The sequence below is a fragment of the Rhamphochromis sp. 'chilingali' genome (genome assembly GCF_963969265.1).
Source record: "Rhamphochromis sp. 'chilingali' genome assembly, chromosome: 20".
NCBI lineage: Eukaryota > Metazoa > Chordata > Actinopteri > Cichliformes > Cichlidae > Rhamphochromis > Rhamphochromis sp. 'chilingali'.
In genome coordinates this window covers 33,895,559-34,018,845 of record NC_137947.1, presented here as the reverse complement: position 1 = coordinate 34,018,845, position 123,287 = coordinate 33,895,559, and the positions used below count along the sequence as shown (strand labels likewise).

General features: G+C 41.4%; 2 protein-coding genes across 21 annotated transcripts; both read right to left on the bottom strand.

Moving 5' to 3' along the window:
• Positions 1-7,581: 7,581 nt before the first annotated feature.
• Positions 7,582-12,520, bottom strand: calhm3 (calcium homeostasis modulator 3; the record flags this gene model as incomplete). The annotated part of the gene is made up of 4 exons (XM_080869301.1): positions 7,582-8,025; positions 11,533-11,660; positions 11,749-11,876; positions 12,234-12,520. The coding sequence occupies 4 exons, from the start codon at positions 12,518-12,520 to the stop codon at positions 7,582-7,584; spliced, it is 987 nt and encodes a 328-aa protein (XP_080725427.1).
• A 4,868-nt stretch (positions 12,521-17,388) lies between these two features.
• Positions 17,389-94,572, bottom strand: col13a1 (collagen, type XIII, alpha 1). Of its 20 annotated transcripts, none has more exons than XM_080869909.1 (37): positions 94,568-94,572; positions 90,047-90,073; positions 87,758-87,793; positions 76,696-76,746; positions 74,900-74,935; positions 74,461-74,487; positions 74,270-74,296; positions 72,109-72,135; positions 71,974-72,000; positions 71,444-71,470; positions 70,045-70,113; positions 68,565-68,627; positions 67,707-67,799; positions 67,419-67,460; positions 67,308-67,325; positions 66,983-67,009; positions 66,556-66,591; positions 65,660-65,686; positions 61,856-61,942; positions 61,570-61,605; positions 61,439-61,492; positions 61,324-61,347; positions 61,200-61,253; positions 59,592-59,636; positions 59,274-59,408; positions 55,702-55,743; positions 55,568-55,609; positions 50,963-50,989; positions 50,735-50,821; positions 39,397-39,432; positions 36,126-36,179; positions 35,984-36,037; positions 35,311-35,346; positions 32,890-32,976; positions 31,724-31,801; positions 25,695-25,733; positions 22,810-24,912 (listed from the first exon to the last, which is right to left on the bottom strand). In XM_080869909.1, exons 3-37 carry the CDS (start codon positions 87,776-87,778, stop codon positions 24,769-24,771), a joined length of 1,779 nt encoding a protein of 592 aa, XP_080726035.1. In that variant the 5' UTR covers positions 87,779-87,793; positions 90,047-90,073; positions 94,568-94,572; the 3' UTR covers positions 22,810-24,768. The 20 variants fall into 20 exon arrangements, with proteins under 20 accessions (XP_080726036.1, XP_080726035.1, XP_080726024.1 ...); XM_080869898.1 differs by lacking the exon at positions 94,568-94,572 and adding an exon at positions 84,233-84,259; XM_080869910.1 differs by lacking the exons at positions 22,810-24,912; positions 31,724-31,801; positions 94,568-94,572 and adding exons at positions 17,389-20,359; positions 84,233-84,259.
• Between the last annotated feature and the right edge of the window lie 28,715 nt (positions 94,573-123,287).

Sequence of the window (123,287 nt, the reverse complement as noted above, 5' to 3'; positions counted from 1 at the left end):
TTTATACATTGGGAACTAAAGAACCATTGGGACTTAACATAAAATGGAATTAGACTTTTATTGGGGAAGGTGTTGGTTAATTAGTCCAACCCTTAATCCCACCCTAACCTCAACCTCTTTAACCCTATTTGTCTCAGTGTGTTAATTTAAACCCGATTTAGTTTTGACCCCAATACCCCCCCCCCCCCCTTTTTTTGTTCTCCAATGTTTTACACTACCCTAGCCCCAACCCAAGCCCCATCCCTAAACCTAACCTCAATGTAAGCCCTATGTTAGTCTAACCCCAGTCCTTTGTCTTATCCTAACCCTAACCCCAGCCCTGTATGATAGCCCTAACCCTAACCACTTTATCCCCACCTCCTGACCCTCGGTATGTACTATTTAATAAAGGGGGAATTAAATTAGTGAGAAATTGGAAAATTGGCTTAAAAATTCTGAAAACCAGGGTTTATAAATTTATCAGTACAATTCATGGGGTTGGCAAGACTATTTACAGTTAAAAATGACTTGAAAAAAAAAAAAAAAAAAAAAAAAAAAAAAAAAAAAAAAAAAAAAAAAAAAAAAAAAAAAAAAAAAAAAAAAAAAAAATTGGGAATAAAAACAGTGATTAAATTAATTTGGCTTTAAAATTCATTAACAGTAATTTCATGGAGTGCAAATATGTTATTTTTGGCTAAAAAACAGTTAAAATGTAATGTAGATTAAAAAACAAAGACCAAATTCATTTTTACCGAACCAAAGTTAAAAAAGACGAATGGGATTTTACACAGCCGAGGGGAGAATATAAAAGGCGGAGCTCACACAGGAGCTCATTTTCCACTCGGCACTCGATGGGAGCACATCTCTGCCAGTCCAACTGTTGCCAGCTAATCCAGCTTACAGTTTTCTGTGTGCCACACCTGAAGAAGACCGTGTACGGTCGAAACGTTGTGTTTTTTGTGTTTATTTTTGAATACACAGTTTTTTTTGGCACACCTTCTTTTGTTGTTTATTTTTTTACGTGACTTTTTCCTTTCCACATTTTGGAAAGCGTTTTTTGTTCGCATTACAATTAAATAAATATTTTTTGAAGCACATTTAATTTTTTTTGGAAAAAAGAAAAAAGAAAAGAAGACAAAAAAATATTCTGGACGCCATGGACGGTGGCTGGACGGTGGTACGCTATGGCCGCCGCCGCCAACGTGACCGCCAAGTCTTCTGGGACGGGTACGGAGGGCCGCAGGGAGGGATGGACCGTGCACGCTCCTTTTCCTTTCGGAGAAGGGATTATCTTCCCCATCCTAACCCTAACCCCCTAACCCTAACCCTAACCCTAACCCCCCCCTAACCCCTAACCCTAACCCTACCCTAACCCCCCTAACCCTAACCCCTAACCCTAACCCTAACCCTAACCCTAACCCCCCCCCTAACCCTAACCCTAACCCCTAACCCCTAACCCCCTAACCCTAACCCTAACCCCCCGCCAGGTCCTACCATGGACCCGCTGGGTTTCCCAGATTGACTGGGACCCGTTGCCGAAGCCATTTCCATTCCTTATCTGGTTACCCCTCACCTCTATTTTGCATCTCGCTCAGGATGCCTAATTGAATTCCTCTGACCCCTGATTTGGACCCCAAATTTGATTCCCAATCCCAATGCCAATTCGACCTGATTTATCCCCATCCCACATTCTTACCCTAACCTTAACCCTAGCCACATGACTAATGCCCTATCTCTAGTCCCATCCCCAGCCTAAGCCCTGACCTTAACCCCAACCCCAATGCTGACCCCTTTGTGCAGATACCCCAATTCCATCCCCAGTTGCGGATGATGATACCCCAAGAGAGGGAAAATAGAAACCCAAGAGATTCCATCCCCAGTTGTGGATGATGATACCCCAAGAGAGGGAAAATAGAAACCCAAGAGAGGGAAAATTATAGATGGGCCACAAAGACAAAGAAATAAAGCCTAAGCAAAGACAAATAGAGGCCAGAAAACAGGGACTGTCAAAGGAAAGTCAATGGAGGGGAGAAGAGTAAGGAGGGACTTTAAGGCAAAAGGAAGAGATGCAGGGATTAGGAGACAAAAGGAAGAAGGCAAAGAAAAGGTAGGAAAGGAGAGAAGGAAAGAAGGGAAACAAAGGATTAAGTAAAAGTAAGCAGCAAGAAAAAAGAAAAAGGAAAAACCAGAAAAAGAAAAAGAGAAAAACACAAAAAAAGAAAAAAAGCAAAGTGACGTACATCCGGTACTTTCAGCGGCTGCTGGAGGGAGGAGCCACAGCACATATAAAAGGAGGGGCAGAGAAGAGTCTCTTCATTTTGATTTGGCCAGCGACGCATGTGCACAGCCTGAAGAAGGCACAATCCAGCCGAAACGTAGCTACAGCCATGCGTCAGCACTAAAACGTGTTTTTGTTTGTTATTTTAGTTTGTTATTTTAGTTTGTTATTTTCGGGGGGGATTTCTTTTGATGTTTTTTCATTTATGTATTGATTTACTGGCCTAAAAAATTAAAAACCTAATATATGGACTATCATAAATCTATAACCTAAAAATTGGATAATTTATGGATAAAAACAGTTTAAAAGCCTAAGAATTGGAAATAAAAACGACACAGAGACTAAATTCATTGAGCAAAGACAAATTTTATTAAAAAACAGTTAAGAACCTAAAGAACAGGACAAATAAAACACAAATTCGGCAAAATTAGACACAATTTGGTACTTACCTGAACCTAAAAAAGAAAAGGACGGTACTTACCTCGATTCGGATCTGGGGATTGCCGGATACGGTAGATGGGGTGGCGATAACGTAACGGGTCTCGGGAAGGGTCATGGTGCGGAGCGTGCACATACTCCTGCCCTCTTAAACGAGGGAGGAGTTTCAATTTCCCCTAACCTAACCCTAACCCCCTAACCCTAAACGTCGCGAATGGCCCACCACAGTGCACTACACCCGCTTAGGGTAATTTTTTGATCAGGGGGCACCAATACCAGTCCCAGTGATGGACCGTGCACTTAGGTTCCGGCATAGCCGGGCCTAGTCTTCCCCACATCCCCTAATAACCCCAATTGGCTTTATGTCCAACCCTAATATGACAGTAAATTCATTGTTGTGATGTCAAAGTATAAATATAAAAATTATACACTCAAATATTAAAAAGTACTCACGCTAATAAATAAATAAATAAATACATTTAAATAGTGTATAATTTCAGTCCATGTTGTATAATTCATTGTAGTATAATGTCAAGCCCTAATTTTAAAAGGATACAGGGAAACTGGAAAAACATTTCAAAAGAACGGTTTAAAACGCACAACAGACCAGAGGGTATAAAAGGAGCGCAGGCAGGAGAGAGAGCTCATTCTGCTTTCGACAGCCAAACAGTGCACATCTCCAGCAGCCAGCCATTGTTTTGAGCGCTTGGATTTTTGTTGGTTTTATTTTCTTTCGTGCCTCACAGGCCTGAGGAAGACCTTTTAGGGTCGAAACGTTGCCTGAGGCACGTTTGATTTTTTTCAACCGGAAAACACGGTTTTTTGTTTTTAGGGATTTTCAAGCCCCTGTGCTCTCTTTTAGTTGTTTGCAGAATTTTTTATTTTTGTTTATATTAAACAACCGAATACCTGGGTTTCTTTTAAGGGATTTTTAAGCCTTCGGGCTCTCTTTTCGTTGTTTGGGACCGAATTTACGGTATTTTAGTTTCAGGGATTTTTAAGCCTTTGGGCTCTCTTTTAGTTGTTTGGAACCGAATTTACGGTGTTTTATTTTAAGGGATTTTGAAGCCTTGGGCTCTCTTTTAGTTGTTTAAAAACAAGTTTGTTTTATTTCATTTATATTTACAATATTAAAAACCACTCGTCATGGCGGACGAGTGGCAAGTCGTCCGCTACGGAAGACGACGCCAACGTCCCTTCCTTGAGAACCCAGACAGGGATCGGGGGTTCTCCCGTGGGATGGCCCGTGCACCTTCCTTCTACCCTCGTAGGAGGAATCAATTCCCCTACCCTAACCCTCGGGGACCGTGCTCCCAACTTTGATTTCCCCTAACCCCCTAACCCTAACCTACTCCTGCCCTCCTCGTGCAGGGAGGAGTTTCAATTTCCCCTAACCTAACCCCCCATCTTACCTTCCCCTAACCCTGAGTTCAATCCTAAACCTAACCCCCTAACCCTATATTGGGATGACCCTCAACTCCAAACTCCACCCTCCCTCCCTCCCTCTCCCTCTCTCTCTCTCTCTCTCTCTCTCCCTCTCTCACTCTCTTACCCCTCGCTCTCCCTCGCTCTTTTCCCCCTTCCCCCCCCTCCCCCATCTGGGGCTGATCACAGTGTAAGCCTCATGTCCAGGATGCTAACATAATCCCTTTTTCAGGGCACCAAGTTGGGGACATGGTTCCTTGAGCCGGGAGCAGGAATGGCCTGTGCATTGGTGCCCGATTGCCTTCGGCAATCGAGCCCCCATCTTACCTTCTCCTAACCAGGTGGGAACCAAATTCAACTTGAAAAAAAACCTAAAAAAGGAAAAAGAAAATATACTTACCTGCAGAACTCAAATTAGAATCGCTTTGGGCCAGTCTGAAGAAGGCTTACTCCAGCCGAAACGTCGCGACGGCCCACAGACTTGCATTTCACCCTAGACAAAGGCAATTTTTTGAACACCGGGGTAGGGACTCCACCTCCCGGCAAGAACCCTCGGCCCCCATTGATGGACAGTGCCCGTCAGGCCTCCGATTGCTGTTGGCCTGTTTTCACCCAACCCCTAACCCTTTTATGAGCTCAACATTTATTAGTCTTGTAAATATAATTTTTGGGGGTTAAATAAATGGAAACTATATTTTTCTAATAATTCCTGGGCTCCTCCTGTTTTTCAACTCGGTCCATCACAGACCGGTAAATTAATAATAATAATAATGGATTGGATTTATATAGCGCTTTTCAAGGCACCCAAAGCGCTTTACAATACCACTATTCATTCACTCTCACATTCATACACTGGTGGAGGCAGGCTACAGTTGTAGCCACAGCTGCCCTGAGGCAGACTGACAGAAGCGAGGCTGCCATATCGCGCCATCGGTCCCTCTGGCCAACACCAGTAGGCAAGTAGGGTAAAGTGTCTTGCCCAGGGACACAACGACCAGGACAGAGAGCCCAGGGATCGAACCGGCGACCTTCCGATTACAGATGCGATTCCCAACCCCCTGAGCCACGGTTGCCCCAAATTGAGAGCTTCAACCAGTAATGCCATTAATGGGAGCTTGTGCAACGTTAGTGGTAACTGCCTTTCATTTTGCAATACAAAACTCATATACATACCCATACACATTAACCCTTTAAAACCGGTCAGAGCGGGCACGCTCCGTTTTGCGCAACTACTTTTGAATCCCGGTAGCACTGCAACCACGTGAGCTAGTGCATACATTTTTTTTTGCAAATGAAACCAGAGGAGTTGTACTTACATCTTATGCCATCAGCCTGTCCTAGGTCCCGGTTTCCTTCCACGTATAGCTTTGCAAAAACTGCATAAAAAGCGCTTGCAGCAACAAAAACATAATATTCCAGAAACACGCTTTGCCGATCCGATCAGCTGTTCATAACACTTCCTACATTGGAATAGACATCAGCGCGAACTATCACATGTCCGCCATGACCTGCCCGAAACCGGAAGTGATGTCATTTTCGCGGAAATGTTGTTTTTTACCATCAGGGCCTCAAGGCCTATAATGGTCTTTTTAAAAGTTATGTTTGACTTCATGGCTTTCTGTGTCGTTTCTGGGATGCTTAGGACTCTTATTGCACTGCTGGAAATTGTTTATTTTGATGCATATGCTGCTTTTTTGCAAATTTGCAGTATAATATTTATTTAAATTTTTCCTACAGTGTATAAAAATTGGTGTATTTCAAAAATAAAACTATGAAGACACTTAAAATAAATTTCCTGTGGTGGGAAACTATTTTGTGCAACGTTTTTTGCATTTACAGTTCTGAGGGATAAGCCTCTTACATTTCTCTAACTAGAAATATATGTTAAAAAAGCAAAAACGATTTTCAATTTTTTTGTAGTTTATTGCACTTTTTTGCAATTTATGTAATTACTATGCACTTAATGCATACATATTATTACAATTTAGGCTGTAATGGTTGTATTGATGTATAGCAACTTGAAATGCTCCCAAAAATGGCTCTACAACATGTAAAAATATAATATAAGCTCTGGCGGACTTGGTTCTATGGTAGGTCTTAAAGGGTTAAAAGAATGTATTAATGCAACTAGATGGGGAAACTTGAAAAAGAGGTCTTTTTTAGTGCTTGTTTGCTGCCAAGTGTCTATTTGCATCTTTTAATCAATCTGTGGGTGAGCTCCATGTTTCCTATGCAAAGCTTGTCAGCCAACACCCAACAAATTCAAATGACTCTTGCAACATGTTTCATATGAAGACAAACCATTTTATCACTCTTTACCAAATCAAAAACATCAAGTTATTATAACAGATTTGTCCATTTGATCCTGGACTTGACTTGGAAACAAACATTTTTGTGGTTTTGTTACTAACAAACACTAAATAGTCAGTGGTCAAAGGTAAAAATAATACACCACACCATAATTCTTCCACTTTGTTGACTCTTGAAAGAGACATATTTTAATTTAGCTGTTTTTAGCTTTAGTACTGAACTCCATTATAGTGGTGCATTCTTCATGTGTTCTTTCTCTTTTGCATACTGCCTGTTTTTACTCTTCCTCTGAAACAGCCATTTTATACAGGTTGGTGTGTAAATGAATCAGTTGTGGGGATTGAATGGAACTGAATGCTGCTTTGTTAGCCAACATGTTAGACGAATCTTACCAAATAGTCAGTAGACCAGATAATAACAGGAAAATTAGACCAAGAACCTTGGAAACAATGTCATTGCTTATAACGAAGCTGATGGGGAAACAAACAAACTTTTGAATGCTCCCTAGTATGAACAGAATTCATATTAGACAATTTCCAGCCCTAACTATAAACTTTGCCAATATAAGTCAAGTCCCTAACTGACTAACTGCTGCTAGACCATTTCCAATGCTCAGAGTGTCATTGGTAACCTGCCAGTGAAATGACCTTCATGCAGAAACAACTCAAGAGAGCATTTACAGCTGATATAATTTAACACTATCTGCTCTTTCAGGCCTTATCCAATTCCCTCACACATGTTTACACACTTCTTTGTCATTATTTGAAACGTTTAATATGAGCATCTGTTGAAAATTGTCAAGTGTCTGATTGCCAGAACTTTAGTTGATAAGTCTCCAGGTCCTGTCACAGCATCTAGGATTAAGGTCACTGAGCAGAAGTCAGTGGATGAAATGACAAAGACAGATTCTGAAAGAAGTGGCCATCTTTTAGCAGAAGTAGTCGGTAAATCTCTGCATATATATATATATATATATATATATATATATATATATATATATATATATATATATATACACACACACACCCATCACTGACTGAAATGTCATGGTCCAGTCTTCCGGTTTTGAAACCTTTGTCAGAATCCTCTGCTGAATTGAAGATGGTGTTCGTGATGTTGCAGAAGGCTCTCAAATTAAGTGGACATGTGGACTACACATCAGAGTATAATGTCTTCCCTTCATGGTTCTCCCAGGTAACACATGGTCTGGGCCTGTATGCAATCCTAGACACATCCAGTTCAGGTTTACCGTAATACCACTTGTTTAGCAGCTGGTCCACTTGCTCCTGTTTTGTTATCCCATGAAGCTGTTCTTCTTCATCATCGCACTCCTCTCTGAATTTGCTGATGAAGACCGGGTGTGGAAGACGTAGAGAGTCCTCCCTGACGTCCTCAAAGAACTGCACCACACACTTTCGGGCGAAGTCTCGGGCATGTAGGACGCAGGTCTCGTCGAAGAGCTTCTGCTCCACGTCAAGATAGTTGCTCCAGTAGCGTGTCTGCAGGAAGGTGGCATGGTCGTCAAAACAGGGCTTGATGAGGCGTCCCAGTGCTCCCAGTACAATCAGGAACAAGAGGATGGACCAACCAATCGCCTAGACAGGATAAGAAAGCAAATCATGCAAAGCGAAGAAAACTGTCAGTAAGCAGAGCAGTGACTGTGACAAGGCCACAGAGAGCCAGTGCAGGTGCTTTAATGTTTAACCCTTTAGAGCCGGTCGGAGCGGGCACGCTCTGTTTTACGTAACTATTTTTAAATCCCGATAGCTCTGCAACCACGTAAGCTAGCGCAATAATTTTTTTTTGCATATGAAACCGGAGGAGTTGTACTTACATCTAATGCCACCAGCTTGTCCTAGGTCACAGTTTCCTTCCACGTATAGCTTTGAAAAAAACTGCATAAAAAGCGCTTGCAGGAACAAAAACATAATATTCCAGAAACACGCTTTGCCGATCCGATCAGCTGTTCATAACACTTCCTACGTTGGAATAGACGTCAGCGCGAACTTTTGCATGTCCGCCATTACCTACCCGAAACTGGAAGTGACGTCATTTTCGCGGAAATGTAGTCTTTTTTACCATCAGGGCCTCAGGGCCTATACTGGTCTTTTTAAAAGTTATGTTTGACTTTATGATTTTCTGTGTCGTTTCTGGGATGCTTAGGACTCTTATTGCACTGCTGGAAATTGTTTATTTTGATGCATATGCTGCTTTTTTGCAAATTTGCAGTATAATATTTATTTAAATTTTTCCTACAGTGTATAAAAATTGGTGTATTTCAAAAATAAAACTATGAAGACACTCAAAATAAATTTCCTGTGGTAGGAAACTATTTTGTGCAACTTTTTTGTATTTACAGTTTTGAGGGATAAGCCTCTTAAATTTCTCTAACTAGAAATATATGTTAAAAAAGCAAAAACGATTTTCAATTTTTTTGTAGTTTATTGCACTTTTTTGCAATTTATGTAATTACTATGCACTTAATGAATACATATTATTAAAATCTGGGCTATAATTGTTGTATTGATGTATAGCAACTTGAAATGCTCCCAAAAATGGCACCACACCATGTAAAAATATCACTTGGTTCTATGGTAGGTCTTAAAGGGTTCATTTAGATCACATTAGATAAAACTTTATTAATCCCTCGGTTGGGTTCCCCTAATTTGTCGCTTATTGGTTGATGAGTCTTTGCTTTGAGCAAAAATGTTGTGAACGTGTTTTTTAGTATCAAAATTCAGAGGACAAAATGTGTCTTTTAAAGACTGTTACTAAGCTATGGTTGGTAAGTCAAAGAATAAGTTTCCTGAAAGGACTGTTATTTGTTTGCACAGAATAAGCTCTGCAGCTTTTCCAGCTCTCATTCTTAATGCTGCTGTTGAAAAAGTATTAAAAACAAAGTTCTATTGTTTTCATTAGAATTTTTGAATTTTTGTTTTTCATTAATTTAGCAGATTGTTTCGGGATTGCCGGTTATTGTAGCTTTAGTTTAGTCATTCATTTCATTATAAGTGTAAGTTTTTATTATCTGTTTTTGTTGTTAGATTTAAGTTCAGAGTACCGTAATTGTCGGGCTATAAGCCGCTACTTTTTGCACCAGCTTTGAACCCTGCGGCTTTTAGTCAGGTGCGGCTTTTCTATGGATTGTCCCTGATTTTTGTGATATCGTAAGACGATTTGTTTTGTTTGTTCCGCTGTTGTACGGCACTACGTTGCCTGGCGGAAGGGCATGTGATCAGACACACAAGGGGTTCAAGAGTGGTATGTTGGTCACGTGTCCATCCGCCAGGCAACATAGTGCTGTACAAGTAGCGCGAAAAACAAAATTCAAAGTAGCGCTACGCGTTCAGCGGGAGGCGTGGATGACGAGCGGCAATAAACTTGCGAAAAGCAAGTTATGCCCAACTCCACCGGTGGAATCTGACAGCGTGGAAAAGTGTGAAAACATCCACGATCACCAACGGATTTGAAGGGCTGGACTGCTGCATGATGGAGAGGAGGACACCGCCACGGCCCTTCTGAGGGTGTTCGACTCTGACAACGAGGATTTCTTTGGTTTTGAAAGTGACAACGAAGGAAAGAAGCGGAGAGTGGATGACGAAGCCACCCTGAGCCTGTTTGTATCCGACACTGGAGAAGAGGACTTTGGTTTTAGTGCGCAGGAAGAAGAAAAAGATGGTGGTGAATGACTGACTTTTCTTCTTGTTAAAGCCGTGTCACTGCACCTGAGCCTAAAAGGTAGTCTGAATCTATTTTTCTGGTGTGCTGTAGGTTATTGTTATGTACTACATTTGTTACTCGTTTATGAAGCACAGTACATGTTTCCTACTTGTAATTACCGCTACTTGTACATATACCTAAAAAGTTATGCAAATATGTACCCGTAACTTGTTTTCCAAAATATTAATAAAAGGGGTGTGTCTCCAAACAGCCATCTCTTTCCTGACAATTTCCTTTGTGCATATTCTCTTACATATGATAAGTCAAAATTGAAACACCTGCAGTTTTTGGTCAGGTGCGGCTAATGTATGCACAAAACAGGATTTTCCCCTGATTTTAGCTTGTGCGGCTAATATTCAGGTGCGCTTTGTAGTCCGGGAAATACGGTAGATATTACAAAACAAACATTAAAACTTTAGGTGCACATGGGATGTCTAAATAATGAGTTCATTGCATTCACTATGTTTTCACAAGCTTTTAACATTGTCTAAGCTATTTCCTGTCTCCCTTCTCTCACCCCAACCGGTCGCAGCAGATGGCCCTGCCCCTCCCTGAGCCTGGTTCTGCTGGAGGTTTCTTCCTGTTAAAAGGAAGTTTTTCCTTCCCACTGTCACCAAATATGACAAACTGCTCATAGGGGGTCATATGATTGTTGAGTTTTTCTCTGTATGTATTGTTGTAGGGTCTACCTTACAATATAAAGCACCTTGAGGCACCTGTAGTTGTGATTTGGCGCTGTATAAATAAATTGAATTGACAATTTCCTGTATACATTTTTGTTAACTGTTCCTGCACACCCTGACAGGTTACCGTTCCCTCACACAGCCAGCAGAATGAAATAAGCAGTCTTTCACACCTATGGCCAATTTAGAATTGCCAGTTAACTCAACAAACATGTCTTTGGTGACCCGGGAGGAACCCACACAGGTGCTCAACATAGAAGGGCTCTGGCTGAGTTATTCAGGTTCATATCTAAGCCCTTCTTGCTGTTGGGTAACACCTCACTGCTGACAGGGCTCGTGTCAGAGCTAATGTGATGTGAGTGTTGCAGATGTCTGTTATTTGTTACAGATCTAATATTCTTGCCATTGATCCAATAAATCAAGCTTTTACAGTATTTTATTGTTAAAGGCCTCCTTTTTCAGTGATAATAGACACCCTGGGTTTGTAATTTTTTGAAGTAAATAATACATTTCCTATGTGAAAAGTCGAGATTCTAATTGCTTTATTGGTTGACACTCGGTCAGATCAATCCATCTTTCTGTAAAATCCTTCACAGACTAATAGGAGGTCGGTTTTAAATAATAGCAAATGTTCATTGAAAAATAATAATTCCCGTGTGCCCCAGGGAGAAGGGACTGTTTATGTGGCTGAGAACTTACCTGTGAATGGCAGCGAACATAACGAGAAACCGCTTTACGGAAAGAACTATTCCTGAAGATAACGTCCTCCTTACAGGGTACTTTGGCCATGATCTTCAGAACATCCAGACCTGTGTTATTAGGCATACCTGTCGAAAAAAAACTTTATATCATCCAAAACTGTTGTGAGACTAAAAAGATGGTATTTAACAGAAGGATAGTTTAGCATGTGTTTACCTGAGAAGAGTGCAGGGTCTACACTCACACTGAAAGCACAGATAAAGATCTTTCCATCTAGCAAAGTGACCAGGATCCACACCATTGGTGCCAGCAGGGCCCTCTGGATCATGGCTGAGAACAAGTACCTGCAAAACAAAATAGGAAAAGATGTGAACAGTGTCCATTTCTTTGGTGTGTAATACAAAAGGATCTGGATTTGGGACTTGCATCTACAAGGTCACATTAATGCTGAAATAAATAAATAATAAATTATGGAACTATGGAATAAATCCCATAGTAAAAAAAAAAGTCTAGTTGATAAACTGCTCTGCCTGCACTCTAGACCTATCAAAAGAAGAGGTGATGCAGCACACTACAGATTTCACTGAGCTTAATTAGTACTAATCAGTACTTTCATTTCATTTCATTTACTGTGCAGTTACATATAATAGCAACAGCAGCCTGTCTGTGTGCTTCTGTTAGATAGCAAATTCTTGACTTACTTGACAACAGCAGGATTTTTGGATCTGTTCCCAATGGGTCTCATCCACTCGTCCATCATGACACCTGTATGCCGGTTGACAAGGATTCCCAGGAAGAACAGTATAATAGGCGGGACTATCATCACTCCCAGAGAGTAAAGTTTGTTGTACTGAGGGAGGCACGGGCAGTTAAAGTCGAAGCTGGTGTAAAGCTTGACACTAACCAGGGCGAGGATGATACAAATTCCATTGGAGATGGACTCGGAGTTGGACTGGAAGTACTGCAAGACTAACTTCAGGCGCTCCATAACTTAAATAAATTGTAGGTTTGTTCAAGGTTGATGTAAAAACAGCAATATCAGCCAACTGCTGCTTTTTTAAAAGGCTACAGGCAGGAATAGAAACTGAACACCTCAGGCAGGAATGAACTAAACCGTGCTTAGTCTGCCAGGAAACAAGAAGAAATTTCCAGTGATAATTTAAAGCCCTACAAAATATTTTATATTCTGTAAAAAACAAAACACTTAGCAGTTCACTTACCTCACAATATGTCAGTGCTTTTAAAGAAAAGGCATAAATCTATAGTTTGAGCAGTCTGAGTATTAACCACTCAAGCTTTAGTGAAGCTGTAGTGAAAGGGAGCCTGGCAGTGAACCAGGGAGAGGCTGAGACCACGTGATACTGGGCTGCCTGAGCGGGTAACAAAGCTGTGTGGACACACCCTGCTATACTCTTAAAGCAGCACTCACAATTGTCAACGGTGAACAGAGAAATAAAAGAAGCCACAGCTTCTTTTATTCCAGGTCTAAAACTGGATTTCAAAGCATGGCAGTGCACATTACATGATCCATAATATTGTGGTCTAATGTACACTGTAAAAACAGTCTGTCATTCTACAGAATTTTCCTGTTACTTTTGTAAATAGATGAAATATCGTTACAATTACAAAAGAGGCTGTAAAATTAACATGTCTAATGGAAAATAACTGTACCTGTGAATATACATGACTTTTGACCTTTTTCGGCCGTCAGCAGTTTAAATTAACAGTTGGATGTATATGTTAATAAGTATAAGAGACATGGTCCTAAATAGAACTTAAGGAATTAAAAAAAGGTGATACCTGTCCTACAGCAGTAGCTAGAATGTGGATTTGATTCCAAATGTGCTTTTATATGTTGTAATATACAAGTCAAGAAGGAGGCAAATTGTGGCTAGTTTTTTTGTTTGTTTGTTTGTTTGTATGTTTGTTTGTTTATTTATTTTTTGATTTTTCAGTATTCAAGCAGGCAGCTTGAATTGTACTTGGTGGAGGAGAGGCTAAATCTGAATTAGTCAGTATAAAGCACCTTGAGGCAACTGTTGTGAATGTTGGTGCTATATAAATAAAACAGAATTGAGTTAAATCGGAAAGTTCAGAATAGCCCAAGGATGAGACAAATGTCTAAGTGGTCAGACAGACTGTAAATAGTGTTGGTGACACTGATAAATGCAGCCAGAAACTGAATTATTTTGCCTGTCAGTCTGAGGGTTGTGGAAGAATATATACATAGCTGAAATTTCCTCCAGCTTAAATAGTCAACTGGTAAGTCTGAGGATGACCAACATGTGAGTTCATCAGAATGTCTGGTTGAGAGAGAGAGAGAGAGAGAGAGAGAGAGAGGGAGATAGATAGATAGATAGATAGATAGATAGATAGATAGATAGATAGATAGATAGATAGATAGATAGATAGATAGATAGATAGATAGATAGATAGATAGGGTGAATCAACACAGAGTGCCAGTGGTGGACCTGTCAATTCTGGTACTCTATGGCAAAGACCTGTTGGTCTCCATAGTGGTGGGCAGTGAGAATAGGGCCCACTGAAGGATGTTAGACCATTAGACCCCCTCCTTTAAGTCTGTTTCTGATTCTTTGGTCATTGTTTGGATACCAGGTTTTGTCCTTTATTGCTCCTTTTAAGACATTTGAACTCGCAAATAGGCCTAATTCCTCAAGGTGTCCCTTCACTTCTCAAGTGCTCTCACTAGCATCATCTAAATGCAGTTATTCGAGACAGCAATCCAGGCAGACTTGTGGTTCTGACAGCATCCAACATAGCATTATCATCTTCTTCGATGTTCGGTGGAATTCTGCTTGCCTCTCTGCCGGTTTTGGGGGTTATTTTTATGGCAAGCAGTTGTCTTCTAATCAGTATTTCAGTTCTGCTTACTGTCACCGCTGTACATTTCAGAAACTGGCACAGTAGTTATCGCTACCTTACCCAAAGTAAATTAACCAGCCAGGCATTCCCTCTCCATCCTCTACTCCAAGACAAGCTCATATAAGCTTTTACGAGTCGTCAAGCCATCACCACAAGTCTTAAAATCCATGCATGCGTCACTGTCAGAGCTTCAGTTCAGAGTCGAGCCAACCGGTCAATGGGTTCAACTCATTCATCTAAAAAGGTCTTTCATTGTCAGAAATTTCCTTTGATCTCTTCTCCCACCATCCCTTCCACTCTATGGATTCCTAGACCACGTTATTATGTTTGCTAGCCTGCCTATCAGTTATATTCCTTTCCTTTGGGTGGCACTGTCACTTGACATTCGCTCTCTCTGCACAAGTCTTCTATCCTGTCTTCTTTCTCTCCCCAACCGGTCGCAGCAGATGGCCCCGCCCCTCCCTGAGCCTGGTTCTGCCGGAGGTTTCTTCCTGTTAAAAGGGAGTTTTTCCTTCCCACTGTCACCAAAGTGTTGCTCATAGGGGGTCATATGATTGTTGAGTTTTCCTCTGTATGTATTATTGTAGGGTCTACCTTACAATATAAAGCACCTTGAGGCGACTGTTTGGCGCTGTCTAAATAAATTGAATTGAAAATTGAATTATTACTGCAGAGAAGTTGACTCCATACATAGACACACATAATTCTATTTAAAGTAAAATTCTTTATTCTGAGTCAGTGACAAATTGCTTCGACGCTGAATTGAACAGTGAATCTGTGTCAATCAGTGACAACAGCTGCCATTTTTAGGATTATAAAAATGAAAAACATTCCTCTGGAAAACAAAAGCAAAATCAACATTCTCTTCTGACTCCACCCTAAATTAACAAATTGCTGTGTGTCACGGAAATTTCTACCATGACACAATTCAGGTTAGTGTCATGGTAGCACAGACACATATCTTTTAACTTTGCTGGGGAAAAATATTAAATGGACAGTACATCTAATGATCTATTACCAAAATAAGAAAAAAATAAACAGGCTAAACAGTAGCATGCAAATTCTACATTTAATGCCCACCTCCTCTCTGTCTCAAACTTTCAAATCAAAGAAATTATATATCAAGAATTATACTTTGAAGTAAAGTAAATTAACTGTTTATGCACCAATTCATTTAAAATAGCTATTAATATATATTAATTTAAATAGACAGCAAGAAAAAACCCACCGCAGAATGTGTGAGGGCTTGATGTAAAGAGCTCTGTGGGGAATTGTCATTATCAAAGAACTTTAAACTTTTAGTATGAATACCTCTACCTCAATGTCTTGGATCACCTTTGTGAAATACTTGGATTCTGTGAATTTCTCTAAGCTTCCTGGAGTTCTTGTAATGGCTTTTATATCGACTCCAGCAACCACATACAGTGGGGCAAAAAAGTATTTAGTCAGCCACCGATTGTGCAAGTTCCCGCACTTAAAATGATGACAGAGGTCAGTAATTTGCACCAGAAGTACACTTCAACTGTGAGAGACAGAATGTGAAAAAAAAATCCATGAATTCACATGGTAGGATTTGTAAAGAATTTATTCGTAAATCAGGGTGGAAAATAAGTATTTGGTCACCTCAAACAAGGAAAATCTCTGGCTCTCACAGACCTGTAACGTCTTCTGTAAGAAGCTTTTCTGTCCCCCACTCGTTACCTGTATGAATGGCACCTATTTGAACTCGTCATCTGTATAAAAGACACCTGTCCACAGCCTCAAACAGTCAGACTCCAAACTCCGCCATGGCCAAGACCAAAGAGCTGTGGAAGGACACCAGGAAAAGTATTGTAGACCTGCACCAGACTGGGAAGAGTGAATCTACAATAGGCAAGCAGCTTGGTGTGAAAAAATCAACTGTGGGAGCAATCATCAGAAAATGGAAGACATACAAGACCACTGATAATCTCCCTCCATCTGGGGCTCCACGCAAGATCTCATCCCGTGGGGTCAAAATGATCATGAGAACGGTGAGCAAAGATCCCAGAACCACACGGGGGGACCTGGTGAATGACCTGCAGAGAGCTGGGACCAAAGTAACAAAGGTCACCATCAGTAACACACTACAACGGCAGGGAATCAAATCCCGCAGTGCCAGACGTGTTCCGCTGCTGAAGCCAGTGCATGTCCAGGCCCGTCTGAAGTTTGCCAGAGAGCACATGGATGATACAGCAGAGGATTGGGAGAATGTCATGTGGTCAGATGAAACCAAAGTAGAACTTTTTGGTATAAACTCAACTCGTCGTGTTTGGAGGAAGAAGAATACTGAGTTGCATCCCAAGAACACCATACCTACTGTGAAGCATGGGGGTGGAAACATCATGCTATGGGGCTGTTTTTCTGCCAAGGGGACAGGACGACTGATCCGTGTTAAGGACAGAATGAATGGGGCCATGTATCGTGAGATTTTGAGCCAAAACCTCCTTCCATCAGTGAGAACTTTGAAGATGAAACGAGGCTGGGTCTTCCAACATGACAATGATCCAAAACACACCGCCCGGGCAACAAAGGAGTGGCTCCGTAAGAAGCATTTGAAAGTCCTGGAGTGGCCTAGCCAGTCTCCAGACCTCAACCCCATAGAAAATCTGTGGCGGGAGTTGAAAGTCCGTGTTGCTCGCCGACAGCCCCAAAACATCACTGCTCTCGAGAAGATCTGCATGAAGGAATGGGCCAAAATACCAGCTACTGTGTGTGCAAACCTGGTAAAGACCTATAGTAAACGTTTGACCTCTGTTATTGCCAACAAAGGTTATGTTACAAAGTATTGAGTTGTATTTTTGTTATTGACCAAATACTTATTTTCCACCCTGATTTACGAATAAATTCTTTACAAATCCTACCATGTGGATTCATGGATTTTTTTTTCACATTCTGTCTCTCACAGTTGAAGTGTACCTCTGGTGCAAATTACTGACCTCTGTCATCATTTTAAGTGGGGGAACTTGCACAATCGGTGGCTGACTAAATACTTTTTTGCCCCACTGTAGATGTTACATACACATGTTGCTGGGTTAGAGCTTTGCCAACAATTGCATTGTGCACTTATCATGTAAAGTACTACTTTTCAGCTTTTCTAGAAGAACTTACAGATGGTTAATCAAAACCTGTATTGTATATGTTCACATTGTTCTTATGTTGCATAAAACAAATTCCTGCAACAAGATTAGTCATTAGCCTTTTGTTGCAACAACGTATCAGTAATAAATTGGTACTTTGAATAAACCATGCAAACAAAAAATCAGATAAAGTCAAAAAACAGAAATGTAGAGGCTTAAAACAGAAAGCGCTAAATATTTTTTAGATACAAAATCTGTTACAGCACAAAAAAGGGGAAACATATTGAATGCAAGTTGAAAGAAAACATAGCTGAAAACTGTAACATAAATTAGAACAAGTACTTTTAAACAAATCATCAAACAATTATATCTTCTGCCTTATGGCTGAGAACTCAGGACACTGCAGCTTAAGTGATCAGGTTATTGACGTGTATCATCTTAAGTAATGCACATATTGCCAAAGAGTTCCTGCTGGATACTGGATTTGATAAAGTCACAAATTACCAGAGGAAAATGTTTGTTTCCTGACTGGTTGGCAGTGGTTTCTGAAAACTGTTGTCTTACTGGGTGGAGGTACAACTTTCCTGTTTGTGTTGCCCTCTTCATAGTTTCACTACAGCTAGGAAAGTAGCTAACCAGAGCTTGTAGATAAGTCCACTGGTTTTGCAAACTAGTTGGGCATTACACATTTTCCCTAGCAACAGGTGGTTGTCGGGGGGTCAGTGACTGGTACAAAGGCCTGTATAACTGGGGCATCATGTGGATGGGGGCTGCATGTCTACAAAACCTTAATAAGTACAGCTAAGGGACAAATGTAATTAGATTTATAAGCAGATAAACCAATGATGCAACTAAACATATAAAACTGATTATATAATACACAATATACATTGCACAACCAGAAGGTTATTTGGAGATTGCAAAAATGGACTTGGTGGAGGATGCAGTTTTAGACAAAAGATCCAGATCTAATAGACAAACAGTTAAATAAATAAAACACCAATTCAAAAAAAAAAAAAAATCAAATAAACAAAACAGCATATGATTAGCTAATAAACAACATTATTTGACAACCAAAGAAAACAAACACAATATTTAACCCATTTAAATGAAACAACAACATTATTTCATAGACAGCACTGTCAGAAAAGAAATAAATGTGATAGAAGTCTTTTCTTTACTAGTATTGGTTTTTTTTTTTTGAAGCTGCATTACATAGAAGCATAGAGCTGCCAGCCAGGCAAAAGAAAAATAGAGCCATATCACATTATAACGTGAAAAGTTTATTGTTCTAACAATATACTTTTCACATTTGAACAACATATTATCACATTATTACAATATAAAATTTATATAGTTATCATTTTTGTTATAACGTGATAATTATGTATGTTTTAATATGTGATATTATGTTGTTCAAATGTGAGTATATACAATAAAGTTTTCATGTTATAATGTCATATAGCTCGAATTTTCTTTTGCCTGGATGGCAGCTCTACGCTTCCGTAGTGTTGACACTTATGATTTATGTTTAAAATAATATTGATTGAAGCTACGTGATTCATAATTTCGTTTTAAATTTTAATAAATATAACTATAATTTTCCAGGTGCACTTGTACCCAATGAAAAAAATCAAACATCATTCTTTTACTAATGAACTCCAAAACTGAAAAATCCCCATAAAATAAAATACGACTTTGACCCGAGTCTGTTTACATGGCAGCTGTCAGGATGACATGGAATGCTTCTGTACATCTGAACTACAATAACAGGAAGGTGAAATGCTGACAAGTCATTTTATGCTATCTCAATGTACAGTAACAAATGAGCAAAAAGATTTAAGCTGTGTTGTTTTTAGATGGAAAAAGAGTAATTACATTTCAATATAATGGGTAACAAATGTGACTTTTCTGAGCCAGAATAAGTGACGGGGCTGGACATATGGAAGATGCAAATGTTAAAATTATGTAATTTCTGGTAAACAATAGGTCAAAGTATTTTACAAATTATACATTTCTCAAGAAATCATTAGTCAAGATATGAATACCACCCTTTCAGAACTGTGATGCGTATTCACTACTTAAAAGATGTTTAATTCATGCACTCCATTTACACGCTACGTACATTTATACATTAAATTCTCATCTTGTACAATACATACATATACAGCAGTGAACATGGCGTTCATACAAAAAAGTAAAAAATATCATATATGAGAACAAACATGATGTGCGATGCTGGTATCACACATCATACATACAGCACAATCATTCAAAAATGGTCATAGCTGCAGTTAAAGGGATTTTCTTTTTAAAAAGGCAGTGTGTCAACTAGTATCAGTAAGGAATCATCAAGTGGGTCTCCCTTTGCATTTTGGTTTTTCATGGAAACACATGGCATATATCTGCTCTGTGAGCTGCTCTGAATTCTTTATCACAGTTACGGTAATGATTTCAAATCAAACACAACACATTGCAAGTGACCATGCTTTTTTTAGGTGATAAATAGATGAGTCAGTGGAACAGATCAGCAGGTAAAGTCTCGACCTCTAGCTCTCTGTGGTTGTGATAGTCGCATTGCTGTTCTGTCCAGAAACACTTCAATGACCAACTACACCATGGAGCAAATGTTCTACTATCCAGTCTTTTTGAGGTTACTGTGTTCAGCAGAGCATAGCCACCAGAGTCTCTGACACTACTAGCCCTGTGCCCAGCCTGCAGGAAAAAGTTGAAAAGCCAACTGGGTAAAAACTGCAAACACTATATCCAAAGTTTTCCTTTTGGTGGCTTGTGGGAGATCATCTGCAGTAGTGCTACTTCTTTGCCAGTTGGAAAGGATGTTGACCCTTTAAACATGAGCACAGTTTTAATAAAAATAACAGAGCAGCAGAAATATTAACATTTCGACTGAACTTATGTACTGGACATCTCTTCCCTACTTCCTGCTGCCTAAGTTCTGATTTACTCCAGCCATAAAAGTGGCTAAATAGTCAATATATGCATATATACATTTCTCCTATAGTTTTAGTACTTACAGTATAATTTTTGTCTCATTTCCTGTAAAATATCTCAAAATTAAGCTAGATTTAGCTGCTAGATTATATTTATTTCATACTTAAGTAATTTTAAGTACTGCACAATTTCCTAAGCACTTTTCCTAAGCACTTTAATTATTTGTTTCCCATAAAAGCCTGACTTGCTCCCTACTTATTGTAGAGGTCTAACTCTATGTGTATATAAATATAATTACATTGTAATTTCAAATAAAATACACGGAAATTCCTTTTAATTACAGAGGAATCATGCTGTTAGTCGCCGGGCATATTACAGTGTTACCTAGTGTCCTGAACTTGTTTGCAAGACACTGTTGAAAACAAACATAGATTGTATTTCCTTTCTTTGTAGTTGGAACTGAAAACAGGGTTGGATCTTTGGTTTCATTCTATAATACTGGACTTACTTCTCTACGAAGGTTTGAACTTTGAGAGTGTTTAAAGAAGAGTGAAAGCGTGAAAATGTTCATTCCTGTCTGAGAAAAGTGTATAAAGTGTGTAGTGAGGGGTTTTACAGCCTTAAAACATCTATAATAATTGTAAAAAATTAAAGTTGGCTACTTCGCGGATTTCACCTATGGCGGGTTATTTTAAGAATGTAACTCCCGCGATAAACAAGGAACCACTGTATACCAAAAGATTCTGGACAATTTAATTCTCCTAACTTTGTGGGAATTGTTGGGAGATGGCTCCTTCTTGTTTCAACATGACTGCACACCAGTTTACAACGTAAGTCCTGACCTCAAGCCAATGGAACAACACTGGGATGAATTACAGCAGAGACAGTGAACTCAAATGCAAGACTGCAATGTCAGTGTCTGATCTCACACATGCACTTCTGTGTAGAATGATCACAAACTCATATAAACACACATCTTATCCTTGTGGAAAGCCTTCCCAGAAGAGTTGAAGCTGTTTAGCTGCAGAAGCTAGCAAGCATCATATTAAACCCTATGGATTAAAAATGTTGTGGCATGGGAACAACGAACTCGACCACATCTTAACACTTTTCACACACTCTTTTATTCTGGTTGCTTGTTCTCTGTACACTCGGCTGCAATTTTGCAGCTGCACGACAACAACGTCAGGACCCAGTTCTTTTGTCTTTTATGCAGAGGAGGCATGATGACCTGATTGAGCTCGAGTGTATCAGTCTCCCCCGCAGCCACACCACAAATCCCACCCGCCACAAACGGGATGTCACTCAAGGTCATATATATGTGTGTGTAGGCAGTGGAGCAAATACTTTTGGCAATTTAGTGTATATCTGCACTGAGCCCAACGTGCATTAAATATGACTCATGTCAATGCAAACACTTGATGACATAAACATTTGTAGTTCTATACAAAATATACCTTGATGCAAATACTTGTTCACAGTACTGTGTATGTAAGAGTGTAGAAAAGCTAATTTTTTGGATTGAATAATTGAATACTTTTAGAGTATACCGTTTGTTTTTTTGCTCACGCAGTTTTCCCTATTTTACTGGCAAAGGGCTACCTTTAACCTCTGTCAAACATTACAGGAAAAACAAGTGCAGCGGCTGGTTCTTTACCGTCTGTGATGATAACTATACTAATCTACATTTATAATATGTAGGACAGCATAGAATTTGAGTAAAAAATGCCACGTATTTTATTAACATACAGTTTTAAACCTCTTCAAACCTGGATTGCACTGAAGTTAATGACATAACAACAACCTCACAACATAAAACAATGCAATCCTCTAGAGCGCAGATTAAACAGGGTCTACCATTTGGATTGTGATACTCTGTAACTAATGGGTACACTTAAATTATTTTTAGTCCAAATCATTATAAATGTAAACTTAATTATGACTGTCACTGAACAAAATAAATATTTTAAATATCTGAGCACAAGTATGCATGATAAATATCAGAGCAAAAACAAGGCTAACTGGTGACTAAGTTAATTTAGGTGCAGCAAAATGACACAATGAATATTTGCTGGGAAGGATCCAACAATAATCTCTAATGGCAACCTCAAATCCAGGCAGAGCACATCACACACAAAGCTTTGTCAAAGAGCAGCATATAATGGATTCATTTCATCCGCTCACTGTTGTTAATGAGGTTAATGAGAACAGCTGTTACAAAAAGTGTTTGTGGATAATAAAAAAAAAGGATGTACATTGTCCAATAAGGTTACAGCTTTCTTCATAACAGGATGAGACTATGAGGAGATTGCAGCAGCAGCAGCCTTAAATGAGAGTGGCAATGTTTGGGGTGAATACTAGAAAAAAAACGGCACTAGGATACCGAACCCAAGGGTCATAAAACAGGAGAATTTGACAAAACTATTTAGAATGAACTAAACGTAGAGGAATAACACAAAGCAGCAACACAGAGCTGTTACTTTCCTGTTGTGCAATTGGACATTTAGTTTACAGGATCAATCTTCTTGGAATTAAAATTGTTACAAAATCTTGGTTGATGCCCTCTTTCTTGACATAAGTGTTAAAAGCACTTTGCAATACTGGATAACTTAAAAACAGTTTAACAGCACTCTACGTTTAGATCTCCTAACTGATGAACTCATCACTTTGCAAAGTTTGGTCTGGATATAATGCAATGGGCGACCTCTTCAGCTGAATAGGAACGGCAACACAGACCGGCCAAAAAACTGTGACTTAAAGGTTTATCATTCCCCACAAAACGACTGTTAAAATGACCAATTTTACAGCTTAGAGCCAGCCAGTTACAAAAACTTCAATTTACATAAATAAGGCTTATCCAAATGGTTGTTGCTGCTTTGATTTGTGTGCTGATACAGACAACTGTGGCTGATCACGTCTACAGACAAATATGAAAATAAATACATAAATAAATATCACAAAGAGGTCAAATACTTTTTCATACTGTAGCAGTATGTATGCAAGAGACAGAACAGCTATTTTCTCGATTTAATAACATAATACTTTTAGAGTACACCCTTTTTTAAACTTCTAAAAATGTTAAACTTCTGATAACATGAGTCAACTTCTGCAGGTTAATTGTCCCATACACAGCTTCTCTCTCATTTAGCTCACTTCTAAACTATATGAAACTACATGTATAATATGCAGGACAGCAGAAAATTTGATTTGAAACATACAGTTAATAAAATATATGGCAGCTGCATTGCATTCTTGCTAATGGTACTAAGATCCTACACAGCAAAAAACAAGTGAAGCAGCTTGTTCTAACAAACAGTATGGCTTGTTACATATTACAAGAGTTGTTGTTTCTGTTTTGGTGAGTGAAATTCTATTTTATTGATGTTCTTTACTTAGCACTAAAAGCCAGCACACTGCTGACACGAAATGCAGCTTCCCACCAAAACTTGCTAGGATTAGCTGATAATTTTACACTCCAAATACAGTATCCCCAGAGTCAAACCTCACGGGCTGACATCATGGTAGTTACACTCTCCTTTGTGTTTACTACATAATATGGAATTATATAGTAAACAAAATAGTATTAAATAAAACTTTTTTTATATTGTAGATTCTTCCTAATAGCCACGCTTTGCTTTGACTACTGCTTTGCTCACTCTTGGCGTTCTCTCCATGAGCTTCATGAGGTCGTCACCTGAAATGGTTTCCCAACAGTCTTGAAGGAGTTCCCAGAGATGCTGAGCACTAGTTGGTCCTTTTGCCTTCACTCTGCGCTCCATCTCATTCCAAACCATCTCCACTGGGTTTAGGTCAGGTGACTGTGGAGGCCAGGCCATCTGGTGCAGCACTCCATCACTCTCCTTATTGGTCAAATAGCTCTGACACAGCCTAGAGGTGTGTTTGGGGTCATTGTCCCTGTTAGAGAATACATGATGGGATGGCATGTCACTGCAGGATGCTGTGGTAGCCATGCGGGTTCATTGTGCCTGAATTTGGACTCATCAGACAAAAGCACAGATTTCCACTGGTCTAATGTCCATTCCTTGTGTTTCTTTCCCGAGCAGTAGAGGGGACTCTTGGTCTGCCTTTCCTGGGGCGGTCCTCATGTGAGCCAGTTTCGTCATAGTACTTGATGGTTTTTGTGACTGCAGAGTCTTAGCAATGTTCCGGACTGACTGACCTTCAGTTCTTAAAGTAATGATGGACTGTTGTTTCTCTTTACTTAACTGATTGGTTCTGTCAAATAGAGCTGTCAGCCATGCACCAACCTGACTTCTGCACAACACAACCGATGGTCCCAACCTCATAAGGAAGGCAAGAAATTCCACAAATGAACCCTGACAAGGCACACCTGTGAAGTGAAACCATTTTGGGTGACTACATCATGAAGTTCATTGAGCCAAGGGCCAAGGGTATGCAGGGCTTTCAGCGAGGCAAGGGGTGGGATCTAAAATATAAAACATATTTAGAGTTATTTATCATTTTTTCAGCTTGTATCTACTCACACTGTATCCCCTACAGTGTGAGTTGTGGTGGTCAGCATGCCTAGGAAAGCTGGAAGTGAATATGTGACACTGCAGTATAGTAGTTACTGGACAAACATGAGATTGATCTCTTATGTCTTCATGTTCTTCGGTTTAATATGAGCACAACAGTCTAAAATTCAAAGTGCACATTTAAAATAGCTTCCTGTCCCTGTGTGAACATATAGTAAAATTTAAACTAGTCTATATGCAGCGCTTGCGCTCATTATTATAGTTTTCAACACTTTGTCAGAGGAGAGTTCAACCAAGACTTTCCAAGGCTAAATTAGAAATGTTGCCAGCCCCACATCCCAGTGCAGCATGGTCTATCACAATAGAGCAAAACATAATGCAATAAGTTAAAGAGCATTATTCTCTTCACAAAATGCAAATTCAGTCACATTATCATTTTTCTTAGCCAATCATATAAAACAATGCATAGATATATAAAAAACATTACATACACACCGTCATATTTATTAAAATAAACAATATGTACAAAATTGCCATATATATTTATTTTTTCCATGTGTAATAGAATAGTAATAGTAAAAAAAATAAATATCCTATGTACATCACACAAGCCATTCCAAAGTTATCGTCACTGCAAGGAAAAACAAAAGGCAAAATGTTAGTTGTTAGGTCACACAATGTTCCCCATGAAGTTAGCATGTCAGGCAAAAACACAATGCTGTGACAAACGTACTTTATTCCAACATCCAGGTACAGGTAAACCATCATCTCCCTGGAACATGTAGAGTAAAAAAGAGACAATATTAGAAGCAACAATGGACAGTATATTGAATCATTTTACAATTATATGAAAATAAAAACACATTTTGACCACCCAGCATTCTACAAGTGCAACTCATGCAGATTTTGTAGATTCCTTCAGGCCTGAAAACGACTCTATAATTACATCTAAATAGTTTAAACCTGAACAATAGCTATTCTGTGAAGAATTATAAATGTCAGCACTGAGTTTGTATCAATGCTAATGAAACAAATACAGCTGGAAGAGCGGAAGCAGCCTGAGATATGTTGACATGGTACAAACAGTATTTATTTCTGCAGTTTTCATTGATGAAATTACATTTGTGTGTCCTTTCAGGATGAAATCTGGGACTACAGCTGTTGCAAGTTGTACAGAAAAACACTATCACCATAGCAACAACCATGCATATTATGGCATTTACAGACTTTTGCTACAATAAGCAGGTAAAGTCAACAGCTATTTCCCAATTCATAGGCCGCATCCTTCAGAGGACCTGGCCTTTGCGGTCTTCATGGGCCGAATTTGGACAGCTCTTGTCGTGTCGCTGTGACGTAATAGGCCTACAAATGCGGCCTCAGAAGGATGCGGCCTATGAATTGGGACATACCTAATATTTCACCGATTCCCAATTTTTTTTCCAAAAGTATGTGACAGATAAAACTTTGATGTCTCCTTCACAAAAAGGAAAACCAAGAATTTTAGGTGCCTCTATACTTAGAGATATATTTGCTTTAACACACGGGCTGCTGTGATTCAGACTGAGCCTTTTCAGTTGTCAGACTGTGAAAGGAATAATACAGGGTGGGCCATTTATATGGATACACCGTAATAACATGGGAATGGTTGGTGATATTAAAGTCCTGTTTGTGGCACATTAGTATATGTGAGGGGGCAAACTCCTCAAGATGGGTGGTGACCATGGTGGCCATTTAGAAGTCGGCCATCTTGGATACAACTTTTGTTTTTCCAATAGGAAGAGGGTCATGTGACACATCAAACTTATTGGTAATGTCACAATAAAAACAGTGGTGTGCTTGGTTTCAACGTAACTTTATTCTTTCATGAGTTATTTACAAGTTTCTCTTTGTTCACAGCCATTGACATGTCGAAGAGGTTAACACGTGAGGAGCGGATCGAAATTGTGTTGATATCTGGTGAACGCAGTAACGAGGTCATTGCAGCAGATTTCAATACAAGACACCCTACGGGACCACCCATCTCCCATGCTACAGCTAGCAAACTGCTTGCTAAGTTTCGTGAAACTGGTTCAGTGTTGTCAAAGGAGCTTGCAAAGAAAAGCGTCTGGACTTCTTTAAGTTGCTTGAAGACGTTTCACCTCTCATCCGAGAAGCTTCTTCAGTTCTAAGGTCAAATGGTGGAGAGTCCCAGATATAAACCTAGTGGGAGTGACCCCCCACAGAGGGACAAAAGGACCCCCTGATGATCCTCTAATCGCCTGAGCCAAGGTGTGAAATTGGGTGTGGGACCCAATCAGCCAGAGTTTCGGGTGTGTTCATTGTGAAACCTGGCCCCACCTTATCATGCGAATTCCTGAGGTCAGATGGCCCAGGATGTGAGTGGGCGTTAAGGCGTCTGGGAAGGGATCTCAAAACTGGATTATAGATGGCAGAGGATCCAGATGAAACCATGGTGTCCTTTGATGTAGTCTCTCTCTTCACTTGCATACCCACCACGGAGGCCGTGGAGACTGTCAGAAAACGACTACAAGAAGACAGCTCCTTGGAGGACAGGACCAACTTCACACCCGATCAAATCTGCACACTGTTAGACCTCTGCCTCACCACTACATATTTCAAGTACAACGAAGGCTTTTACAGACAAAAACATGGCTGTGCCATGGGCTCCCCCGTGTCACCTATTGTAGCCAACCTTTACATGGAGGAAGTGGAAAGGAAGGCTCTTGGCTCTTTCAAAGGAAGAGTACCCAGCCACTGGTACAGATATGTGGACGACACCTGGGTCAAAATCAAGACACAAGAAGTGGAATCCTTCACTGCGCACATTAACGCTGTGGATAAAAATATCAAGTTCACCAGGGAAGACACAAAGGACAACTGTTTGCCTTTCCTGGACTGCGCTGTGCACATTGAAGAGAACGGCAAACTCAACATCGAAGTTTACCGGAAGCCCACACACATGGACCAGTACCTCCTTTTTGAATCCCATCACCCTCTGGAACACAAACTTGGAGTAATTAGGACCCTACACCACCGGGCAGAACATGTTCCCTCTAAGCCTGAAGGAAAAAAGAAGGAACACACACATGTAAAGGAAGCACTCAAAACGTGCGGCTATCCTAAATGGGCGTTCTCAAAGTCAGCAAAGAGGCACAGAAAAGAAGACCAGACACCAGCGAAGGAGGATAAGAAGGACAGACGCAACAACATTGTCATCCCCTATGTAGCCGGTGTATCAGAAAAAGGAGGAGAGTTTTCTCCAAGCATGACATCCCAGTGTATTTCAGACCCAGCAACACACTCAGACAGAAACTGGTTCACCCGAAAGACAAAACGCCAAAACACAAACTTAACAACGTGGTGTATGCTGTACAGTGCAGCGAGGAATGCTCAGACCTCTACATTGGAGAGACCAAACAGCCACTTCACAAGCGCATGGCACAACACAGAAGAGCCACCTCCACAGGACAAGACTCAGCAGTCCATCTGCATCTTAAGGATAAAGGACACTCTTTCGAGGATGCCAATGTTCACATTTTGGACAGAGAGGACAGATGGTTTGAAAGAGGAGTGAAAGAAGCCATCTATGTCCACTGTGAGCGACCATCTTTGAACAGAGGCGGGGGTTTACGACACCAACTCTCTGCCATCTATAATCCAGTTTTGAGATCCCTTCCCTGACGCCTTAACGCCCACTCACATCCTGGGCCATCTGACCTCAGGAATTCGCATGATAAGGTGGGGCCAGGTTTCACAATGAACACACCCGAAACTCTGGCTGATTGGGTCCCACACCCAATTTCACACCTTGGCTCAGGCGATTAGAGGATCATCAGGGGGTCCTTTTGTCCCTCTGTGGGGGGTCACTCCCACTAGGTTTATATCTGGGACTCTCCACCATTTGACCTTAGAACTGAAGAAGCTTCTCGGATGAGAGGTGAAACGTCTTCAAGCAACTTAAAGAAGTCCAGACGCTTTTCTTTGCAAGCTACTTTGACTACGATGACCTGGATGACTGAGAACCTTCACAGACATATGGTTCAGTGTTGGATTTGCCAAAATGTGGATGCAAGAAAACTAATGAAGAAACATCAGTGGCTGTCCTAGCTTCATTCAGCAAGAGCCCACAGCGCAGCACTCTCCGCATGTCACGGGAGAGTGGCATTAGGCGAACGTCCCTTCGGCAGATATTAGCTACTCACAAATGGCACCCTTACAAACTCCAGCTGCTGCAGCATCTCAACGAGGATGACCCAGATCGGCGCACAGAATTTGCAGAATGGGCAAAACAAAAATTGGAACAGGACCCTCAGTGCACGCAGAAGATTTTGTTCAGTGATGAGGCAAACTTTTATGTGAATGGTGAAGTTAACAAACAAAACCACCACTATTGGTCTGACACTAACCCACATTGGATGGATCCCTCCAAGACTGTTGGACCAACAAAAGTGATGGTTTGGTGTGGTATATGGGGCACAACGATAGTGGGTCCATTCTTCATCAATGGAAGCCTCAAGGCCACTGGATATTTGAAATTGCTACATGATGATGTGTTTCCCTCTTTATGCACTGAAGCTGGCACGTTCCCTGAGTTTTTCCAGCAACATGGTGCACCACCACATTATGGGTGCCAGGTCCGAGCATTCCTAGATGAACAGTTTCCTGGAAAGTGGATTGGTGATTGTGGGCCAGTTAAATGGCCCCCAAGGACTCCCGATCTGACCCCCTTAGACTTTTATCTTTGGGGTCATCTGAAGGCAATTGTCTATGGTGTGAAGATACGAGATGTGCAGCACCTGAAACTACGGATACTGGATGCCTGTGCTGGCATTTCTCCTGCGGTGTTGCTATCAGTGTGTGAAGAGTGGGAGAAGAGGGTTGCATTGACAATCCAACACAATGGGCAGCACATTGAACACATTTTATAAGTGGTCAGAAACTTATAAATAACTCATGAAAGAATAAAGTTACGTTGAAACCAAGCACACCATTGTTTTTCTTGTGACATTACCAATAAGTTTGATGTGTCACATGGCCCTCTTCCTATTGAAAAAACAAAAGTTGTATTCAAGATGGCCGACTTCTAAATGGCCACCATGGTCACCACCCATCTTGAGGAGTTTGCCCCCTCACATATACTAATGTGCCACAAACAGGACTTTAACTCATTCACTGCCAGCCATTGGCAGTGAATGAGTTAAACCCATTGACTCATTCACTGCAATTGACGGCTATAGACGTCAATGGCAGTGAATGAGTTAATATCACCAACCATTCCCATGTTATTACGGTGTATCCATATAACTGGCTCACCCTGTAGATTTTATAATAAAGTCTAAGCCTTACCTGTGGAAAGGCAATCAAGAAGACCTAATCAGTTTGCTTTACAGATTAACAGATTCATGACTACATTAAATAAACAGATTAGCAAATCTCTTTTCTTTACTCTTTTTCACCCGTCTCCCCTCATTCACATACATGGACTTCAACTTAGTACTAGAGAATTCATGTATTTTCCCTCCAGTGAATAAATCCTTCCTCTCACTGTAGATCATGTCTACAATCATCACAGTCAGAGACAGACTCCTGCCTGCTCACCTGTCAACCTTTCCATCACCACTGCAAATAACAAGCGGCTCAGAGCCCATCACTGCTGATCTCACCCCTACCTTGAACCTATCCCTTGAATACTATCCTGTATTTAATTCAATTCAGTTCTGAACCTCATCACCAGCAGTCACCCCAAGGGACTTAGGGTTGTAAGATAGAGACCCTACAATAATAGAAAACCCCAAATATCAAACAACCCCCTTTTAGAAAGAACTTGATGACAGTGGGAAGGAAAAACTCCCTTTTAACAGGAAGAAACCTTCAGTAGAACCAGGCTCAGAGAGGGGCGGCCATCTGCCGGGATCAGTTGGGGGTGACAGGAAAGAAATAAGACACGATGGGAAAGACAGCCAGAGATTAATAAGAACTAATAATTAGATGGAGAGCGGTGTGTGAGCACATAGAGAGTGAAAAAGGTGAGATAACAAGAAACACTGAAACACTCCATGCATCATGGGAAGTAGCCTAGACCCATTGCAGTGTAAGAAAGCCCTTACTATATCCTCTGTCTCCCGAATCCAATCTGGGAGCTGGTTCCACAGAAGAGGGGTCTGAAATTTGAAGGCTTTGCCTCCCATTCTACTTTTAAATATTTTAGAAAATGAAAATTAAGCCAGGATTATATTCCATCAACAAGTCTCCTGTGTAGAGGACACACTAAATCCACATGTTTGTGGATCATAAAGAATGGATGCCTTTCTGATGCAACCCTGCCCATGTATCCGGGCTTGGAAATAGCACATGGTGGCTACTGGCCCCTGTGGCTGGTTTTCACTCCCTGTGGTAGTCTATTGCCTTGTAGATAGGGAAGAATAGTGCCCCATGCAAGAAACAGTGTAAGAAACCATGACTAAAGGCATTACTATATTTGAAAATAACACTGTGAAGGTTTTAGATCCGAGGTTGGTGTATTAGTCACAATTGTACGTGATGTTATGTTTCAAAGGTTTTTAGTCGTTATAATCACTCTTGATTATGTTATGTTGTCTCACCATATTGTAGAGGAAGCAGTGAGTTGATTACAATAAATTTAAACTATCATGCAAAAGTGCATATTGTTGTTTACAGCGATGCACTGTAGGATCCATAAAGAGGAGTGTGGTTGAGGGTAGCTAAAGGCATGCTAGTAAAGGGAAAGAAAGAGCACCATACCACAGGGCAAGGGGCATCCAGCCCGTCCAGGCCTGGCAAGCCCGGTTCACCTTTTTCCCCTTTAATGCCTCGGAAACCCTGTTTGTGAAATCAGCCATTTAAAAAAAGAGTTTTGCAGCTCGTGCAGCAGAAGAGTGTTTTCCCTCCACTGCTTAATGGCAGGAAGATCTCGATGTTTCTCCACGATGTCACTGACTTCAGTTTCCTAAACATGCAGGAAACCTGAGACTGACAGGAACCGGGCTCACTGATATGGACTTGCAAGGAAATGGTTTCTCTGATTCTAATGCAGAGGTTAATGTTCTCTAACATTTCACTAAGAGTATCTGACTGGTACAAGTAGAGCAGACCATCAGCATCTTCCCCAGTCTTTGATTGCTTTGCTTGTTCAAAACAACCAGTGCACCATGGCTGGAAGAACAGAGCCAACAGTGCTGATGGACATAATGGATAAAATAACACCAGAGAGAAATCTGACAGTAGGTATGCTATTGATTTTGATTTAGTATTAGAAGCTCTTGCCTATAGCTAGTCTATGCTGAACTGTCTAACTTTCTTTACTACAAAGCTGCAGAGGTGAAGGTGCAGGAAGAAAGTTCAGCGTGGAGTGGGAATACTTTGGTGTCTCTGTGGCTGCCTGTTTCCTGTCTGTCTGGGACCTGGAAGAAAAGTTCCTCAATCATAGCTGTGATCCAGTCTCAAGCATCTTTGCTCTCATGAATGTCTTTCTTTTTCAGTAGTATTTTATAATAATGTCACACTATTAAGCATTACTAAGGTATTAGTAATGCCTAATTTATCATTTATGTAGTATTACTGCTCCTTAGTATGCCACTTGAAAGATACAGATATATTATTATGACTATGATTATGAAAATGATTATTACCAGCAGTGATAGTTGCGCATGGTGTGATAGTGTGATATTATTATAATGTCCTACACTTCCTCCTTTGGTTTTTTGAATGGATGAGGGATTTAAGGATGTATATTGATTCTAGTCGTGTTGTCAAAATAACCTACAGCTGGACCACTGGACCAAAACCACTCTGAGGTTGATTAGAAACATTAAATGAGGCAAAAGGAAGCTGTCCAACTGAAATGTCCTGAGAGTAACTTGCTGCTTCTTCCCTTTGCCTCATGGCTAAACACAGAACTACTGACATACCAATGGACAGGGGGCATCTAATCCAGGTGCTCCTTGGTCTCCCTTATCCCCTTTGGCCCCCCTGTTGCCTTTCTTGCCCCTCTCTCCCTGCAAACAGTGTATTAAAAAGAACAAATTTAATCCTCCTTACTACACCACAGTAGAAGCAAATGCTTTTGTTTGTAAGATTTCAATAGCTGTTTTTTGACATATGCAACAGATGATATGAGAAATTTTAGCGTCATTTTGATTCACTAGTTTTCTTTGTATGATTTAGCGATCTAAATTCACTAGAGAGTGGGAGGGAGTAGAAGGAAACAGGAAAAAGTAAGCCATTGCAGTTGGTGAGCAGGTTTCCTACCAGGGACAACATGCACACTACGAAACAGTGCACGTACAGCTTACACAGCTTGGCTCATTCACACAAGCACTTTTTTCTACTGAAGTGCTTTCTAGCTAACATTCACACACATTCTTACCCTCAAGGATGCATTAGAGAGCTTGGCGTTAGTGTCTTGCCCAGATGTAGATGTAGTAGATGATCTGCTCTAACTCCTGAACTACAGCCTACAGTGACATTTAAACTTGTCACAGTAACATGATGGGTCAAGAAACTGTTGGATTTTGATGCATAGTTTATTTTCTTGCATCGTGGACAATTCCTGATAAATAATTTTGTCTTTTACGGGAAAAATCGACTAAATTTACAAACTGAAGTCTACATTTAGGTGTTAAAAAGCAATCTAACACCAGGAGGGGGAAAAGTATTTGGTTAAACTTAAAACCTGCACCATTTTTAACAAACAAACCTATCACCCTGTTAGACCAAGAATAACAGATTGATGCTTTCTCAATATTAACATATATATCAAAATAAAGAACATCAATCCATTGTCTTCATTATTTAATTGCATTATATGTGCTACTTTGGCATGCAGCTATTTCAAAATGATTACGTGACTTCATCAAGTGGATTCAGTTCAGGTCAATTCAGTTTTATGTAGCTCCAATTTAAATCAAGCTGCTTCAAGGCATTTAAGGCCTTAAAAGTCTTTACTTTGATTCTAAGGTAAAGAAGGACCTTCAGGTCAATGTTTGTGTCACCTGTGTCTGCTCCTACAGGCAGGGATTAAGAGATAAGAGTTTCATGCTGTAACTTTAAGCAGAAAATGACTTTTGCTGCGGTCTTTTTTGTTTCTGTCGTCTCATCTGGATACCATTAAACCCAGTGCTTGGGCTTTTAGCAGTTTATTTCAGATGTAGTATTTTTTTAGCACCTGCAGTAAAGACACTGGTAATATTTGGTGTAAGGTTTAGACTGATCACAGTTAGATTTGTACAAGCTGTTTAAAAAACAAAGATGAACCCAGAAATGCGAAAATCTTGTTGTGCTAGCATCTAATGAGTAGACACATTTTACAGTGATGAGAGAACACTGACGAGTTACAGGTTAAAGGTTCAGGGGCTGGAGGGACTTAAAGGATGCTTGCAAGGAAGAGCAACTGTTAAGTAGGACTAGTTAAGAGGTAAGTGTAAGAGAAGGAACCCAAGACTACATTAGGATGCAGGAGGAGGAGGAACAGAAGGCCAAAATTTGTGAGAGGGAGAGAGGGCAATCCCAGCAATAAAAAGAGCTGCAGGCCACAGAGCAAGGTGAAGGGAAGGAAAAGGGGATAGGAAGACCTGCGGAAACAAAGGAAGATAGGAAAAAGTAAAAACAGCAACACAATCTCACAGCTTCAACACTTTCAACTGGATATTCACATTTAGGTGGATTGTTTGGGTTTCTGTATGTGTACACTGGAAGTGTGGCCAGTTGAACGTGCTGAAAGAGCCCACAAAGATAAAACAAAATGGAAGTGGAAATATTAATTGTCACAGGTTAATGGGAAGGAAACAGGCATTCTCTGAGGGGTGGGTATGTGACCAGCACACAATGATGTTTTAATTCATAAAACAGTTTTTTCTCTTTAGTTCCACTAAAAACAAAGGTGCTTTAGAGGATGTCACTGAGGATATTGTTAGAATAGTTTAACATTAGCACTGGAACTAAAATTGATTATGACTGTTTTAACAGTAAGCCTGACATCGAGATGCCTCCAAGTGACCATTGGGTTCAAAACAAATCCCCTGCAAACCAAACATTTTGCCTAAACTATGACTCACTGATCTTTACTTTTATGCATAATATCAAAGAGAACATTTATTTATTGAAATTCAGATATTATCTGTATATATTAGAAAGAACATTGTCAGAGTTTCTCAGAAAGAAATTTCAACAACAATTTTGTGGATGTAAATGCCAACTGTGGTAATAATATTTACCAACATAAACTACTTAATAAATGAAATTACACATGTGTGTGTGCACAGATGATCAGCCACAATCACGTTAGTTACTTTATTTTTATAATAGGCCAAACACTGCAGACAGTATGTTACCTGATTTCCCTTGAGTCCCTGTGGTCCTACTAATCCCTGTAAAAAGAAATCAGATGTCACATTGGGGACTGTGCCATATGACTGCATTTGGGGAATAAGGACACATGTTTTTATCACTGTTGTTATTTTGCCAAATACAGTACTCTCCATAAAAAAGTGATGCCACTGTGTTAATATGGAATAAACTCATTCCATACGCTTTTAATACACACAAACATTTTTCCATATCTTTACTAAACAGCTTTGAAACAGCTTTACATTTAACCAAACAGTGAGTGAAAATGAAACTGAAGCATCGTCCCACACAAAACTGAAATCCCAGTAGATGTGTTTGTGACAGCAGTGTGTAGCTGCCGCATGAGTTTGAAGCGTAACAAATGCAAACATTGGCATGAATTGTTTCTTGAACTCTTGCAGTGTCATTGATAGCAGGAACAAATGGCCTTCTTTAGGATTGTACTGTATGGATAGTACTTGATCTTATCTTTCACCAGCACAGTTCGCCTCCCTACCCTTTGATGTGTAAATCATATTGCTGTGAAGGATGCAAATGCAAATTAAAATGTTACCAATGTTAACCCCCCCCCCCCCCCGAACACACACACACACACACACACACACACACACACACACACACACACACACACACACACACACACACACACAGACTTACGGGGATGCCTTGCGGCCCTGTTGGTCCTGGAATTCCAGGATCACCCTTTTCACCCTGTAGTTGTGACAGAAACCATCACCTGTACATGCCGCCTGATCTTAAACTCGATGCATCTTTTAGAATAAAAAAAAAAGTTACTCACTGTCTCTCCCTTTGGTCCTGCTGGCCCTGGCACACCTGCAGGTCCTACTAGACCCTTTAAAACATGTTAAGGAAAGTAAATAGTAGGATCTACAAACAGAATAGTCAGGATCATCAAATGCCTCAAATCAGTAAATCAACAAGCTTTCTGGTACAATGTATCTTGGAGCATTTAAACCAGTTCTTCACAAATCTGAGATAACAGAACATTTCTACAAGGTAATTTTCTGCTGGTACTTGTAGCATATACCAAGCTTGTTGAACTACTGTCCAAACTGTATTAAACGAGGGAAAATGAATAAAATGTCAAGGTTGCAGCCTTCTGTCTAAGTATGAATCAAGATTGGAGAGGAAGATCTTGCATCTTAGGCATATCCAGCATGTGCACCCCTGTCTGTAATGCAGCTGTCCACGTGTACTACATGATATTTAAACATGCAGCACAGGTATCTCTGCATGCTTATTTGCATACTTTCCAGCAATGGCAGCTTTGCAGCCTGACGTTGGTACTAGGAGGGCCAGGAAGCAGGAAACTGTTAAGGTATGATCAGAGTTGGAGTACTGACACTATAATGGCATTCTATACGAGCTGGCAAGTTGTTTTGTTGGCAATCGCTTACAAGACACTGAATAGTTTGGAATAGTTAAGACGATCTGGAAAACAACTTGCCATAACACATAAACAGCTTCAAATTCCAAGATCTCTCAGGTGCTTGTGGTGGCTGGGCCTGTATGAGATGTGGTTATATCTCATAACCGTATGGATTTATGGTTTAAATTTTCAGGTTACTGATACTTAGAAAAGTAGTTGAGGGAGTTTAATTAAAATAGGGAAAAAATAATTGAAATTTCTTCATACCTAATCAGCTTAGCAGGAGTCATTGATGAGTTTCCCTTTTTACAAGAAACAAACTGAATAACAAGTTTTTATTTCTTTTTATAATGGTAATACAGTTAAAGAGCTTACCTCCTATAGATAATTTACTTTGAAAGCAATTTGAACATCTATTGCCTAAATTAGTTTCATTTGTATGTCCATCTTTATGCACAGGCTAATTTCTTTTGTCAACTCTGGAAACTTACACAACTGCCTGTAGACAAGCCATTATTCAAATCTTTTTTTGAATAAAAAAAACCAGAGTGAAAACAGAGGTTATGAGATTTGATGGACAGTAATTGATAAGGAAATATACATATTTCTATTCTAGCTTGATTTTCTATTCTAGGAAAGCAGGCAGACATGTTGAACATAAAAACTTGCAAACTAAAAGGAAGGAAACCAGGAATCTGTAATAAGCCTGTTTTGAATTGGGTGAAGTTGGCTTAAAATTTTAAGGGTTTATTGCTGATTGTGTAAAGAATTAAAACGCAAACGAACACAAAGAATATTGATATGTTTTTGGAAAATTGTGATGAACATACTAAGATGGTGAGTCATTGTAACCAAACAGTTCTAGGTAATTTGTGTTGGTAATACTCAAAACAGATGGATGATTGTCAATGATCAGTTTTGTCATTGACAAGTAATAATCAGGTAGCAGACTTTCACCCGGGGTACCAGAAGCTCAACAGCAGACTAAGTTGTTTGGCAGAGAAGATTTGCAAGTTTTCATGGTCACAATGCACACACTCAATTCTGCTGCTGTACATGTACACCACCATTTAAGGGGAAATTTACTATCAACACAAAGTACGAAGAAAACTTTTTAGTTATAGTAACTCGCTATCTAACTATGTTGGTGGAAATAAATAATTGATCCCCTACTTTGTACATTTGTAACTTACATAGAAATGGACAGCCTCTAATTATGATGGTAGTTTCATTTTAATGGAGAGAGACCGAATATTAACCAAAAATGCAGAAGAAAACACATTACATCAAAATTATAAAATGATTTGATTTGAATTCTGACTCCAATAAATCATTCATTCTCTTTTGATCTTAACTCTTTATGTGTAGAAACCACACCTGTCCACAGAATCAACCTCTCCACCATGATGGGCAAAACCAAAGCTCTCAAAGGACGTCAGGGAAAAGACAAAAGCTGGAATTAGCTACAGTGCTAACCACCGTGCCACCGTGCTGCCCTTGGTTTGGTGCTATTTATATAGCACCAAATCACAACAACACTCGACTCAGCATGCTTAATAATGCAAGACCCTACACAGAGTCACCCCAACCATCAGATGACACCCTGTGAACAAGCATTTTGGCAACAGTGGGAAGGAAAAACTCCCTTTCAAGAGGAAGAAACCGACAACCGACTTGCTCACCTGGAAAGGGCTGGGAAACCTGTGAGAATCATGTTCTTTGATTTCTCCAGTGCTTTGAACACCACTCCTGCCCTGACCACACTCGCAGAGACTAGCTGGAGTATACAGGTGTGGACCATCATCTCACTACATGGATCCTGAACTATCTCACCAGCGTCCATCAGTACGTAGGATTTCAGACATGTGTGTCTGTACAGGCACCCCACACACCCAATACAGCACAGATGTCTCTTAAAACTCGGTCAATTACTTCCAGCAAGAATTCTCTGATGACTGAGAGTAAAGAGAACTGATGGGGACTGTTTTGGCTGATGCAGCAAAACTGTCTATTCAACACTGGGAAAACCACCTCCAGTTTGTGCTGGAGATGGGCCTTCGCAGGCAGAAACATCTTACACGTATAGCAATGAACATCCAGGGAATTAAGATTGAGACAGTGGACTCTTATGAGTACTTGGGTGTTGACCTGACCAATAAACTGACAAAGTAGACTGTATCTGAAGACTCCAGTCTTTTGGATTGCAAGGGAACTCCCGAAGACCTTCTGTAACTCTGTGGTGGCATCTGCCATATTTTATGGTCATGTGGTCTGCAGGGAGATTAACATCCAATCACAGCACTATCTATCATTAGTCATATATATCTAGCTACATATATAGGTTTATTGTTTATTGTCTTAATAAAAGAGACTGTTCATTTATTTGTGTGAGCAAAATTAGAAATTCAGCAGGGGATCAAATAATTACTTCCCATATATCACCATATAGATAATACGTTCTCAGTGCCACTGTATCCTCCAAACCCAACTCTGTGCACTCCTGTCCTCACAGAGTTTCTTTAGAATGAAAAATATTAAGACAAGCATGGGTAGCAACAAAGCAAGCATACAGTATACAACAAGCAGGCATTAAGGACATCAAGCAGGCAATAGTTGGGAGTAGAAGGGAGGAAGAAGAGGAGAAAGAGAAAGGGATTGGAATGTGACTTGCACCACTCACCACTGCACCTGGTCTGCCGTCTAACCCATGAGCCCCCTGTATAGTGTTGTACACAGTTAGAGAGCAGAGATGATGAGGGGACGAGGTGGTAGGTAGATGGGGAGGGTAGTCAGAGTTGGATGGGGAGATGGGGGAAGGAGGCGTGAGTGAAGCAGCGACTCAAGTGACTTCAAAAACATATTCAGATGATCACAACAGATGAGCGATGAAAGTGATGAAGCGGAAGAGTGAGTGATTTGGTCATAGTGGGTGATGGCATCATGTTTTTCTTCGCAGTGATGGCTGTTCTAAATTTCACTGTGATTATATCAAAGGCATATTTTACCATTTTAAAAATAAAATTTACTTCTATACTGACATGAGCACTGGCTATAAATGAAACTTATTGAGTGTGACATAAACCATAAATTCTTTGTAAAGCCAAAGATTTACAGCAACATGGTCCATTTTAGAAAGATTATAATAAAAAATTAAATTTAATTCAATTATATTATATTCATTAAAGCTGTGATGCCACTTGGCTCAAGGCATTTACACTGCAACATAAAGACACTGCAAAGTTAGAAAGGAGAACACTCAGCCAGTGTTGAAGCAGAGCTTTACACACAGTCATAAATTGTTGTTAGATTCACACATCTCTTCTGCTTATCTGTGTGTGTGTGTGTGTGTGTGTGTGTGTGTGTGTGTGTGTGTGTGTGTGTGTGTGTGTGTGTGTGTGTGTGTGTGTCCTAATATAGAACAATTTCAACCAAAAATGTACAATCTGGATTCATCAGTCCATGAAACCTTTTACTATTGATACATACAGACTCCAGCTATTTCCTCCTGTTTAAGGATGGTTTCTTGTCAACCACCTTTCCACCAAGAACATTTTTGATGACACAATAGTAAAAAGTGGGTCAGCTGAAGGGCCTCATATATTTTTCAGGTCCTGTTTGTGAATTTTCTCCTATTTAACTCTTGGAAATCTTGGAGTCGATGTTAATCAGGATATGTCCTCACCACACTTTAAACAAAAAGTGTAATAAAACATCTAGAATTATATATAGGAAAGCATATAGAGGCTACAATGAAGCATGTAAATGAATCCATAGAAATGTAGAATGAAGTACAGTATGTGGATGAGTAAATCATAGTAATGAATGATTCAACCTTTGCCCTAGTTTATCTGTGTTAAAGGTCACAGAGAAAGAGAACGCATGATGGGATTCATGTAAGAGGTAAGAGGAGAAGGAGAGAAAAAAGATTGTAACTGTCAAACACGGAACCATCATTTATAAGTGGTTTTACTGATTGTTAATTAGTTGTAAATATGTTTAAGTTAACCAGTATAATGAATCAGAAAATAGAATAACAATGATTCAGGCCTCACTGAGATGATGTTACAATGAATGTTCATGTGAAAATGTGCTAAACACAAATCTAACTGAAGTAGAAATACATAAGCTAAATGAAACAAAGTGAATTGTATTGATATGTGACTGAGTGTGTAAATGCATTTTCTATGTTAAGAATGACAGGTGAAAGATGAAAATGTAATGAAGTGGTTTGAAGTAGGTGATTCAAGATGGCGCCGAGTATGGCAGCCTTGTCGCGAGCTCCCCCAAGCAACAGCTTTTTTCTGTGTTTAATTTTACTTTTCCTTCATTTTTTCGCGAGTAGCACATGTCTCCTTGTGTACGACCGACAAACCTTACTGGACATAAAAGACTGTCTTTCTTATAACTTTCCGGAGTTCAAGTTTTGCAACACGGACGCTCCGTTTGCAAACCCCCCATCCATCTCACCTGAGACGCCTTTGTTCTCTGGCCCTGGAGGCCGCAAACGCCGACGCAGAGGGAGAAGATCTGGCGTTCTGGTTCGACTGAGACGGCGCACTAACAGACCACCGTTACCCAGTTTATTACTGGCTAATGTGCAGTCTCTGGAGAACAAGCTGTGCGAGCTTCGGGCACGGATCTCATTCCAGCGAGAGATGCGGGACTGCTGCGTGATCTGCCTCACAGAAACCTGGCTATCGGACAAGGTACCGGACTCCGCATGACAACTACCGGGGTTCTCCGTGCATCGCGCGGACAGGTCACAGGATCTTACTGGGGAAAGCAGAGGTGGTGGTGTGTGTTTCATGATCAACAACAGCTGGTGTGATTATGCGAACGTGCACCCGGTCAAATCCTTCTGCTCACCGGACCTGGAGTACCTGATGATTAAGTGCCGGCCATTCTGGCTACCGAGGGAATTTACAGCAGTGATTATTACGGCTGTCTGCAGAGGGTCCCGGTGATGTGGAAGACATCATGCCTCGTCCCTGTACCAAAGACGCCACGTCCCAGTGGCCCCCAGGATTACAGGCCCGTGGCATTGACCTCCCACATCATGAAGACCCTGGAAAGGCTCATCCTGGACCAGCTGCGACCCATAGTAAGACCACATCTGGATCCCCTTCAGTTCGCTTATCAGCCTCGTCTCGGAACAGAGGACGCCATCATCTACCTGCTCAATCGTGTCTACACCCATCTGGACCAGCCGGCGAGCACTGTGAGGGTCATGTTTTTTGACTTTTCCAGTGCTTTCAACACCATCAGGCCGACCCTCCTGGGTGATAAGTTAGCAGCGATGCAGGTGGATGCTTCTCTGGTGTCCTGGATTGTTGATTACCTGACAGGAAGACCACAATATGTACGTCTCCCACAGTGTGTGTCTGACAAGGTGATTAGCAACACAGGGGCACCACAGGGGACTGTCCTCTCCCCCTTCCTCTTCACCCTCTACACCACAGACTTCAGCCACTGCACAGAGACCTGCCATCTTCAGAAGTTTTCTGATGACTCTGCGGTGGTTGGATGCATCAGCAGGGATGATGAGACAGAGTACCGGGCTGTGGTCGACTCCTTTGTCACGTGGTGTGAGCAGAATCATCTGCAGCTCAACGTGGCAAAGACCAAGGAACTGATCGTGGACTTCAGGAAGACCAGGAAACACTTGACCCCTGTTTCAATCCAGGGGGTCAGTGTTGACATTGTGGAGGACTATAAATACCTTGGAGTACACATTGACAATAAACTGGACTGGGCTAAAAACACCACAGCACTTTACAGGAAGGGCCAGAGTCGTCTCTATTTTTTGAGGCGACTGAGGTCCTTCAACATCTGCCAGAAAATGCTGAGGATTTTCTATGAGTCTGTGGTGGCCAGTGCGATCCTCTATGCTGTTGCATGCTGGGGGAGCAGGCTGAGGGTCGCAGATGCCAACAGACTTAATAAACTGATCCGTAAGGCCAGCAATGTTGTGGGGATGGAGCTGGACTCCCTCAAGGTGGTGTCGGAGAGGTGGATGCTGTCCAAGATAAAGACAATGTTGGATAACACCTCCCACCCACTCCATGACATGTTGGTCAGTCACAGGAGCTCGTTCAGTGAGAGACTGAGATTACCGAAAAGCACCACTGAACGACACAGGAAATCATTCCTGCCTGTGGCCATCTCCCTGTACAACGCATCCACTTAACACACTGTTTGCTGCTACAACTACACATGTTTCTTTTCCAAATATTTATTTATAAGTGACTTATGTATGTATGTATGTATATATATGTATATATTGTACTATTCTTAGTTAGCGTATTGTCTGTCTTGTTTTAATGTTGGTTTAAAATGGAGCACTGTAACAAAAAATAATTTCCCCCAGGGATCAATAAAGTATTCTGATTCTGATTCTGATTCTGTTTACATTCCCCCACAAGCTGACACTGACCGTGCACTCAGGGAACTGTACAGCGCGATCAGCAGCGAGGAAACCGCACACCCAGAGGCGGCGTTTATCACAGCCGGAGACTTTAATAAGGGAAACCTGAAGAAAGTCTCACCCAAACTCCACCAACACATCCACTTTAACACTCGTGGAGATCGGCTACTCGACCACTGCTACACCTCTTTCCGGGATGCGTACAAAGCCCTCCCCCGCGCCCCATTCGGCCAATCAGATCACCGCTCCATCCTGCTCCTGCCCGCCTACAGGCAGAAGCTGAAACAGGAAGCTCCAACCCGGAGGGCGGTGCACTGTTGGACAGACCAATCGGAGTCTGCGCTGCGGGACTGTTTTGATCACGCGGACTGGGAAATGTTTCACGTGGCTGCTAGGGACATTGATGAATACACAGACTCAGTCTGCGGATTTATCAGGAAATGCGTGGAAGATGTCGTCCCATCCAGAACAGTTAAATCCTTCCCAAATCAAAAACCCTGGATTAACGGAGATGTTCGCGTGGCACAGAGCACCGCCTTTGCCTCCGCGAACACATCGGACTACAAACACGCACATTACCAACTCCGGAAGACGATCAAAGCAGCCAAACGTGAGTACAGGGACAGGGTGGAGCAACAGTTTGACAACCCTCGGAGTATGTGGCAGGGACTAAACACGATCACAGACTTTAGAGGGAAAACCAGCACACCGCAGACCACGGCCTCTCTGTGTGAGGATCTAAACGTATTCTACGCTAGATTCGACACAGCGAACACCATGAGACCGGACAGTGTGCGCACCGCGGATGACGTCAGTGTGCACACTGTGTCTGAGGAGGATGTGCGGAGGTGCTTCAGGAAGGTGAACGCACGCAAAGCTACTGGTCCGGGCGGGATTCCCGGCCGCGTCCTCAAGTCATGCGCGGCTCAGCTGGCTGGAGTGTTCACGCACATCTTCAACCTTTCCCTCTCTCTGTCTGTAGTCCCAGCCTGCTTCAAAATGGCCACCATCGTCCCTGTACCCAATCCTCCACCATCTCCTCATTGAACGACTGGCGACCTGTAGCCCTGACCCCCATCGTAAGCAAATGCTTCGAGAAGCTGGTCAGGGACTTCATCTGCTCTGCACTACCCGACTCACTGGACCCTCTACAGTTCGCATACCGCCACAACAGGTCCACTGATGATGCCATAGCCCTGACACTACACACTGCCCTGTCACACCTGGAGAAGAGAGACACGTATGTGAGAATGCTGTTCGTAGATTACAGCTCAGCATTCAATACCATCGTTCCCTCGAAGCTGGACAGGAAACTGCAGGATCTAGGACTGAGCAGCTCCCTCTGCAGCTGGATCCTTAGCTTCCTGTCTGACAGACGCCAGGTGGTCAGACTGGGCAGCATCACCTCATCCCCCGTCACACTGAACACTGGTGCTCCACAGGGGTGTGTACTGAGCCCTCTCCTATACTCACTCTACACCTACGACTGCACAGCCACTAACAACTCCAACATCATTGTGAAGTTTGCGGACGACACTATAGTGGTGGGTTTTATCACCAACGGTGATGAGACAGCTTACAGGGAGGAGGTCAGCGCCCTGACCCACTGGTGTCAAGACAACCATCTCACCCTCAACGTCGCAAAGACAAAGGAGTTGATAGTGGACTTCCGGAGGTGCAGAGAAGTACACACCCCCATCACCATCAACGGCGCTGCTGTGGAGAGAGTGAGCAGCTTCCGGTTCCTTGGAGTACATCTGGCTGAGGATCTTACGTGGTCAGTACACACAAACAAAACAGTGAAGAAGGCGCAGCAGCGCCTCTTCTTTCTCAGGAGACTGAAAAGATTCGGCATGAGCCCCCGCATCCTCAGGACCTTCTATCACTGTGCCATTGAGAGCATCCTCACTGGATGCATCACCACCTGGTATGGCAACAGCACCGCCTACAACTGCAAAGCTCTCCAGAGAGTAGTGCGGTGCTCTGAACGGATAATTGGAGGTGAGCTTCCCTCCCTCCAAGACATCTACAGGAAGCGGTGCCTGAGGAAAGCGGGGAGGATCATCAAGGACTCCAGTCACCCCAGCCATAAACTGTTCAGACTACTTCCATCAGGAAGGAGGTTCTGCAGCATCCGGTCCCGTACCAGCAGACTGAGAGACAGCTTCTTCCACCAGGCCATCAGACTGCTGAACACGTCATAGACACCTCAGCTTCACTACTGGAACTTTAACATTATGCACTCCATACTGTACAGTAATGCCACTGTTTTGCACATGTCTCACTCTGTATATTTTATTTTATTTATTTTATATATTTTATTTATTGTTTACTCTATTTAATTTGTAAAATATGTGTACACACACACACACACACACACACACACACACACACACACACACACACACACACGTAGAAAATATTTAGTATACACATCCAGAAATGCATACACTATTATATATTGTACATATATTTATTAGTTTCAGATGTAGCCATTCTTGTATTTTGCTTGTTTACATTATTGTATTTTGCACAACTCTGTTGCTTGTGAAGCTCGCACACAAGAATTTCACTCACATGTGCTGTACCAATGTACCTGCACATGTGATGTGACAATAAAAGTGATTTGATTTGATTTGATTTGATTTAAAGTTGAAAGTTTAAATGTTGTAAGTCCGATAGAGAGAGCATGATAACATGTGGGTGGACATTGGGCGATTAGACGTTAATAATGTCATTGGATGTCCCCGGGGGTGAGGTTAGATGTCACTTCAGATGTGATGTCCAGTGGGCGAATGGGGAGAAAGGGTGAGCAGTTTAAAAGTGAGGGGCGATTTGGGGTTCTTCCCTTTTGTCTTCTATGAGATGAGAAGTTCACACAGTGGAAAGCCACAGCCTGAACTGTGAACATGCAAACTGGTTTTGTTCTTTTTGGCTTTTCATCTGCTCAATTTTGCTGTGATGGTTCATTCAGAAGGAGTTTGGTTCATCTTACTCCCCCTGAATCCACAGCTGCTTTCCTGTAGGGTGATTACCATCAACTCAGAACATGGGGATAAGTGGATCTTTAGGTTGTGCTCATCCTTTCTCCAAGCTCTCCCCACCAAAGATAAGAACAAAATCAGCATTAGCTCAGACCAGGTTAATTAGATACGTATAGTTTACATATAGTTCAAGTGTTTTATGATTATTACTATTTGCCTTTGCTTTTGCTTTCTGGCAATTAAAGTCTAAATTGTGGACCTTCACTTTTTAACTCTTTGTTAGACAGTAAAGGTAAAAGTCTGAGTACTGATTTTGATCAGTGCAAATAGCTTTTACAGTTTACCCTAGCCTGTTAAAATAATCTTCCCTTGGGCCCTTTCCTCAGAAATTACAAGTGCCATGATCAATAGGGGAGCTACCGTAAACCAATGGGACTGACAGTATTTGATCTGCAAGGCTACTCAGTTTTCGTCTTATCTGGGTTAGCAGTTGACCTCTGCATACCTATTGGGTAAGACTCATAGGACCAAGAGCTGAAACAGACTTCCTGTATAGGGGTTGGGGGCCCATGCAGATCAAGAGTATAACAGAGAGCTATCAGGAAAAAAGGTTTTTCCTCTAGTTTGCGTCACCACGTAGTGACGCAGCTATCACTTTGTATTTACTCAGGTGGATTATGTAACGCAATACCCAGAAGCAGTGCCGCTGTGCAGGCGCTGTTGCAGATCATCTCCCATGTTGGCATCCCGAAAGAGATATTGACTGACCAGGGCTCATCGTTCATGTCTCGCACCCTGAATGTCTACCACCCTCAGACTGAAGGAGTGGTGGAGCGGCTGAATAAGACTTTAAAGTCCGTGACTCGGAAGCTCATTCACGAGGATGAACATAATTGAGATCGCTGGTTAGACCCTCTGTTGTTTGCAGTGTGGGAGGTGCCCCAGGCTTCCACCAAGGGATTTTCAGGAAGCTGCAAGGGGTGCTCAACCTTATTAGAGAAAACTGGAGGAAGGTCTGAGTCCAATGAAAAATGAGATTCAGTACGTTCTGGATTTGTGAGCAAAACACACTTTTGGGAGGTTGTCATGGGAGAATTTGCGTGATGTTAACATCTGTACAACAGAGGGGCTAGAATCAGGCAATTTTAACAGGGAGATAAAGTGCTTGTATTGCTTCCCTTCTCCAGCTCAAAATTACTTGCCAAGTAGCAAGGGCCCTTGGTGGTCCCACGGCGAGTGGGGGATGTCGACTATGAAGTGATGTGGTCGGACAATGGAGGGTCCATGCATATCACCTCAACCTCTTCAAAGCATGGAGAGAGACTGCAGCCGCTTCTCTGGTGAGCCTGGTGACAGAGACGAGCTGGGGCCAGAGGTACCAAATGCCACCATTCCTGCCTCCCTCCATTGTGATAACCATGTCGCACAGACCTAGAGAGCGGATGTTGGCGGATTGTTGCAGATGTGTTCTCCCCCCCACTCGGCCATATGAGTCTCATCGAGCACCATTTTCATACACAACCTGGCATGATGGCACGTTCACTGCCATACAGGCTACCTGAACATAAAAGTCAAATTGTTCAGAGGTATTTGGCTGAGATGCTGTGGATGGGAGTAATAGAAGAGTCAAACAGCGTGGTGTAGCCCTGTCGTTCTGGTCATGAAGAAGGATGGGTCTATCCCGTTCTGTGTGTGACTATTGCAAAGTGAGTGAGGTGTCACGCTTTGATGTTTACCCCATGCCCGTTTCAATGAGCTCCTGGTCTGGTTGGGCACGGCCCGCTTTTTCACAAAACTGGATTCAGCCAAGGGCTATTGGCAGATTCCCTTATCTGCAGAGTCCAAGGAAAAAACGGCCTTCTCCACTCCGCACGGTTTGTACCAGTTCGTCACCCTTCTGTTCGGTTTGTTTGGAGCCCAGGCCACCTTCCAGAGCCTCATGGACTGGGTGCTGTGGCTGCACGCTGTAATGCTGCCGCCTACTTGGATGATGTTATCATCCATAGTGACACCTAGTCGGAGCATGTGCAGCGGGTGACTGCAGTCCTGGAGTCCCTGAGGCAGGTGGGGCTCATGGCCAACCCAAAGAAGTGTGCAGTTGGACGGAGGGAGGTACAGTATCTAGGGTAGCACTTGGGGGAAGGAAGGTGTGTCCACAGATGGAAAAAAACAGCAGCAATTGCCAAGATCAAAAAGGAAGTGAGACAGTTCTTGGGGCTGACAGGGTACTACCACTGGTTCGTGCCTGGGTTTGCAGACCTGACCTTCCCCTTAATTGAGCTCACCCGAATGGGTGCTTCAGACCTGGTCCAGTGGACGGAGTCGTGGCAGGTGGAGTTTGTGCAGGTAAAAATGGCTATGTGGGGAGCAGCTGCTCACAGTCCTGACTCCCCCCCCCCCCCCCCCCTTTATCCTCCAGACTGACGCCTCGATGGTCAACTCTCTTTGTTATTACCTGCTGGGGCGCTCATACACCCTCTGCTCAGACCACGCCCTGCTGCAATGGCTTCACCGCATGAAAGATGCCAACGCCCGGATCACCTGGTGGTATCTGGTTTTACAGCCCTTTAAACTTCAACTTGTCCTACTTCCTGTCTCTGGACAAGAAATTTAGCTGGTTTAATTTATCTGTTTCATATATGCTGTTGAACTGTAGGTGACCTGTGTAAAGTGACGTGTTTCTGCCTTACAGAAGAGTAGTAGTAAAAATGGGGGAGGACCCCTTATATGGAGGGTCAGTTTGTATCCTCACTACAACCCCACAATTGCCTCGTGCTGGCTGAATTCCTTCTTGCAAGAATAAAGCGCTCAAATGGAAACTGAGCAGTGTCACCTCTTTTATTTAATGCACTAAACTTCCATAACACTCCTTTTTGATTAGTACACAGAATTTATGAACATTTATGGTTTGAGTTGTTTTGGATGTGTCAATTGAATGGGTTGCTACTAAATCTGGTGGGAATTTCATGTCAATAGCACCTTTATATTCAATGCTTATTTCACGCGCTGTATTATAATGTCTCAGTTAAAGCCAAGGACCTCAGCAGGCTCCACTGAACTTCACTTAAACCAGTGTTGGTTGGTCTGACTAATACGCAGGTACATGTTTGATCCATATTTTTATCTTCTGTTTTTATTAACTGCATTTTGTCCTTGTTAAGTTAAAGCTGAAATAAAAATGTTCAGCTCTATCTGTTAAAATTCAAGCTTTAAGTAATACGCTTTTGTCTTCTACTGTTTTGTTAATATGGAAGTGCTGGACCGGGCCACACTGACTCAGTCCAGCCTCAGTTACTACACGATACTACGGAGACTCCTGGTACTGGTGCTCCTCTGAAAATGGCTTTTTCTTGTACTCACACACATATTCAAGGTGAACATACTCACAGTTGATTTAAGTAAGTATGATTAACCTATTTTAGAACTGAAAAGTCAGTTGTTAGACTCTGTTTGCTGAACCTGCTTTCTAGAATCAGACTCAAACACAGGCAACAACAACAAAAACTAACAGATCACTAACAGGAAGAGGAAAAAAGGACGATAAAGAGAAGAGAAATCTAAAATGAGACAACAGAAAACTAGCCTTAAAAATAAAACAAGAAGTAAACAGAAGATAATTAGCATCAAGACAAAAAGAGACAAGGAAAAACTAAATTAAGGCATTAAGGCAAAGACAGCAAAAATATTTAAATATAAGAAAAAACTGGTTCTAAAAATATAAAAAGTATTAAAATCATACCAGGACTTAAAGTTCAGCATTATCTCACTGTCTAAAAATAATCACTAGGATAAAAAATGAAATAAGAGCTACAGCTTATTATTATCAGAGAAATAAAAGCAGGAATCCCAAATTCAACTTACAAAGCAAATCCTTGGGACCTTGATAGAGCCAATAATTTCACGATTAATGATAATGCAACAACATCTTGCTATCATGTGAAAAACTCAATTCCTCAATCTATAAGTGACTGAGAGCAACTGAAATGGTGTCGTCAGCCCTCTGAAGCCTTTGAACCTTTCTCTGGTGTTTTGCAACATTTTTTTAACATCTGTATTTTCTGTAACTCCTGAACCAGCAGGTAAATTGTAAGAATTTCAATGGTTCCTGAACGCAGTGACTCATTTCAGTGATATTAGGATGATTACAGTAATTCAAGGCATAGGGTCACAGCAGCCAAAAGTTGGTTGAGAGAAGAGAAAGTGAGTGTGACGACGTTTTTTTATCTAACAGTTTGAGGGTTTTCTTTTAACTGTTTTTTGTTGTTTTCTGTGTTTCTTGCAGAGATTGTCGTGGCCAACCTGGCATTACTGTAATGACTGTAATGATATCACTGAAAAAGCACAGAGTTGAAGAAACCATTGAATTTTTTTGATTATGCCAGTGGTTCAAGAGTTTTGGTAGTTTGATGTAAAAGTTTGACCTAAAACAGATGATTATTTTAATGTGAGTGCAAACCAGTGTGAAAGAATAACAACCCAAAAATTCATTTTCAGATTATCCCATTACAAATCAACTCAAACATCATTTGCATCAATTTTCAATATGAGACAGCTAAGATGTATTTTGAATGTTGGTTATTATGAACAGACAGAATGTCCAGTGAACTTACAGGAAGTCCAAGATGGCCTCTGTCTCCCTTGTCGCCTTTCTGACCCGTCGCTCCCTTTTCTCCTCGGATTCCAATTCCTGGCTCTCCCTGAGTTAAAAGGTAAGAGATACAATACAATCCTTACACTTTCCTACATAAAATCAATGATATGATATGATATTGACAACATATAACTAGAGGCAAATTTAATAACCGTAGAAAGTGGGTAATATCATAGTTTGTTCTCACCTTAGGCCCCGATGGTCCTTGTGGTCCCTAGAGGAACAAAACAGTGAAATTTATTTCAATTCACTTTTATTTATATACTGCCACTCACAACAACAGTCATACTAAAGTGCTTCATATTGAAAGGTAATGACCCTCCAATAAAACAGAGAGAACAATCAAACGACCCCAATGGCGACAGTAGGAAGGAAAAGCTCCCTTTAAACAGGAAGAAACCTCTGGCAGAACCAGGCTCAGGGAGGAGCGGCCATCTTCTGCAATCGGTTAGGGAGTGAGTGGAGGACGGCAGGATAAAAGGACGAGATAAAAGTACATGGAGGACAAGAGTCAAAGCTTTAAAATAAGTAACGATTAAATTCAGAGTTATGTATAAAGACATGGTGAGTGAAATAAAGGTGAGTGAAGAAGAAACACCAAGTGCATCATGGGAAGTCCCCAGCAGCATAGACCTATCCAGAGTTTTCAGTCACATGACTGACTCACTACCCTGGCATGCAAAATATGGTCAGAAGTGGACAGTAGGTGGTGCTGTAGGAAAAGTATTTTTCTCGCCTATATCAAGCAACTACTCGAAAAACAAACATATGAAGAGAAACAATGAATTTTAGGGACTTGTGATCCATATTTTGCTCTGGCAGCTTTATGTAAATACCTAAAATACCTAAAAGTGCCAATGTCTCTCCCAGAGCTCCAGTTCAGTGACATCTATGTGCATCTTGTAGAACAGGGGTCGGCAACCTTTCTGATGATGAGTGCCTCTAAAATTCCCTCAGAGGTCATTGTGCCATATGACTGCATTAGCAATGAATTTAATAACGCTCTATATGAACAGTTACTCACTATATAGATCAACTTTACAGAATTATATTTGTTCGCAGATGTTGGCAGCTATTAGCGAATAGTTATCAGCTATTTAGAAACAAAAAAAGACTTTTTATCCATAACAGCAAATCAGAATCAGAATCAGAATACTTGAACTAAATAAATGAACTGTACAACAGAAAATACAAATGCTATTTATGGTCTCCTCCCAACAATGATAAGAAAAATAAACTAAGCCAATATGGCATGTTTGTTAATACAGAGACACACATGTTAATGTGATCTCTGGTCTCCCACTCAGAGACACAGGTCTCCGAGTGTCCAGCATTCAGAGGCTACCTGAGGACTCATGTGAGAGAAAATCTGCTCACACAGACATGTAGAGCCAAATACTGTCAATAAGGCCTCTGCAATGTTCTGAAGACAGTTAAACTTGTCAGGTAGTGACGTCCAGCAGGTGAACATGCAGCTCCATGAACACGCACAGCTGTGGATTCCAGCTGCGTTCATAGTTCTGCAAACTTCTGCAAACTGACCCCACAGTGTCGAGCTTTTCAGTTCAATCAGCTGCATTTCGATGTCGCATTAACTGGCATTAAACCAGCCAGTTAATGCAAGATAAACCCAGCTGCTCTTTAAAGCTTTCTGGTTTGATCAGTATCGAGTCTTCGGATGTATCCGTGTATTTCCGTGGTGCTGATGCTGCGCTGAGCGGACAGCTGCTGAAGCATTTGAAGTGTCAGAATGTGGAAATTTAAACATCGCTTGAAAAAACTGCCAGCTAACAACGTCCCTCTCACCGGTAGTTACTTTTAGCCAGTTACAAGTTGATCTGGTAGTTGGGGTTGTTAGCTAAGATACCGACATTAAGAAGCGGCACAACTAATGTGTGTATGCGAGCTAATTTGCGATGTGCACCGCTGGCCCGGCCATTTATTTTTTAATGCACCTGCTCAGATTAGTTCACTGCGTGTCGTGCCCAAGGCTGGACTGGGACAAAAAATCTTCATTTTGACTGGAGACCGGCCCCCCAGGTCTTAAAGCCATAAAGCCTTTGAATGAAAACAGACGCTGTTGTGACAGTGATGTACAGTCTTGTTGGTATATGTATGATTTCTGTACATTTTACGTCAGATAAAAACTTTGGTTGTAAGATTCAGATAATTATTTATTAAAAGTGAGACATTTTAAATGAGAATAAGAAAGAAAAGTATTTCTTTGTGCCCCCTCTCCCTGTTAATGCCCTACCTGCCCCCCTGGCAAAACTTTGCTAGACCCGCCCCTGCACAGTTACCAGCTGTCAGCTACTTAGAAAAGGATCCTGGTGTTATTTGTCTCTCAGAAACAGTTCATAACTTCAACTCATTCATGTCACCTAAAAGGTAAACCTGTTTCTCCATCACTGTTCAGCTCTGATGATTCAGTAAGGACATCTCCTGGTTTCATCTTCATGTTTCCCTCTCACCACATATCCAAACCGACATCATGACCAGCAGCTTTACAGCTGTGGCTCCAGCAAACATCAGCTGATACTAGAAATGAATATTAAATCAATTCTAACAACAGCTGATCAAGCTTAAACGTGCTGCTGTTGTTTAGCGCGACATCGGCTGGTTTCCTGTTTCTGGCGCAAAGTGGGAGATAAACAAACAAGAGAGAAAAGCCGATCAGCTGATCATTGATCAGTTTCATGATTGAAGTAGCAACAGGAGAGGGAGGGGGAGAGAATGAGAGGAGAAGAGGCAGCTGCAGCGTAAAGATGCAGAATAACTCCAGCGTTGTGTCTTTTTCCATTCTAGCTGAAGTACAAACTGTGTTCCTTTTCAGCTCAATACGAAACGCGTAATATTTTCTCTGAATGCGGGACGATTCCGTTTTTTACAGGTCAGTTGGAAACTCTACTAACTAACCTTACAAATAAGTTCACTCTCACTAACATCATAGCACCCATCCAGCTGTATAGAAACTCCGTCATGCTAGCTAGTACGCAGTACGAGTTATTGTAACTGACGGTAAAAAGTCAGCATAACGAAAATAAACTCCACCTAAACTTGGTTTATATCTGACCCAGATAGACTGCAGGTCATAACTTCTTACCTGAAGTTCAGTTCACCTGACACTCGGACTGGCGGCCACTTCCGGTCTCTCCTCCTCCTGCCTCCCCTTTCCCTCATCCACCTGCTGGCCTCTGTGGGAGCTCCGCCATAGCCACAACCAAACAACTGAGTTATTTTTACACATCAACCAGCATCTGGCCAATCCACCACCTTTCATTGTTTATGCCGTTACAAAAAAAAGAAAAAGACATCGGCCCATAAAAACGAAAAATCACCATCGACCCACCAGGCAAATGTCTGGTATGCCCGATGGCCAGTCCAGCTATGGTCGTGCCATCAGTTAACCCTTCGCATGCCAGATGTGGCACGCGTGCCCAGGGTTGCCGACCCCTGTTGTAGAAAATCACTGACCTTACGCTGATGCCAGGATGCAACCTTTCAAACTATGGACTTCTACGTCTATTTTCAATTTGGATGGGTAAATAATATTGCTATGTGGAAGCCAGAGATGGGCAGTGTTACTGCCATGTTAAGGGATTACTTTTTTTGGAGAAGTAATCAGTAATTAGTAACTAATTACTTTTTTCAAGTAACTTGACCAACACTGGTGGAAGCTGAAGAACAAGAAAGTGTTCATCATCATTAAAGCAAAGGTAAGTGTCGCATAGCTATCTTAAATAAACTACCACACCTAAATCTTATGCTTGGTTGACTTGGGCTTTCACTGTGTATGACTAGAAAGGTTCCAGTAGTACTAATTTGTCACATTAACGTCATGTCAAAACAGTAAAGTTGAAAGAGTGTTTTTCCAGCGTCAGGTTAACCATTCCTGGAGTTTAAATTAGCCACCTCTGAGAGCCTGGATTGTTGTGGAGATTAGTGCGATTTGGCCTGTAAGGCAGGTAAAGAGATGTGTCCTCACATGTTTGTGCTATACTCAACGCCCTTCTGGCAGCTGTAAATAAATGCTGATTAGTGCATCCCATAGCACAGGAACTATCTGCCGTTTTGGCCTTCAAGCCACACGTTGAACTTGATGTTTAAAGGGAGTCATGCTAATTTCACATGTAGCATCCACGTACAGCTTGTTACAAGCAGGTGTGGGGCCTGACTGACCACAGGGCAACATAAACGTAAGACCATGTACAGGGGCCCAGCTTCCTGTCCCCCCTGGTAGGACACTTAACATGTTGGTGGAATTTGGGGAGTTTAGATTTCAAACCACAGGGCACTGTTTGAGGCCCTGCAGTAATGCTCCAGTCTGTGGCTCCAACTTCGTCCCAAACTTTACACCAATCATCAATATTTAGCAGGTGGTTTTGATGGTATTGCTTGTTTATGTATTTGACCGTATTAGAAGGCTCATTAGATCATACTGAGGTTGTAGAGGAAGTTTGCTACTCAATCCCCGGCTCTTTGAGTTATCTTTCACAGTATTCTTGGGTAAAATACTGAACCCCAATTTGTCCACAGTGTATCCATGTGAATGTGCATGTAAATGCTAAATAAATGGCTTAGACATAGATAAGCACTGTGTGAATGTGTGTGTGATTGGGTGAACGAAAAACATGCTTTTAGTGCTCAAACTGGGTATAAAGACAATAAGGACAGGAGGTAAGCATCCTATTTATCATTTAAAAACATGGTTAGTGTGTCACATGAAACACCTTTACAGTTATGCATTACTTTTGTTTTTAAAGATAAGAGTTACGCGGCATATCTGACTTACTGCTGGGCCAGCTGGTCCTGGGGGTCCTGGAGGACCATAGATCTAAAGGCAGGGTATACACAGTTTTAAAAGTAGTGCTTATAAGGCACTGACAAGCAGAAAATTATAAAACTCAGTTTATAAATAATCCTTACCGATTCTAACCTTCCTCCATCTCCAGGTTCACCTTTTGGACCCTGTAACAATATGTGGGAAAGACACAGGGACAAAGGGTTCGTGATATATTTCCATATTTTACAAAACTATTACAGGACATCTGTGATTTCATACTACACTTGTGCGATTTGATACAGCACTTGGAGCACAGCATTTCACTACCTCACAGCCATCTAACCAGCCATCTCTTGCAGCTTGAGAGGCAACACTGCATAGCATCGTACACAGTACTATAAGGTCACATAGTTATCAAATCAAATCAAATCACTTTTATTGTCACATCACATGTGCAGGCACACTGGCACAGCACATGCGAGTGAAATTCTTGTGTGCGAGCCCCACAAGCAACAGAGATGTGCAAACACAACAACACAAACGAGCAAAATACAAGAATGGCCACCCTGAAACTAATAAATATATGTACAATATATAATAGTGTATGCATTTCTGGATGTGTATACTAAATATTTTCCTACGTGTGTGTGTGTGTGTGTGTGTGTGTGTGTGTGTGTGTGTGTGTGTGTGTGTGTGTGTGTATACATATTTTTACAAATTAAATAGTAAAAAAAAAAAAAAAAAAAAAAAAAAAGATAATAATAATAATAATAATAATAAAATATATAAAATATACAGAGTTGAATATGTGCAAAACAAGTGGCATTTATATACAGTGTGGAGTGCATAATGTTAAAGTTCCAGTAGTGAAGCTGAGGTGTCTATGACGTGTTCAGCAGTCTGATGGCCTGATGGAAAAAGCTGTCTCTCAGTCTGCTGGTACGGGACCGGATGCTGCAGAACCTCCTTCCTGATGGAAGCAGTCTGAACAGTTTATGGCTGGGGTGACTGGAGTCCTTGATGATCCTCCCCGCTTTCCTCAGGCACCGCTTCCTGTAGATGTCTTGGAGGGAGGGAAGCTCACCTCCAATTATCCGTTCAGAGCACCGCACTACTCGCTGGAGAGCTTTGCAGTTGTAGGCGGTGCTGTTGCCATACCAGGTGGTGATGCATCCAGTGAGGATGCTCTCAATGGCACAGTGATAGAAGGTCCTGAGGATGCGGGGGCTCATGCCGAATCTTTTCAGTCTCCTGAGAAAGAAGAGGCGCTGCTGCGCCTTCTTCACTGTTTTGTTTGTGTGTACTGACCACGTAAGATCCTCAGCCAGATGTACACCAAGGAACCGGAAGCTGCTCACTCTCTCCACAGCAGCGCCGTTGATGGTGATGGGGGTGTGTACTTCTCTGCACCTCCGGAAGTCCACTATCAACTCCTTTGTCTTTGCGACGTTGAGGGTGAGATGGTTGTCTTGACACCAGTGGGTCAGGGCGCTGACCTCCTCCCTGTAAGCTGTCTCATCACCGTTGGTGATAAGACCCACCACTGTAGTGTCGTCCGCAAACTTCACAATGATGTTGGAGTTGTTAGTGGCTGTGCAGTCGTAGGTGTAGAGTGAGTACAGGAGAGGGCTCAGTACACACCCCTGTGGAGCACCAGTGTTCAGTGTGATGGGGGATGAGGTGATGTTGCCCAGTCTGACCACTTGGCGTCTGTCAGACAGGAAGCTAAGGATCCAGCTGCAGAGGGAGCTGCTCAGTCCTAGATCCTGCAGTTTCCTGTCCAGCTTCGAGGGAACGATGGTATTGAATGCTGAGCTGTAATCTACAAACAGCATTCTCACATACGTGTCTCTCTTCTCCAGGTGTGACAGGGCAGTGTGTAGTGTCAGGGCTATGGCATCATCAGTGGACCTGTTGTGGCGGTATGCAAACTGTAGAGGGTCCAGTGAGTCGGGTAGTGCAGAGCAGATGAAGTCCCTGACCAGCTTCTCGAAGCATTTGCTTACGATGGGGGTCAGGGCTACAGGTCGCCAGTCGTTTAATGAGGAGATGGTGGAGGATTGGGTACAGGGACGATGGTGGCCATTTTGAAGCAGGCTGGGACTACAGACAGAGAGAGGGAAAGGTTGAAGATGTGCGTGAACACTCCAGCCAGCTGAGCCGCGCATGACTTGAGGACGCGGCCGGGAATCCCGTCCGGACCAGTAGCTTTGCGTGCGTTCACCTTCCTGAAGCACCTCCGCACATCCTCCTCAGACACAGTGTGCGCACTGACGTCATCCACGGTGCGCACACTGTCCGGTCTCATGGTGTTCGCTGTGTCGAATCTAGCGTAGAATACGTTTAGATCCTCACACAGAGAGGCCGTGGTCTGCGGTGTGCTGGTTTTCCCTCTAAAGTCTGTGATCGTGTTTAGTCCCTGCCACATACTCCGAGGGTTGTCAAACTGTTGCTCCACCCTGTCCCTGTACTCACGTTTGGCTGCTTTGATCGTCTTCCGGAGTTGGTAATGTGCGTGTTTGTAGTCCGATGTGTTCGCGGAGGCAAAGGCGGTGTTCCGTGCCGCCAGTGCCGCGCGAACATCTCCGTTAATCCAGGGTTTTTGATTTGGGAAGGATTTAACTGTTCTGGATGGGACGACATCTTCCACGCATTTCCTGATAAATCCACAGACTGAGTCTGTGTACTCATCAATGTCTCTGGCGGCCACGTGAAACATTTCCCAGTCCGCGTGATCAAAACAGTCCCGCAGCGCAGACTCCGATTGGTCCGTCCAACAGTGCATGGGGCCTGGTGCCTACTTTGTTTTACATTTTGTATGTCTTACTGTCAGACATCTGTTGCATAACCCGAGTCTTATACAGCAAATCTCACCCAAGTAGTGAAGATCTACAAGGTTTCTAAGCATATTAAATTCATAAATATATAATGCACCTAATTACTGCTGCAACAATTCATCGGCATAATCATAATGTCATTGACTATAAAAATTTGTTGATGCACAATTTTATCATTGACAGGTCATATACTAACATCACGTAAATGTGTTTTTGTAACTGCAATAAGCTTCAGGAAGCGATGGGGGCAGTATCGCCTCTATCGTCTGCCAAGACTTCACTCAATACTAACAAAGAAGAACATGTTGTGAATGCAAACATGAGGATGGAAGAAAAGGGAAACTGAGATTTTAAAATACGCAACAGCATTTCACAGAAAACTGCACAGAAGTGCATTCGGGGTGGGCGAGGTTGAGATGGTTTGCTAAAGGTGGGCTGATCAATCCAAATATTTGTTCTGATATCAGATTGATTCTAACACTATAGGATAGAGACATTATTTCTATCCTCCAAGTTCAGTAAATAGTTTTTAACAAATAAATATTTTTTGAAAGATCTACTTCAAACATGCACAAATATTAAAAATATGTCCCAGCATTGACAGATTCCAAACAATCTGTATTTTTCCCCCAATAAATTTGTTAGAAGAAATTTTAAAATAAGATGTCCTGATCCACCAAATATAGCAAATGCATCAGTTAATTTCTTGCACAGAACTCCAACTTACAGTCTTTGACACTCTCGGGGTCTCTTCCAAGTCTTTAATTAGATAAGAGTGTAGCGAGAAAGACCAAGATGTACCCTCTGGATGACAACGATGTGGAACAGTGATAATGTGGAACTTCAAAGACAGTTGTGTGGTTAACGTAGTCACTTACAGGTGATCCAGATGGACCCATGTCACCCTTGGTGCCTTTGGGTCCTGGAAAGCCCATGACACCTCCCTCTCCTCTGGGACCTTCAGGACCTGCCGGGCCCAGGAGACCAGGTTCTCCAGGCTTCCCTCGAGGTCCCTGAAAATAGAGGATCATAAGTTGCTCCACTTTATTAAATGTAAACAACAGAAATCTGCATGAATTAAATGTGTGTTATATCAAATCAGTGATGGTTAAGTGTAATTATCACCCACACTCTTGGATTTTAGGAACCTCATAAAATCAGACCTGAGTAATAACATGGAGACAACATAATATTACCTTCTCTCCATCCAGTCCTGGTGGACCTGGTAGACCAACTTCACCCTAAGGACAAACCAAGGTCGCATTACCAACTAGGCAAACCAGACAATTGTCTTCGTTTACAATAACTGCACATCCACACCAATGTCATTATGACTGAAAGAGAAACCTCTTTTAACACAGCCTGTTTGTTTGTTTTAATGCAGACTCTTGCAGCTCTATCTGCAAATCAACATTTTTAAGCAATACCAGACTAGACATTCATGCTATTATGTAAAATGTCGCATTGGGTTGGCTGCAGGTAGAGCAGGTCATCTGCTGATTGGAAGTTTGGTGGTTCATTTCCAGTCTGCATGTCAAATATCCTTGGGCAGGATACTAACCTCAACTGGAGTATGAATGTGTGCGAATGTTAGCAGTTATGTAGAAACAGAATAGGAAAAAACTGCTTGTATGAGTGGGTGAATGAGGCATTGTCAGTGCTCAGGTAGAATAGGGAAGGGCTATATAAGAAGGAGTCCATTTACATGTCACATGTCCTAATAACAATAGTCTAATCTGGAGGAGATGAAGGCATGAACAAACATCTCCAATTCACCTCTAGAGACAAAAGTCCTGAGTTTAGTGATATTTCTTATGTGAAGAAAGAAACAACGGCTTGCAGACTTGATTTTGGCATCAAAAGTCAAAGATGAACCCAAGTGTCCGAGCAGCAGCTTTTACAGTGGATGAGAAAGACACCAAACGTTGTCTGATTTGGGCCTTAATGCTCGGTTGTCTGTATTAAGCTGCAGAAAATTGTTTGCCATCCAGCCATTAATTGTGTTAAGACGGTCCAATTTATCCAATTCTTGGAAAAATGTTAAAAAGTTGTTACAATCCTTATCTGAAAAGACTGGAGACAAACAATGCTATTCTGTGTATCAAAGAAAACCTTAGGATCTCTTTTTCCTACTCTCACATTTTTTATCATTTTATTTTTTATTAAAAGGAATTTTTTCCTTTTAATAACCCTTATGTGCCTCAAGTTTTCTGGCTTTCCACAGCTGCTCAGCTCTACAGCAACGTCACCTAAAACTGCGGATAGATTCAGTGATCCGAGGAGGAGATTTGAGAGATGCCACTTTGGCCGGTACAATCTGAAATGAAGGAAGCTGCACCCAGTTTTATACCATCAGTCTCAGCCAGATTATTAGCAAACAATTCTACAGATTCTTCCACCACAGAGTCAGTAATAAGTTGTGAGTGCTATGCATGAACAGAGGGCAGAGTGTCAAGGCTAGAAGATAGATCAAATAAAAGACATTTATGGTCACTAATAAAAATGTCTTGCAACATTCTCACACAGTAACACAATAATGTAGCACATTAATAAATTGTCATTGCCAATGTCAAATTTACTACACAAGATTTTTAGTTATCCACCTGATGGACAAGCAGAGAAAAATAATTTATCACCAAACCCCAGCCTGTGTAGACCACAGAACAAAAAACTGAAACCATAGGGGAGTGTAAAATATGCACATTACCATATATTCATTGTGAATGATGACAAAAGTATGCATGTTTAGTTATACTGCGTGCAAGCATCATCTGGCATTGTGTTATTCTAAAATACTCTCCTACCTTGGCTCCAGGGATTCCAGGTGTCCCTGGAGGTCCAGGTAATCCAGGAGGGCCCTATAAGGATGAGAGATTCAGTCATGAGATATGTTTGCATTTTGTGCAATACAATCTAGAAAATACTCACCATCAGGGGGATGTTGCGGATATCCTGTGAAGAAATATTAAATGTTACTAATGCTTTATTTAATGTGTTACTTTCTTTGTAGATGAGAAAGTGAAACTCATATGAAGCGACATACATTTTCATACTGGATTTCAGCCCTTCCTGGCTCCCCAGTCGGGCCTGGCAGACCCTAGAAGGTGCAGATGTGCCATTTGTCAACTCAGTGGACACATGTTAATAAAAACTTTTATTTCATCCAGAACTTACCCTTGGGCCAGCTGGGCCTTGAATACCTGCTTCCCCCTATTAGTTGATGTAAGACATAAGACTTTGGTTAGGCATAAATATGCTATAGGATTCATATTTTTCTGAATAAAGGCCCTTTCAAAATTTATTTCTAGTGCTCTTATCCTCCTTTTTCTCCCTGGGATCCTTTGTCACCCTATAATAAAAATATTCTAATATTATGCAGTAACTTCACAGAGTTAGAGTTACTTAAGCATTTTTTAAGTAATAATTTCATTGCTGTTTCATGGCATTGTATTTCACTCACTCTGGGTCCTCTTAGTCCCGGCAGTCCTGGTGAACCAGGCTCTCCTTTAATTCCCGGGGCTCCAGTGTTCAGCTCTCCTTTCTCTCCCTGTCATACATATAGAAAAGGTCTTAACCAATGGCATACACTGTTATCTCCAATTTTATCTCCATGAAAATCAAGAATAATCAGTCCTCTGAAGAATACTGTCAGCAGTTCCAGAGCAAATAAATACATAGTAAGCTGGTAAGTGGCCCTGGGGGACATTGTTGTCTAACCGTTCTGTCCGTGGCTTCTAACAGTTAAACATTTACTGTTTCATGAATTGAACAAATAGTGGCAATATGAAGGTTGATAGAAATGATTGGTAGAATTAGTCAGTTTCATGAAAACAATCATTAAGACTACACATTCTGTCAAAGAGGGAGCAAAATCCAGCAGCACGGAAAGACAGCCATCTTGGAACGGATATATTCACTGACACACTGAAATGGGTGAGTTACTAACAAGCTATGATGACAGAAAGATGACAAAACCACCATAAATAAACAAAACCACTATGAACCACAAAGAGTGAAAAAAACAATAGTGGCCGCCTCGTGGTAGATTCTAGGTGATGTTCAGAAAAGGTGTCACAGGGATTCAAACTCATCTGAGAGTTTTAGTGGATGCACCTACAGTTTGAATGTAAAAATCCTACGCTGCCTAGTTCTCGAGTTATCATGTTAACAAAACTTTCAGAAAGTGTCTGTGAGTGTTCATCACGACATATCCTTGGTAATGAGGATGAGACATGACAAGGGCGCACCCCAGGGGCCAGAAGGAGGTAGAGAAAGACGTAGGAGACCTGGGCCATCTACAGCTCCCCAAAGTACTCAAGACCCAAGGCCACATATCTATAAGAACTGTTTGCACCCCAGAAGAAGAATGAAGGCCCCCAACTGAGCCCTCACAGCCAAAAGACACGAGCCCCAGAGAATCAGAGGCAAGGGGCAGCCCAACCTGCCGGAGGCTGACCATGTCAGCGTGACCCGAGATTGGCCAAAGTGCCCAAGAACCCCCTCCCCTCCCCATGACAAAGAGGCCCAAGTCACCTTGGACCACAACCCCCAAGGAAGCAGGCTGATAACCACGGTCAGCTTTTTAACCAGCAGGGTCGGCCTGATGAAAATTGATGAAAATGTAAAAAAAACATGAAAATGTAGATAAGGTTGATCAGCTCCACAACTCTGAGTGGGGCTGGTAAGTGAAGTGAAGGGGGTTCAGATGTGGTCTGACCAGAGGATGGAACTGATCGAGGTTGTCTTCCAAGGTCTTAGTTAGGTGCAAAGAAGCATCGTTTTCCAGCCACAATCACATATCACCCAGTTGAATCAGCCTTTACATTATAAACCGTAAATTGTTTACTGTTGCTAATCATGATCGCTGCCCCTCTTGATCTTGAGTCAAAGTTGGACTGAAACACTTCAGCTGTGCAGATATGAGTCTTCTGCAGAAAATGCAATGCCTGTGTTTAGCTGTTTTAAAGATCTAATAACTTTTTAAAATTTCATTGACTAATTGCTGCTGTAATGGAGGTTGTGCTCTCCGAGTGCTTCTTGTTCTTACAGTGATATGACATGGACCTTCAGCACCTCCAGACTGGTCAAAAAAGCCCAGCAAAGATCGCTCTGCCTGAGAAGGTACAATGAGCAGAGTTCCTCTAGAAATGGCTGCTGGACTTTTACAGGACAACCTGGGATGTGGTGGTTCAAAACACAAGAGTTCACTTGAGATGATCCCAAAGTGTCCCATTAGTAAACTCAAAGGTTTGTCCAATGTTCACAAAGTTTGCATTTTAACACTTCTTTTTACTGTGACCTACAGTGTGTGTAGATATATGTGCACTGACAAAGTTTCCATTACAAAAACAAATTACACATACGGATACCTTTAAGACCTATCGGCAACTCTTACACTGAAGAGACCGTAATCAGCCAGTGATGACACTGCAGTATTGCTTTCATTGTGTTTGTGTTGCAGCCCAGTGTCCTGACAGTCAAGAAGCACAAGGAGATGCACCTACTGCTAGAGTTTCCATAACCGCTTACAAATTCCATGTGTGCACCAACGAGTGACAGTATCTGCTTCAACACCTATTCAATGTGTCACAGAGACACAGAAACAAGAAAAACGCCACTGAAAAGTTTCATCTGAAAGATATTCTAACAGCATATGTGCATCTCCAAAAGTTGATTCTGTTCATCTGGACGTAGCGTTTTGTGGGAGAAACGTTTTGTCATCATCCAGGTGACTTCTTCAGTCTCAGCTGACTGCAGGTTTCCCCCAATCTTATAAACAGGACATGAAAGTATATGTGCAGTCACCATGTCACACTGAATACCTCGTATTCTAGCAACTTTTAAATGTCTTTTCAATTAGATTTGCACAGTTTACTTTACTATTGTTCTAGCCACCTCTAGTCCGTTTCTATCCTTTGCAAGTCCTTCCTGCTGCGAATCATGAGCAGATGAACCGTCAACAATGTGTAAAGTTCAACTAAGCAACTAAAATGTCTTCATAAAGTCAGACATTGGATTGGATAACAGAATGACTTGTGTGAAATAATGTCTATCTCCCTCCTGCTTATTCTTATCTTATTCTTCATCATTTCCTCCGGCTATTTAATTGTTCCTCCTCATTTGCAGTGAAGGAAATGTGGGCACACACTTCTCCTGGTCATGAAATCCAGTATCTTACTGCTATTGTATTTAAAATATGGGAGCAGAACAGACAATTTTAATAAGAGCTGCTTTCAGAAACACCACCTATGTTAGTATTTTGCAACAATGACTGATGGAGGTGTTGGATGTGTCTGTTCCCTGTGTGTCATTAGACCTGAGCTTCCTGCTGGGAGTTTCAGGAGTTTTCTCTGAGATTATAGGACCAATTTCCCCTAAGTTCATAGATTATTCTTCCTTGTGCAACTATTTCTGGGCACTGAAGGTTCAGCCTGTGAAATCACTTTCTCTTTATTAAAGAGTAAAAGCCTTCACAGATTGCTGCTCCCTGTGGATACAAAATGCTATACAAGTTTAACCTTCCTCCTGCCACCATCTGTCTGAGGCCCCTAATGGAGAAAACATACCCTGCCATCCTAATGTGGCCAGTACAGAGATGTACTGTGAGCCCAGGTCTGCTGGGACTGCTGCAGTGCTGACAGAGGAAGCAGAGTCCACCATGTAGAAAAACAAGACAATAAATGTCTTCATATTTAATTATTCTGTGGTAAAGCCTCTAAGACATGACAAGCATCTAAGACATAAGTGCATCCAGGTAAGTTCCAGTTTCCTGTGTTCAGAGACAGACAGCAGAAGGATTTGAAGCCTGTTTCTACTGATTCATACATTTAAAGCATGTTCCTATCACCCAGACTCCAGCAGTGACATCTGCCATCTTGGCATGAATAAATAATTCTTAAAATGCCACACACACAAGCTCCCTGCTTGGCTTTTATTTTTCATTCTCTCGCCTCTCTCTGGGAACGCCCTCACTCTTTCACCTCCCCACACAGTGCATGGAAACATTAGCTCAAGCAAGCAGACAGTCCACTTCATCCAAGGGGAAACAGACCACAGGGAGACGGGGAGCTGACAGAAGTAGAGCTACAGCCTCCTCTTGTTAGCTGCTTAAACTATGGAACTGAATTAAATCCTCTCGTGGAATTAAGGCCAGAAACTATGAAGAGAAGTCTGTGTCGGGCTCTTCAGCTTTGAACTCAGCTTTACTTTACTAAAGTGAGTAGTTCAGAAAAAACAAAAGGTGCCTTATTTTACTTCCTCTTACCTTATTTCCTTGGTCTCCCCCAACTCCCTGTGAAGCAGATAACAATGCTGTAAATTTAACAATAATTATACTCTCCACTAGATGGCGCACACGATATTTTGTAGTCCTTTCAGTGAGTAATGTTTCATGTCAGTGAGCTGATGGGCTCATGGCAGAAAACAGATAAGATGGAACATTTACAATAATCTGCACAGAAGGAGAGCAGCAGCTTATTTTCACAAGTGCCAACATTTGAGCTCTTGGGCAAAATCACATCTTATAGATTTATACTGTGAATTCGTTGCTATAACTGTTCATATCCAGATGGCAGAGACATTAAAATCTACAACTGTTTATTCGATTATACAGTTTGGACAAAGACACAAACTAATAATAATATTGTTTTTGTTGTTTTTTGTATGTCCTGTCCACATTAGAGCAATCAGAATCATTGTGTGAAGGACAAGGACAGTCTGAAGGATTTATTTTCCCATGTAAACCAGTACAGCTTTACTGGTCCACTTGATTGACATATTTTATTGGACCTTTATTATTATTATTATTTATTTTTTTCATTTTGAGTTATTACACTGAGAACGGACAGGACCGGAGGACAGGAAAGAGAAAGAAAGAGAAAATGGGAAGAGAGTTAACAGAAGGAAAGAGAGAGAGAAAAGACTAGCAAGGAAAAACACAGCATCCGCAACCGTAAATAATAAACAGTATAAATAAATAGTAATATTGTCACCAGTGATAGGGTTTAAAGGCACTTGTCATCAGGAGATTAGATCTCTTGGAGCAAGCTACTGTATCCTGCAAACTGTCCTCAAACCTTAGAGGATGATCTTAAAAGCTTAGAGTGTGTTGGAGAGTTTCTCCTGATGCTTTGGGTCAAACATAAAGCAGAAGGTAAATACCTTTGGGCCTGCTGGGCCAACATCACCTCGATCCCCCTGTGGAGACAAACAGACACACATACAAACACCAAAATAATAACACTAATAAACACTGAAAGCACAGTAACAGCCAACAGATGATCAAAGTGGTGTCTCGAAACCTATTAAAACTGAGCCCTATTTCTTTATTTCCCTTTTAAAGTAAAAATATAAGAGTTCATTATGAACATAAAAATAAATAAAATACTAAAATAAAAATAAATAAAATACTACTTCCTTAATCTTTCTGCTTTGATCGTACGCAGGTATTCAAAGCTACATGATACATACGTCCATCATTAGTAAATAAGTGGTCATTTCTTTCCGTTCATAAGGAAAAATGTGTCTACTGGAATATAGCATAGTTGAAATAATACTTTTTAAATGTAAAACACAGAAGGGAGCTCACCTTTTGTCCTGGCACACCTGGCTCACCCTGAAGACATAAAACAATAAGTGTATATGTATAAAGCATCTATACATTCAGCTTTGATTTACCGCAGTAAGCATTTCACATCTCTGCGTCACATCTGAGCTCACAGTTCACATTCCTGCTTTCAAACAATCCATAACAATTAATGCATCACGTGGAGCGTTTGCATCAGGCACACTGAAAACTTTCTGACTTGGTGTCATGTGGCCTGTTTGACTCCTACAACTCTAAATTCATCACGGCGGGCTACAGTGATGCTGTTTTTATTTTGCACTTTGTATTAGAAAGAATGTTTTTTCACCTTTAGTCCAGGCAAGAGCTGCATAAAGAAGGAAGAAGAATGTTAATGTTGCATGAATTAATAATGTGAAGGCTCTAGAAAAACATGACGAGTCACAACACTAATGCTTACCCTTGGGTCTTTTCCAGGTTTGCCTGGCTCTCCAGGTTTACCCTGTGTGACATAAAACTTTGTTTTACAAAGACTATACGAGCCATGTCATAATCTTGTGAACAATGACATTATGCCCCTCCCTCTAGTGAGAGCATAACAGTAAATACATTCATATAAAGTGAACCTTTATACTAGTGAGTCTCTTAAATCTTGTCTGAGATGGAAAAGTCTGTTAAATTTAAATTTGACACCATGGTGCGTGACACCAGAGGATATATAAAGAGGTAAACTCAGATTAAGACTCACCGGTGGGCCATTGGCCCCATCCGATCCCGGTGTTCCCGGTGGACCGGGTGGCCCCGGAGGTCCTGCAGGCCCCTGTATTCCAGGCTCGCCCTGCTAAGAGAGTTTGAGTTAAAACCTGTCATTCTACAGTGAGCCACACCAGCCATGTCCAAACAACCTCACACTACACTGCAATCAATTCAATAAAGGGTGGGGAGCAAGTGCTGTGGTGTTGGAGAGAGCAAGGTAAGCTAAGGAACAGGGCGAGCAGTTATTATGCTGGAGAACAATGACTTTTTTCAATTAATACCCAGTTTCTACATGCTTGACCTGTGACCCTCAGCTGACAGGATATGCAAGCATATGGTCAATAGATGCTCCAAAAGTGACCAAAGAGTCATTTAGCAATAACACAATCACAGAGGTTTCATTTTCTGGACTGCTGTCCACAGTTACCAGTGTGGATCAAGAAGACAGTGAATAGAAAGAGTGCCTTTCTTATTCAATGATGTGAATGCCCTCCCTGTCAATGAGGTCAAAAAACCCCAAGTATCCAAAAGCTCTGAAAACCAATCACATGATTGAGGCTGGTGTAAAATATGAAAACCTTCAAGAACACCATTTTACTTGTGACTCTAGAGACCATCATACAGAGACATTTAATTAACCATCATCTTATCTTAATTCAATGCTACACAAGCTATACAACACAATTTTTGTACCATTGTTGTCCAGCTTTATGCACACCTTCATATATATACATATATATACACATATACATATATACACACACACACACACACACACACATGGCAGCAGAGAGAAGCTGTGGGAAGGAAGAGAAGTTGGATGGCAAGCAGGGGACATACACAATTGTACCTTGAGGCGTTTTAATATTAGAGGGCTTATTGAGGGCATGTTGCGCACGGTGATGGGCAACATCTGCTGGGGGGGAAGTCACAAAGCACAGGTGGCCAGCGATGCAAAAAGGTCACAGGGCAAAGGTCACCAGGAGGCCAAAGAAAGGAAACAGGGTAGAAGAGGAGAAAGACGGATAGAGGGGGAGGGATGTAGAGGGAAAAAGAAATGAGGGTGAAAGGAAATGGGAAGTCAAATTAGAAAAAAGGAAATAAGGCTGAAGAAAGGAAATCTAAAAAAGAGGCCCCAGTAAAGCAAACTATAGGCCTGAAGCTGCAAAGGGGATGGTCCATGCACTGATATGCTCTAAATTATATGCTGAATTTTGTTTTGCTTCTTAGATGCCAGCAGAGAGCCTTTCTGTTTGCTGTGCAGGATTTGTTGTGAATCAGCATCCCCATTAACTGTTACTCAGGCCCGTAGATTGCAGTGGAGCAGAGGAAGGAGCCTGTCTTGCCACAAAGAGAGTACAGCAGTAGAGTTACAGTACATATTCAGACTTACTGTGGCCAACTGTCCAACACAGGGCTGTACAATACGTCGCTTCTGTTGAGATGACCAGTGCGATCAGATAAAAGGTCAGTACAAGTAAACCTGTGATGAGAGCTTTGTTTTCCCAAGTGCATGAAACGTGCCTACTTTTTACAAAGCGTACATATTTCCACAAACTTTATGATGCCACTAAAACGAAAGCACCTTTATCAATAAAGTAAACCCAAAATAATTCCTGGCCAGTCTTCTCTGTCTTAACACGTATCCAATGTTACATTTGATTGACTTCAGTTAGACGATGCCTGTTTTGCTATGTAACCAATCACGCTCTTTATTCAGAAGATCACTTAGAAGTTCTATGGAAATACATACAGCAGATTATAAGCAAAGGTGAGGGAAGAGTAAAAGTAGGCAAGTCTGCTGCTTTGTCTCCAACCATTACAGTGATCCACCACAACTGAGAACAGCTTTAGATGGATATAAGTCACCTGCTGCTAATATTAAGAATGAATCAGATAAAAATGGTCTTTCCTGTGGGGAATATTTGTCTTTATGTTGAGATGCATAAAAATGAAAAAGTATCAGAAATGCAAAACTAAAGGACAAACAATGAACATGCTGACAAGTGGAAATTTAAGGCTCCTTAAAGGATTTTTGATATCTTACGTTGACAAAATAAAACTTGACTGAATGTGTGACTGTGGCTTGTAGCAAAGAGTACTTGGAGTTTTTAAAAAAAGCATCAAGTAAATACTCAGTAAAGGTTTTGTGTCACCAAAAAGGAAATGCATTAAGCTGATCCTGATTAATGAATCTTTATTCTTTTCTCTGGGTGGAAAGCAGAAGGTTGACGAGTGCCTTTGTTCGTGGGCACTGGCTCTCTTTGTGGCATGACCTCGCAGCACCCAGTGAGGGTTATCAAACAGGGTGTTCAGAGACACCCACAAACCTTCAACAGAGTATGACTTGATCGTAATGCAGCCAGGGTTTTCAGAGGAAGATCCTGCACAAAGAGGCCCTACACACCATGGAAATTGTCATTTTAGGCAACAAACCATTTCATTATCAAATCAAACAGAAAGTTACATACAGAACTGAGGTCAACATTCGCCCAGCTTACATAATCGAATCTTTAGTATCAGAAGAGCTGAGATGCATTTTCTCTAAACACCGGGTCTCTGTGGCTTTTAAACACCAAAACACGCTGCACCAAAAACTGGTCCACCCCAAGGATCGGGTCCCCCGACACAAACAGAGTAACATAGTGTACGCTGTTAAGTGCAGGAGGATTGCCAGGATTTATACATCGGAGAAACCAAACAACCTCTGGCTACAACACAGAAGAGCCACCTCGTCAGGCCAGGACTCTGCAGTCTATTTACACCTACAGGCCAGTGGACACTCTTTCAATGATGAGCATGTTCACATCCTGGACAGGGAGGAACGCTGGTTTGAGGGCAGAGTCAAGGAGGCCATTTACGTGAAAAGGGAAAGACCATCTCTGAGGTTACATCTGTCATCATCTTACAAAGCTGTGATTGCAGCCATTTCCAAACTCTGAATGGTAGTTGTTTAATAAACAACTAGAACCAGATAATTATCAGAGAAAATCCACTTGCATCAGTCCCTTCATCCAACTTCAAATTACTCAAATGCCCAAGGCCCTTTGAGGTGATGGTAGTGGTGGATGTTGATTATGAGGTTGTGCAAATTGACAAAGGCAGAGCAATGCAGATTTACCACCTCAACCTGACCCTCCTAAAAGCATAGAGGTAGGCGGAGCTTGACTCTCTGCTGAGCTAGGTGAATAACTGAAAAGGCAGTGGCGTATTAGAGCCATCTTCACCTGTAAATATTGGAAACAAAGTATTTGACAAGACATTGTTGCCTGTCTATTATTACTAAGACTAAATTAACATCTGAACTCCACAAACAGCAATTCCCTAAGACTGCGGCCTGGACTGTGTTTATACCATAGGAATGCCCCTCCAGACTGCTGCAGGGGTTTCTTAAAAACTTAAAGACTAGCTAAAAATAGGCTAATTTATCAGACAAATCTCCATTACATAGCAGACTCTTTTTCCTGGCAATCATACACATCTGTCTGTATAGCATGCTGCTGGTAGGGACCCTGTTTTCCCTCAGCTACCTGAACTGCAGAGACAGAGGGCCAAAGAACTGCAGTTCCACATGTGCTACCTATCATTCATCTATTTTTGTCATCGTTAACGACTCTATTAGTTAATCTTAAAAAAAGAACATAATAATAACACACTCAATATGTTAAACTTTGACTTCTTCTGAAAGAGAACCAGCAAAGAATTAGTTTAGTAGTAATGTTTCCTTACCCGATGTGTGTAATCGCCACAGATACCCTTGAATAAACGAAAAAAGTTGAATTAGAAAGAGATCATTAGAGTATCAGAAAACTGATCTGAATGGCATAAAGAGCCATAACCCTAACCCTAGCCCTTTCACACGGTGAGTGTAGTTTAGTCTATGGAAACTGTGTTGAGTTCTGTAGCTCAAGAAGAGTTTTCCCAAATGTGATAGCATACACCTTGATGGTGTCATAATGTTGCCCTCTGAGGCTGACACACTGCTTACATTACTGCTACCACACACTGTAGAGATATGCTAGTTAAAGCTGATAAGCTCTGTGCTATCTTGCCCTGATTCTAAAAAACAACATGATGGAAGCCATAAGCAGACATTTACTCTTTCAAATGTGGACTCCAGAAATCAGTGGCCCGTCTTTTATATACAATCTATGCTTCTGATGCTTTAATTAAATGGTGTGAGTACTTCTTTCATCAAATAAAGGGTAGTACACTCACCAGCCATAATAAAAGAAAAACATGAAAAATAAAAATCTCACCTTCTCCCCTTTAGGTCCAGGTTCCCCCTGGACAGCAAAAGAACACAAGTAAAGAAAAGAGGAGTTGGTTACAAAGGTAGCAAAGAGCTGAGCAGTGCGTAATCAGAGGACTGACATCAGGTCTCAGATACTTACTGGGTGTCCTTTAGGACCACGCTGTCCCTGAAAGACACCAGGAAAACACTTTGTCTTAAATATGACCTAGGCATTGATTAGCTGCTGCAAGGTGTGAAAGACTTAACATGAGTGAAAATCATTTTCTCAGAATAATCAATCAAACTGAAAAATGGACTGTTCTAACTTCTTGTTAGGAACGAACCCACTCAGGTTAACTTCCCACTAAGGCCTGGATGTGACCTGCACAAGTAGCTGTCAGATCTCAGCAACTGGTTTATTAAAGAACTCAGGAAGAGGGGCACAAATCCATCCATCCAGTCTATCCCAACTTTATATTCACTGTGTTTTTAATTTGTTAAAGAACGACTTTGTTGCACAGGGCTGCTCCACTTGCCCTGTGGGGGGTCTCTGTCTTTTAAACTTGGGTTCTCTACCAGAGACTTAGGATCTTGAGGGTCCTGGGCAGTATCTTTGGTGTTCCTAGGACTAGGTTCCTGCGACTGCCATTCCTGGGATCTGCTTTAGCCACTCTTCTATTTTTGCCATCACTGCCCTGAGTGCTCTGATTACCACAGGGACCACTCCACATCTTTTCTCTCAGCTCTTGGTATTTTTTAATCTTCACATCTTCCTTCTTCCCGATGTCGCTATCACTTGGTATAGCTACATCTAACGCTACAGCTGTCTTCCTCTGCTTGAACTTGGCCTGTCTGTATCTGAAAGTCCCACTGGATCTTAGCTGGGTCATTTTCAACCATCCTAAAGGCCATATCCCACTGGATAATTGGATACGACCTTGGGACTTCCAGGCCATAATCATCACAGATCTCCCTGTGTACTACGACAGCCACTTGCTCATGGCACGTATAACCTGCCAGCTAGCATCTTGCACTATTCTGCTGTGTGCTGGAATATCTCAGGGAACAGTCTGTGCAGCCTGAACCTGGTAGACCCCAGCCTCTATCAATCTTGTGCTTAAAGCTTGTTCCTGTGCTGCCATGATTAGTGTTTCTGTGCTGTTTTTCAGTCCAACTTTGTCCAGCCATACAAAGTGGGAAGAATGTTGTTTCCCCTAACATTCCCAGATAGTTTCACAATTGTCTATGAAACCTACATTGTTTTTAAGGAGAAAACTGGCTGCTCCTGTCTGCATGCCAAATATCCTCGGCCAAGACACTAACCCCAATTTGCTCTCTGATGTTGTTTATCTTATCTATTTTAATTCTGTTTTATTTGATTATATTATCCCTCTGTTCAGCACTTTGGCCCACACTTGATGTCTTTTAAATGTGCTATCTAAATAAAGCTGACTTGACTTGATGCAACAATCAGAGAGTGTGTGAATGACAGATTGAAAACACTTACATTTAAAAATTATAGAAAAACGTGCTTGTGTAAATGGGTGAATGAGGCAGGTTGTGTAAAGAACTTCAAGTGCTCAGATATAGTAGAAAAGCGTCATACAAAAATCAGGCCATTTGCATTACACCCCCCCCCCCCCCCCCCTGTCCAATTGGGGGAGGGAAACAAAGAAAACTACAGAGTTTGACATTTTTTGCAAAGTTACACACCAGTTCATTATTAACCTTAAAACCTTTGACTGACATAACCCTGTGTCATATTTCTAAAAACAGAATTTCTAGTAGCCAGAGTTTTCCCTTGGCAGGTTGGTGATGGACTTTTGTTCCGGATACGGTTCCTGTTCCTACCCAACTGCTCGGGACGATCGGCTGGGAGAGAGCTAACGATGGCTAAAGGACAGCACAGAGGACGACAGCACAAGAACAGATCCTAAACACCAGATCCGTAGAGGCAAGAGTCTACTACAGCTGACAGGCCCAGGGTTGCAGACCTTGTTGCAGGATAGTTGTAGGATGGGACTGCATATGGACTTCCAGTCCCTAAGCCCCAGTGGGAGACACCACCAAAGGTGGTTAAGAACAACAGGGCGTCGAGTTCCACACAGTCAAGCCAACATATAGTGGAGGTTGACAAGGAGCAGAAGAATGCAGGGACAGATGTGTCTGTCCCAGCAGACAGCAACAAGCAATAAGAAGCACGGGAAATAGAGAAGTACCAGGTAGTTACGGGACAAGATTTTGTTTTTGTTCTGTTTGTGTACTTTTCATGTTATATTATAACGAGTGCTTGATTGGCACTATTTATGTTTATGACTTACCATGTCTCCCTTTGGTCCACTCTGTCCCTTTGTGGAGGCAAAACAATTAAATCAATCCAAACATATAACATCACTAAACTAAAAAATAATAATAAAGATGATGATGGCTGGTAGAATTTTTATTAATGACCAGTGAAGGAACTAAATTATTCAGTTCTTCCAGTTTGCAAAAGGAACTTAATGGTACTCACAGGCTTGCCATCTAACCCAATTGGACCCTGGGAGAGGAGAGGAGAAGACAGTACAACATTTAGATTGTGTTATAGTCCCTGACTCACAAAGATGCAATTTCTAACTTTTAGGAAATACACTGGCAATTAAATAAAGACTGTGTATCTTGCTCAGACATACAGATGGCAGTGCTGGTGGTAGTAGAAGGAAGGTGCTGTTACCAGTATGCTACTAGTTAAAACAGTTATTGGTCTGTGTTTACTGTGCTGAGCAGCACTCACAAAGTGGCAATCTAATCATGAGAAGATGGTAATATTTTGGTTTGATGTTCCATTTTATCTAAAGGAGTGCAGAAAATGTTTTTACATATTTTATATGAGTAAAATCGTCAATCACCAGCTAATTCATGAAGTATTATAGCCTAAAAACAACCCTGGCAAACAGGTGGTTATAGCTTACTGGAAATCCTGGAAATCCTCTTGTACCAGGTTGTCCCTAAAGAGATGAAAAAAAGAGAAAACCATGAGTGTTTAACATGCATCCGACAGTCTGACATAAAGCCTGGAAAAGTGTAGTTGAGAGTAGAACGGTTCCGCTATTTTTACGTATTTTGTAAATGGTGAATACACTGTGTGCGATTTCCTTCTGTGTACACGAGGAAATCAGATACTGAAAAATGTTCTGTCTCGCCTCAGGCCAGCAATGACTGTGAAGCTTCAAAATGTACCACATATTCATCCAACCCAGTGACATGACAAAATGACAGGACAGACGAGCTCTACAGAGGGTTGTGCGGTCAGCTGAGCGCACCATCCGCTCCGAGCTCCCTGACCTGCACTCAATCTACAGCAGGCGGTGCTGGACCAAGGCCAGGAAGATCGTGAAGGACCTCAGCCATCCCAACAACAGACTGTTCTCTCTGTTGAGGTCAGGAAAGCGATTCCGCTCCCTGAAGACCAACACAGAGAGACTGAGGAGGAGCTTCTTCCCGCAGGCGATACGGTCTCTCAATCACACCACCACACAGTACTGACCCACACATATGGTTCTTACACACACACTGGACTTTCTGGACTTTGGTTTTGCACAACACTGGTCACTATATTCTTCATTTCCGGTTAATACTTGTACAGCTGCTGTTATTGTGTATATATTTATTTATATTTAGATTTCTTCATACATTCTTATATAGTTCTATATTGTGTATTTTGTTGTACAGTTATTTTATTTTCAACTTTAATTTATATATTTTATCTTATTCTTCCCAGTTAAATTTACCCTTCATTCTAATTTGTGTTGTACAGTTATTTCATTTTTAACCTTAATTTATATTTTATTCCTTCCTAGTTAAATTTACCCTTTTTAATTTTTCATATTTATTTCCTTTCTTATTCATAGTCTTTTCCTTTTTTGTTTTCTTTAGGTCACGAGCAGTTGTCCAAGCATTTCACTACATATCGTACTGTGTATGACTGTGTACGTGACAAATAAAAATTTGAATTTGATTTGAATTTGAAAATGCTAAAGATGCTGAAGCATTTGTTTTGCCTCGGGTTGCATAACCTCCTGTTTTCCTCAGCGCTCTGTTTTTTGTTCACAACTGTAATGTGTTTGCGACTGACTCTTCTTGGATTCTCCTGTGCAGAGTCTCTTCTGCAGCCTGTTATTTATTAGAAATGCCTATTACAATACAGGAAAAGTGGGCATACAAAAGGATAGACTATAATAATGAACACTAAGAAAAACAGATGCTTAGGCTGGCTAGTTGCCCTCCTGTAAACTATAAACGGGGAGAAACATTCAACTCGTGTTGTCACCTGAGAATTTTGGTCAAAACAAGAGAAACCAGTATGACTGGATAACTAGCCGTGAGCCCAGCTGGACAAGGATGGAGCGTCCAGCTTTGTTCCCTGATAAAATAACGATGACTAGTGATCCAGTCTAACTTAACTTCCAATGCAATCGTTTACACATGCACTCTGCAATTATATAACAATATTCTGTCATGGAGCAGTGACTCAGTCTTGAATAAAGACAATTTGGCCGAGCCAACATAAATCCGTGCTCAGTACTCCACAAACCTGAAAAGTAAGGAGTTGTCTAATTTAATTAATAGAGCTGAAAAGTCTGTTGGTGTCCACAAAACTGATGTGATGAGTTCTACAACAGTGGTAGCTAATAAAGACATTTGCTGCATAGACAAGCAGACGTGATTAAAGGTAAAAGGGTTCGTAGTTCTAGGGAGAGACACTTACAGGAGGTCCTCTTGGTCCAATGATAGACAGGCCAGGCTCACCTGGTGCTCCCTATGAACAGACAGAAAGACAGGAAAAGGGATTCCTTCCTCTAGCACTCACATCTATAAATATTATCAGAGGGATTCAACAAAAAGGTAAATGGCTACAGCAATTCATCACATACAATGTTTAAATGTTTAAAGAAATGTAAAGCTGATGTGACACCAATGTCTGGTTACTTGGGGTTTAAATTCTAAGCTGGTTTAAATTTGGTGATAGTGGGTAAACACCAGTGGCTACTGAACTAACTCCTGATCCTTGTTTAACCTCCTAAGACCCGAACTCTTCCACGGCATGCATTTTTAATTTCTCTTTGATATTTGGGCTGATTGGGACCTGATGAATGTAAAAACAAAGAATTAGCAGATTTATTTTTTTTACCTAATTTTTGTTTATAACAAAAATGAGAGCCACATATGAGGATTTTCATTTTAAATTTCGATAGAACAGTAGCAGTATAATGTCCTTGTAAGTGGATATCAGGCCCTTGCAGAGCAAAATTGAGTATTTTGGTCTAAATAACCCAAAATGTGATGTCCACATATGTGGACGCCAGGTCCTAGGAGGTTAAGGGTTCTATAAATGATTAGACTTAATGGAAGAATGTTATTAAAATGTGCAGTAATGCATGAAGCGCAACCTCTTGTTTCTTCATATTTTGCTAGGAAAATGGGAGATACTTGCAATTACGTATTGAACTACTGTCTCTTGGACAACCTTCTTCCTTATAATTTCTTTGAATAGCATTCAGGAATAGTTCTCCACACATTGCTTAACTCTGGTTCTGGTTCATTTGCTGCTTTTTGTTCCGTTCTCTGTCACTCTGCCACTGATCATGTTCCATTGTGTTTTTTTCTATTTAGAAAAGCATTTGCAGTGTGGGATTACTGTCACTGTCATGGTCCTGGGTCTTTGATCCAGTGTTTTTATTCTGCACTCTTTATTTGCTCCTTTGGTTTTAAGAAATGTTTACATTCATGTGTGAGTGAAGCGCTGCTGAGGATCTCCTTAATCCCACTAGCCCGTCTTCCATGGAGGACGGAGAGTCTGGGGACGACAGGGACAACTCGTCTATCTCCGAGGGTTAGGTCACTGCGGTAAACAAAGAACGAGACTGCAGACACAAGCGGTGGAAATGCGCTTCCTACGAAGGGTGGCTGGCCTCTCCCTTAGAGATGGGGCAAGGAGATTGGCCATCTAGGAGGGGTTCTGAGTAGTTGGAAGCTAAACACAGAGCACCTGTATAAAAAAGCCCAAAGCCGACTGAACTTCCTCAGGAGGCTGAGGTCTTTTAACATCTGCAGGAAGCTCCTGAGGATGTTTTACCAGTCAGTGGTTGCTGGAGTACTTTTCTATGCTGTGGTGTGCTGGGGGAGCAGCACAGCAAAGAGGGACTCATCCAGGCTGGAGAAACTGATCAGGAAGGCTAGCTCTGTGGTCGGCATGAAGCTGGACACTCTGGTGACAGTGGCAGAGAAAAGGACATTAAAGAAACTGCTGGACATTATGAACAATGCTGGGCATCCTCTGCACACGGCCATAAACAATCAGAAGAGTCTGTTCAGTGACAGGTTGCTTCTCCCCAAGACAAGAACTAACAGACTTAAAAACTCCTTTGTCCCACACGCCATCAGACTGTTTAACTCCTCTCTGGAGGGGAGAGGGAGGGGAGACAGGAGGACAAAGGAGGGGGGAACAACTAAGCTGTAGTGCCTCTTCACCTCACTGTACAATACCTTGTGCAATACTTTTTGTAAATAGTCAACAGTGCAATAGACTCAATACTTGAAATGTGCAATTCACTTGTATTTTTATTTTTTATTCCTATTTATTCTATTTATCCCCTTTGTATATTTTATTTATATTTGTCTCTGTATTTATATATATGTGTGTGTGTGTGTGTGTGTGTGTGTGTGTGTGTGTGTGTGTATATATATATATAACAATTCTGTAACTGTAACTTCGGTCGTTGCTGTGCTTTTTTGGAAGTCGAATTTCCCAGAGGAACCCACCCGAGGGATTAATAAAGTTCTATCCTATCCTATCCTATCCTATCCTATCCTAAAGCTGTGATTTTGAGATTAATTCTGTCTGCTGAGTCCTGCATCTGGGTTCACTCTCTATTTGCCACAAAACTGTTCAATGACATGGGACATATAAATATAAAATGGTTGCCAATCGTACGCATTCCCGATGGTTAAATCAAAAACTGATTGAACTTTTTTGTGTTGAATAATTATATCAATATAATGCCCACTGATATCAGTTATATCAATGGGCAGCACGATGGCACGGTGGGAAGCACTGTTGCCTCACAGCAAGAAGGTCCTGAGTTCAATTCCACCATCAGGCCGGGGTCTTTCTGTGTGGAGTTTGCATGTTCTCCCCGTGTTTGCATGGGTTCTCCCCGGGTACTCCGGCTTCCCCCCAGAGACATGCATGTGTTTTACAGATAGCTCTAGATAATTACTGTTGTAGCTCAACTTTTTAACATATTAGAAAACACTTTACATCCTGCGGCGGTCTATCCTTCAAGCGTAGTGTCTTGGCTGTTCCTAGGAGTGCGCTCTTCTAGACAGAGAACTTGGATGTTGCTCCTGGGATCTGCTGGAGCCACTCGCCTACCTTGGGATTCACTGCGCCGAGCGCTGCGATTACCACTTGGACCACCGTTACCTTCACCCTCCACACCTTCTCCAGCTCTTCTCTGAGCCCTTGGTATTTCTCCAGCTTCTCGTGTTCATTCTTCTTGATTTTGCTGTCACTCGGAACTGCTACATCGATCACTATCACATACGTCTTCCTCCGTCTACCACCACTATGTCCAGTTGGTTAGCCATCACCATTTTGTCCGTCTGTATCTGGAAGTCCCACAGAATCTTAACTCAGTTGTTCGCCACCTTCCTTGGGGGCATCTCCCATTTTGACCTCAGGACTTCCAGGCCACACTCGGCACAGATGTTCCTGTACACTATGCCGGCCACTTGGTTATGGCGTTCCATGTATGCCCTGCCTGCTAGCATCTTACACCCTGCTGTTATGTGCTGGATTGTCTCAGGAGCATCTTTACACAGCCTGCACCTGGGGTCCTGCCTGGTGTGATAGACCCCAGCCTCTATGGATCTTGTGCTCAGAGCTTGTTCCTGTGCTGCCATGATTAGTGCTTCCGTGCTGTCTTTCAATCCAGCCACTGGTAGGATTTCTGGATGTCAGCCACCTCCTCTATCTGCCGGTGGTACATACCATGCAGGGGCCTGTCCTTCCATGGCAGAGAGGCGCCTCCTCTTCCTCGGGTTTGTGCTGCCTGAGGTATTCACTGAGCACGCAGTTAGCCGGGGCAGTCTTCCTGATATACTCATGGATGTTTGTTGTCTCATCCTGGACAGTGGCTCTGACGCTCACTAGGCCCCGGCCTCCTTCCTTTCACTTAGCGTACAGCCTCAGGGTGCTGGATTTTGGGTGAAACTCTCTACGTATGGTCAGGAGGAGATAGAAGAATCAAGACGAGGGTCTTGATGTCAGTGGCTTCTATCTCCTCCTTTAGCCAGCTTATTGTCCCAGCAGGGTACCTGATCACGGGCAGGGCGTAGGTGTTGATAGCCCGGATCTTGTTCTTACCGTTCAGCTGACTCCTCAGGACTTGCCTCTGCAGGTACTTGGTGGTTACAGCTTTTCTAGTGACCTCTTCATGGTTGCCATTTGCCTGTGTCATTCCCAGGTAGTTGTAGCTGTCCTCTATGTCTGCAGTATTGCCTTCTGGTAGTGCAATCCCCTTCCCTCTTTTCGTTACCATCTGTCTACACTTCTCCAGTCCGAACGACATTCCGATGTCGCTGCTGTACATCCTGGTGGTGTGGATCAGTGAATCGATGTCTTGTTCACTCTTGGCAAACAGCTTAATGTATGACAACTGCTCCATTCCATAGTTGGTATCCGTAGCCAGTCTTATCAATGATCTCACCAAAGGGGTCCATGTCTATGCAGAACAGCAGTGGAGACAGAGCATCTCCTTGGTAGATCCCTCAATTGATGTTTACTTGTGGTGTTGGCCTCTAGTTAGGACTGGGCAACATATTGAGTTTTTAAATACATCGATATATTTTTATACGAGATATGAGATGTGACAATATCGTTTATATCGATATAGTCTATGTTACGTTATAATGCCTCTCTTTCGTCCACTTTTGTCTCTACGCAACGTTACTCTGCCTCGCCTCTCTCCTTCACTGAACACAACTTCCCCTCGCCCATCGCTTCACCTGCAGGCAACGACAAGATGGACACGCCAACTATCAAAGAGGAGCTGGTCGGTAAAAACTAAACATTTGGACATTGCTATTTTAGTGCTGGTAGCAGTGATCTCGTTAAAATGATGTTAACGCCATAACTGCATTAACACGGCAAATCTCCGTTAACGAGTTACCGCGGATCACCCCGTGCGTGGGGCTGGACGGCGTCAACGGGTTAACGAGCTAACTGGGCTAACATGTTGACGCCATCTAAAATCCTTTCATTGTCTCAAAACTCGACGGTGCACCTTATGTATGAATTCTGGTTGTGCTTACTGACCGCGAACCGATTTTCTGTGGTACACGGCGCTCAGCAATCTGTCAAAAAATGTTTTTGGACGACTTTGCTAAGCTACAAAGCCGCACCGCTTGATGGATTGTTGGAGCATTACGGCTACCGTAGTCAGGAGCCTCGCGGAGTGATACGCATGGGCTTCAATGTAATATTACCGTATTGTGTGCGTAAGGACCACATATGGCACTTATTAAGAGACATGGTTACAAAGAGGATTTCAAACTCAGTCACACAGTAGAACTTGGGAACAGAGCAGCTGCAAATCTGTCTTTGTTATTATGCTCAGTGTCTTTTTAGTTTACATCTTGACTGCACAATTGTGAGCAGTTTGTTATGCACAAAAACAACATTGTTTTATTTTATTTATGGAGCATTATTATTTAATAAAAAATTATAATTTATTTCCGAGTAATTCTTTTTATTTACATCTACGCTGTACGTTAATAAAAGTGCCTGTGTGAGATCTGGGACACAGCTTTGACTAAAAACTCTCTTTTTGTTCTTACTTTATGGTTTTAAAAAATATTGAGATATATATCGTATATCACCATCCAGCTAAGGAATATCGAGATATGAATTTTGGGCCAGCCCTACCTCTAGTGTTGTTCACCGAATCCCCATTGCATTACTGATGAAGGCTCTTATTGTCCTGTGGATCTTGTGCAGTTCATAGGCAGGTTATTGGTCGGGAGTTGGATGGAACTGGTCCCTTCTGCGTGTCTCTCATAAACTAGCAGCTGGTTCATTTGTGCTCCCAGTGGCTCATGGAGTACCGTCAGCTTCTTCAGCCAGTAGTCATGAATCATGTCAGGGTCTAATGCTGTCCAACTTTTCATACCCTTTCTTGGATGTCTGCCACTGTGGTCCCTACTGGACTATTCAGGGAGTTTACTGTGGTCTCTTAGATTCACTAGCCACTGTGGATTGTCGTTATAGATTGGGTCCTTCTCCCATATGCTCTTCCAGTATTGCTCCGTCTCCAGCCTTGGTGGTGCTGTTCTCATATTGTTCCCTGCCACTGAGAGTACACCTTAGATTGTTCTGTGGAGTCGACCTGGTTTCTCCCCCTGCCTTCTAGCTCTCTAGTGTACCTCTTCAAGTGGCTGGACAAGGCTGTGAGTCTTTCCTTGGCAGTTTCCAAGGACTCTGTACTTCTTAGGTACCTTTTCTTTATTACACCTTTCTGTAGCTTCAAAAGTTTGCTAACTTCTCTCCATGCTACCTTGATCTTGGCCTCTAGTCTCCTTCTCCATGGAGGAAACAGCTCCATGTGGCTTTTCATCTTGTAACCAAGCATCTTACAGACCACTGCTACCGTGGTGTTGATTAGCTGATTGGATGGTCGCAGTTGGTATCGTCCTTAGTGCTGTGTTTACATCTTCTAGTAAATCTTCAGAGGGTACTTCACGTTTTACCAGAAGGTAAAAGTAATGATTGAAAAAGAGGGTTCGTTTAATTTGAGGTTGTTGTCTGTTGCTTCCTTGGTGTGCTCCCGCTTTGGTAAGTCAGAGAATTTCATTTGTACAGATGAGAAGTCACAGGTTAGGGTTTGAATTTCAACCAAAACCAGGACCCACTCGGAGAAAACAAAACCAATTGTTGTTCAAAAGCAGACACATAGAATATGGATCTTATTTCATCCTAAATAAACTTTTTTTTAATCCCACAAAGATCACTTTCCATCAGCTGTGGCTTTAAGAGATTACATGCAGTAATGTCTGCATGTATAATTTTGGTATTCCTTCATTCTGTTTGTCCTGACAGCTACGGGAAGAGACGAAACACAGATCATTACCTACTGAAGCATATTCTCAGCCTACAAAGATAAATATTTTGCACTGTGATCCATAAAGTAGCCACATTGTCTGCTCCTCCGCACTTTATGGATCCTGATGATCAGGTTACAATTTTTGTAAGGCAATCCAAGGCTAAAATTATATTTTAATGACTGACTATTTAAAAAATGTATTGGCTAACAACCACATTTGACTCTCTGGTATGTGTTGTTGCTTTTCCCCTTTGTTACACATTTCAGCCAAGAATTCAGAGTGATGAGAACAAATCTGTATTTGTATATGCATCTGACAGATTGGAAGATTTTGCTTGTTGACACTCTCCCTCTTTAGAGACTGTGTGTTTAATGTGTGTTTAACCCTACAGACTTATAGCAGTTGGAATAATGGTCACCAGTCTGGCATTTGTTCTTCTCTTCTCCAATATAATATAAATAACATAATAATAGAAATATTTTGGGTAATAACTATTAAATCTTCTACTTCTGCTGAGTGAACAGCATTTTAAATAAATTGTGTAGTGTCCATCATAGTACAGAATACAGCATTCAGGAGCAGAGAACAAACTCAGACTGCTGCATTGACCCTCGTGGACACGGATCACCTGTTCTACCAAGTGAGCTAATTTAGCACCCTAGAATTTTGTCATGTACTCTGCCGTTGCCTGTGTAAAGGTCTCCCCAGTTGGGGGACAGACTTAGGAGTCTTAAATTAGACTTTTCAGATGCCTGCGTAACAAATTGTTACTTTGGTGTTTCAGAGTGTAAAGACTTCAGGTGACCTAACTGGGGTGGGAAACCATTTACAGACCCACATGCTGTTGAAAAATAGAGATCCAAATCCCATCCCTGTTCATACAATGAAGTGCACAGTTATGCACCTCTAACCACTACTTCCACCACCCATTGAGTCACACCTTAGCCAAGTCTATTTATATTTCACTGCAATCGGGCCGTGTTAATCACAGATGAGCAAAGTCAAAGAAGTCAAAAGTAAAAATAGAATTTCAGGATTAAGCTCCAACATTTAGTTAAAGTTTAATCAAGTTATTTTTTTAACTGTGCTAAATAACTACATTTGTATATGGACCATCTAATGGCATGTGTTCCTAAACTTACCTTCTCCCCTGCGTGTCCTTTTAAGCCCTGGGATCAGACACAGCAGACACAGTCACATGCAAGTAGGTGTGTAGAGGGGGGAGAGACACAAGAAGGGAGAGAGAGAGCGAGAGAGAGAGGGAGAGGAACCAGTGTTAGATACATGGAGAGGGCTCGGGACATGCAGCATCTTTAGGACTAGTGACGGAGGTGGTGATGGTGAAAGAGCTAAAGGGAACTACTGTATATGTAAATCAAATGGAGGAATGTGATATATATGGCTTTCCTGAGAACAGGAAGGGTAATTAACACTGCCCCAAAATCACTGTCTGCCCTCTTCCACCCCTGGAAGCCATCGCCAGCTCCTCTCTCAGGAAAACAGGAGCATCATAGGTGAGCACTACACCGCGCCCACCACCTGTTTGACCCGCTGCCCTCGGGTTTGTGAGTTTGGAGGTCCCACACCTCCAAACTCACAAACAGCCTCTTGACAGGCCTTTCTCTTATTTCTGCATGAATTTGTCTTGTTTTGCATTTATCCCCATTGACTGTATATATTACTCCTGTTTGCTAATTATTCCAACTGTTTAAATCAACTATTTATATCTTATTCTGGCACAGTTGGTATGAAGCACCCACAATAATTTCATTGTTCATGTACTACGACAATAACGGGCTGTTGTATTGTGTGTGTGTGTGTGTGTGTGTGTGTGTGTGTGTGTGTGTGTGTGTGTGTGTGTGTGTATACACTTAGTTTTTTCCATTTTGTATTATTTTCCAGGGTGAAGTGATTGCACAGCTTGCATTCAAAGTAATGTAACACATTCCATCACTGTCTGCTTTCCCTGTCAAATCTACAAATAAACAATCTCAGACAGCGCTGTCATAAAACTCCTGTCAATTAATATGTGCATCCATCCTTTACATTACTGCCTTGAGGCTGCTGTTGGCTACTATCATGTAGTATTTCTGCTAAATCATATCATTTCTGCTACATTATAGTATTGCTGCTACTATGCTACTTTTCTACTAAGTTATACTATTATATTATTGTGTATTAAGTTATAATTTGCACTGAAAGCTTATTTCATCTCATAGCAAAGTGTAGTTGTCTCTGTCGCTGATGGTTTGTCCATCTCCCGTTAACAGCGACTGGAGCTGGGCAAGCTGAGAGACCAGCAGTTGGTTTCTGGTGGTTTGCAAATGTGGATAAACCTCTGGCCTTTAATGGTGACATGAGGGGAGAACACAGTGGTCTGCTTTCACTGTTCTGACATCAGTTAGTAGCCAGGAGTCGTATGGAAACACAGCTAGCATTAGGAAGCAAACCAGCTTCAGTGATTTAGCTTTGTAACCGATGAGTGTCCTCTTGTTAATTACCTTGGCCAACATGTGTGATAAAGAGAGGATGGAGCGTGAAAAAGTTATTTAACTCCTTTATTATATAAGCAAGTAAACTTTTGACCATGATGGAGAGGGGACAGCAACTCTGACCATTCTAATAAAAGTCTAATAACTTATGCAAGTTGAGCAGGTGCAGGGTCAGATTAGCATCTATGAGAATGAATGAATGTGATGGGCTTAACCAGCTGTTTGCCAACACGCCACTTTCACTTTTTTACTCATATTTTAATCCCCCTGTTAACTCTGTCACACACTATTCAACCATTTTAATTCAGCTGATTGATTTATCTTACTTTTAATTGACTTTTTGAAAAATCAGGATGCAGACCTGTGTTTCTGATCTTACGAACAACTTTTCATAGATATGTGGTCGTCACAGAACACCCACCACACCATTTATAGAATATGATGGTGACCATTAAACAGAATGAGTTCAACCTTAAATATATGCTGTAAAGTGAATCCAGCTAACAATGATGGGAAACAGTTTTCTGCATAATAATTATTTTTACTTTTGATATTTTCTGCACAGTTTTCCAATAATGCGGTGCAAGAACACAGGGCTGTTGGAAAGCTATCACGCAAGCAATCTAAGCAGAAGGGGTTACATGCAGAGGATATGGGACCTATGTACCTAGTGTTATGGAAAACTTGGGTCCACTTGCTACGTTTGCAAAACCGTCTATCAGGAGCCTTGGTGTTAGTATTGACTCAGCTCTGACTTTGGATGCCCATGTAAAATCTCTGGTTCGCTCCTGTTTTTCTCACTTGAGAAACATTGCTAAGCTGAGTCCCATTGTATCGCGCTCCGAATTAGAAATTGTCATTCATGCATTTGTTTCATCTCGTCTGGACTATTGTAATTCTTTGTTTACTTGTTTATGTAAAGCCTCTTTGGAGCGTCTGCAAGTTGTTCAGAACGCTGCTGCAAAGCTTCTGACCAAGTCCTCCAAGTTTTCCCATGTCACACCCCTGCTGATTCAGCTGCACTGGCTCCCAGTTAAATTCAGAATCCAGTTTAAGGTTTTGACCTTGACTTTCAGGGCTCTGCATGGACAAGCACCAACATATATAAGTGAACTTTTACATCCATACATTCCCAGCAGGTCCCTGAGGTCATGTGACCAGGGCTTGCTTGCTGTCCAGCACACGTGGCTGAAAACAAAAGGCGACAAAGCTTTTGTAACTGTGGCCCCCAGATTGTGGAACTCTCTCCCTTTGAGCCTGAGATGTGTGGACTCAGTGGTCGCTTTTAAAAAACAGCTAAAAACTCATCTTTTTAAACTTGCTTTTGGTTGATTTTTATTTTTAGGTTTTAGCTTCTGTGAAGCACTTTGTGATTTTTATCTTGAAAGGTGCTATATAAATAAAGTTTTACTTTACTATGGAATTCTCCACACCCAACGTCTCGACTAATGGCAAAACTAGTTTCTCAGTGTTCCAACATCTGGAAGAAACAACTGCTATCACAACTTGAAATTGATGAGGTAAAACAGCAACAGGGAGGCAGAACCTGAGGTCAGGGGGAGATATCATCATCCCCACACTCTAAGATTGGGTACCAAACTCAGTGCGAATGCATGAGCAGCTAATCTGAGAGATGGGATCATGGCTGAGCTTGAAACCTGGACCTTCCATGGTTGATTACCAAGACTACATGAAGTCCCCTCTGAACGTTTCCTCAAAGATGTGAATGCAGCATTACGGAAAATCCCTCCTTCGACTATTATGGTAACCAAACAGCTAATCAACACCACGACAGCAGTGATGACTGAGATGCTTAGCTATAAGACAAACAGCCGCAAGGAGCCGTACCCTCCATGGAGAAGGAGACTAGAGGCCAAGCTCAAGGCAGCACGGAGTTAAGTTAGTGTGTTTTCATTACGCTATCAGTACTCCTATTTAGACAAAGGATTTTAATGTTTCTTCCACCCTGGGTGGCTTGTAATTCAAAATGATAGCAAAGGAACTTCAAGAAAACTTTGTTATCACAGTACTGATCATTTACTTCTGTATTAATGCATACTGTTCAAAATAACTGTAATCTAATCCTGTAACATTAATCCTTTTGCATTTGTGTTGTAAGAGCTTTTGAATGTAACTATCACTAGTGCTGGTGATGCATGAACCCAATTCACTCACCATTCTCCCAGGAATTCCCATACTTCCTTTGCCACCCTAATGTCCAATGCAAATTAAGAAGGAACAGGAGTCAATCAGATGTTCTATAGGGATACCATGGCATTCAGACTTATCGTCTCTGCAACTCTCTCATTTGCAAGGAACTATGCTAATCTCATTTTTTCACTGATGCGTTATAGAAACAACGGTTGGTTCATGTTAGTGAGACGAATGTTAGCACATTTATATCCTAATGGAAGCCAAAACTAGAAAAGAGAATAACAAATTTAAAAGAGCTTAAATGCTTTGTTCTGACATCAGTTAGTAGCCAGGAGTCGTATGGAAACACAGCTAGCATTACTGCTACAAAAGCTTTTAAAGTTTTTAATGTCATGGTATTCCTTTAAGGAAGATGATCATTTTTGTTATTCAGAATAACCAATTCAACATGCCATGCCCAAATTATGGGAGCAGAAAGAAGATCACTGTGAAAAACAATCACATAATTATCAAATAATCATGCCTCATTCAACACTGCAAAGTTCAAGATGAAAGACGATGGAAGAAAGTTGCAGTAATTTCTTATGTCATTAGAAGAAAGTTATTAGTAGCCCTGTTACTTTGTTACACTTTTCCATCTTATATCTCCAGACAGTGTTACGGTAAGGGCAGCGGGTTGAAAACCACCTGAGATAGGAAGTCATGATTGGGTGATTAGCCAGGTTTTAGCTTCAGATCAGGGCTTTGATTCCTAAATCTATTTTTACATGTGTATAGTATAAAGTCTGATTGTTCCAAGATGATAGTGTAGTTTATATTTACTAAATGTTCATCCAATGACATAAAGACACACTGTTGCCTTTTGCAGTCTAACCTAGGTGTTTGGGGTTTTTTAATTTACCAAACTTTAACAAAAAAAAAAAAAAATGTTTCTCTGACTTAGTTGTGAGCTGACAGCATGATTCTGCAACTATTCAATGCAATAATGCTTGTTAATAATTCCTGTTCAAGGTCCCGATTTAAATCAGGGCTTTGGGGAGAATCTGGCACCGCCAAAACTGCATTTAGTTTAATCTGGACCTGGAGTCTTTAAAGTGCCCAACATGATTATTTGCTGGAACCACAGAGTACAACATTCATTATAGTAAAGTGAGGTGAATTGGGTGTTTGGTAAAATCTCATCCAATTCTTATTCTTAATTTTTATTCTTATCTTATTCTTATTTTTATTTTCATGTCTATTTAAGTGTAATTTATGACAGTATGTTTGCACTGAAGCACCGCAGCACTTTCCTAATGTTGTAAACCTGCTCAACATTTGGCGATAAAACCCTTTCGCCGATCGTGGCTCAAGAGTTGGGAGTTCGCCTTGTAATCGGAAGGTTGCCGGTTCGAGCCCCGGCTCGGACAGTCTCGGTCGTTGTGTCCTTGGGCAAGACACTTCACCCGTTGCCTACTGGTGGTGGTCAGAGGGCGCCAGTGTCCGGCAGCCTCGCCTCTGTCAGTGCGCCCCAGGGTGGCTGTGGCTACAATGTAGCTTGCCATCACCAGTGTGTGAATGGGTGGATGACTGGATATGTAAAGCGCTTTGGGGTCCTTAGGGACTAGTAAAGCGCTATATAAATACAGGCCATTTACCATTTCTGATTCTGAATTCATTTTTTGCAAAGAGGGAAATGTGATTGCTGCAACGGTCATGTACACCCTGTTTCTGCCTTTCCTAGTCAGCTACATACACACTCACACTTGCATATATACTAACAGAAAACACATGCTTGCATGTACATACTTCCATATGTGTATGACACATTAAAAGTAAGCTTTGCGCTGGAGAATGGACGTTTTAATCAAAAAGACCAAGAGCTGGACAGGTGCGCAATCACAGCACACAGTGTTACAAATGGATACTGTTAGGGTGTGTGTGCTATTCAACTGCTGTACTGACATCTCTGAAACTTTTCATCATATAAGTGATAAAAACTGCAAAGTTCACTGCAATAGTACATCTATACTGGTGTATTTGTATTCCAGGTTCTGTAAGGATGTGCACAAGTTGGTAGTCTAACCTTTTCAAATCCTGATTTCTGGGAAACAGTCCTTTAAAGACTATTTAAAGACTATTAAGATAACGGTGTGTTATTATCTTGATTTTCATTAAAGTTTCATTAAACTGTGACAAAATCAACAAGCAACAACAAGTAGTAATTTGCACATTTCATTCTGAACTAGCAGCTGAGATGTTAATACTCCACCACTCGCACATCAATACTATGCATGAGGACACACAAAGAGACAGGTTAAAACAAGTTACCGGAAAGCCTGCTCGTCCAGGAGGACCCTGAAAAAAGCACGAGACAAAATTAGTATGACAAGAAGAGTACATTTTACAGACAAAATTAACATAATGAAAGACACCTGCACTTAATCAGGCCAGAATAAAATCAGTAGTAATGACTGGAGGGGCTGTTTACTACCTTACGGCAAGGGAATCGTTTATTTTGGCCTGTTCACTGACAGCACAAAGTATCCTGCTGATGCACTAACATCACAACATTCAATGAATTAAAAAAAAAAGTTTAACTGTTTGAACATAAGTTTTAATGTAAAACAACAGTTTTCACCACATAGCCTCATGCAAGGGTTGTTTTTGGAAGAACTTGTAGTTTCCATGCTTCTGCAAAACAAAGCCCTCTGAGATCTCCTTAACTGCCCTTGCTCATCTTGTTATTCAGCTAATCCAAGCTACAATGGAGGTTTCCAGCATAGTGACTTCCATTATAAACAAATCACAAGGAACTAGAATACAATGGCTTTTATTTATGGGCTGGGACTAAGAACAAGAGGGAGCAAATTTTTAAAAAGTGAAGTGTGTTTTGCTTTCATAAAGGGAACGGAACTCAAATCAAGGCTTTTGAACTCCAATAAAGAAAGAATACAAAACAAATTAGCTGGAAGTCAAAAGTGGAACATTTTTTCTGTGTGACAAACAAGAGGACAGGAGACGCTGTTCCCCTAACATTAGTAACTCTGGATGGAAGAACACTTGTTGGATTTGATAATTGATTTGAAAGACCAGTTTGCATTAGGAATTTTAATTGGCTTAAATATTGAGAGCAAAAAGTATCATCTATCATCAGCTATCGCCGGTTCGATCCCCAGCTCTGTCTGTCTTGGTTGTTGTGTCCTTGGGCAAGACACTTCACCTGCCGCCTACTGGTGTTGGCCAGAGGGGCCGATGGTGCGATATGGCAGCCTCGCCTCTGTCAGTCTGCCCCAGGGCAGCTGTGGCTACAACTGTAGCTGCCTCCACCAGCAAAGATTTGGATCTTTGCTTTCATCCTATAATACTGGACTTTTCTACAAAGGTTTCAACTTTTAGAGTGTTTAAACAAGAGATAAAAGTGTGAAAATGTTTTTGCCTGTAGTGAGGGGTTTTACAGCCTTAAAACATCTATAATAATTGTAAAAAATAAAGTTGGCTACTTCGCAGATTTCCCCTGTCACGGGTTATTTTTAGAACGTAACTCCCACAATAAATGAGGGAACACTGTATACCACTACAAGTCTCTCCTGGGTTCCTTAAATATTGGGGCATGAAACATGCTTTTTCTTAAAAAGCCATTAGTTCCATTAGGGCCTTCAGAGTATTATTATCCAACCACTGTGAGTTTAGAGAGTGTAATTAAAAGTGCTATAAAACACAATTAATGTGGAAAAACACCATTAAAGAGTCAGAACCAAAACAATCTGTAGCTAGTCCAAAATCAACAGGGTTGAACAGAACAATACTAATCATGAAATGACCAAACTGAAATGATACAATACTAAAGTCCTTTCATTTTTCTTATGAGGAAGCTGATACAGATATTGTCGAGAGTGTATGAGGATTGGTTGGTTAAGGATGTCTGTGAAGGTTCTCAGTCATCCAGGTCATAGTGATCTAAGAAACTTGGAAAGAAAGCAACTGGACTTCTTTAAGTTTCTTGAAGACATTTCAACTCTTATCCGAGAAGCTTCTTCAGTTCTAAAACCAAATGATGGTCAGCCCCAGATTATTAGCCTTAGTGAGAGTTGGCCCTAATCAGGGTTGTTGACCCACTATTGATCATGTGCTTTATCACATGAGCCAAGATGTGAAAAGGGTGTGGAGTATTATTAGCAGAGGTTTCAGGTGAAACCATTGTGAGACCTTGCCTCACCCTATCATTTGAATTTTTGAGATCAGCAGACACAAGATCTGAGTGGACGCTAAGGCTGTTCAAAGATGATCGTTCACAGTGGACATAGATGACTTCTTTCACTCCTCTTTCAAACCATCTGTCTTCTCTGTCCAAATTGTGAACACTGGCATTTTCAAAGAGTGACCTTTGTCCTTTAGATGCAGATGGACTGCTGAGTCTTGTGACTGTGTGGTTTTTCAAATGTAGAGGTCTGAGCCCTCGTCGCTGCATTGCATGCTGTAGCGTTGTCATGTTGATAAAACCAGTTGTTACCACACAGATGAGGGCCCTCAGTCATGAGTGATGCTCTTTGCAACATCTGGACATAGCCAGCAGCTACTTGATGCCCCTGCACCTCCTGAAGCTCTATTGCTCAACTGAAGGAAATTATGGCATCCCCTCCACTGTGGAGCATAGAGAACATCTCAGATGGGATCTGCTTGTCATGCCAGTAACGTTGGAAGCCATCAGAACCATCAAGGTTACATTTGTTCTCATTAGACAATAAAACTTTCTTCTACCTTTCAATGTCCCATGTTTGGTGCTCTCTTACAAAGTCCAAATGGTAGTTCTGCAGCGTTCAAGGAGACGAGGCCTTTGAAGACGTTTTTTGTTTTTGAGGCCCTTCAAGTCTCAGATGCCATCTGATAGTTATGGGCCGCAGTTGGCACCAGAAACGCCCTTAATTTGGGTTGAGGATTGTCCAGTGTCTTGACGGAGAGCCAGTTGGATCCTCGGCTCTGTGCTGGTGAGATTTTTTTGGGTCTTCCTCTTGACTTTTTTGTTCCATAACCCTCAGGATCATTTAAGAAATTCCAAATGACTGTCTTACTTCCCATCTCAGCAGCGATGGTGCGCTGAGAGAGACCCTGCTTTTGCAGTTCAACAACCCGACATTCAAAAAGGGAACATTTGTTTGCCATCAGAACGTCATGATAGTGTGACTACCTGACAGAAAATGACAACAAATCCACATTCTTGCACAGATTTGGCCTTTTAAAGCATGTGGTCCTAAACTTTTGATCTGCTGTAAAACAGCCTGTTTCACTCCCATTTCTTCTTGTTGCATGTTGAAGTTCTACTTGGAACCTTGTTAAGATCCAAACATTAAAAATATGAATCATTTTTCAACTGATCTTGAACTTTTGACCAGGACTGTATTAACAATTGAATCCATTGGCAACAACTCAAGGTTCAGTATCTTGCACATGAATGCTTGCAGACGGGAGCAGCCAACCTTCCTATTAGTATGTTTTGATGCATGCTCAATCATCCAGGTAAGGAAATCCCAATAACAGTGATTCTGTTCATCTGGACGTAGCATTTTGTCACCCATCTAAGTGACTTCTGCAGGTTGCCAACCTTATAAACAGGACATTTGCATAAGGACTGAAACCAGCCCACTAATTGAACAATGGGCTGTGAGGTCAGTTCCTTGATCATTAATATTCAAATTGCCATGACCACTGATCAATGGTCATGAGTACCATTGACAGAGAGTTGGGCAATGGCTGCAATCACAGCATTGTAAGATGGTGACAGATGGACCCTTAGGCCCCTCCTCCATTCAGAGATTGTCTTTCCCTTTTCACGTAAACGGCCTCCTTGACTCCAAACCAGCGTTCCTCCCTGTCCAGGATGTTACATCCTCATCATTGAAAGAGTGTCCACTGGCCTGTAGGTGTAAATAGACTGCAGAGTCCTGACGAGGTAGCTCTTCTGTGTTCACCGATCAATAATCAGCGGTGTTAATGCCTTACAATTAAGCCATTAACTCCAATATTCCTCTGGTTCTCACTCTTCATCCCAAAATCTAACTACTCTCTGTTGAAGTGTCTAAAGTCAGTGATCCTGCACATCATGCCCACGTCCCAGTCTACACCCCCCCCCCCACCTTTTCATTGTTACTCTTGTGTTTACAATAAAACTCATGAAATCGATTACTGTCTTCTGTTTGGTGTCTCACCGTTTGACACTAAACTAACCTCATGTGCAGTTTATGCTTCAGTTCTCTGCAGTGAAAGCTACTGAATGTATGAACAGTGGGGGAAAGTAACATCAACAGAAGTAGCTGAAGATGTTGCTAAAGCTGGAAGCAGTAATTATTACATCCATCCATCTTCATCTGCTTATCCGGTTCAAAGTCATGTTGGTACTGGAACCTATGCCGGTGGCTAATTGTGTTATACATTTCCTTTGTTGTGGTTTTGCAATATTTCAGTCTTCTTTCCTTGTTTGGAGTCATGTTTTTCATGACTTTGTAAAGCTCTAATTTCTCTGTGGGTGCTAAAATACTTCTTTATCTAAAACATACGAGTTTTCCTTTTAATCAAAGTTTCAGTTTCAACTATTTGCCTGCATTCAGCTTTTCCTGCACAGACCTGCCAAGGGCCACAGGTCTAAGCTCCTTTATCATCAGTACTGTTAAAGTATGTGGACAGGCAGAAGTTACACAATGAAACTACAGATTACCACCGTATCCAGTCAAGCTTTACTGTCAGCAGATGTGTTCCAGGGGATTGTCCGTTTCATCTACTTGTCACCAAAATGTAAAAATAATCACTTTGAGTCACTTCATCATGTGGAGGTCACACAGCATCTGGTGTACTTACTGGAGGTCCTGCAAGACAGAGGGAGAAAGAGAGAGTGCTAAGTTTTTATGCAACCATGACAAAGATTCCAGTTAACCCAACAATGGTGTGCAACCAAAATACGTTTCTTAGAGTTGAGTATGAGCAGTGGAGCAACAATGCACTTTTCATGGAAGACTCAAGGTAACTCGAGTAAAAATATCTTTCTGCAGTGGATTCACACTTCAGTGTTAAATCTGTGCCATAATCCTCAGCATGCATACAAGATGTGACTAAATGTCACTGTTCACACGCTAAGGTATACATGGTGACAATGGCATTAGCTCCTTGTGTAGGCTACATCACAGGCTCTACGTAGTTCACCACAACAGTAGGAACCAGGCTTTTAGTTACACTTTTTATTGTCTGGCATGTTTCTGACATAAAATGAAACAAATGCTTGTTAAAAACTCCAAAATAATGTAACTGATTTTTCTATGAGGTAATCAAACATAACTTCTTGTCACTTTTCAACACCACAAGACGCCAATTATTGAGTTGTTTTCTGTCTAGTTACAGCAGTAGCACATGAACACTTTAATCTGTACACAAGTAACCAGATTAACAAGAAATCAAATGCTTCATGTAAACATTCAGAAGATTTTGGTCCGATCACACGTCACCGTTTTCTTCTAAACAAAGCGGATGAGTTATACCAATCGGTAATCAATAGATAAATAAAAAAATATTTTGGCAATGCAAATAAGATTGATTGGTCAAAAATAGCATTTCTTTAGGGTCTCTAACCCTGTTTACGGAAACCTAGTGCATGTAATATAAAATACTCAAACATCAAGTGAATTTCTCATTGTCCACACATGGTAAAATTATTACGAAAATTCAACCCTTTCAGATTGTGCCAAGTTAATAAACTCGCATCACAGCCTGTCAGCTTTCAAACAGCCATAAAACAGGCCTTTCACAAAAACCGAATTATGTAGAAAGAGCCTGGGATCATTCAACAGAAAGTTATGACCAAAACCAGACACGGGTCACTGAAGACGTCGTCATGAGAGCCACAGCAAGATGAGGAAAACTCTCTGTGAAATGCAAATCCTCACTATTATTCAATCGATGTGCTCCTCAGACTACTCCATCCATACTTGGGTGCCTGCTGTCAGTGAAATTCAAATCCATACGAATTAAATACAATGGAAACAGACAGTTTAGGGTCTAAAATATACTGTTTATGTTGAGGAAATGATGACATTAAGTCACACCAGTTTACAGTTTGAAGCTCGCATAAGAAGATGTTGTTTAAAAGGTTCCCCACTATTTTCTGTTACCATTGTGTCAACACAGCATGCAGACTGGTAGCCACCCCAAAGCTAAGGCGTTACAGCAATTTAAAAAGTCTTACTCTACCCTTCGCATGGCATCACAGTACACCACTCTCATTTTACACTGAATGTTTGGTCCACACAGGCAGCTTTATATTCTCACAGCTTTCACAAAGTCCTGTGTGTGTGTCTTCATCTAATTACAGGGACTACGTCAGAAAAATAATTGCATCTTTTCAGGGATGCAGAACAGACAGTGACAGCTCACTAAAATCACAGCAAACACCGTCAGCAGGTCTACATTTAAAACTAAACATTGTACTAAATAGTGAATAACGTAAATGCTTTATGACTTTCTCCTATTACAGGGGTCTGACAGAATAAATGTTGCTAATTTGTTATTTGCTAAGTAAATAACGTATTTTAAGAGACATAATTTTACATTTTTTTAAAAATTAGAGATATTTCATAAATCAACATCACATCATGTAATGTTGATTTATGAAATTTCATAACTTGAATTCCTACGATTTGATAAGATGATATTTGATTAATATTTTCTTTAGTTTTAAGTTAACTTCAGTTAAAACTGCATCATTTAGGGCCACAAAGAGCCAACTGTTGCATACTGTAAACACCCAGACCCTTTAAATTTAGAGGATTTTCTATTATGATATGAGATCTGGGTAATAAAGTCAAATTACGGCTGCTCCAGTCATTCCTACGATTGTGTTCCACATTTTTAAGGTTACCCTTTACCTCCCTCTCTCTATTTAAGGGTGTGGAAAGCAAACACGAAGGCAAGATTCTTGTTGCATTCTGGCCTGCCATCACATCCTGTTGGCTGGACCCACTCACCCAGGGGACATAGTGTAGAGCACCTTGATCCAAAGGCACTTTGAAAGGCCTGGGGAAGTGGGCTCAAATATAGCACATGAAGTGGCGCCCGTCAAACGAGCTCTGGGCACAACATGAAACAAAGTTTACAGTCATAAACAAACACACACACACACAAAAAGTGGAATTTATTTGACTGCATTGATATCATATTCCAAGCCTTGTCCTCTGCTGGGTTTAATCCCAACTATTGCTAACACCTGTTGTTTATGCTTATGTAAAAGCAGTGGCGGTTAGCTATGGTCAGAAATAACGATCTAATATTGCCCACCAGCGTTCAGATTCACAGGTGTTTCCCTTTCCCTTGTCTTATTAGACTCAGTCATTTACTGAAAAGGAAGTCTTTCAAGTTCTTAAAGTAACTACGCAAAAATACTGAGACTTGCTGCTATAATAAGATTTAAAACCATTACAAATATTGCCCCGTGCGCCCTGGTGTTTAGTTTGAGAAAATGTGCATAATTCAACACTTTACCTTAATAAAATCCCTTTATTCTCAGTTTATTGTTGTTTGATAACAAGTAATATGATGACTCTCTGTCCCAGAATATTGACCCAAGAATAGCCTGTGCAGTTTCAGTTGTCTAAATATCCAGATCCAAAAACCCACTTCCACTCCTGATATACCCTGTAGATCCACTGTTTCTCCCGTCAAACCACACAGTAGCAGCCATTTTTTGTTGGGCACTTCCTTTGCTCTTTCCCACCATCTGGTTGCCTTTATTTTCACCAGCTTCACTGGTCGGTAACCTGGTGTGTCATGCACTCGTTGCTATAACAAGATTTAAAACCATTACAAACTGGGGTCCTAATGAACTGTACTGTTGGAGATGTTGGTCTATGTTACTAAATCCCACTGACATCAAAGGTGAACCAAAGTGAAAAGCCTGTTTGTGTAATCACCCTCACAGCCAACCAATGATCACTCAACTACACATTTACAGATCTTTACATTTCTGCTTTGTTAATTCACTTTCATGCTTAAAGGATTTTCTGCAGCAGTTGTCTAAACAGTGAACGTCTGTCAGCCTAACTCAGTAAAACGACTCCATTTCTTTTGCACCTTTTTCTGAAATCCCTACAGCCCATACACCCCTGAACATTTGAATCAAATCACAGCTACACTTCCCTCAAAGTGTTTATTATGTGAGGGATATGTCCTACAATAATACATAGAAATCAACAAACCTATGACCTGCTTTGGTGAAAATGACAAGAAAAAAAATCTAGAAAATATGATAAAGACGCAGAGCAAATGTTACTGTGTAACTAGTCTGTAAGGAAAACATTAAAACAGAAGTAACCATCAGATTGTATTATGTGAAGCAAATGACACCCTCGCTTTTAACAGGACGAGACTCAACCTGGTATTTAATCCAGGAATTTACAGGCTCAGTGCAGCAGTGAGTCAAAGCAACAGACACTCTACAGACATTATTAAACAACAGTGTTTACGTCACCCCACTCTCAGGGATTACACCTTCTTTCACCAGCACACCACTCACATTCTCGCTTGGACTAAACTTGTAGTTAGTTCAGCCATCGTGCACCAGTGTCTATCTCTGTGAGTCCCATCAGAGATTTAATACCTCTTTACTTAAAATCAAGAACTCTGTTAACTGGGGATTGTATTTAGAAAACAATGACCTGCCAGTAATATCTCCAAGTGTTCTTTGGGAAGGTGGAAAGGTAGTGTCGTGGGACAAAACAATATCTCACTGTTCTCATAAGAAAAATGAAGCAAAAATTAGAATTAGAAAAAAAAAATTGAATCTGCCTGGCCTTCCTCACCACACAAACATATAATTAGCATCCCGAGAAACTAAAACTAGAGTTAAATGACATAATTCAGGAGAAAAAACACTTTCTAGTTCAAAAGACTCAAACGTCTCTAAATTATCATGGAAAAATAAACCATCACCATTAGGTGTAAAAACTCCACGAAAGTCAAAACACGGAGGTCTAGAACATTTTTACTACTATTTCTCTTCTTATAGATGTTTCAGATTGGATCTAATCAAGTTTGCTCGACAGCCCATGGCCGGACCTAGAATAAGCTTTCTGTGATAAAGTAAAAATCTCTAATCTGCCTGTCATAATCCCAAGTATTAATGATCATAACTGCTTTAAAGCCTTAATATAAACACCTCTCTGACAGGCTGGTGGGAATTTCTTCCACCAGAAAATCTTCCCTGATTCACTGTAAACTTAGAGCCATTTGGACAATCCAGATATGTGCCAGAGAAAGAAAAAGCAAAAATGGTACGAAAAAAGAATAAAAATGTTATTCAAGATGGAAACTTGATTTCATTTCAGTAGGTTTCTTAAACACAAACAAATGAAATACATAATTCAGGAGAGATTTAATCTCAGCCAACTTTTTAAAATGTCAGTGCCCCCAACTCATCATTCAATCTCCCTCCCAACCACAGAGTGGGAGCAAGATCTTTTCATCGATCCAGATTTAAACTTCTGGACACAAATAAGTTTTTGTGTAGACAGGTTTGACACAATACTCTGACCATTATTCTGCTGCTACATCTGCTGGACACGAGAAGTTTAAAAAGACAAAACCAAACTGACAAGGCTCACAATGAACTGTTATTGACTCGTTTATGTGAACAAATATGTACAAAAGAACTTCCACACACAGTGAAAGACAGAAAGATGTAAGAGATTTTACCCAAAACGTCCAAGGAAAATGGATTTTTCTCAGCACCTTTGGCCAGGAAGCACCCAACTCCCACAGTGTAACCCAAGAGGGCCTCATTTGCTATAAAATAACCTTCAGGAGTCCACAGCCCTGCGTCATGAAAACCAATGTGTTATACAGCTTGCACTTCCTTTGTACAATGTTACCAACCAAAGGATGTGGTACAGAGGAAAATGGAAAGTCAAGCAAAGACAGATGTTTGGATACAGAGAAATAGGGACGTAATTCTTCCACTTTCATGTTTTCGTATCATTAAGGTGGATTCAAATCTATCCTGTGTGGATTGGAGCCGTTCCCCAAAGCGATGGGGTGAAGAGGCATGGAGTCACTGCAAAGTAAAGCAGAAATATGTAAACAGACTTAGTTAACAAGTGTCTTTCTTAATGCTTGAATACACTCTGTAATAACAGGATGAGCACATGGCAGGTGTTATATAAGCAGACACCAGAGGATCGGGATTAGTCGTCTCTAATGCGCTGAAGACATTCTGGAATTTCCTGAGTTGTGCCGTGGTGTTAACTCGCAGGTGAACGTAAACAGTGGCCAAAAACACGGCAAACTCTCTCCACAGATAATAGGGATGGACGTTAATCAGTTTAAACTGGCAATGCTCAGAAACAGTCTGTTTATTTAGTGATAGCAATGACGATGAAAGCGACATCCTCAAAACTGGAGCAGTGGACTACGTAAAAAGGGCAGGGGTGTGTGTTCGTGGTCACGCCCAGCAGGTGTGCGGGTGCCAGTATAACGCAGCTCCCTCAAGCAGGAACTTTGGTTTCATTTAAATTTTCAACGGGAGGAAGTGCAGCCAGGTCGGCCATCATTTCTACAGTCATTGGTTTCACCACAGTTTGGTCATGTGACCGACTCTCTAGCCTGGCGGGCAAAACATTACTCCATCGTGACGACCAATAGCAGACAGATCAAAAGTTTTTTTTTCTCACCTGTCTCAGTCCAAGACTACTGTGTCATCTATGATGAGAGCATATCCAAAGATATGAACTTACACATTTGGGGGTCTTGTGATCCACATCTGACCTGTAAGGCAGGGTTAGGAGGTGTGTTCACACGTTGGTGACATAATCTACGCCATTCTAGCATCTCTGATAGCACAGCAACCATATGTCGATTTGGCTACATTAAACTGTAAGACGCTCAAAGGATGGCTGGAGGGCAAAGGAACAAAGGACTGGTGGGCGTGTCCCAGTAGCTCTGATGTCACAGCTGCATGTTGTGTGAAAGCCAGGTTACCATGAAAATTAGAGCACAGCACTCTCTTATTTCCCGCTGGGCTGTAATCCTGGCTCTTAGTTCATCCTGAGACTGTACCAGCAAGAGGCTGGATGGCAGTGGTCGGCTAGCATGAGACAGCCCTCTCTTACCTCCCGGTGCTCACTCCTATATATTTTTAATAGTTTCAGTCTATGAGCGTCATCTTGATAGAAATCAAAATTACACATTAAACAACATTTTTTAACTCAATAACCTCAAAAAAGTCTTACTGTAGCTGTGAAATGTTCTGAATAAGAGATAAGAGATAATAAATTGGAATTTTACGTAAGTCACTTATCATCAGTCAATAATGTTGGAGTCACGTAACACTAACAGGAAAAGCGAGCAGGTATAATGTATAATGGACACATATTTAGACTAACAATGAGTGACTCAGTGAGAATCATTAGCTAACATTAACATTACAGTAAGGTTCAGAAGTAAGAAAATTCATTTTTATTGCACCTTTAAAGCTACAGATCACAAAGTGCTCCACATCATATGAAAACAATGAAAAGTAAATAAGCAATACAATACAAGCTAATGCTACTCAAATGCCAGTTTAAAAAGTGTCTTCAGCTGCTCTTTGAAACAGTCCACTAAGCTCACAGACTGAAGACTGGAAAGCAGAGATGTCCAAACAGCGGGGACGCCAAAATAAAGGCTCAGCCTCCTTTAGTTTTTAGTGTAGCTTTGGGGATGGACAACAAGATCAAAACACCGAAGAGTCTGACTGGAAAACTCTGCTAACACAGAACAACCAAAAACGCTGGCTCCATCTGCTCATATCTGTCTTTATATCTTTCAGTGCTGTGGCACATATCACAGCCTGAGGACCAACGTGTCTGGAACCTCAGTCTCCCATGCAATATAAGACATTGTTGTGCCAAGTTTAACAATGATGTGGTGTGAGGATTTAAAGGAGCAATTCATTTTTAAATTGAGTTACCAGGCAGGAAAAATGGTAGCTGACAGACTGCACTATTCAAGCTATTAAAACAGAAGCTTAGGCAGAAAGATAGAGACAGAGACAGGGAGGGAGAGAGTGCAGAAAAACCCTAACAACGGTTTTACCATATGTGGGATGTTGGTTTTTCTCCAGCCTGACACTCTGCACTGCTCTGAACGTGAAAACTGAAAAACAATCTTTGCCTGTGAGATTCTGCCTCCAGTCAGTCAGATTCAAACTAAACCAAACTGTGCAACAGAAAGAACATATAAGAGAGTTTCACTGCAAACTCCACATACTGGAACAGATCATTCTACATGGTGTCATGAAAAGGGAATGGATAATAATTAAACTGGAGTCCATACGATGAGGAGAAAACGCCCCCCTGGCACAACTCTGTGCACTTTATAAATACACTGAACAAAAATATAAATGCAACACTTTGGTTTTTGCTCCCATTTTCCATGAGCTGAACTTAAAGATCTGAAACATTTTCTACAAACACAAAGGAGCCATGACTGTCAAATATAGTTCAAAAATCTGTCTAAATCTGTGTTATCTGTCGTTCGCCGAGATCATCCATCCCACCTCACAGGTGTGGCATGTCAAGGTGCTGATTGGACAGCATGAATATTGCACAGGTGTGCCTGAAACTGCCCACAATAAAAGCCCACTCTGAAATATGCAGTATGATCACACAGCACAATGCTACAGATGTCGCAAAACCAGTCAGTATCTGGTGTGGCCACCATTTGGCTCACACAGTGCAACACATCCAATGAAGATGTGTTGCCTGTGTGAGGCAAATGGTGTGCATTGGGCATAGAGTTGATCAGGTTGTTGATTGTTGGTCCACTCCTCTTCAATACTTGTGCAAAGTTGCTGAATATTGGCAGGAACTGGAACACGCTGTCGTATACACCGAGCCGAGCGTCCCAAACATGTCTGGTGAGTATGCTGGCCATGCAAGAACTGGGATGTTTTCAACTTCCAAGGAATTGTGTATAGATCCTTGCAATATGGGGTCGTGCATTATCATGCTATAACATGAGCTTATGGTCATGGATAAATGATAACCCCACCGCCACCATGGGCCACTCAATCCACAATGCTGACATCAGCAAACTGCTCATCCACACAACGCCACAAGCTGTCTGCCATCTGCCCTGCACAGTAAAAACATCTGTCAACAGAACACCTCTCCAACGTGGCAAACGCCATCAAATGAGAGCATTCGCTCACTCAACGTGGTTAAAGTGACAAACTGCAGTCAGGTCCAGACCCCGATGAGGACCACGAGCATGCAGATGAGCTTCCCTGAGACGGTTTCTGACAGTTTTTGCAGAAATTCTTTGGTTATGCAAACCGATTGTTGTTGCAGCTCAAGGTTCAAGGTTCAAGGTTCTTTATTTGAACCTTGAGCTGCAACAACAATCGGTTTGCTGTCTGGGTGGCTGGTCTCCACCTGGTCGACCATCCTGGAGGTGAACATGCTGGATGTGGAGGTCCTGAACTGGTGTGGTTACATGTGGTCTGCGATTGTGAGTCCGATTGATGTACTGCCAAATTCTCTGAAACACCTTTGAAGATGGCTTATGGCAGAGAAATGAACGTTCATTTCACAGGCAACAGTTCTGGTTGACATTCATGCAGTCAGCATGCCAATGGCACGCTCCCTCAAAAGCTGCGACATCTGTAGCATTGTGCTGTGTGATCAAACTGCATATTTCAGAGTGGGCTTTTATTGTGGGCAGTCTCAGGCACACCTGTGCGATATTCATGCTGTCCAATCAGCACACCTGTGAGGTGGGATGGATGATCTCGGCGAACGAGAAGTTCTCACTAACACAGATTTAGACAGATTTGTGAACAATATTTGACAGTCATGGCTTCTTTGTGTTTGTAGAAAATGTTTCAGATCTTTAAGTTCAGCTCATGGAAAATGGGAGCAAAAACAAAAGTGTTGCATGTATATTTTTGTTCAGTGTAGTTTGGCTACCTCTGCCCTCCCACGTCGTCGTGTTTCAGTGAGATCAAAGCAAAGGTTGCATTTCATCTTCTGTAGATACACAAGAAAACCTTTTCTTAAAACATCAAACTTCTTAAAAAAAGAAAAGAAAAACAAAGTGGGGGCCACTGTAAACCTGGACTCCTGTCAGGTTTCAGAAGGGTTGCAATCTTGCGTAGGGCTTGGAAATCAAAATGATATAACACTAATGCTACAAGAAAAACAAGAGCCTGGTTATTGGGCTTATTTTATTAGATAACTGTAGCGGGTGTGGTTTGTGGCTCCGCGGCATGGGGGAGGTGGTGTCTGGCTTCAGGGGCAGCGCTCGGGGAGGCAAGCCGGCACAGCTGGTAATAATTGTTTAATCTTGCCTTCCTGATTTAGTAGCACGCTGGGACCTCGAGAGGACAAAGGATGTGCAGAGTGGCAGTGTGCAGAGTAACGAGCACTGTAAATAAAAAGAATTCACAACTGTGTGTGTGCTGTTGTGCGTGTGGTGGTAACTGATAGGTGTTACAGTGGTGCCCAGCTGCCCACAACAACATGTCTGACCTACAACAACGGTGGCTTTGACAGTAAACAGAAACTTTATTAAACTGTAGAAAGAGTAGCTGAGAGCCGGTCTGTGGCTCCACTGCAGAGGAGGTTGGTGCAGTGAGTTCAGAGGGCAGTGCCAGGGAGGCTGCCAGGACAGCTGGGGCTGATTGGCTAATCGAGCTCTTCCTATATTTTGGGAGTTCACTGGTACTGGAGGAGAGAGTTGTGCTGGGAGCAAGACAGCTGAAAACTGCACCAGTAGTCTGATCAAGTGAGCACTATAAATAAAACGGCACCAACGCTGCAACATTGTGTACACGTCGGGTCCTTTAGTCACACAGTCCAGTGTAACAGTGCAATTTAGCATTTCTGTGTTTGCTGTAATCAAACCCTAACAGCAGGAAAACGTGTTCTGATTCGTCAGTTAGCTTTTTTTGTTATTTGAATTATTTCATATCCATCAATTAAGCCAGAGTCCCCAGAAAGAACCCACCCAAACATGGACGAACATGCAAACTCCACACAGGGAGGCCCCAAAAAGATGGTGGAGTCGAGCACCTTCATGCTGTGAGTGCTAACCACTGTGCTGCCTGAAACGATGGCATAAATACTGAATAATAATGATGATGTTACATCCTCTGAACTCACATGCACATGTAAAATACCGGGCACAAACAGTTAAACTGATGTTCGCCTGAAAATTCAGTTGAATTCAGTTTATATAGTGCCAAATCACAACAATGGCCATCTCAGGGCCGTGCACACTGTAAGGTGGAGACCCTGTAACAGAGAAAACCCCAAATTTATTATGTAAAAACTATAAATACAGCAATCTGTTTCCAATCTTCCACCTAACTACTGTATCTAATGTGGCTTAAGAACTAATTCAACATTCAATAAATATCTATGTATTACTTTGTGCAGTTTTCCACAGCAGGAACAGCTAACATATCAAACATGATGGAGATATTTCATCACCATCTTGTTACCCAAAGCTTGTCTGCAAGTCTGGAATGATAATAATAAAAAAAAAATCAGGCTCTTATTGAAAGGCTTAGAATCTGCCCATTTCCTAATTTTAACTAGAAAAACACTCAAGAACACTTTACAATAACAAAAGCACAGTATGGATGAAATACCAGTTGAACCCATCACAGAATTAAAAGACAATACATCATAAATTTAAAATCAAAAGAATAGGCAAGCTTAAAAAGATGTATGTTAAAGACAGGGATCAATGCTGAGAGATCCAACGACGAGGGGCCACTCGGCTGAACTTGCTAAAGTTCACATAGTATAATAAAGGTAACAGAGGAGGAGGGTCTCGGAGTACAGGAAGGAGAGGTGTATGTGAGAAGATCAGTGATTTGGAGGTGTGAGATTATAGACAGATGTGAAAGTAAGAGGCTGAATAAGCAAAGCTGTTAGAGGACAGGAATAATACGTTCTGTGGAAAGGTTCTGGTAATCACATGAGGGGCTGCATTTTGGACCAGTCTTTGGAGACATTCATGTGGTAGGACAGAGGGGATAGAATTACAATAATCAATGCGAGATGTAACCAGAGCATGTTCAAGAACACTGTAAGCTGTGAAGGGTGCAGCCGACTAATATCACGTAGATGGAAATGTGCAGACTGAGTCATATTATTGATACATCATCTCTTAGCTGGGTGGAAGGACAGATTTGAGAACTGGGAATGCAGAGTGAGAATTGATCCCATTTATCCAGAACAGTTTGGGTTCCTATCAGAAGAACCTCTGTTTAACTTGAGAAAATTAGCAGACAACCACAATTTAGTCTCACGTAAGCAGTTGGAGACAAAAGAAGGTGGAAAGGTCAGGTTAGGCAGAGTGGCATGAGAATGAAAATGAATGCCAGAGTTCCCAAAATGTGACCGAAAGGTGAAAGATAAATAAATCCAAGGGAGCCGTCAGGAACACCACTGAGAACTGGACCAACTGTGATCTGAAGTTATTTAACTTTACTGACTGATTACGATCTGAGATCATATGTTGGCTTCCTGTTGAATCCAGAAGCAAAATCCTTCCTCCTTTGTATTATCAGGCTTCATCTTATCTTACAGACCAGATAGCCCGACTCCAACAGAGCACGCTCAGAATGCTGGCTTACTTTGAGTTTTCAGGCCCCTCTTCTGTGGGACCAGCTCCCAGCTTGGATTCAGGAGGCAGAAACTATCTATTAGGATTCAAGCTTTCCTTTTTAATAAAGCATATAGTTAGGGCTGGATCAGGTGACCCTGAATCCTGCCTCAGGTCTGCTGCAGTAGATGTAGGCTGCTGGGGGACTCTGCTGGCTGACTGTTTCTTCTTCTGTTAGCCCCTTTCAGTCACATTGTGTTTGATTAATGTCTGGCTCTCTTCCACACCATGTCTTCTGTTTCGTCTCCCTCCCCTCACTGAGCCTGGTTTTAGTTTTCTTCCTGTTAAAATGACGTTTTTTCTTCCCACTGTCTCCAAAGTACTTGCTGATAGGAGGTCGTCTGATTCTTGGTCTCTATTATTGTGGGGTCGTGACCTATACCAGTATTCAGCGACTTGAGGTGACTGGTGTTGGGTTTCAGTGGTACAAAAATAACACTTAAGTGAAATTAACTGAATTAAATAATGTGACGTGCCAATGATACCAATGATACCAATGATACGGTGAGAGACTGTCAGAGGTGTAGCACAGCTATGGTTAACAGCCCACAGTGTGATGTTGACTAGAGCTGTCTCACTCCTGCCAAGTGTTCAAATAGATGACTCGAAGTAAGGTGAGAATAGAGCTGCACAGCAGCAGCTTTTCTAGACTGGGATGGTAAATTAGCATTTGGACTATAATTATTTAGACTGAAAGGGTTTCCGTCAAGTTTGTTAAGAGGTGGAATTATCACAGCTGTTTTAAGAGGTAGAGGAAAAAAGCCGGAGATTAGGGAAGAGTGAATAATGTCAGTTATCAAGAGAGCGAGGATAAATAGGATTTAGCCAACCTAGTGGGAAATGGGTCAAGGTGGCACGTAGATGGCTTATATTTCTTAATAAACCCAAATATTTCCTCAACCGTCAGACATATGAGATTAGAAAGGAAGGAAGAGGGGATCATACTGTGTAATTATGTGTGGAATTACCTGGCGGAGCCAGCTGCTGATGGATATGACTAATTTTAGGGTTGAAAAAGGCCAAATAATAATATTACACTAATAATAATAATGGATTGCATATATAAAGCACTTTTCGAGACCCTCAAAGCGCTTTACAATTCCACTATTCATTCACTCTCACATTCACACACTGGTGGAGGCAGCTACAGGTGTAGCCACAGCTGCCCTGGGGCAGACTGACAGAGGCGAGGCTGCCATATCGCACCATCGGCCCCTCTGGCCATCACCAGTAGGCGGTAGGTGAAGTGTCTTGCCCAAGGACACAATGACCGAGACTGTCCGAGCTGGGGCTCGAACCGGCAACCTTCCAATTACAAGACGAACTGCCAACTCTTGAGCCACGATCGCCCTACTCGGTACAATAAAACATGTACATCTTAGAACTATGGAAAAATACCAGGAGGTAACAGTTCAATATTCTTCATGTAGCGCCAACTAAGAACAACAGTCCTCCCAAAGGAACTTTATATTGTAAAGACCCTACAACAGAGAAAAACCTCAACAATCAAACGACCCACTATGGCCGAGCACTTTGCAACAGCGGTAAAGGAAAGTTACAGTAGGCAGAAATCTTCGCTCAGGCAGGGGCAGCTTTAAGTTTGTGACTTTGAGTCCTGTGTTTGGGTCTAAGCCCTGCCTGCTACACAGCTCACCATGGCATGAAGTCTGATTTTATTCCTTTATTAGCCACTTCAATAAAGTCTTATAGGAGGAAGCTGACCCAGATGATTTAGCTCCCATATAAAAACCTCTCATCATTCAATGTCATTCAAATGAACAAATACAAAACCCTCCCAAAAGAGGGAGAGATGCTCATAACAATAACAATAAAATTAGACAAAAATAGATGTAATACAAAGCATTCACTGTCATATCAGTTCAGCAATGACAGAGGAACACAAAATTATTCTTTTATGGTAACTGCAGTAGATGCCGAGTGTGTGCTGAACTCTGCAAGAGTTCATGTTTCCCTGTTGCCTCCTATGAAATGCGTTCCAAGGCTTTTCTGGTAGAATAATCAACTTTTGCAGCTTTTCCTAGAGCTTGCTTTAGTACTTAGTGATCAGAAAAACAGGAAGCTCGATGGATGAACTGGTGCATGGAGGACCACACCAGAGGTGGCTTTTCTGAAGTCTTGAAAGATAGATTGACATGAATATTTGCTTTGTAAAGACTTGGCTGAACTTTGTTTCCAGTCATATTTTGAACATGTTAAATCTGTGCCAGTACCACAGTGTTACACAACAATGCAACATGAGCACGTCAATAGAGCCTCATTCAGTTCACAAAAAACGCTTCAGTCTTCCCTCATTCCAGCGCTCCGACCTGCAGTAGTCAGCTTCAGGGCTGAGTCTCTGGAAAAGCCATAGAAATCCTGCCACATTCTTCAACTCACAGCAGAGACCTGACATGCTAACGTCTTTACAAGACAACAAGAAGCAAAGAAGTAGCTTATATGTGGGAATGCGCCACATTTTTGCAATACTGAGAGAAATCTTAGGCAGTCTGGATCCATGTTCATGTTCAAATAACAAAGATTCCTTTCAAGGAAGAAAACGAGTTTGTTTTTATAGACTGGATAAAATCTGTTTTACAGTTCATTAAGAAACAGAAGTTAGCTTTATAGCACACTACCCTCTGTTTTTACAGGTATCACAAACTGGCAGAATATGAGCTGCAAGAAGGGTATTTCAAATGCTGAAACAAGATTTACCAATATAACAGGGGACATGGACAGTTAGTCTATTTCATTATGTTTAAAATGCTTCTTACAGGTTTCTCTGTCTGAATTAAATAACTTTAATTCCAAGCTGATCAATGACAAGTAAAGCTGTGATGGTCATGGCCTCAAAGGATTCATATTGCTGCTGTTGAAGTGCTGGTATGAGTTTAACAAGAAGCTGCAAATCTGTCAAATTTACTCTGTGTCTCTTCTAGAGATGGACCGATCCGATATTACGTATCGGTATCGGTCCGATACTGACCTAAATGACTGGATCGGATATCGGAGAAAAATAAAAAATGTAATCCGATCCATTAAATATCACGAAAGCACCTCACAAAACTTGCAACACGCCGTAACTCGCCTCAGAACGTTAGCATGTCGGAGCAGTATGCATCACGTGATAGAGCGGCTGTGGCATGCGGGACCTGTGGTCTGGATAGCATTTGGAGCTTCGCTAGCAACCCGGCATTTCATCTCCGACAAAGTTATCCCCGAGAGAAGTAAAGCAAGTGTGTAAGTCCATCTCTGAATGTTTGTAAAGCATTCCTGCGTTAAGCTTAACGAGCGACTGCCTCTCGCTCTCCGGCTGCTACTTCAATCGTGAAACTGCTTAAATGATCAGCTGATCGGCTTTTCTGTCGTGAGTCCATCTTTTTTTTTGGCCCACTTTGCACCAGAAAGAGGAAACCAGCGGCTGAACAACAGCAGCACGTTTAAGCTTGATAAGCTGTTGTTAGAATTTATTTAATATTACTTTCTACACCAGGATCTTTTTCTACGTAGCTGACGCTGGTAACTGTGCAGGGGCGGATCTAGCAAAGTTTAGCCAGGGGGGCCGATAGGGCATTAACAGGGAAAAGGGGGCACAAAGACATACTTTTCTTTCTTATTCTCATTTAAAATGTCTAGCTTTTAATAAATAATTATCTGACACACAAAGTTTTAATTTGATGTAAAATGAATAGAAGTCAATTACTGTATATAGTGACTATTAAGTCTAATATATATACCCTAGTAAGCTATAGTGCTTTTTCCTTTGGGAAGGTACCATCTGTGCAGTCTGCAATTTTGTTGAAGAAAGATGTTGAATCTATTTAATATTTCTTGAAAAATAATTGATTTCTGTGCATTTTTTTTCACACTGCATCAAATTAAGGTTGATTACGTCGATTAAGCATCATGAGGTGGAGCGTGAGGGGTGGTTCCCTATTTTTTATTTATTTATTTTTGTTGTTGCTGGGAGTTGGAACCCTATTAGTTAGGTTGCTTAATATTTACGCTAAGTACTCTTTAAAATACCAGAATAGGGAGGATGGTGTAGGTCTAAGTTTATTAGATTGATCAGTATTGCTGAACTATGAAATATTTTTTTTGTATACAGGTATAACAGAATAGCTTTAGTGTAGTTGTTGTTTTAAACTTGAGTATGAACTTGCAGACTTGCAAAATGCAGCAAGATATTTTAAAAAACAGTTTTGTTGATTAAAAAACACTATATCGGATTCATATCGGTATCGGCAGATATCCAAATTTATGATATCGGTATCGGTATCGGACATAAAAAAGTGGTATCGTGCCATCTCTAGTCTCTTCTCCATGGAGTCATTTAAATCTAACAACAGGTTTAATTCGTTACAAACCAATATAATTTTAAATATAAGGGTTTTAACAGTGCTGTCATCTAACAGGCATACTTTAACAGGTTGTGAGTCTGTATTTTTATCTTTGATATCCAATGTTCAGAACAACAGGACAACAGTAAGTGACGGCACCCTCAGCATTCTGGGAACACAATTGAGAGTTCTCTATCATATTGAGACTCCGTTACTCCATATTGACGGGGTACGACCCCCCCCCCCCTTGGTTGTGGCGTGTGGATACTTCTCTAAGACACTCTGGCTAGCACGGCGACGCCCACAGCTTGCGTATAAAACAGCTGCGCCGATTTGAAAAAGGTGATCGTTTGATCTCCACTAGTGTATGTGCGTGTACCTATGTGTGGTACTGTGTGAGGGTGTGTGTGGCAGTTGTGTTTGCCTGTGGGAGCATGTCTCAGTAGCTGAATGCTGCCTATCCCCTAACCACTCAAAACAAAATGCCAAACACAAAAATCTCAGCTGCTGTGGCTCCCGCTGCTGGCGCCGGCTCTCTTGCACACCCGGGCACTGAGCTGGTTGACTTTGAGGTGCAGTAGCAGGGACTTTCATTGGGACCCATCTCTGCTGAATATGGCATCATCCCCCAACCATGGCTGGCTCTAGAGTGGACCAACTTTAGAGCTGGCTCCTGCACAGGGTCCTTATCATGGATAGAGGTGACCATAGCTGGTTCTGGATGAGTGTTGCTTAAGAGTCCAAGCCAGGAAAGAATGGTTTTGTCCAGATTGCACAAGGCCTCGGCAGCCAGGGAGTCTAGCAGAAGTTAATTCTCTTGGATCTGGTAGAAATGTGACCTGGGCTATTTTCTGGTCTGTGTTTACTGGCCACTAGCAGTCAAAGGTCGATTCCAGCAGCAGAAGACCCCAAAAAGGATATCAAATGTTGTCAAAACAAAAGCAAAGCCAGTAGGCACCAAACAAACAGCATCAAGCAAACAGTGTGGTGATGTCGAGTTGTTTATAACATATTCACCAATTCAGTTACTTGGGACGATAATTACTAAATGCCTATAGAAATACATGTTTGTCTCATTATTAATATCATTTCACATTATTTCTAGTAAAATAATACAGCACTTAATATAAATGCATCATTTATGTGATTTTCTATCTGAACAAACAGTTTGTAGTAAACTTTGCTCGGTTGAGATCTACAAGTTGCGTGTGTGTAATAAACTGCGTAACAGATTATTGTAATTATTAAACCCAATTACCAGTTACTAGTATAAGATGTTTCACATAATGTTACATATAAACAATTAATAACAGTACTGAATATTTGTATTAGAACAGGGTTTGACTGTATTATTAGGTATTGAAACAGTTTTTACATCTGCAAATATAAATGAAATCTCATCTAAAAGCTTCAAAACTGCATCATAAAAGGGGAAAATGTCTCTATTTTTATGAGCTGTTGGAATTCTGTTATTTCTTTTTACTTTTCGGTACCCTGCACGCTTATTGTTTTAACTGATTTTTAAACAATGCTGTCAGTCACATGTGGCTTGATGCAACAGCCTGCATGCACATAATTACACCTGTAGGCTGCTGGACGTGCATGGACAATTATTCTGTTATCAGACTGACAAATACAACTGTTCCTCTAATTGTGTCTTAAACCTTCCTCCAACATCCCCAAAGACTCTCAGAGGATTATATTCATGGCCTGGCACAAAAAGAAAAGGTTTGATCTCATATCTAATTTTCCTTTTCATCCACTTGTGTAATGCTGGGCATACACTGTGCGATTTTTGTCCCATTTTGAGCCTATTTTTCAGTCATGCAACCGTTTTGGGGATCGGCCTAAGTTTCGCCTTAAACGTGTGTCGTGCATCGTGTAGTACACGTGGTGTAACGAGAAGCGATTAACACCTCACGACCAGCTCCGGATCAACAATCATTTGGTCGCAAGAAAATCAAACCTGTTTCAAATCCTGTTGCCCCTCGTGAGGGCGTCACCTCAGCCTCCCACACTGCACACGCGCAAACGCAGAAATGGAAGTGAAAAGACGGAGCAGCACGGCAGCAGCGTGTGACACAAGCAATGGAGGCACAGCTTGTAGAACTTTGGCAAGCTCCTCTGAGCCTTTTCGATGTGGCCTCACCAAATTATCACGACCACAACAACCATGAAAATAATTGGATGGACATTGCTGCTCAATTGCAGCTGCCTGGCCAATGTTTTTAATTAGCAATTTAGCAAAGTTGATGGAGGTGGTGTGCCTGTCTGTGTGAGTGAAAGACAGAGAGAGGGACAGATTTTGTGTTATAAGCGTCATGTTATGGACGCACAGTGTGAGCACTCAGGTCGCATCCGAGCATCGGGCCGTCTAATGTGAGACCCTGCATCGTGACCTACGACCTTCTAACCCCTGCGAGTCAATCGTGCAGTTTGAGCAGGAGCTGAATAACGCGACTGAAGTGTATGCCCAGCTTAAGATCTTTAGCATCTTCGGCAAATGTATCCATTTGCTTTGAGGCAAATCACTACAGTATGGACCACTCTCCATTAGCACACAGTTTATGGCCAATCCATATAGACATCCACATTAAAATACCTAAGTATTAAATACCTAAAGCCATGAAATAACAGCTTGGTCAATAAATAAATATTTATAATTGTTTACATTTGAAATAAATAAAAAATAATGTCACATATTCCTGTTGCTTGCTTTATCCAAACCAAAGAAAAACATCCAATTAAAAAAGGAAAATACTGATGTAGTGATGTGATCAGCTGTCTACTCATTCCTGCTTCATTTAGTACTCTGTAACTTTAAATGTCACGTGGGGTTATGTACTTAATATATCAAAATTTCACTTACTTCAGCTTAGTTTATTATATTGTTGCCATAACAAAGTCCAATAACGAGAAAGACCTCCCCCACTCTAACCTTAGAATAGTCAGATCTAATCAACATATTTTCTCAGTGACATATATTGCCACTTTGCCTCATACATTAAGTACACTGACATCACAGTTAACAGCTGCCATGGTTTCATCAAAGCACTGTCCCAGTAACAATATATACAGTGTGGAAGTTACATGCCACCTATTATTCTCTGTAACTGCAACACATGTTTATGAATCTGTGGCAGGTGTGGTTAGTGGCTCAGCTGCAGGGAAGGGGTAAAGCGGTCGGTTCAGGGGACAGTGCCAGAGAAGGCTGGCAGATACAGCCAATATCCATCACTCTGACCACATCTTCACCCTTTCAGCAGCCTGGGGGGAGGGGGGGCAGTGCAGAGCCCACTGGGAGAACCACAGCTGAAAAACTGCAGAAGCACACTGGAAAGTGAACACGTTAAAACACAAGATGTCGATACAACCCCTGGAGCTGTCGGGTCCTTTGCTACAGTATGCTTGGCTGCAGTTTGTTCCATATGAAGTTTGTTATCTGGCTTCAAGGTAAGAAAGATTTTGTGAAACAATGGCGAGACTTGATGAGAAATGTCAATCAGTGGCCTTTTTTCCAACTGGAGCAACTGTGAGATAGCTGGAGGCAGGTTTCTTGGGTACTCAAAGGTTCCTTAAGTTGCACCTCCTCATTAGCCCCTCCATGTTTTCATCTTTCGTCTGATGACTCTCTGGGTGACTGCTTATTATTTCGGTTTTTTATCACTGTAGTTCACTTTTGACTTCTGCAAGAGCATTTCTCAATTCTGCTTTTGCCACAGATGAAATGTCTGCTTTCAAAAAAGGAGATTCTCAGATGGGAAATTATTCGTATCCATTTCATTTTATCGGAGAACGTGGAGACGGTCCCACCCAGGTTTTTACAGGAACTCTGGGATGAGGAGGCCTTAGGCCGAGCACACTAGGTACTTATATTGATGCAGATTTGTTGACATTTGTGCTCTTTACCAAGTTGACTTCTGGTTCAGTTGTTATGCTGAACCAGAAGTCAACTTGGCACACACACACACACACACACACACACACACACACACACACACACACACACACACACACACACACACACACACACACACACACACACAGCTCATGCTTTCAAGCTAAATCCTGACATTGCCATGACTCTTAGCAATAAGCTATTGCAGTTTTAGCTTCTCTTTGTCCTCCTGCAGCCAGTTAAAAGGGGAAAAACGCTAATTCTCAACTCCATCCCTAAAAGTGCTTTGGAAATGTGATGGCAGAAAGCCTGCATCTGTTATTATAAGAGCATACTCCCTGTGGGTTTGCTGAATCACTCTGATACCCACAGGATGTCTGGACTAAAGCTACAGGGGCCTCACAGCCTGTATTACACCAAATGGGAGCATGTGTGTTTGTGTCATAGCTTACTGTCTTGATAACTTACAGTATGTAAATGCTGGCTTTGTGTTTCCTGTAAATAGCCACTAAACAAACATATCTTGATCACTAGCATGATTTTGCAGAGCTGATGGGGCGGTTTGATGATAAAGAAGTCGGTGTTGGTCACTGCACAGTCTGAGGTTTCATCTGTTTTTACCAAGGAAACAGCCCACGACCCCTCAGCGTCTCACCACAAACATCTGGAAAAATGCTTATTTAATTAGTAATAATGATCATTTAATGTTTATTGACTGGGCTTACTAAAAAAAATGGAATACATGTTATTTTATATTATGATATGAAACAGCTGATTAGGCCTTATGTTGTGATAATGAGTATCTGCTTAAAAATATCCATTAGCTTTGAGACAATCAGGTGTCTTTAGCAGCTGTGAACATCAGTGTAGAATCACAAACCTATGACAAATATATGTATAGAACTATTACATTTAACTAAAATAAGTACAATTATATATTTGCTTATTTAAACAGTATGCATTTTTTAATTTTAAGACAAACTATGAAAAATCAATTAGAGCCTTCAAGTCCTGGGGTGTTTTCACATCTGCTGTATTTAGTCCATTTATACTGAACCCTGCTTTGTTTTCCCATTTGGTGCAGTTTGTTTGTGCAGGTGTGAACACAGTAATCACAATCAGACCGTTTGGAGGAGGTGGTTCCAAAACTTCATTTATGGTGTACGTTACAAACGTCCCACAGCTATGTATGCTTTGTATTCTCAATGCGGGAAGGCATTATAGAGGTCTGCACAGGATAGCAAGTAGCTGTGAAATGAATCATCTGTGTTATCCAGTAGTCCAAAACCCATCGCCTTCATCCTGAGTTTAGACACAACTGAACCCACTGAACATTCTCAAGTGTTTTATATGATGCATTTGGTTCACTTGGATTTTTCTCTGTGTGAAAATGAACCAAATCGTGGGAAAAGCTACAAGTTTACTCATCAACCAGACTAAACAAAGTATAGGTGTGAAAACACCGTGGGCTACTGAAACATGTAGAAATAAGTCAAAATATGTCAAAACTGAAGCTTGAACATTCTGGGTGGAAAATGAGTATAACAAGATTTAGAGGCTTATATATCTTGGTCCCAGATACCGAGTGTATATTCCAACCCGTTCTCACTCCCAAAGCGTAACATTTTACGCTAGGTGACAAATCGTCACCATATTACGTTTTCGGCTACCCACCACGTTCCTAAATGACGACCTCGGAAAAAGAGGAAATATGAGAACCGTCTGGACTGAACCTACACATGTTCGCTCTTTTTCTTCAAATCGCTTAGAAACACGCTATTTAACATCATTAAAGTCCTGGTTACGGTCTGGAATAAGGTTATGGTTAGGGCTAGGGATAAGGTTAGGTTTAGGGCTGGAATACAGGGCTGGAACGTCTATTACCGCGGGAGCGTCATTGCACTGGATTCCAGCCATAACCCACCGCGTACCATAAGAACGCCGAAGGTCTCCTTTCGCGTTCCTCAGGAACGCCGCGGGACGTGACAAAACGTCGACATGTTACGCCTCGGGAGTGAGAACGCTCTGTATATTCACAGGTGCTTTAGGGTCCATGCCTCGGCCAATGATGGCATGGTAACGTTGTAGCATAAATGGCATTTTCGGAAATGTTTTCCAAAAGATTTCCTCAACAATTCAAATGAAACAGATCACAATGCAGAGAGTTTCTCAGACTGGATGTGAAAGTCCTGCTCACCAAGTACAGGATGACGTAAAACATTAATGATCTACTGTTAATACTTAATATTTACTGCTGCAAAAGAGCTTGTCATATTCACACAGGGAATATTTAACACTATCAAAAACCTAAAATGTGTGAACATGAATTAACTGTAAAGCTGTGAATTTCTAAGGTTGCAAACAGCCAGCAGAAACAGATCTAATGGGATAATGTGAATGAGCATGCTGGCTAAACACCAGATCAACCTACAATAACGTTAGTACTCAAATTTGTGGCCGGCAAGCTGGTTTGATTTTAGAACCATCTGGAAAACACCTTTGCAGTCCATGGGAATAACATGTGACTCTGAAAATTAGGCGGAACTGCTTGTGTATTTGGCGGTCTTTATTCAGCACAAACATACTTCAGTGTTCTGGACTGAAGTACTTGAAACATTGTCTGGACCAAGTTGGCAGCCTGGTAGTCAGGTTATAAACAAATCTCCAAGTTAGTAAAACTGATTGTCCAAAGTGTTGGTGGAAAATATCCATCACGGTTTTCAGGTGCACTTCCTGTTTCATATCTTTTCTGCTGTGGACAGATTTTAGGTGCCATCCCAGCGGCTTTAATTTCTTTCTCTGAAACCAGCTGAGAGTTTCCTTGGCTGTGTTTGGCATCATTGTCTTGGTGAAACTTCGTTTCATCTTTATCATCCTGGTAGATGGCAGCAGATCTGTCCTTTTTAAATTCACCCTTCCTTTAAATATTTAATTCATTTCAGTTTTGGTGATACAGCGCCAAATCACAACAAGAGTGACCTCAAGGCAATATATGAAGCGTCCCAGTGCTGTACGCTAAAACCAGACTCACACCATTATGTTCCCAACGCCTGCCTGAGGCAACTGAAAACAGCATGTGATGAGGAATAGAAAACGTAATAATCACGGATACCGCTGACAGACAGAGGAAGTAGCTGACATCAAGAAATCCTACAGATACAAAAACAAAACTAAAACTGAACATGAAATAAGAAAACCTTAAACTTAAATTTACATTGTAGTCTATAAGCCAATTTATTGTTAGTCTTCAAATGTTCCATTTTCTGGAAGGCACCATGAAGAAAACATATAAAAAAACAACTACATTGAATTGAACTGGATCCAGTAACCATGACAATGGCAGACAAAGGATCGGACAGCACCAGTAATTCACAGCTACTGGCTAAAGAAGCTAACTGCACTCCATGAGCAAGTGGCAGCACAAACCAGCTGCTAATGGACAAGATGCACCGGGAAATGCCAACTGAAGGCCAGACTGTCCTGGTCCCAGCATAAGGGCCGGTCCGATCCAACTACCGGCTAATAGCCAACGTAGAAGCTCCAATCAGGCATCTAATGTGAACAGGCACATGATTCAATACATGAGCACAAGTTACCTCCAAGTGCGGGATTTACCAAGGAGATGCTCTGTCCCCACTGCTGTTCTGCACATGCCAGAGAAGCCTGAGCCAGACCGACAATGGTTACCAACTACAGAATGGCACAATAGTTAACCACCTCCCTAAATGCATTACATCAAGCAGTATGTCAGGAGTGAATGAGACATCGACTCACTGGTCCATACCACCAGGATCTACAGCAATGACAGAATGTCACTTGTAGTCAACACCTACGACCTTCTGGCCATCAGATCCAGTGCTGAGATAATAAGATGGCGAAAGGAGAAGATAAAAGCCACTGACATCAAGAAAAGGAAGGTCCTTACCACGTATGGAGAGTTTCACCCCAAATCCAGCACCCTGAGACTGCACGCTAAGTGAAAGATCCATGAGTACGTTAGGAAGTACTGATCATGTGACAGTAACATCAGGAAGAAGCATGAGAAATACCAAGTTCTGAGAGCTGGAGAACACACAGTGGGCATGTGCAAAGCAAGGGTCTAGCTGTTATTGACAGTTGTCTCCAAAACTGTAACATGTATCAGGTGATCAGCCGTGGACATTAACTGTTTATATGGCAAAAACTTCTTTTTTATCAAACATTATTGCGAATAACAGCCATAATCCTCGAGTCCTGTTTAAAATCTTTAATTCAGTGGCTATTCCCTGTTCGGATGTTTCAATGGGTGCCTCCCCGGCCCTCTGCGAAAAATTTCTAAATTATTTTATAGATAAAATCTCATTGTTAAGGGCCACACATTCTTTGGTAGTAAATCAAGCCCCAGCTTCTGAATGTTCAACGGTTTTCCAACAGTTCGAACCTGTGTCATTTTTGACTTTAAAGGAAATAATTAATAATCTGAGAAGCTCAAATTCTTTGCACGACATTATTCCCTCTCGTATCATTAAGGATGCATTGAATACAATCGGGTCTTGTATTTTATTTCTAATGAACTTCTCACTGTCATCTCATGTTCCGACTGTCTTTAAACATGCAGTCGTGCAACCTGTTATCAAGAAAAGTACCCTTGATCGTAACATTCTAGCTAGTTACAGGCCGATTTCTAAACTTCCTTTTATGTCAAAGGTCTTAGAGAAAATAGTGCTTCGGCAACTACAGACCTATTTAGAGAGAAACGGTATAAGTGATAAATTTCAGTCTGGATTTAGACCGCGTCACAGCACCGAAACTGCCCTACTAAGAGTCTTTAATGACCTTCTCTTAATTGCTGACTCTGGGCGCTCTGCGGTCTTAGTACTATTGGATTTGACCTCAGCCTTTGATACGGTTGATCATGATATCCTTTTGGCAAGATTGGAACATGTAGTAGGCCTCAAAGGAAATGTTTTATCTTGGTTTAAATCATATTTTTCTGAGAGGTCGTTCTCCGTCACGATGGGAAAATATTCCTCTTCTTCTGCCCGTTTCCGCTGTGGTGTGCCCCAGGGCTCGGTACTGGGTCCTGTGTTGTTTTCTCTCTATATGTTGCCCTTGAGCTCCATTTTTGAAAAACACAATGTCTCTTTTCACTGTTACGCTGATGATATTCAAATCTACCTTCACCTGACTGGGGATGCTTTATCCTCACCACATCCTCTGTTTGACTGTCTGAGTGATGTCAAGGACTGGTTATCACGTAACTTTCTTACTTTAAATGGAAAGAAGACAGAAATTATTGTTTTTGACCGAAATATGCCTCTGGGACAATTGACTGGCACATTTGGGCCTGTTGCTAACTACCTTACTGATACTGCCAGGAATCTTGGAGTTTTCATGGATAGTTCCTTCAAACTTGACAAACAGGTCTCTACTGTGGTAAAAACTAGCTTTCATCAACTACGCCTAATCTCTAAGGCTAAACCCTACATACCACACAAAGATATGGAGAAACTCATTCATGCTTTCATTACGTCAAGACTGGACTATTGTAACTCACTCTACTTGGGTCTACAATCTTCTCTTCTGCAGCGTCTGCAGCTGGTCCAGAATGCCGCAGCACGTCTCTTGACCGGCACTAGAAAGTTTGACTCTATCACCCCTGTTCTGAAAAATTTACACTGGCTTCCTATCAAATATCGAATTGATTTTAATATTCTATTGTTTACTTATAAAATTTTAAACAATATGGCACCTGACTACTTAGCTGATCTCCTCTGTCTGTACAGCCCTCAGAGAGCACTAAGATCATTGGGCCAACTGCTCTTGGTGCAACCTAGGTCTCGGCTGAAGACCAGAGGAGACCGTGCCTTTGCCGTTGCTGCACCCAGGCTATGGAATACTCTCCCTCTTCATATTCGCGCGTCAGATTCCATTCAGTCTTTTAAATCATGTTTAAAAACGTATTTGTTTGATCTGGCATTTAAGGCGAATTAGGGTAATTTACATCTGGCTCTGTATTTAGATTATGTAATTATCTTATATTTTATATATTTGTAATTTATATTTTATTGTGATTTTATTTGTACTGCGATTTTACTGGAAAGCACTTTCGTGTACTTCGGTCTTAAAAATGTGCTATATAAATAAATTTTGATTGATTGATTGATTGATATATAACCAGGAAGGGAAACAATTAAGGTGTCCATCGTAGGCAGACCTTCATTCAGAAGACGAGAGTTTACAGTTTGTGACACGCCAAATATTCCAAAGCCTTGTGTTATAGTTTCCGTGTAATAAATATACATTTTAGTATCCCTTCATGGTTTTTCTTACTTTGCCGTCATGTGTAAGGGGTGCTTGTTTTTTTAATGTAGTCATCTGTTGATTTTTGTTTTTTGTCTCTCTTGAAAACGAGATTTTCATCTCCACGAGCTTGTTTAAATAAAGGAGTTAATGATAATAATAATAATAATAATAATAATAATAATAATAATAATAATAATAATAGTGATCGTCTTTGGGGTACACTGCTATCGTCACTTTTGTGTCAGCTTGTCTAACTGATGCCAAAGTTCATTCAGTTCTTGATTAACTTTTTACCCAATTGGCTGTTCTTGCTGAAAACCTTGTGTAACATATACAAAGTGTATTATTTGTCCTGAAACATAACAATGACTTGATTTCATTCACAAATATAGAAACACAAGCAGTCATCAAGTTGTGTTTATGTGATAATGATGTAAACTTCCTCTGATCGTTGCTAAACAGACCTTTACAAGCTTATTTCAAGCGGCACAATGTATATTTACTTTGCCTGTAGCTCAATATCATTACATAACAATGTAGCATATTTTCCTGAAAGAACAACAAATAAAAGAAGCAAGGTGTAATGACTCGGTGGTCCCTGCTTTTTGGACTTTTGAACTCTATTCAGTTTGTTCAGTTGAACGACTGTTGAATTTGAATTACTTTGTCAGGCATAACATTATGACCACCTACTACCAGAACAGCTGTACAGTCCTGTAAGGTGGATCAGGCTTGTGTCTCACACATCCTACTGATGCTCAATGTGATCGAGATCTGGAAAGTTTCAAGGGCAACACCTCAAACTCATCGCTGTGCTTGTCGAAACAATCCTTGGCCAGTTTTGCTTTGTGGTGGAGCACATTATCAACGGCCATCAGGTAAAACCATTGTTATTCAAGGGTGTACATGGTCTGCAACAAATATCAGGTAGATGATACGTATCAAACTAACATCAATAGTAATGGCAGGACTCAAGGGTTCCCAGCAGAACGTAGCCCAAAACATCACATTGCCTCGGTCCCACTGTGCATCCTTTTGCACTTTTGACTCAAAGCACTTTCCTCATTCACCCATTCATCACAATCTGGCCTTTCAAACTCACTCAGATCCTTAGGCCTGCCCATTTCTCTGCTTCTCTATTATATTACCTTCAGCAGGTGCCACAATGAAGAGTTAATGAGTGTTATTATTTCACCTGTAAGTGATCACAATGTTCCCAAAAGTCAGGAGAAAGCTTTATGTTCAGAATAAAAGCCTTTTATTAATAATTAAAAGTTGCCAATACTACTAATAAGGACAACAAAAATCCCCAATCAACTTTTACATAAATAAATGATAATATAATATACACTTGAGGAAAAACACTAATGGATAAATAATAAGTTCCTAATCCCACAGATGAACTCCAACTAAACTGTTCTGGACTGCAGCGAGCCACAGCACTGGGACACCAGCTCTGGACCAGCTTCAGTTTCTGGTTGGTGCTCTGACTGTCTCACAGTTTCAAAATAAGAAAGAAGGGACTGTTCTACGACTGTTCTAACAGCTCTCAATCACACAGACATCCATACAGCTATTACATGTATGTATGCCTAAAGGTTTTCTAAGTCCCACAACCTCACACGCCGATGGAACACTGGGGGTAACTTAGGTTTCACCATCTCGCCCAACGATACTCTGGTATCTGGACAGGAGACTAAGGAATCAACCTTCCGCTTAGTAGACAACCCGCTCTACCACCTGAGCCACAGCTCTCCCAGGTATGATCTATGTATAGGAAACACTAAATTTACTGCAAAACTAATTACAGAGTACAACAAAAAAGACAGAATCCAACACTTGTGACATACCAATGCTTTATCATTATCGCGTTGGATTCTGTAACTTCTACTCTTCATTGTCTAAAAGGAGCCTCTCAAGGAGGCGGCACGTATCGTATATAGTTTTATTTATCAAGCAACTCAGACTGCCGATCACACTAATGATGCAGAAGTCTCAAAAACGGACAAAAGCGCAGGTATCAAATATGACACATTAGGTGTTAAAGACAGAAAAATGAACCTGAAATAGAAAGATAAGTGAGGATAGTCTGTTTGTGGGCTTGTCATTATCTAAACTGTGCTCTGACACGCTGATGAGGTCATTATTTGTCTCAGCTGTAAACAGTACGGTAAACAGAATTCCTTCCCCGTTTTGTTGTTTTTATCCTTGATCGTTATTAATAGACACTCTGATGTTCAAATATGCAAATTTTCCTTGATCATTTTCCCCTGGAGAGTAAACCAGACTCTCACTGAACATTCAGACTCTGGATAAAAGGCTTATTTAGCCATTAGCAATGTGTCTGACGATATCTGCTGGC

Excerpts from the sequence above, each read along its gene's own strand:
- col13a1 (XM_080869898.1), bottom strand. The coding sequence starts at position 87,778 with ATGGGAATTCCTGGGAGAATG. Across the intron at positions 72,001-72,108 it reads GTGGTCCTAAAGGACACCCA|GGGGAACCTGGACCTAAAGG; the intron begins GTAAGTATCTGA and ends TTTGCTGTCCAG. Across the intron at positions 59,637-61,199 it reads CTGGAATCCCTGGAGCCAAG|GGTGAAGTTGGTCTACCAGG; the intron begins GTAGGAGAGTAT and ends GTTTGTCCTTAG.